The 144,179-nt window shown below is 39.4% G+C and overlaps 2 protein-coding genes and 3 non-coding genes across 7 annotated transcripts in view; 1 reads left to right on the top strand and 4 right to left on the bottom strand.

The window, feature by feature from the left end:
- Window positions 1-23,396: 23,396 nt before the first annotated feature.
- On the bottom strand, window positions 23,397-85,487 carry CCAR1 (cell division cycle and apoptosis regulator 1). Of its 3 annotated transcripts, none has more exons than XM_021700205.1 (25): window positions 85,440-85,487; window positions 84,129-84,246; window positions 70,038-70,210; window positions 69,352-69,396; window positions 66,728-66,760; window positions 63,128-63,321; window positions 62,138-62,252; window positions 61,831-62,023; window positions 57,081-57,210; window positions 56,673-56,834; window positions 53,867-54,092; window positions 53,161-53,274; window positions 52,412-52,578; window positions 51,468-51,678; window positions 50,567-50,650; window positions 48,966-49,151; window positions 40,817-41,008; window positions 36,121-36,360; window positions 35,619-35,730; window positions 28,160-28,242; window positions 27,688-27,834; window positions 26,141-26,261; window positions 25,872-26,057; window positions 24,922-25,127; window positions 23,397-24,260 (listed from the first exon to the last, which is right to left on the bottom strand). In XM_021700205.1, exons 2-25 carry the CDS (start codon window positions 84,199-84,201, stop codon window positions 24,201-24,203), a joined length of 3,453 nt encoding a protein of 1,150 aa, XP_021555880.1. In that variant the 5' UTR covers window positions 84,202-84,246; window positions 85,440-85,487; the 3' UTR covers window positions 23,397-24,200. The 3 variants fall into 3 exon arrangements, with proteins under 3 accessions (XP_021555880.1, XP_044771981.1, XP_044771982.1); XM_044916046.1 differs by having other exon boundaries at window positions 85,316-85,478; XM_044916047.1 differs by lacking the exon at window positions 40,817-41,008.
- On the top strand, window positions 46,061-46,165 carry LOC123325174. The gene has a single exon (XR_006540281.1). It is a non-coding gene; the product is annotated as a U6 spliceosomal RNA (small nuclear RNA).
- Window positions 52,710-52,774, bottom strand: LOC123325239. The gene has a single exon (XR_006540338.1). It is a non-coding gene; the product is annotated as a small nucleolar RNA SNORD98 (small nucleolar RNA).
- Window positions 85,488-117,195: 31,708 nt separating the features above from the next.
- The window catches only part of TET1 (tet methylcytosine dioxygenase 1), a 128,899-nt gene continuing 101,915 nt past the window's right edge, over window positions 117,196-144,179 (bottom strand). Inside the window, 6 exon segments of the mRNA XM_021699977.1 lie at window positions 117,196-118,208; window positions 125,059-125,407; window positions 128,275-128,412; window positions 130,550-130,639; window positions 135,161-135,311; window positions 141,296-141,507. Coding sequence (XP_021555652.1) covers window positions 117,196-118,208; window positions 125,059-125,407; window positions 128,275-128,412; window positions 130,550-130,639; window positions 135,161-135,311; window positions 141,296-141,507 — 1,953 coding nt within the window.
- On the bottom strand, window positions 119,625-119,731 carry LOC123325161. Its single transcript, XR_006540269.1, has one exon. It is a non-coding gene; the product is annotated as a U6 spliceosomal RNA (small nuclear RNA).

The following is a 144,179-nucleotide window of genomic DNA, read 5'->3' as shown; positions in this document are numbered from 1 at the left end:
CCATCATTTCACTTCCCCATTAAACTTGGGGTCAGAGGGCAGGTCTCAGAACTGGAAAAAATTACTCCCAGAAAGAAAGCCACAACACCAGCCTGTCAAAAAGACGTACAACGAAGTGCCCTGGAACCCGGAGCAAGTCAGCAAGATTCTTATTATTTGAAACCTGGAAAATCAGATTAACTCTTTCCTACACCTAAAAAAAAGGGGGAATAAAGTATGCAGGCCTAAGGCAAGATGCCAAACCCAGTTTCAGGATTTTAAAGGAGAAACCACTTCTCTTCAGTTTGATTACTGCACAGGGTGTAAAGCTGGGCCTCATATCCCACTATTTACATGCAAATCCCACCAAAAATGAGTTGGCCCCACTCCAGATGCCCAATTCTCAAAGGAACTCTGTTTCCAGTGAGGCCCCTGCCCCGTAGCCAGGAGTCTGTTTTCTCTGCTTTCTTGGGCACGGAGGGGAATAAAGATGCTAAGTCATCTCCCTCACGCGATGAAAGGATCTTGGATTGGGAAACAAACTGTTGCTTTGTCCCTATTCACAATCTACCTGTTACCAGTTGTTTAAGCCTCTTTTTTTTTCTTTTAAAGATTTATTTATTAATTTGAGAGAGGGGAAGGGCAAAGGGAAAGGGAGAATCTCAAGCAGATTCCAGAGCCCGCCTCAGGGCCTCATCCTGCAACCCTGAGATCATGACCTGAGCCAAGACCAAGAGTCAGACGCTCAACCGACTGAGCAACCCAGGCGCCCCACCTTGTTTAAGCCTCTGAACGGGAATCCAGGATGACCTGGTATTCATGTCTCCCCTCTAGAGTGCCCCCCACAGCATGGCTCAAAAGCCAGAAAACGGTTCTCTCAACAAGATGGTAAAGAACACAGTGTGATAATGGAGAACTGGACGTTCAAGTTGGTGCCAACCAATGCTGGTCTAGGACGGCACAGATGCAGTTCATTCAGCGTTCTCTGGAGGATCCAAATAAAACAGGAGGCTTTGTAGAAGGACCTGTAACACAACAACAAAAAGTACTTCTTGAGCCTGCTAAATTCCGGGTGCCGCTTTGGGTAATAAAGAGGAGGACACGAAGATAGAGGAAACATTTCCGTTCGCTCAGATAGCGTGCCATCTAGTGTTTTTCAAAACATCAGAGGCTTCATAACAAATTTATGATGAGACAAAGCAGAAGAGAAGAGCATAAAGTAAAAAGAATGAGATGTCAACTAATGGAATGGTCAGTGCAGACCTTATTTGGATCCTAATTGGAACAAACCAAATGTGAAACAATTTATGAGAAATTTGAACACTGACTGGGTATTTGATACAAAGAACAAAAGGAAAAACAAAGGGATACACGAGGGTGATTTATGAAGAAATGAATATGCTCTTAAAATACCTCCACCTTTTAAAAAGAAACACTAGTGTGTTGGGTAAGTTGTTTGGTGATTTTCTTTTCTGATATTCAGTAAAAATGATTACTAAATTAAAAAAAATGATTACTAACCCTCAGTCATCACCTCCTACAATAAGGTATATCTGGGTAGCAGAGTACTTATAAAATATACTGGCCAATAAGACCCCAAAACATTTATATTTTAAAATAACATCTTTGAAGGAAAAAAAATTCAGTTTTCCAACAAACTCTGGGATCATATTTTCCCTATTTACCAAAAAAAGAAAAAAAAAAAAAACACAAAAAAACAACCCAGGAAAGAAAAAGAATAGCACTGGAAAAACAAAGAAGGGGAGTGAGCCTTCAAACTGAGTTAAGAGGCTACACATCTCGGTCTCGCTTTCAGGATTGTGACATTGTTTCTCTTACTAGGACAAAGAATCACACTGAGAATATTAAGATATATGTGTTACCTTTTATAGATTTTTATTTATTTGTTTGGGGGGGAGGGGCAGAGGGAGAGAGAGAATCTCAAGCGACTCTTTGCCAAGCGCAGAGCCCGTCACAGGGCTCCATCCCAGGACCCTGAGATCACAACCTGAGCCGAAACCGAGAGTCACCAAGAGTCAGACACTTAACTGACTGAGCCACCCAGGCACCCCCAGAGTACACATATCTTTTTTTTTTTTAAGATTTTATTTATTTATTTGACAGGGAGAGACACAGCAAGAGAGGGAACACAGACAGGGGGAGTGGGAGAGGGAGAAGCAGGCTTCCCGCCGAGCAGGGAGCCCGATGTGGGGCTCGATCCCAGGACCCTGGGATCATGACCCGAGCCAAAGGCAGACGCTTAACCGACTGAGCCACCCAGGTGCCCCAAGACTATTTCTTGACATGTGAAAATTACATAAAACTCAATTTTCCATGTCCATCTAGTTATGTCGGAAGATCGGCACACTCCGTCATGTACCGATAAGGTGTGGCTGCTTTTGTCAGGCGAGTTGACTGCTTCTCACAAAGTCTGTATGGCCTGTGAAGCCGAAACTATTTCCTCTCCGGCCCTTTACAGAAAAAGTTTGCCAAATCCCGGCCTAGAGCCCTATCTGCGCCGAGGCCACTTTGCAGAACAGGGCCAGACATACGGAAAGTATTCTTAATGCACAGTCGGTAGGCCTTTGGGCCTCCTTGGGCCAACCCTGTCGCTTTCCATGTCGGATGCTGCTGGAAGGGGGCAGAACGGGTAGCGGCCCTCTGCGTTCTCCAGCCAACACGCTGAACTGAGGCGGGGTCATTTCGTTGGTGTTCTCACTGCCTACTCAATCATGGCCTCTCAGCTGAGCCTATCAACAGGGAGACCAATTAGTGCCAATTTCTATGCGAAAGGGGTTTCCTCAAGGCAAGACTGAGATCACCACCTCATTTCACACAAACAATTCAGGGTCACAAGGTTAACCCGGGTTAGATTCAAACCAGGGCTTGAAAAGTGAAAGGCAGCCAGCCCTCTTACCAATCCTTACAGCTCTCCAGACGCCTTAGGAAAAAAGTGTCAAAGAATTCACCTCATTTACCAGACGGGGACCTAACACTTCAGGGGGAAACAGCCAACAGACCCTGCAAATTTAATATCCCTCTACAAGATTACCCTCAGATTTCCCACAGATGTTTATGGCAAAACTTTATTAGAGCCATATGTAGTGATCAGTTTCCTTGGAATTCAAGAGCGCCAGATAGCAGGACTTCCACTCCAGAGTTCTGAATTTTTTAAGAAATTAGAGACCCATCTCTAAGGGCCAGCGAGTTCTCAAAGAATATTTCTTACAAGTGAAAATATTCTTTTGCATGAGGGGAAAGATGCACTTATAGGCAAACATGTTTTATACTAGATTGTCTAAAAATTTACTGTAAATAAATGTGTACGTGTATGTTAGAACATTTTAACAAGATGAGCAGAGCAAACCCTTTGGTGGATTGTTTCATAAAGAATATCTTTTTCTTTTTGAAAACTCATAGTTTGTTATTCAAAAGAATCTCATAATTTTTTTCAAATTGAAATGCCATTCACGTAATATAACTTGCTTACTCTACCTGAGTCAAAACTGTTCACTCTAAAGTGAACAGCTCCGTGGCATTCACAATGGAAGGATTTGTTTTTTATGCCCATGTAGCCTTTTCTCATTTGCCTAAAATTCCATTTATATATATTTTTAAAGATTTTATTTATTTATTTGACAGAGAGAGAGAAGCGAGAGAGGGAACATAGGCAGGGGGAGTGGGAGAGGGAGAAGCAGGTTCCCTGTCGAGCAGGGAGCCCGATGCGAGGTTCGATCCCAGGACTCTGGGATCATGACCTGAGCCGAAGGCAGATGCTTAACGACTGAGCCACCCAGGTGCCCCTCATTTATATTTTGAATATTAACAGGGTACATACACCCCTAGTCCTCAAATGAATTTGAAGGCAAGAATTGTTTTTTAAACCAATAAATTGTCCCTCTTGGACATTCAAATTGCCAAATGATGATGAGAGGTAAACCACACTAGCAGACAACAGGAAAAGAATTCTTTTAAACTGATTACAATCACTCAGAAAGGAAATTTGCTGGGTTTTCTAGGATGTAGACATTTCGTTGGGGGATATTAATATCTCCCAAGCTTCCCCCAAAGCACACACTGGCTTCTTTTTAGAATGTCTCTATTCTTTTTGAAAAACAATATATCTCAATATTAAAAATTTAAACTACAAAAAAAATTTTTTCACTTGAAATTCTACCACCCAGAAGTGATCATCTTTGGCAAGATGAGCATTTTTCTAGGTGGATATATAGACAGAAAGAAATAATTTTAGAAAAATAGAATCATATTATGTATCATATTTTAAATGAAAAATATTAGACTTGGTTTCAGGAAGATGGAAGAGACACACTTTCCCCTATTCTTCGCATTTAGCATAACTAAAAACCTTGGGAATAGGGCGCCTGGGTGGCTCAGATGGTTAAGCGTCTGCCTTCGGCTCAGGTCATGATCTCAGGGTCCTGGGATCGAGTCCCACATCGGGCTCCCTGCTCCTTGGGAGCCTGCTTCTCCCTCTGCCTTTCTCTCTCGCTCTGTCTCTCATGAATAAAAAAAAAAAAAAAAGAAAAAGAAAGAAAACCTTGGGAATATGTCTATATCTCTGAAAGGTGGAGAGAGACAGACTGGTAGACCAGCTGGCTAGGGATCTAGGGACCCAAGAACAACACCCCGCTGGTTAGTTCCCTGGGTTTTCTTTTTGCTTTCTATATCCCAAACTGGATACCAGAGAAGCCAGCAACCTGGAAATGCCAATGGGCACAGACAAAACTAACACCTCAAGAAAAGCCTGCTTTCCATAGGAGAGGAACAGCCTAGCAAGACAGAAACTTGGGACGCCTGGGTGGCTCAGTCCATTAAGCGTCTGCCTTTGGCTCAGGTCATGATCCTAGAGTCTTGGGATCAAGTCCCACGTTGGGCTCCCTGCTCAGCGGGGAGCCTGCTTCTCTCTCTGACTGCCGCTCCCCCTGCTTCTGCTCTCCCTCTCTGACAAATAAATAAATAAAATCTTAAACAAAAAAAAAGACAAAAACTTTAACACAGTAGCCATTCAACTCTACCATCTCATCAGCAAAGGGCAATTAGAAAGCCTAGACTCCCACACTTGCCAGGCTATAATGATGTGTCCCAGCTCACCCCCTACCCCAACCTCCTGCGGGGTCAGTGAAGAGCACATGGGGAGCTCGGACTTCTACCCCTCCCCACTGGGGTGGTGTCAGAGGTGGCCAGGTGGAGAATGAGGACTTCCACCACAGCTCAGCAGTAAAAAGGCCACCCCCTCCTCAGTGTCAGTGGAAGCCATGTGGAGAGCAGTAACAAGATGCTCCACCACTTTCAAGCCTAGTGGACGGCCTGAAAGCCCACCCCACCTAGAAGTAACAACGGCTCCCCCTTTTTGTCCCCCCCACCATCAAAGGAGCAAGAGTAAAAGTCCTGGACTTACACCCGCACAATCTGACAATAACAAGGTGGCACTCCTCTTCACCCACTGGAGTGGTGTCAGAGGTTTGAGTGTTGTCTGCTAAAATACAAAATTTAAATAAGATTCGAAGTCTCACAATACCAAAATGTCCAGGTTTCAGTCACAGACCACTTGTCATACCAAGAACCAGGCAGATGTCAAAACAAATAAGGACACCAACACAGAAATGATCCAGATGTTAGAATTATCTGGCAAGGGGGCACCTGGGTGGCTCAGTCAGTTAAGGATCCAACTCTTGATTTTGGCTCAGGTCATGATCCCAGGGTCCTGGGATCGAGTTCTGCATTGGGTGGGAGCCTGCTTCTCCCTCTCCCACTCCCCCTGCTTGTGTTCTCTCTGTCAAAAATGTAAATAAAATCTTTTTAAAAAATATGATTTTAAGATGACTTTTCTTTTTTTTTTTCTTTTGTTTGTCAGAGAGAGAGAGAACACAAGCATGGGGAGGGGCAGAGGCAGAAGGAGAAGCAGGCCTCCCGCAGAGCAGGGAGTCCAGTGCAGGACTCAATCCCAGGACCCTGGGATCATGACCTGAGGCGAAGGCAGACGCTTAACCAACTGAGCCACCAAGCCATCCCTCTTCAAACTTTTAAAAAAGGAAGATTTCTTTCTTTCTTTCTATTTATTTATTTTATTTTATTTTTTAAAAAGATTTTATTTATTTATTTGAGAGAGAGACACACAGTGAGAGAGGGAACACAAGCAGGGGGAGTGGGAGAGGGAGAAGCAGGCTTCCCGCAGAGCAGGGAGCCCGATCCCAGGACCCTGGGATCATGACCTGAACAGAAGGCAGATGCCTTAACTAATGAGTCACCGAGGCACCCCTCTTTGTTTTTTTATTTTTTCCCTTTTTATTATGTTATGTTAATCACCATACATTATATCATTAGTTTTTGATGTAGTGTTCCATGATTCATTGTTTGTGTATAACACCCAGTGCTCCATGCAGAACGTGCCCTCTTTAATACCCATCACCAGGCTAACCCATCCCCCTACCCCCCTTCCCTCTAGAACCCTCAGTTTGTTTTTCAGAGTCCATTGTCTCTCATGGTTCGTCTCCCCCTCCAATTTCCCCCCCTTCATTCTTCCCCTCCTGCTATCTTATTTTTTTAATAACATATAATGTATTATTTGTTTCAGAGGTACAGATCTGTGATTCAACAGTCTTGCACAATTCACAGCACTCACCATAGTACATACCCTCCCCAATGTCTATCACCCAGCCACCGCATCCCTCCCACCCCCCACCACCCCAGCAACCCTCAGTTTGTTTCCTGAGATTAAGAATTCCTCATACCAGTGAGGTCATATGATACATGTCTTTCTCTGATTGACTTATTTCGCTCAGCATAACACCCTCCAGTTCCATCCACATCATTGCAAATGGCAAGATCTCATTCCTTTTGATGGCTGCATAATATTCCATTGTATATGTATACCACATCTTCTCTATCCATTCATCTGTCAATGGACATCTTGGCTCTTCCCATAGTTTGGCTATTGTGGACATTGCTGCTATAAACATCAGGGTGCATGTACCCCTTCGGATCCCTACATTTGTATCTTTGGGGTAAATACCCAGTAGTGCAATTGCTGGATCGTATGGGCCCCTCTTTGTTTTTAAAAAGAAGATTGCAGGGGTGCCTGGATGGCTCATTCAGTTAAGTGTCCAACTCTTGATCTCACTCAGGTCTTGATCTCAGGGTTGTGAGTCCAAACCCAGCATGGAGCCTACTTTATTTATCTTTTAAAGATTTTATTTATTTATTTGAGAGAGAGAGCAAGACAGCATGAGTAGGGAGAGTGGGAGTGGCAGACGGAGAAGCAGACTCCCCTCTGAGCAGGGAGCCCAACGTGGGGGTCGATCCCAGGACCCCGAGATCATGACCCAAGCTGAAGGCAGATGCCCAACCAACTGAGGCATCCAGGCGCCCTGAACCTACAGTAAATTAATTAATTAATTAATTAATTAAGAGGAAGATTTCTTAAAAATCATGGAGAACTACTTGAGCCCATTGTTTGGGGGACATTTGCTTTGTGATCTCATATTTTCCATCTGTCTCGTACTTATGTTTCTTTGAAGAGGGGACTTTTTTAGGTGCTATATTCCTTAGGGAGCCCCCCCTTGTTTTCTCAAATGCCATTTCATCAAATCTGTTATTTGGTTGCTCTAGGAATACATCTCCCTTGGACTACCAGAGATCAAGAGGCTTGGCGCAAACCCTTTAGGTGTCAGGCCCTCTGCCTATGGCGCGCACGGTACCTCTTCCACACATTTCACCTCTAGGCCTCCTCCTTAAGTAAGAAGCTAGGTCAGAGGTCATACAAATGGCAAGCATGGCTTGACTCATCCCCAGCTCTGCCTCCTGGACAGAAACTGGGTCTCCACAAGAATATTCTCCACTTCTCCAGGGACCCATCCTCAATATTTTATCTGATTGCTCTAAACAAGGATATTCCTTTAAAGACTGTTTCGCTTGTGGAAAAGATAGAAATTGTTCAAGGTCAAAGAAGTGAGGTGTCAGCTCTCAGCGGACACTCTCACTTGACAATAGCTGTGGCTGTTCTTTCGCTGGAGGGGGAGATTTCCCTCTATTTCATTAATTTTGTATTTTTAGTGGGTTTGAATAGAGAATAATGAGCAAATAGGACTTTATTTCACCATTTCAAATTCAATGTACCATTCCCCAACCCAAATGTTTGGGACAGCCCATTGCCAGGCTTCGGAATGAAGATGTCTGCCCTCTTAGCTTTCATTCAACCACTTTTCACCTTCAGATATTTTATATACATTTGATTTTTCCATTATGGTTGATAACATCTCCATTCTTCAACCCCTAAGGTTAACATTTGGAAAGGAAAAGGGGGAAACCACAAAGGACTTCTATGTATCAAAGTGCCTAACTCATTGGTTGTGAAACAGCAGTACAGAAGCTCCAAAGAAGTTTACGGTAGGAGGGGACCTGCCTGACTCGGCTGCTAAAGCGTGCAGTTCTTGATCTTGGGACTGAGTCATTGAGTTCAAGCCCCACACTGGGCGTAGAGCTTACTTAAAAAAAAAAAGAAGAGGGCGCCTGGGTGGCTCAGTTGGTTGGGCGACTGCCTTCGGCTCAGGTCATGATCCTGGAGTCCTGGGATTGAGTCCCGCATCGGGCTCCCTGCTCGGCAGGGAGTCTGCTTCTCCCTCTGACCCTCCCCCCTCTCATGTGCTCTCTCTCTCATTCTCTCTCAAATAAATAATAAAATCTTTAAAAAAAAAAAAGAAGAAGAAGAAGAAGGGGCGCCTGGGTGGCTCAGTCATTAAGGTCTGCCTTCGGCTCAGGTCGTGATCCCAGGGTCCTGAGATCGAGCCCCACATCAGGCTCCCTGCTCAGCGGGAAGCCTGCTTCTCCCTCTCCCACTCCCCCTGCTTGTGTTCCCTCTCTCGTTGTCTCTCTCTGTCAAAAAATAAATAAAATCTTCAAAAAAAAAAAAAAAGAAGAAGAAGTTTATGATAGGAACCCTGTTAGGTACCAAGGAAACACTCTGAGCGGGAAAAGAAAGGACAGATTTATGAAGCTATTGCTGATGCAGCAACATATCAAGTTTCTGATTAGTTCATCATAGTTACATCATTCTTTTTTTTTTAAGATTTTTTATTTATTTATTTGACAGAGAGAGAGACACAGCGAAAGAGGGAACACAAGCAGGGGGAGTGGGAGAGGGAGAAGCAGGCTTCACGTCGAGCAGGGAGCCCGATGCGGGGCTCAATCCCAGGACCTTGGGACCATGACCTGAGCCGAAGGCAGATGCCCAATGACTGAGCCACCCAGGCGCCCCATAGTTACATCATTCTTAAACTACATCTATCATGGGGCACCTGGGTGACTCAGTAGGTTGAACTCAAGTCATGATCTCAGGGTCCTGGGATCAAGCCCCAGGTCTGGCTCCTTGCTCAACAGGAAGTTTGTTTGTCCCTCTGCCCTCCCCCCTCCCCTTCCCCCCACTCTCCCCTTCTCCCCTCTCCTTTCCTCCCTACCCCCACCCTGCTCCTGTGCTCTCTTAAATAAATAAATAAAATCTTAAAAAACAACAACAACAACTACATCTATCATAAAGTGTTTTTCCAAAAATAGTCTAGGCTCTCAAAGAATTTTTAGTAAATTTCCCTGAATTCCAGTTCATAATGAAAAGAATCCAAGACATCTTGTTTTTATTTGGTATATATCATGAGAACTAAGAAAAGCAATCCAAATGTTTTCACTTCTTTAAGAAGCTGGGGAAAGACTTCAGCTAGTGTTACAAGGTTTGGCAGGCAAACATTCCTCACAGTGTTAAGTGTGATCTGAGCTCAGTCCCCACAGCTCTGGTTCATTGCCTAGGTGTTCTCACCCGCAAAGTGGGAGAATGAGGAAAAGCCCTATCTTGTAACCTTAAAATGTGACTGAGTGAAGGATGATTTAGGGTAAGGATTGGGAGAGAAGTGTAAACCAGGGGCATCTGGTTGACTCAGTCAGAAGAGGTATAAAAAAATATTAAAAGAAGACTAAGATTATACATTATACTTTGAAACATAGATTTTACAAAGTATTTCTTACATCTGTCTTGCAACTGTTAATATCTATCTTGTTCACACAAAATTCCAGAATGCCATATTTTTTCTTATCTTAATCTTTTTTGTTATGATTTCTATTTCCTCTATCATCCTCTCAATTATAATTTGAATATAAAACCATTTTCATTTGAGAGAGTGTTGTTTTGAAAGTATTTAGTAAAGATGGGGCGCCTGGGTGGCTCAGTTGTTAAGCGTCTGCCTTTGGCTCAGGTCATGATCCCAGGATCCTGGGATCGAGCCCCGCATCGGGCTCCCTGCTCGGCGGGAAGCCTGCTTCTCCCTCCCCCACTCCCCCTGCTTGTGTTCCTGCTCTCGCTGTGTCTCTCTCTGTCAAATACATAAATAATCTTAAAAAAAAAAACACAACCTTTTGTCCTATCCAAGCAGATGAAGACTGGCTTCTGAGGAAACAGGAACTGATCTGCTATTTAAGATTTTATTTATTTGAAAGAGAGCACAGAGCAAGAGTGAGAGAGACTGAGCAAGCAGGGGGAGCGGCAGGCAGAGGGAGAAACAGGCTCCCCACTGAGCAGGGAGCCCAATGTGGGGCTCGATCCCAGGACCCTGGGATCATGACCCAAGCCGAAGGCAGACGCTTAACCACTGGGCCACCAAGGCACCCCTGATCTGCTATTTATTAAAGATAGAATCTTCACTTATAACAAATCCTTAATAATTTAACACAAAAGCACCGCTGGAGCAAAGCTGAATGCACGGGAAGTCAGAAGCTGTGGATCACAGCTTGTACCTCTAGGCTTCAGCTTCCTCAGGGGATTTTTATGTGCAGCCTGCTGGAGGTCTCAGGCAACCAAGAGTGAACCATGATCAAGCCTTAAAACAGAAGCAAATTAACTGTGGAGCTAAAGGACGGTAGAATGTAGAATTCTCATTGGGATTATTCCTAATCCCAATTCTTACAGTGAGGGTTGGTTGCCTGATACTCTTCTGGAAACAGTAGCTCAAAGGTTAAACATTCGCCTCTTGGAAGCATTTCCAACAGCCAAGTGACAGCCTCCTGAGTTTGCAAAGCTGATAAAAACCCTGGAATAAATAACAGATGGATTTGGGAAATGGCCTAAATGTACCCCAAGGCTAGTATATTTTATACCTTAAGAAGAATGGCTCAAAGTAGGTTTTAATTAAATATTTATGTTATAGTCAGAAACAGCAAGCGGTCTTTGTGTGGCCAGCGCCCGGCTTTCAACAGGCCTATCTATCTCACCAAGGAAATGAATGGACATTAAATATTTATTCTACACATGTTAAAAGTAGACTCGGCTCTTTCCCTGCCTGAAGGAAGATAAAAAAGGCTAGAGATAACCAGTGAGCTGCATTTGGAAATACAATCTTACTTGAAAAATAAAAGGAAATATAATCTTATAAAAAGACTCGGAGGCCAGGTTCAACTAGGAAGCAGATCGGAGGTTTTACGAAGGTGAGATGATGTGAAATGTTAAACCCTTTATCATTTACCTGAGGAACATAAAGATATAACTTTGGGTTTTTTTGTGTTGTATTTTCTCACCTTTAGAATGGGGAAAATCACATGATTTTTTTCTTTTTCCCACAGCATAAACAATTGTTTAAAAAAGAGACAACAGGGAGGGCCTGGGTGGCTCAGTTGGTTGAGTGTCCGACTCTAGGTTTCGACTCAGGTGATGATTCAGGGGCTTGATCTCAAGCCCTGTGTGGAGCCCCACATGAGCCCCGCCTCGAGCCCCACCTAGGGCTCCACACTCAGCAGGGAGTCTGCTTAAAGATTCTCCCTCTGCCCCTCCCCCATCAAATAAATAAATCTTTATTTAAAAAAATTTTTTTTAGATTTATTTATTTGAGAGAGGGAGAGTCAGAGAACAAGCGGGGGTGGGAGAGGTGGGGCGGGGGAGGGCCAGAGGAAGCAGCGGACTTCCTGCTCAGCAGGGAGCCCAATGCAGGCCTCCATCCCAGGACTCTGGGATCATGACCTGAGCTAAAGGCTGATGCTCGACTGAGCCACCCAAGTGCCCTAAATAAGTAAAATTTTTTAAAAAAGAAGACAACAGGCCCCAAGTGGAATCATTTGTGCTAAGCCCACACTATCAAACCAAGACTTACTACCTAACTTAATCAGTTTTAACCTCTCCCAGGAGTAGAATCTTAAACTAGTCAAGCTGGAATTACCTGGTCAACTCTACTGAGGTAATGTGCTTGATAGAACCCTGCCATCCCCTAAAGGAAGGTGACCTTGCCCCAAACAGTCTACTCTGCTAGGAGCTTCCTTGTCCTGCTCCCAGCCCTTTGGAGTTCCTTTTTATTTGCTAAGTGGAATGCTGGCCGATTCATAAATCACTGAATAAAGCCAATAGAATATTTAAAATTTACTCAGTTAAATTTCGTTTTTTTTTTTAAAAAGATCTGAGAGAGAGGGAGAGAGCACAAGTATAGGGGGAGGGGCAGAGGGAGAGGGACAAGCAGACTCCCCATTGAGCAGGGAGCCCGACACAGGGCTCGATCCTAGGACCTTGACATCATGACCTGAGTCAAAGGCAGACGCTTCACTGACTGAGCCACCCAGGACCCCTGAATTTTGTTTTTTAACACTACTAACTGCTGTATCAATTATCCAAACTCTTATAGGACTGTTGCAAGGGAGAATTTGTCTTAGCTTACTAATCTCAAAACTAATTTATGTTTTTGGTTTATCTTAAATCGGAAAATTTAGAATATTTTGTCTCTTTACATGTGAGAACGTTGAAAAAGTTTTAAACTCCAAGATAAGTATTACAATAACCTCTATTTAATAGCTTCCTATAGATTACACTTCAAGTTATTCCCTGCCTATTGGAGCGCCTGCTGGCTCAGTTGGTAGAGCATACAACTCTTGATCTCAGGGTTGTGAGTTTCAGGCCCATGTTGGGTGTAGAGTTTACTTAAAAAAAACAGTTGGAGCACCGGGCAGGCTCAGTCAAGGAGCATGTGACTCTTGATCTTGGGGTTGTGAGTTTGAGCCCCGCACTGGGTGGAGATTACTTAAAAATTCTTTAAAAATCTTAAAAAAAAAAGTTATCCCCTGTACTTTATGAAGTTTCATTTGCTTGAACTATAATGGTACAATATCAGTTTTCGTTGGATCACATGCATATGTAACCAAAGGTGAATCCACCTGATTTAGTAGCTTAGAGAGTTTTTAGGGCAAAGGTCATGAAAATACAAATAAATACCAATTATAAAAAATTGTTTGGAAAAAGTTCAATTCTGAAGTTAAATTAATTCCCCAAATTTGATAACCTAGAACAAACTTCATACGAAGAGGCACCTGCGGGGCGCGTGGGTGGCTCAGTCATTAAGCGTCTGCCTTCGGCTCAGGTCATGATCCCAGGGTCCTGGGATCGAGCCCCGCATCGGGCTCCCTGCTTGGCGGGAAGCCTGCTTCTCCCTCTCCCCCTCCCCCTGCTTGTGTTCCCTCTCTCACTGTCTCTGTCAAATAAATAAAATTAAAAAAAAAAAAAGAAGCACTTGCTTAGCCAATGTTAATAATAATGAAACTGCAGTAGTGCAATAAAGGATAGAAATTAAAGTGATATGAGATTCTTTGATGTTAGGTCCAAGGCACATGTGTTCTAAAACTGATGAATTAGAAAGCCATCTGCTCTCAAGACACTGTAAAACAATGCCAAGAGCCAAATATTTAAAAAGTGATTGAGATATCTAAACCTAGACTTAAAATATTTTTTTTAAAGATTTTATTTATTTATTTGACAGAGAGATAGAGAGAGAGCCCAAGTAGGTAGAGCAAGAGGGAGAAGCAGGCTCCCCACTGAGCAGGGAGCCCGATGCAGGGCTCGATCCCAGGACCCTGGGATCATGACCCGAGCCAAAGGCAGACACTTAACCAACTGAGCCACCCAGGTGCCCTACAGACTTAAAATATTCTTAAAGTTTAAATACATTAGTAAAGAATAGATGTTTTAAAATGCCCACTTAGGAAATATGAGGGGAGAAATTACCCAAAGAGAGTAAGCCAGAATCTACAGTTTCTCCAGCAATGTCCACAATAAGATTTTTGTTACCATTAGAAGGAAGTTCTCCCAACATATTCATGCACTTTACATGAATAAAATTTCTTTAACACAGATTCACAAGAGTTTAGGATTTCCTATAGCAAACACAAGGTTTGTCGCTCAACCAACTGAATTTGCTTATGAACAAGAGTACTGCAGGTTCTTTTTTTTAAAGAATTTATTTGAGGGGCGCCTGGGTGGCTCAGTGGGTTAAGCGTCTGCCTTTGGCTCGGGTGATGATCCCAGTGTCCTGGGATCAAGGCCCCTTTAAAAAAATGTCTACATTAAAAAAAAAAGAATTTATTTGAGAGAGTGAGAGAGAGAGCATGAGTGGGGGGGGGAAGGAAGGGGCAGAGGGAGGAGGAGAAACAGACTCCCCATTGAGCAGGGAGCCCATCTTGGGGCTCAATCCCAGGACCCAGAAATCATAACCTGAACCATTGGCAGAAGCTTGTTTACTGACTGAGCCACCCAAGTGCCCCTACGGCAAGTTCTAAAACAGAAAATTTAACTGGAGCTAGAGTCTTACATTTAAAATGGCAGGGTTCTTATTTTATTCCAAATCCAGATTTACTCTTGATTTCACCCAATTTGAAATTAGGCTGACTCACACTAACAAAACATATTAAACACATAAATGCTTACTTTTGATTAATAAATATTTGTATAACCACTCAAGGTTAAGCCTACATTTCAGCCCTCCCTAGCTATAAGTAACAGAAACTTTTAAACTGTCGATTTAGACTCACCAGGTCTCTGAGCTAATCTGTCTGATAACATGTTAGGAGGAGTTCACCACCCCAGTGGACAGGAATTAAAACTTTCATTGCCTTAAATGTGGTGTGAACCCAAATGCCACCACCCACATCAAGCTCTCGTCTTCAATCACATCTTCAATCTTGTCAAAATCTGTACAGATGAGCCTCTACCTTGGCTCCTGGCCTCCACCTAAGTTGTTTGCAATGAAGCTGGGGCCCCAGGTCTGAATTCTGCCTCTGTGGTTGGGGTCCGGATAGTCCGCAAAATCCTCTCTTCTTTAGGGACCGGACTTTGTCTTCACGGTCCTGCCACCAGCTGTGGTCTAATTCAAACTGATCAATTTCCCTGGAACTACTGATTTTCAGTACACAGCCTTGCCATTTTCTTGGCCTCTCCACTGTCAAAAATACTTTGTTGCTTACTGTTTACCCCTCCCTCTGCTAACCATCTCAGTTTAATTTTTTCCCTCTCAGCCCAGCAACCTAGTGTTTCTGCGCAAGCCAGCTGATGGGCCCCCTCTCCACCTACCTGTTCTCCCAATCAAGCACTTAAGCACCTTCACAAACTATTATGCTTGTCAGCCACCCAGCAGATGGTGGGGACCACACCAACCACACAGATACTCCACCTTAGTAGATTATGTTCATTATATGATACCTCACAAGAGAATTATAGTCATGTCAGTTTAAGAGAAGTAACACAAAAAAACTATGAAAAAAAAAAAAGGATTTTCCCCAGCTTATCTGTTGCTTAAGTAGTTGTGATACTTCTCTTAAAGAAACTATGTCAAAGTAGCTTTTCAGGGGCGCCTGGGTGGCTCAGTCAGTTAAGCGTCTGCCTTTGGCTCGGGTCATGATCCCAGGGTCCTGGATCGAGCCCCGCATTGGGCTCTTCTCAGCAGGGAGCCTGCTTCTCCCTCTCCCTGCTCCTCTACCCACTTGTGACCTGTCAAATAAATACATAAAATCTTAAAAAAAAAAAGTAGCTTTTCAAAATAAGTACCTTGCAGGTTCCTAGGCTTGCTTATCCAATGTAGAAATATTTGCCCCTACAGAAAAAGCCCCAATTGCTCAGATAATCTCTCCCAAGACAATTGCTACTCTTCTCAGAGTTGTTTTATTTTTTTTTAAGATTTATTTATTTGAGAGAGAGAATGAGAGAGAGAGCACATGAGAGGGGGGGAGGTCAGAGGGAGAAGCAGACTCCCTGCTGAGCAGGGAGCCCGATGCGGGACTCGATCCCGGGACTCCAAGATCATGACCTGAGCCGAAGGCAGTCGCTCAACCAACTGAGGCGCCCCGGGGTTGTTTTAAAAAAAACATTTTTTTTTAAAGATTATTTACTTATTTGACAGAGAGAGAGACAGCGAGAGAGGGAACAGAAGCAGGGGGAGTGAGAGAGGGAGAAGCAGGCTTCCCGCCCAGCAGAGAGCCTGATGTGGGACTCGATCCCAGGACCCTGAGATCATGACCCGAGCCGAAGGCAGTCACTTAACCAACTGAGCCACCTGGGCGCCCCAGGTTGTTTTGTTTTTTAAAAGATTTCTTTTTGGGGCGCCCGGGTGGCTCAGTCGGTTAAGCATCCAACTCTTGATTTTGGCTCAGGTCATTATCTCAGGGTTGTGAAATCTAGCCCCACGACAATCTCTGCACTGGCCTGGAGCCTGCTTAAGATGCTCTCCCCCTCTCCCACTACTCCAACCCCGCTAGTGCGCAGTGTCTCTAAAAACAAAATTAAAAAAAAAATTTATTTTGGGGCGCCTGGGTGGCTCAGTCGTTAAGTGTCTGCCTTCGGCTCAGGTCATGGTCCCAGGGTCCTGGGATCGAGCCCCACATCGGGCTACCTTTCAGGCAGGAAGCCTGCTTCTCCCTCTCTCACTCCCCATGCTTGTGTTCCATCTCTCGCTGTGTCTCTGCCAAATAAATTAAAAAAAAAAAAAATTTATTTTTCTAAGTAATCTCTACCCCCAACATGGGGCTCAAACTCACAACCCAGAGATCAAGAGTCGCCAGGCAGACGCCCCTCCTGCAGTTTTTCTAAAAATCACGTATTACGGGACGCCTGTGTGGCTCAGTCGTTGGGCGTCTGCCTTCGGCTCGGGTCATGATCCCAGGGTCCTGGGATCAAGACCCGCATCGGGCTCCCTGCTCTGCGGGAAGCCTGATTCTCCCTCTCCCACTCCCCCTGCTTGTGTTCACTCTCTCGCTGTGTCTCTGTCAAATAAATAACATCTTAAAAAAAAAAAAACTACAATTTAAAAAATAAATAAAAAAAATAAAAATCACGTATTACGTACGGAAACCCACTATGTGTACCTTAGGGAGGAGGGTGCCTAAGCATGTTAACCCAGAAGAGCAGCAGAGCAGTACCTGATGACTTGTTAGAAATGCAAACTCGGGCCCCACCCCAGACCTTCTCAATCAGAAATTCTGGAAACGGGGCCAGGCAATCTGTGTTTTTTAATAAGCCTGTCAGGTGATTCTGCGGCATACCAGTTTGAAGAACCACTGCCTTAGTTTAGGCATAATGATCACATTCAAACTCCATCATTAATGGGGCTCGAATAAGGAGCTGACTCAGGGACTTCCTTAAGTAGTACCCTATCGAATTATCTGATATATGGAGTCCTCTATATACACAAGAAAAACAAATACTTTATGGTCCAAAGTAGTTTGGGACGAAATCTTCTTTTATGTATAAGCCTGAGGCTTGTTTTGAAACTAGTGAGCACCAAGAGCAGGTCAATTTTACCCTCAAGATGAGTAATAAGTAGGCAATAATGTTTCGACTTAGTCTTGGTTTATACCCAGTGTCTTGGTATAATTATCCTTGGCCCCCTCTTCTCAAAATAAGTTCCCAGTACAGACAATAAATTATGGCCTAAATATCCCCTTAGTAATAAGTCATAAAATAAGGCAGTGAAATGTGTGATTCTTGAAACATTCTCATTCCATTATGTCTAATAAAAACAATTTGTAAAGATATTTAGATGTTAATTTTAATTTTCAAAATATTCTGAATACAAAATTATAGTGGGAAGGGAAACATTTCTTTCCTGGAACCCACAGACATAGCAACTATTTTGCAGTTAAACCAGGAAATGTGCTGCACACTACATGTCCAATAGAGGAGGCTTTTATCGTGCCTCTAATTACTGTGATCACTTCAATCCTTTGCTTAAAACCAATTTTTTTTTTTTTTTTTTTTTAGAGAGAACATGTACGTGCACGCTCGTGGAGGGGCAGAGGGAGAGGGAAAATCATAAGCAGGCTTTACAGAAGTGTAGCCCAAGGCGGAGCTCGATCTCATGGTCCTGCTGAGATCATGACCTGGGCCAAAACCAAGTGTCCGATGCTTAAACCAACTGAGCCACACAGGCACCCCATCAATACATGTTTTTTGTCCTTAGTTTGACTTTATACCCACTAGGAGCAAACCTAAATGGCTTCTGACAATGAAAACCTCAGGTTATCTCAGACCCAAAAAAAGATTCAGTGCCATCTCAGCATTAACTTGTGGATTTGCAAAGGTCTCACGAGAGGAGTACGCTGGGCTGGAAAGGCCACATGGAAGAAGTAGGGGAGGAGTACAGGATTGTCAAAGTGCTCTGAGAGGTTAGTATTCTGTCAAACCCTTATGTATAGTTCCCACTGTAGCATTTTTAATAAATTCTAGTCAGTATTTAAGAGATCTATGTAGCCAAGAGAATTCAGGCTCTGAGTAGCCTCCTAAGGGTCAATTATTACCTGGATCAGAGAGAACTCACAAAGATTGGCCTGGATCCAGCCAACCACAGAAGATAGGATTCTTTTCCTGCTGGAAAACCAATAATTCTATCTAGGTATCTAAACAGAGTATCTTTACTGTTTGCTACACACACGTAGCATTATCTCTTTTCACCATTTTTTTTTTTTTTTAAAGATTTTATTTATTTATTTGACAGAGAGAGACACAGCGAGAGAGGGAACACAAGCAGGGCGAGTGGGAGAGGGAGAAGCAGGCTTCCCGCGGAGCAGGGAGCCCGATGCGGGACTCGATCCCAGGACCCCGGGATCATGACCTGAGCCGAAGGCAGACGCGTAACGACTGAGCCACCCAGGAGCCCCTCTTTTCACCAAATTCTTTAATGCCTTGTGGGCATGGATATCCAGGGTAAATTCCTTAGTACCTTTATGATAAATTTCTGTCATATTTAATAAGCAAACTCATCCATGTTTAACATATTCCAAATTTTTCTTCAGCAGAAAATGAGAATTTTTTTGCTTTCTACATAAATACTGCATTTTTTTTTTTTTTTTTTTACCAGAAAGAAGTGACCACCTCTGTATTAAGGTTCAACACAATTACACTGTCACTGTGGCAGAAGTCCCTGTTTTATCCTCTAGATCTCAGGTAAGACTCTAGGTTGTGGCCCAGAGACTAAGGCACTTGAATTTTTTAAAGATTTATTTGTCAGGGAGAGAGAGAGAGCACAAGCAGGGGGAGCGGCAGACAGAGGCAGAGGGAGAAGCAGGTTCCCCGCCGAGCAAAGAGCCCGATGCAGGACTTGATCCCAGGATCTTGGGATCATGACCTGAGCTGAAGGGAGATGCTTAACCAACTGAGCCACCCCCCAGCACTTGAAATTTTTGTACAAATGAGGAATAGGGGAAGTTGAAACTCTTGGGACTGACGTGGTCTTTGGTCTTGTGTCCAAGATCGTATGTCTCTACTAGTGCTAACAGTGAACATTAAGATTTACCAAAATGTAAAAGCATCAAATGTCTTTCCTCCTAAGTCTACCTTTGGCAGTCTCCAAAGCTTGACCCCTCAACAAAGGTACGACCGCATATGCTCCCCACTCTTAGGGCTGAGAGAGCAAGGCCCAGGGGTACACAATTGATGGAAAGTTCTGTGCAAGTCATGCACTTGTGCAGAGGGTGAGGTGCGGTTACACAGCAAGACATGCAATGCTACTGTGAGCACTCAGGATGCACAGAGAGAGCAGATGAAAAGGACATCAGCTAAATCGGTTCCACTTAGCCCGGCGCATCAAGTTCAGGGTCTTTACGTGCTTCTTTTGTTTCCCACTTTTACTAAAACAATGTTTTCCAAGGAATTACTATTGAGGACTGAATTATTTAGGTTTCACTCTGCTAAAACATATGAGGTGCAAGAGTCCTATGTTAGTTCTTCTTAACTCTGCCACCATGATTTTGGAATTCGAAGTGTCAGTTAATTCTGACTTTATATAAAGAATTATTTATTTGAGAGAGTGAGTGAGCACAAGCTGGGGGGGGAGGGGATGGAGGGAGAAGCAGACTCCCCGCTGAGCAGGGAGCCCAACATGGGGCTCAATCCCAGAACCCTGAGATCCCAGGCACCCCCTCTTTTGCCACTTTAGAGGATGGCTTGCATTTATAATAGGATTAATGTTCTTTTTTACTTCATCAGTAGAATGATCCATGTATTCAAGCTACAAGACTTTATGATTAAAGTTTTAGAATTGTTAGGGTAAAAGGCAAGGGGACTTGAAATCTTAAAGTGGTACACAAATGACTAAGAAGTTGAAGAATTCTATATAGTCCCTGAATAAACACTGACTCATAAGCCAGTATTAGTTATCTCTAAGTAGTTATGTAATAGGTTTCTGTTAGGGATCAGATCATGTAAAATATTAAAAAAGATATGTGGCTGAATAGTAATCAACATTTTTTTTTGAAGATTTTATTTATTTATTTGAGGGAGAGAGAGTGAGAGAGAATATGAGCGGGGTGAGGGGCAGAGGGAGAAGCAGACTCCCCACTGAGCAGGGAGTCCAACACGGGGCTCAATCCCAGGAGATGCTTAACTGACTGAGCCATCCAGGCACCATAGTACTCAACATTTTGAGAGGAATGAAACGTGTACATACATAAAGTCTAATAAGTGTTACTTAAAGGATTTTTTTGTGTTGTTACAGTTTTACTAGGATTTAGGCAAAATTCACTAAGAAATACTAACTTCTTAAAATTTCAATTGTTCTACAATGACTGAATCAAGCATTAGAAATGCGAAAACAGGGGCACTTGGGTGGCTCAGTCGGTTAAGCGGCTGCCTTCAGCTCATGTCATGATCCTAGGGTCCTGAGATAAGCCCTACACAGGCTCCCTGCTCAGCGGGGAGCCTGCTTCTCCCTCTCCCTCTGTTGCTCCCCCCCCCTGCTTGTGCTCTCTCATTTTATCAAAAAAATCTTAAAAATAAAAAAATGCAAAAACAGGCTTCCAGAACATAAAAAGGATGAGAAAATAAAACTGAATGTTATCATTGTCCTACTTTATTATTTCTATTATTAATTTTTTTGACTTGGTCAATGTCAGAATACAGTACAAGGACAGACTACATGTTTACTTCTGAATATTCAAAGCTGTTTAGAAAGGCAAAAATAGGTCGCTTATCTTTCCTCCATTTTTTTCTAAAACCAACCTTTTCTCTATGTACCGCGCTTTTTCTTCCTTTTTAAAAAAAGATTTATTTATTTTAGAGGGACACAAAGATCGAGTGTGCGCCTGTTGGGGGTGGGGCAGAGGAAAAGGGAGAGAAAGAATCTCAAGCGGACTCTCTGCTGAGCAGGGAGCTTGAAGAAACGCTCGATCTCATGATGATGACTTGAGCCAAAACCAAGAGGCAGATGCTTAACCGACTGAGCCTCCTGCACCCCCTTTTTCCCCCTACCTTAATAATCTCACCTTCCACTGAAATTATTTTATAAAAAGTTTACCTCTAAATAATAAAATTGAAAGATTTATACCTTTTCTCCATTCTCCCAATATTACTCTGCTTTAAATATCTGGGAAAAAGGGGCTCCTGGGTGGCTCAGTAGTTAAACGTCTGCCTTCGGCTCAGGTCATGATCCCAGAGTCCTGGGATCGAGCCCCGCATCGGGCTCCCTGCTCCGCAGGAAGCCTGCTTCTCCCTCTCCCACTCCCCCTGCTTGTGTGCCCTCTCTCACTGTGTCTCTGTCAAATAAATAAATAAAATCTTTAAGAAAAAAAAATCTGGGAAAACTAAGTCTGACAAGTGTTACAATTACTTTCTCATTTACAAACACACTCTACTAAAGAACTATACTCTTCACTTTTAGTTAAAAGTTTATCTCCACAATTTTCCCTTGAGAAAAACTTTCCAACTATCCAGAAATGTTTCATTTTACCTTAAAGATGGAGAAACATTTATACAATAACTATAATTATGGATCAATCAGCAATCTATCTTCAGGGAAGTTCAACAAACCATAAACCAGAAAGAGCAATTTAAAACAAAAATTGGTTTGAAAGAACTTCAGGTATTTTAATCTATTTTTTAGTAAGAGCCATGTGGATTCAATTTAGCTTAAGACATGTGTAACACAGCACTTATATTCTCCTATTAATCTATTTGGGAACACCTACCCATTAGTCTAGCAAAATAAAGTAACGCAAAATGTAATAAAATAAACCCTAATATGACACGTATTTCTATGACAGAGAAATAGTCCAGTAAGGGTTATTTAAATACAAAAAACCCTAATCATCTGCTAAAGATGTGATTCAGTTTTCACTAGTGTTATTTAAAAGACATGTCATGCGGCACCTGGGTGGCTCAGTGTTAAGTTAAGCGTCTGCCTTCAGCTCTGGTCATGATCCCAGGATCCTGGGATCAAGCCGCAAGTCGGGCTCCCTGCTCAGGGAGCAGCCTGCTTTTTTCTCTCTCTCCTCCCCACTCCTGCTCTATCTCAGTCTCTAATAAATAAAATCTTAAAAAAAAAAAAAAAATTAAGGGTGCCTGGGTGGCTCAGTTGGTTAAGCATCTGCCTTCGGCTCAGGTCATGGGTCCTGGGATTGAGCCCCATGTCGGGCTCCCTGCTCAGCGGGGAGTCTGCTTCTCTCTCTCACACAAATAAAATCTTTAAATAAATAAATAATTTTAAAAGGTGCCACTAATCGCGTATTTCTTCCCCCTCCCAAGATTTTAAGTAATCTCTACACCCAATGTGGAGCTCAAACTTAAAACCTCAAGATCAAGGGTCACATGCCCTACCAACTAACTGCGTGCCTCCTATATTTCTTTGGACCAGAGTTTTTCAACCTAAACCCTACTGACATTTTGGGGTGGATAATTCTTTCTTTTTAAGACTTTATTTATTTACTGAGAGAAAGAGAGAGCACAAGCGGGAGAAGGGGCAGAGGGAGAAGCAGTCTCCCTGCTAAGTAGGGAGCCTGACACAAGGTTCTATCCCAGGAACCTGGGATCATGACTGGAGCTGAAGGCAGACACTTATCCGACTGAGCCACCCAGACACTCCTGGGTAATTCCTTCTTGTTGAGGGGCTGTCCTATCCAACGTAGGATGGTAACAACATCCTTGGCCTCTAACAACTAGATGCCAGTAGCATTCACTCACCCAGCTGTGACAAGTAGAAGTGTCTCCAGACATTGCTAAATGTCCTCTGGGGCAAGTTCACCCCCTGTTGAGAACACTGCTTTAGAGTATATCACATTTGCTACCCTTTTCATTCAACAATTAATCAACTCTTATGAACCCACTAAAATTCTGAAGGAAGTACACAGACTAATAAAAAAATTATTTTTAATTGAAGAAGGCTTAACTTAAGACATCATACTGACATCTACTGGCTTGGTGCTAAACTGTACATTTGACATATACTGCATTTAAAAAAAAAACACCTCAAAATTAAAATATAGGTGCTATTTTGGGAAAGTAGAACAATTAATTGAAAGCAGTAACATTAACATCAGTACTATTTGTTTTTTGTAAATTCTAGCATATATAGTAACAATGGTAATTGTCTATTACTTTCTTAGTTTTTGATGTACTGTCTTTTGGATGAATTGAATTTTTAATGAATAGTTTAGAGACTGATAAGAGGGGATTTTTTTTAAGACAAGTAAAAAAGTCTGATTCAAAAAACTTGCAAAAAATTAAGCAACATGCTATTTTATGATTTATACTGAAATTTTAAAAGACTAAAAAATTTATAAAAACCTAATAATGATAATTCTATAAATAAAACTGCACTTTTCTAAGTATTTTAATAAAAGACATTTTGTAATTAAATACTACTATCAATTAAACTGATGAACTTTATTGGGGTTAAAACTATAACAAAGTTCATCCTAAAACATTTTGCAATGCAAAATTATTTCACTCAAGGAGTGTTTAATAATTTGAATGCCAGGAATTACAAGCAATTTTCAAAAGCAGACTCTTCACATTCATAAAACTTTATACATCATTTGAACTAACAGATATTTATACTACTAAAATCAAACATGCATCACTTTCAAACATTCTTGTATCATGATTTTATATATTACATTATTTAACACCATTCCTCATCACTACATGTATTTTATCATACACCTGCACCATTCTCCTTGGATTTCTGATCTTTATCTTCATTCTTGACATTATCCTGTAACATAACAGACAAGGAAAAAGTATATTTAATTAGATTCTCTTCAATTTAACTTTAAAATTAATAAACATTAGTAAACAGACACTCGAGATGGCCCATTTTGCCATCTATAAAAAATTGACACTGGGGGCAACTTACAGAAGAAACCCCTCAATGAGGATGTGGAAGACATCTCAATTATTCTAGTTAGTTTATAATGGCATTGAGTTACAGATTTTTTAGTGACAAAAAATACTAATACATTGATTTTGATAGTGCCAAAGAGTTTCTCAACTCTGCCCAACAATAAATGGCTTTAAAAAGAAGTAAATGGTTTTATTTTCCTCAAGTTCAAATTCAATTCACTCTCTAGTTCTGAAAGAAATACAAAGAAAACTTTTAAGTTTTCCAGAAGTTTCAAGAAGTCTACATACATAAACCATGTTGACATTCCAACTAAGTTCTAGCATAATACAATCTTTTGGAAATTGCTTTTGATTAATCTGACGAAGGAAAGAATACCCAATATTTGCTCTGAGAAAACCCACTAAGAGATTACGACATTAAAATTTGTCCTCCATCTACCACTGCACCATTGTACAAGGACATAAATGACATTAAAATTTCCAGGGTTAAAAGCTGAAACAAACTGAAAATATGGAAGTATAAAACTGCTAACCTTCTTTAGTACAGTGTGGATTTCATCCATTACTGTAGATAAGTTTCTGATTGTCTTGTTGAGTTGGCTTTCAAACTGCAAATTCATGTTTTCTGAAATCTTTAAGTTTTCTTGTAACTGATTAAAGTCCTTTTTAACTTCTCTGAGTTCACCTGAGAGGCTTTTGTTGGAATTCTCCAAATTTAATATGGTTTTTTCATCTTCATCTGTTAAAAAAAAAAAAAAAAATTCAGAATTCACCATCTTACCCTTTAAAATCTCCAACTTAATTATGAGGTTAAAAATATGTAAGGAAAGGGTGCCTGGGTGGTCAGCAGGTTAAGCGGCCGCCTCTTGATTTTGGCTCAGGTCATGATCTCAGGGTCCTGAGACTGAGCCCTGCATCAGGCTCTGTGATCAGCAAGAGTCTGCTTAAGGATTCTCTCCCTCTACCCCTGCCCCTTCCCCCGCTTGCATGTTCTCTCTCTCTCTTAAAAATAAGTAAATTTTTTAAAAAAATTTAAGGAAATATTAAGGAAAATAAAAAGCAGTTATAATTCCTTAAAATGTCCACAAATGTCAGTTATAAAGCATGATGCAATATACTCACTTCATTTAAATTAAGTTTTACCTAAGTATTACTTCTAAACCCAGGTTCCACTTTTAGATGATTGTATGGGATTAGAGAAAGTAGCAAAAACTGAGAAAAACTAAGTAGAACTAGGGGAGGATTAAAAAAGTGCAGAAGAACAACAAAGGAATCTAAGAATGCATATGAAAATCTAAGACAAATTCTTATAATGCTAAGCAATTTTATAGCTTTTAATGGTCAAAAGTGAGTTGCATAATGTGCCTAGACTAAAATACAAAGTATGGATATGCACGTGTACCTAGCTATGTATATATGTGTGTACACATGTATATTCCAGCAGGGTTTCAAAAGTACTGAAATACCCAATGCTGTTCCTTACCCGTTTTTTCTTCTAGCAACTGCAGCTTCTGTTCTACTTCAGCTCTTACTTTTTCACTCTTTTCCAATTTTTGCAAGAGGCTTCCTACATCTACCATTGCACCATTGTACACAATAAGACCAACATTTTCTTCCACATCCTTTGATTCTTGTTTTACTGTTGGTGTTGGAAGTAACAACCGGTTCCCTATAAAATAAAAGATCATATTTTATTTACTTTTTTCTTTAATAATTATAAAATGACATAATCTCAAAATAATATATTCAAACCTAGCATATCTTCCTGCAGTGCTTCGGACTCTTCATGGTTTTCTTCATCTTTTGAGGTGTCTGTTAATTTCCGGTAAAAGCAAGACTCACGGAGTACTACTTTATTAAGAAGCTTCTTTACCTGTCATACAAGCAAGTGAACAAAAACATGAGAATACATTTTTGATTATCCTTAACTGTGTTCTAATTTTCACATATGATAAACATCAATGGCATCTGTGTTCTCAGGTATCCTCTTCCGCTCAAACACTTGTGTTTTTTAGTTTTGTTTTTGTTTTTAAAAAGATTTTGACCTGAGCCGAAATCAAGAGCTGGACGCTTTAACTGATTAAGACACCACCTGTGTTTGTTTTTTTTTTAAAGATTTTTCATTTATTGGGGTGCCTGGGTGGCTCAGTCATTAAGCGTCTGCCTTCGGCTAAGGTCATGATCCCAGGGTCCTGGGATTGAACCCCACAATAGGCTCCCTGCTCCGCGGGAAGCCTGCTTCTCCCTCTCCCACTCCCCCTGCTTGTGTTCCCTCTCTCGCTATGGCTCTCTCTGTCAAATAAGTAAGTAAAATCTTAAAAAAAAAAATTTTTTTTTTCATTTATTTCTTTGACAGAGAGAAAGTATAAGCAGGGAGAAGAGGCAGAGGGAGGAGAAGCAGACTTCCCGCTGAGCAGAGGAGCCTGACACGGGGCTCAATCCCAGCACCCTGGGATCATGACCTGAGCTGAAGGCAGATGCTTAACTGACTGAGCCACCCAAGCGCCCCAACTTGTGCATTTTTTAACTGTCTTCTCTATAAACCTAAAATTCGAATTATCATTTGAAAAGATTTTTGTTAATAAAAAACATGTAACACTGATAGAAACACTAAAGCATACACTAAGGTATATGTACTGGCTGACTCAGTTGGTAGAGCATGTGACTCTAAATCTCAGGGTTGTGAGTTCAAGCCCCACAGTGGGCTTGGGACCTACTTAAAAAGCTGGGGGGGGGGGGCACCTGTATGGCACAATTGGTTAAGTGTCCAATCTTTGATTTCGGCTCAGGTTATAAATCAGGGTCCAGAGATCTAGCCCCATGTGGGACTCCATGCTCAGTGTGGAGTCTGCTTAAAAGACTCACTCTCCCTCTGCCCCTCCCCACCCCGAGTGTGCATGTTCATTCTCTCTCTCTCAAATAAATAAATCAATCTTAAGGAGAAAAAAAAAAAGGTGTAGGAGCACCTGGATGCCTCAGTCAGTTACGCGTCTGTCTTCAGCTTAGGTCATGATCCCAGGGTCCTGGGATCGAATCCTGCATTGGTCTCCCTGCTCAGCAGGGAGCCTGCTTCTGCTTCTCTCTCTCCCCCTCCCTGCTACCCCCCTGCTTGTACTCTCTTTCTGTCAAATAAATAAATAAAATCTTTTAAGGGGACGTTTAACTTTTATTTTACGCATTTCAATATCTCTTGACTATCTCTATTAGCCTGTATTACTTTCATATTTTAAAAACTCAGAGATTAAAAAGGTAATTACTTAAAATGGCTTTTCATTTTAAATATTCATAAGACAGATTACCTGAGCCCGAGAAAGATGTAGTCCAAGAGTATAAAGTATTTCTTCCAAATCCTTTTCAAGAAGATAACCACAATGGCTTTGATCAAAATAAACAAATGCCATTAACAGATCCCTGTTAATTGTGATCATCTGAGTCTTTTCTTTTTCCTAAAGAAAATGCAGAATAGTACATAATCTTTACCCCTATAAAGTGAGAAATTGAGACTATGTCCATATAAGAGTTAAAAATATGAAAAGACCTTTGCTCATGTTACAAGTTAAAATGAGCTAATCTTGTTTATGTGTACGGGAGAAAAGAATAAGACATACTGGTTATCTGAGATAATTACAAATTTAACAATTGGCTGAATTTTGCTCTGAGCAGTAATATGTAGATATATAAGGACCAATAAACTTCATGACAGTGTTATGCTTAATAAGTCTGGATTATGTGAGAAATGGAACTTATTATGTTATAAAGAATATTCAATACCTTATCTTTAGAGGGCCTCTCCTTGCAGTACCTGTTGATATCTCTTTTGTCTTCTCGTTTGTTTATTTCTTCCTCATCCCGATCTATAAAATCAATACAACAGCAGCAAAATACTCATTAATACAGATATTTTCTACTACTGTAGAGATCAAAAATAGTTTTCTGTTACTGATAAGTTTTCAAAAGACACAATGAAAAGAAATACCGTATGAATAAAAATGGATTGGACTGGGGTGCCTGGCTGGCTCAGTCAGTAGAATATGTGACTCCTGATCTTGGGGTTGTAATTCTGAGCCCCACGCTGGGTGTAGAGATTACTTAAAAATAAAATCTTAAAAATATATATATATTTATTATTATTTTTTTTTCTTAGAGAAGAGGGAGAGAGAGAGAGGGAAGGTAGGAGGAGGCGCAGAGGGAGAGGGAAAGGGAGAATCTCAAGCAGACTCCCCACGCAGTGCAGAGCCCGACGTGGGGTTCCATCTCACAACCCTCTGAGACCATGACCTGAGCTGAAATCAAGAGTTGGTTGTGTAACTGACTGAACCACTCAGGTGCCCCAGAAAATGAAGAATTATGAAGAATAAGAAAAGGAAGAAATGTATGGAGGCACTAAAAGAAGGAAAAAATTTGACTTTAAATCAAATAATTTAATTCCATAAAAATGTGAAGGACATAGTTCAAAAAATGAGTAAGTTTTATATATAAAATTGGAAATTATAACACAAATTTAAACAAAACAGAGCAAGGCATGTTTTCTAAAACCTAAAAAGAAAACTAGTCAATGCAGTAAAACTAACTGCAGATAGATTACTGCAAAATAAAACAGTATGTGAGGAACTGAGATGTTCTTAAGATAATTAAGAAAACCTAATTAACAGTGTTAATATTCAGATTTATTTACGCTAACATTCTATTCCATGTTTAGAGATGGGACTTGGATAAACCATTTTTTTTTTTTTAAGATTTCATTTCATTCATTCATTTTGGATTTTAAGTAATCTCTATACCCAACATGGGACTCAAACCTACTACACACAAAGATCAACAGTTGCATGATCTTCTGACTGAGCCAGCAAGGTCCCCTGAACTGTACACTTCTAAATGGATGAGATATACAATATGTGAATTATGTCTCAACAAAGCCATTTTTGTAAAAGGGAAATAGGCAAATGGTCTAAAGCTGGATTGTGGTGATGGTTTAACAAATCCATAAAGTTATTAAGAATGATTAAAGTGCACATTTAAAAGTAGTGAGTTTTGTAGTATGTACTGGCATGTAAATAAACTTAAAAAAATGTGTCCTTGGAACCGATTTCTCTCATATATGCTATAGGACATTAAAGGTTTATTATTGTGGATAAATTCATTCATTGCTAAGAGCCTCAGTTTCCTCAACTATAAAACAGAGAAAACAACAGCTTCTGAGTAGAAGTGTAATTACGAATAATTTCTATCAAGAGTATACCATATACTACACAAGGGTAAATTTCTTCCCTTTATTAACATTTTATAGACATGATCCACCTTATTTGAGTATTTAACTTGAAAGCTATTAATTTCAAAACTTTGTCTCCCTTGGAACATAGATTTTTTACGAATAAATAAATCCCATCACACAAAAATATACTGATTGTAGCAGCAATCGTGTCCCTTTATTTTCCCCCCACATATACTACTACCCATATGAAACACATTTAAAGGAACATGCTATCTATAAAATACTACTTTATGGGGGGCCTGGGTGGCTCAGTCGTTAAGTGTTTGTCTTTGGCTCAGGTCATGATCCCAGGGTCCTGGGATCGAGCCCCACATCGGGCTCCCTGCTCTGCGGGAAACCTGCTTTTCCCTCTCCCATTCCCCCCGCTTGTGTTCCCTCTCTCGCTGTGTCTGTCAAATAAATAAATCTTAAAAAAAAAAAACAAACAGGGGCGCCTGGGTGGCTCAGTTGTTAGGCGTCTGCCTTCGGCTCAGGTCATGATCCCAGGGTCCTGGGATCGAGTCCCACGTCGGGCTCCCTGCTTGGCGGGAAGCCTGCTTCTCCCTCTCCCACTCCCCCTCTGCTTGTGTTCCTGCTCTCGCTATCTCTCTCTCTGTCAAATAAACAAAATCTTAAAAAAAAAAACAAAAAACTACTTTATCATCTTTTTCAATGTCATTAATCTTCCAACAGTTTCTTCAAAGGCTGCACAGAATTTAACTCCATGTCTATAGCAAAGTATATTTAAATAATTGTCTATTATTAAACATTAATACAGGGATGCCTGGGTGGCTCAGTCGGTTAAGTGTCCAACTCTTGATTTTGGCTCAGTCGTGATCTCAGGGTTGGGGGACAGAGCCATGCTCCCCACTCTGTGGGGAGTCTGCTTCTCTCCCCCTCTTTGCCCTCACCCCACCAACTCTCTCTCTAAAACAAATAAATCTTTTTTTTTAAGATTTTATTTATTTATTTGACAGAGAGGGAACACAAGCACGGGGAGTGGGAAAGGGAGAAGCAGGCTTCCTGAGCAGGGAGCCCAACATGGGGCTCAATCCCAGAACCCTGGGGTCATGGCCTGAGCCGAAGGCAGACGCTTAACGACGGAGCCACCCAGGCACCCCAATAAATAAATCTTAAAAACAAAACAAAACATTAAGACCAATTCTGACTTTTTTGTTTTATAGACAATTATGGAATGAGCACCTGTGCTGATTTAAAGTATAACAGTTGACTGACATTGCCAAATTTATGTCCAGAAAAAGTGCAACAACTTAAACTGACTGCAAGAGTGATAAAAGAACTCTTCTCCTTACCCTTGTTTATTGTTAAACTGACGTTACCTTTTATTAAAATCTTTTCGTCAAAGGGGGCCTGGGTGTTGCAGTCAGTTGAGCATCTGACTCTTGGTTTCAGCTCAGGTAGTGATCTAAGGGTCGTGGGATCAAGCCCTGTTCTCAGTGTCCGCACTTACAGGAGCCTGCTTAAGACTCTCTCTCCCCCTGCCCCTCTCAATACATAAAATCTTTTTTTTTTTTTAATATATAAATCTAAAAAAAGGGGGGGGGGCGCCTGGGTTGCTCAGTCGTTAAGCATCTGCCTTCAGCTCAGGTCATGATCCAGGGCCCTGGGATCAAGCCCCCCATCAAGGCTCCCTGCTCAGCAGGAAGCCTGCTTCTCCCTTTCCCACTCCCCCTGCTTGTGTTCCCTCTCTCGCTGTGTCTCTGTCAAATAAATAAAATTTTTTAAAAAAAAAACTTCATCAAATTGACTGGTATAGACTTGTTATATGCTCCCGATTACTAAGAAAATTCAACACCACTTTAGACATTAAATGGCATTGTATTTTCATTTTTTAAAAAAAATCACTATTCTACTTTTCTACTGGAAAAAGAGTGGTCTTCAAGTAACTTGACAGGATAATGAACTATAAAGTATGGGGGAGAAAAAACTATGATAACATAAGCAAGCAGCAACTGAAAATACCAGGAAAACCAAAAAAGAACTATAATCCTATCACCCTGTTTGGCTTTGCAGTTTATGACATTTGGATATTTAGACTGCTCCAGGAACTTGCAATATATATATTATCAGCAAAGAGGAGACAAAAACCCCTCTTTTTCTAAGATTTTATTTAAAAGAAATTTTTAAGATTTTGAAGTAATTTCTACACCCAACGTGGGGCTCAAACTTACAACCCCAAGATCAAGAGTCGTATGCTCTACTGACTGAGCCAGCTAGGTGCCCCCCAAACCCCTCTTTTCCTTATTAAGAGCTTATATGTATACAAGTGGGAAGACAGACAATAAGTAAAATAAGTGAACAGTATAGCAGAATAGGTTATAAGTTCTGTAAGTAAAGTAAAATAAGGAGGGATCAAGAATGTGTACTGGTGGGGAAGACTGCAATTTTAAATAGGGGTGGGTGCAGAGGAGGCTTCATTGAGAAAGTGACAGTTGAACAAAGACTGCAAATGTGAAAGAATCAGGAAGGTGGACCTCCGGTAGTTTGCATGCAGAAGGAACTGTCAATGCAAAGGTCCGAATACAGGGGCATACATAACGGGTTCAAGAAAGTCAGGATGCCTTGGGTGCAAAGAGCAAGTAGAAGAGAGAGGTAAGAAATGAAATTAGAGGCTTGATTTCGTGGAGTCTTAGAGATCACTGTAAACACTAGCTTTTTACAGAGTGAAATGGTGAGCCACTGAAAGAATCTGAAAACAAATGAAAGAAATCAAACAAATAAATGAAATGACTTAAATTTTACAAAGGCTGTTCTGGCAATCGTGTTGAGAAGAGACTTTAGAGGAGAAGGGAGTAAGCAAGGAAACCAGATAGAAGGTTTTTATTTTTTTTAAATTCTTTTATTTTTTAAAAGATTTTATTTGAGAGAGAGAGAGACATGGAGCACAAGACGGGGGCAGAGTTAAGAGGGAAAAGCAGATTCCCTGATGAGCAGGGAACCTGATGAGGGGCTTGATCCCAAGACCCTGGGATCATTACCCGAGCCGAAGGCAGATGCTCAACTGACTGAGCCACCCAGGCACCCCTAGATAGGAGGTTTTTAAAATAAACTAGGCAGGAGACAACATGGCTTGGATTAAGGTTAGATTAGTGGAGCTGGTGAAATATGGTCTGTTTCTGGATATGTTTTTAAAACAGAGACAATATGACTTCCAGATAGATTGGAAATGGGAGTATGGCAAAAATAAATGTTTAAGATGATTCCTAGGGCGCCTGGGTGGCTCAGTTGGTTAAGCGACTGCCTTCGGCTCAGGTCATGATCCTGGAGTCCTGGGATTGAGTCCCGTATCGGGCTCCCTGCTCGGCAGGGAGTCTGCTTCTCCCTCTGACCCTCCTCTCCCTCTCATGCTCTCTGTCTCTCATTCTCTCTCTCTCAAATAAATAAATAAAATATTTAAAAAAAAAGATGATTCCTAGATGTTAGCGTGAGCAACCTGAAGGATGAAACTGCCATCAAACTAGTGGGGTAAAGGCTGATCAGGGAGCCCGATGTGGGACTCCATCCCAGGACCCTAGGATCATGACCTGAGCCAAAGGGAGAAGCTTAACTGACTAAGCCACCCAGGCGCCCTAAAAAGATTTTTAAAGTCTCAAATCTTTATGGAGATTGACAAGTACTCAGTGGTACTTCAGAGATACTTTATGGCCTACATCTATAACTCGTCGGGACATTTATTGTTGTCGTTGTTTTTAAGTGACCTCTGTGCCCAACGTGGGGTTTGAACTCTTGACCCTGAATCAAGAGCTGCATGCTCTACCAACTGAGCCAGCCAGGCATCCTTAAGTATTTTGAATATCATTCCCATTGGTAAGTGTCTTTTATTAACTTGGGTGATAAACAGGTGTTTATTATCATTAGTCTTTATTTTTAATTTTTTTGGTAAAGATTTTATTTGAGAGAGAGCACGAGCCAGGGGCGTGGGGTGGAAGAGGGAGAAGCAAACTCCCCGCTGAGCAGGGAGCCCTACCTGGGGCTTGATCCCAGGACTCTGGGATCATGACCTGAGCCAAAGGCAGACACTCAACTGACTGAGCCACCCAGGCGCCCCAGCCTTTATTTATTTTTTTTTTAAGTTTTTTTTTTTTTTTTTTTTAAGTTTAATCTCTACATCCAATGTAGGGCTCAAATTCAGGACCCAAGATCAAGAGTTGCACACTCTGGGGCAGCTTGCTTCTTCCTCTCACACTCCCCGTGCTTGTGTTCCCTCTCTCTGTCCAATAAATAAATAAAATCTTAAAAAAAAAAAGTTGCACACTCCACCAACTGAGCCAGCCAGGCGCCCCTAGAATATAGTCTTCTTTTTTTTTATTAATTATGTTACATCACCATACAGTAGTACTTCATTAGTTTTTGATGTAGTGTTCCAAATACATTCTTCTTTAGCAAACTAATTTTAGTATTTTTTTTTTAATTATGGAGACTATCAAACATGCAAAAGACTATACACAGTATGTTCTTCCTTAGAAAACTATGGAACAACAGGGACTGTTATACCTTTATGACATAGTTAAATTAACATGTTCAGGGAAATACATTCCTCAAGTTGAGTAAGTATTAATTACATAGAGAACATATGATAATCAAAAATAAACATGTCTTGGGGTGCCTGGCTGGTTCAGTTAGTAGAGCATGCAACTATTGATCTCAGGGTCATGAGTTTGATCCGCATGTTGGGAGTAGGGGTTACTTTAAAAAAAAAGCACGTCTTTAAAAAATCCTCTCATCTATCATACACAGATGTCAGAGGGCAGAACCTAAGCGTCTGTAGGTTGCACACTTTGGTACCAGATTGACTTTTTTGTTCTTTATAAGAGAGACCGAGGGTGCCTGGGTGGCTCAGATGGTTAAGCGTCTGCCTTCGGCTCAGGTCATGATCTCAGGGTCCTGGGATCGAGTCCCGCAATGGGCTCCCTGCTCCTTGGGAGCCTGCTTCTCCCTCTGCCTCTTTGTCTCTCTAAAAACATAACAAAAAAAAAAAAAAAGAAAGAAAGACCGAGTACTCCACACTGCAAAGTAATTCCTCCCAGGGTTTTTAATGGTTTTACTTTCAAAACCAGGTCCAATGAGCTTTCTGAACAGCTGGTGTAGCTACAGAGAAACCAGCTTCCTTTAGAGAGCAGGACTTTGGATGGGGAGGACAAAATCCCTTCATATTTGAACATCTTCTAATTGCTTATTTATTGTATTCTGCAGTATGGCGTAAGTACAGAGAAGCCATCACCTCAGAATGCAGCTTAAAAAAATTTTTTTTCCTCTCAACACCATGATTCCTTTAACAACATGTTTCCAGCATTCCCAGGTAATCCAAGTTGTCCTACAAAAAACCCTTGGGTTAGACATAGGGGGGTTTGGCTGGTGTTAACAGAAGGGAGGGCAGAGGTGATGCAGGGGCCATGGAGCAGGCTGACGTAGCGGGTGTGGGTACAGAGAAGCCAGCTTGTTTACATGCTCGTCCTACGACCGCTTGCCTTAAGCAGAAAGTGCCTTTCAGGATCTATTTTTGGAGGTTTATTAAATATGTATGGTTCTCAATTCCAACAGTTTAATGAAGATCTAAATAAAACGCTAAGTTCTACCTTAAAAAAAAATCCTCTCAACTATTAATAAAATAATATAGATTTTTACTAAAGAATATTTTACCATTTCTATTCTGAAAAAAAAAAATTTTTAATTATAGACTGCTATTATACAAAGTGATCAAACAAAAAATGTATTTTTCAGGGCGCCTGGGTGGCTCAGTCGTTAAGCATCTGCCTTCAGCTCAGGTCATGATCCCAGGGTCCTGGGATGGAGCCCTGCATCGGGCTCCCTGCTCAGTGGGAAGCCTGCTTCTCCCTCTCCCACTCCCCCTGCTTGTGTTCCCTCTCTCGCTGTTGTCTGTCAAATAAATAAATAAAATCTTTAAAAAAAAAAATGCATTTCTCATCCTAATGCGAAATAAGTACATTTGAATCATACCATCTTCTTCATCCTCAGCTTCTTCTGCTTCCATTGGATCATATTCATCTTGATTATTATCTTCTTCAGTTTCATCATCATCTTTAGAATCCTCTTTTCTTTTATCTTCTTTCTGTAATTTAAAATGCAGTTAGTTATATTAAGCAAGATATCTGACCAAATGTTAAATGACTGAAACAAAAAAACATTAAATTCATTATTTACTTGAAATAGAATCAAATTATAAAATTTTCTTAACAATACACTTTAAAATTAAACTACCATTCACAATACATGTAAATATACCGTCATGCTGCATACCTTAAAAAAAGAAAATTACCAGAAATTAGTTCTAGATGTCTATATAGGCTTAATTCAAAGACTAACATTTCTAATAATACACTAAAATCTTTTAGTTTAGCCTTTACATTTTGCTCTTCTGATGAATTCATCATTTGTTATACTCTAGAAAACTAAAGGAAAACTTCTAAATAGGTTGCTGGTAATGGAAATAATTACAGACCTTCCTTTCATCTCTATCTTCTTTTTTATCCTTATCATCGCCTGATTTTCTCCGTTTGGGTTTTGGCTCATCAGTTTCTTCATCTCTGTCTTCTTTTTTATCTTTTCTCTCATCTTTTTTGCTTTTCTTTTCCTTTTCTTTCTTGTCCTCTTTCTCAGGAAGAGATAGTAATGATTTGTATATTCTGACACCAAAATCTCTTTGAAGCATTTCATTGAAAAGTTCTGCAAACAGTGAAACCTATAACAAAGATACCAACAGTAACCCAGTCACCTTTAATGGAAATATTGAATAAACCCAGCATAATAATTTATCAAATAATGATTTGCCACATCTAACAATTAATATGCACTAACAAGAGAGTTATAATAATTGATGTCAATGATGTTGAGGATCTTCAAAAGACTCAAAAACTCTCCTGGGGGTGCCTGGGTGGCTCAGATGGTTAAGCATCTGCCTTCGGCTCAGGTCATGATCCTAGGGCCCCGGGATCGAGCCCCTCATCGGGCTCCCTGCTCAGCAGGGAGTCTGCTTCTCCCCCTCCCTCTGCTTTTCCCCCTGCTCATGCTCTCTCTGTATCTCAAATGAAAACAAAACAAAACAAAACAAAAAAACTCTCCTGAAGATATAAACACTACGTTTAATATACTTTTGGCCAAATTTTAGAAAAAATAATACAAAATTTGACAAATTTTGAAATGAAATTTGGAATTTGAAAATGAGTAGGAAAAAGGATTTCTATTTTACACAGCAATTAATCTTCATGATAAATGTATTTTTTAATTTATTCAACAAGTTTTTCTGAAATACCTACTACGTACCATGGACTATTCTAGGCATTAGGGATACAGAAGTGAGGGAAGCAGATAAAAATCCTAACTCTAATTTGCTAATAATCTAATGGGGAAAAGTAAAAGGTAACCAGAACATCAAATTTTAAGGGAAAAAACAAAAAAAGGGAGGATAAATACACAGAGTAACAAGAAAGTACAGTGTAGTCAGAGAAGATCTCTTTGATTAGGTGACATCAGAAGTGACCTGAAGGTGACAAGTGAATGGGGCCAGATAGATCCCTAGAAAAGCATTTCAGGCAGGGGACACCAACTCAGAATTGTGAGTAGGAGCATGCATTATTACTACATGCAAATATCCATGGATAGTTTTATTACTATGCAAATATCCATGGATAATCACATACTCCAGAACCTAAAATTACACACTAAATTTTCCACATAAATATTTCTAAGTATGGGGTGTCTGGCTGGCTCAGTCACTAGAGCATGTGACTCTTGATCTCAGGGTTGTGAGTCTGAGCCCCACATCAGGTGTAGAAATTACTTAAAAATACAATCTTGGGGCGCCTGGGTGGCTAAGTTGGTTAAGCATCTGACTCTTGATTTCAGCTCAGGTCATGATCTCAAGCACTGTATCGCGCTCTGCACTCAGTGCTTGAGATTTTCCCTCTCCCTCTGCCCTTCCTTCCACTCACACTCTCTCTCAAATAAATAAATGTTAAAAAAATTTAAAAAATAACATTCTAAAAAAAAATTCTAAGGCTAATGGTTTCCAACAGATTAAAAGGGTCCAGAACTTGAAATGGTTGAACACAACTCTAAAATGTGTAAACTCTGGCAAGGAGTTCATAGTATATTTGATAAAACACTTTAATCAGACTATTTTCCTGATCATAAAGAATAATATATTAAAATTAAAATTGAATTTATAATCTATTTTTCTTTAACTCATGCCCAGTCTTTACACATTTTAAAACAGAAATTTATTATCAGTAAAATAACCATCCAGATGTTGAAAACTCACAGTGCCTGAGTGGCTCAGTCAGTTAAGTATCTGACTCTTGATTTCGACTCAGGTCATGATCTCAGGGTTGTGAGATTGAGCCCCAAGAGTCTGCACTAGGCATAGAGAGCCTGCTTAAGATTCTCTCTGACCAGGCGCCTGGGTGGCTCAGTTGGTTGGGCGACTGCCTTCGGCTCAGGTCATGATCCTGGAGTCCCGGGATCGAGTCCCGCATCGGGCTCCCTGCTCGGCAGGGAGTCTGCTTCTCCCTCTGACCCTCCTCCCTCTCATGCTCTTTGTCTCTCATTCTCTCTGTCTCAAATAAATAAATAAAATCTTAAAAAAAAAAAGATTCTCTCTGACCCTCTCTCTTAAAAAAAGAGAGATATTGAAAACTCCCCTCTTAACCATTTGTGAAACTAAATAAGATTTCCATTTGCATAAATACAAGAGGCATTATCTTTTCCTAAGAGTCTTCTCTTTTTCATTACCTAGAAATAAAAAGCAGTAAGTTAAATGGGTTAAATTAGAAGAAGCCCAGAACAGTAACTAGAATAGCAGAATTAATTTTTTTTAAAGAATTATTTATTTGCAGAGAAAGAGAGAGAGAGCGCGCATAGGCAGGGGAAGCAGCAGGCAGAGGGAGAAGCAGACTCCCCACTGAGCAGGGAGATCCCAGGACCCTGGGATCATGACCTGAGCCAAAGGCAGACGCTTAACCAAGGGACCCAGGCGTCCCCAGAATTATTTTTAAGTTTATTTATTTATTTAAGTAATTTCCACACCAAATGTGGGGCTCGAACCCAAAACCCTGAGATCAAGAGTTTCATACTCTTCCACGGAGGCAGCGAGGCACAACCCAGAAGAGCAGAATTAATTTTTAAATCTTTTCATGTAAAAGCATTGAAAGAGACAAATCTAGCATTAATATTAAATCAACCAAAGATTTATAATTTTATGATAAATGGTTTTTCTTAATTACAGAATATTTTTTAAAAATTGGGGGCACCTGGGTGGCTCAGTCGTTAAAACGTCTGCCTTCGGCTCAGGTTATGGTCCTAGGGTCGAGCCCCGCATCGGGCTCCCTGCTTGGCGGGGAGCCTGCTTCTCCCTCTCCCACTCCCCCTGCTTGTGTTCCATGTCTCGCTATGTCTCTCTCTGTCAAATAAATAAATAAAACTAAAAAAAAAAAAAAATTCATGTAACAAGGGGTGCCTGGGTGGCTGAGTCAGTTAAGCGTCCGACTCTTGATTTCGGCTGAGGTCATCATCTCAGGGTCGTGAGATCAAGCTCTGCACTGGACTCTGCGCTCAGTGCAGAGTCTGCTTTAGATTCTCTCTCCCTCCCTCTCTCTCTGCCCCTCCCACTTGTGCTCTCATTCTCTCCCTAAAATAAATAAATCTTAAAAAAAAAAAAAATTCATGTACCAAAATGACATTTGCATTCTAAATAGATTAAAAGGAAATTAACCCAGGAGGTATGTTCGGTGGGGAGGAAAAAGGTAAGGGATCATTTTGCTAGCAAATGGCTGTTTCACAAATTGCTTTGTTTCCACTGGAGTAGCATTAGTTTGAGATCCTCCTACGGCATCAGTCAGATACATGGTATATACTATATAAGCAGTAATACCAAACACTAATTTTTTTCATTTATTTATTCAAATTACTACTAGATGGTAGGCACTATTAAGAATTATATTAAGTAGGGCGCCTGGGTGGCTCAGTTGGTTAAGCAACTGCCTTCGGCTCAGGTCATGATCCTGGAGTCCCGGGATCGAGTCCCGCATCGGGCTCCCTGCTCGGCAGGGAGTCTGCTTCTCCCTCTGACCCTCCCCCTCTCATGCTCTCTCATTCTCTCTCTCAAATAAATAAATAAAATCTTAAAAAAAAAAAAAAAAAAAAAGAATTATATTAAGTAACTGGTAATAAAAATAAAGTCATCTAGTATATAATATTTAAAAACACAGGCTTACTGGAATTATTAATGTACTAAAAATTATAATTATTTTAATATTTGCAACCTGTCTTTTATCAGGACCAATAAGCATGCACATCGTGTTTTATAATTGCCTCAGTAAGCCTCTATATCTGTTTGTAAATGTCTCTAGTCTAAGTATTTCATTTTCATCTTGTGGACAATGACCTTTTGGGTCAAGTAAGTCTGACGGACTTTTCCAACATAATTTATAAAACAAAACATACAAACAAGAATGTGAAATGTGTTGGTAAGATACAATAATTGAAAAAAATTGTAATTTTTCATAAGCTATTATGAAATTAGTATTTTGGAATATTTTAATTGATTTTATTTAAAGAATGAAGCAATCACTTCTTAAGGGATAAAAATCTTCAATTATTTTGAAAAATAAATTGTATGTTGTAAATCTGCCCTATAGTAATGGTAAGAGATAGATTCATGTTGAAAAATAAACATCTTTTATCTTACACTTCCGTCAGTCACAAGTATAATTTTAAATCCCACTGAATGCTATTTTAATTCTAAACAATATAGCATTACCTCATTCCCAAGAGGTAATTAGACATTATGTATTATATGTCTCCTGATATTCTGATAAACATACCACTACTTATGAAGTATTTTTTTAAAAAATAGTAATTAAATCAGAACCTGATTAAGACTTTAGAACCAACTATAAATTTACAGAAAATACAGAGGCCAGAGGAACATCTAAATGATACTACAGGAATGCAATCACCAAAAGTGAATCCTGTAGGAAAAATCAGCTGGTGTTCAACCCCCCCAAAATAAATTGAAAGAAAAAAACAAAAACAAAAAAACAGAATCCACGAAAAAGGCCATCAAAGAGATTTAAGAAATATATTAACCAATCAAAATGTGTATACCTTATTTAGATCCCAATTCAAACTTAAAATATTACCTCAAATGAATGTTCTTTATTATCCTCTAATCTGTAGTCTAAAAGTACACTCAAAGACATAATGCTACAATCAAACTTTCCACTTTTTGCAGCCCAGTTTGGATGTACAATGATGGCTGGTTCATCAGGCAAAATGTATCTTCTTTCCCGACGCTGGCGTTCCATTTCCTCTTGACGTTTTCTTTCTTCTTCCTACATATTTGAAATTTTAAGTAATGGTTAAACCTCCATGTACAATATGTATGTATGTATCAAATGCACACCATGTAAAGAAAAAGGGCAAAATTCCCATGACTCCTTATGGTGATTATGCCAATCATAAGGGCTGGGAAGAAAGTTCAAATTTAGTAAAGAAGACAGCAGCTTCCATGGCTCCTACTTTTCTCTTCTGAGTTTCCCAGCATAAGAAACTAACTTCTAAAGAGAAAAAAAAAAAACCTATGTTAACATTATATAAACCAGGGATTCTGGAAAATAGTTGACAGTAGCATAGTTTCTGGATCTTCCAGAATCCCCATATAAAAAGGGAATAATCGAGGGGCGCCTGGGTGGCTCGGTCGTTAAGCATCTGCCTTCCGCTCAGGTCATGATCCCAGGGTCCTGGGATCAAGCCCCTCATCAGGCTCCCCGCTCTGCGGGAAGCCTGCTTCTCCCTCCCCTGCTCCCCCTGCTTGTGTTCCCTCTCTGACTGTCTCTCTCTCTCTGTCATATAAATAAAAAATTTAAAAAAGAATCTTAAAAAAAAAAAGAGGGGGAATAATCTAGATACCAAAACCAACATCCAACATTCATGTACATTCAGAACAAAACAAGGTGAAAAGGTATTCCGAAAAACCCCAATACACAAATGAGTGGGAAAAAGCCACAAGAGCCAGAAGACCTATATGTTACTGGCATCCGTGCAGAGGGAAAGCAGAAGGAAACAATGGGGTTGTCTGATGGCTCTAAGAACAGGAAAACCACAAAAGAGTCAAAAGGCGTTCACTGGAAAGTGAGTTCAATTTCATAACAGCAGCTGAAACTAGGCAACGTTTTACTCCCAACAATAGTGAGTACAAGGAGCCTGTGTTAAGATCTAAAAGGGCCTAAGGGGTAGACGAACCATGAGAGACGATGGACTCTGAAAAACAAACAGGGTTCTAGAGGGGAGGGGGGTGGGAGGATGGGTTAGCCTGGTGGTGGGTATTGAGGAGGGCACATTCTGCATGGAGCACTGGGTGTTATGCACAAACAATGAATCATGGAATACTTCATCTAAAACTAATGATGTAATGTATGGGGATTAACATAAGAATTAAAAAAAAAAAAAAGATCTAAAAGGGCCTAGAATATTCTAGTCCTACGAACTTGCAAAGCTGATTTACCAGGGCATCTTTCTAGCACAGGGTCTCTCACCCTGTGAAGAAATTACTGAAAGCAGAATCAATAGCAACAACACAGACATGGGAGGAAAAGGTCCCAACCCAATAAACAGTGATGGAAGGGCAACAGAGATCAAAATCTTAGAAAGCAAATAACCATAGTTGTTTTTTTTTTTAAGATTTTATTTATTTATTTTTGTGAGAGAGAGAGGGAGAGGGCACGAACAGAGGAGGGCGCAGAGGGAGAAGCACACTCCTGACTGAGCAGGGAGCCCAATGCGAGACTCGATCCCAGGACCCTGGGATCATGACCTGAGCCAAAGGCTGACACTTAACTGACTGAGCCTCCCAGGCACCCGCAAACCACCACAGTTTTAAACAGAGTAAGAAAACAACATAATATATAAATCTTTATGAAGTCAGGAAAAGCTATCTTTTTATTAAAGATTTATTTGAGAGAGAGAGAGCGCTGTGCATGTGCAGGCTCCCCACTGAGCACGGAGCCCAACATGGGGCTCAATCTCATGACCCTAAGATCACACGACCTGAGACGAAACCAAGAGTTGGTCACTTAACTGACTGACCCACCCAGGCACCCCTTAAGCAACCTCTTCTAATAAAATGTTAGGCAAACTAAATTCACATAAAAATGAGCAAAAGAAAGTATTGAGGTCAAGTCCTATAGAAAGTTACTATTTAAAAGAGAAGAAGGAGAATTACATCCCTACAGACAATGAAAGTGGGCCAGAAAAACAGGCATAGACAGATAAAAATCTTTACTATTTTAAAGCGTACTAAGAGATTAAGAAAATCTTACAAGATATGAAAGGACAATAGAAATAAGAATTTTATTTTTTTTTAAAAAGATTTTATTGGGCGCCTGGGTGGCTCAGTTGGTTAAGGGACTGCCTTCGGCTCAGGTCATGATCCTGGAGTCCCGGGATCGAGTCCCGCATCGGGCTCCCTGCTCGGCAGGGAGTCTGCTTCTCCCTCTGACCCTCCTCCCTCTCATGCTCTCTGTCTCTCATTCTCTCTCTCTCAAATAAATAAATAAAATCTTTAAAAAAAAATTAAAAAATAAAACAGATTTTATTTACTTGAGAGAGCGAGAGAGAGAGAGAGCACGAGCGGGGTGAGGGGCAAAGGGAGAAGCAGGGTCTCCGCTGAGCAGGGAGTCCGATGCGGGGCTCATTCCCAGGACTCCAGGTTCGTGATCTGAGCTGAAGGCAGACACTTAAATGACTGAACCACCCAGGAGCCCCAGGACAATATAGTAAGAATTTTAAAACTGAAAATGAGGCGATAGAATACAAGAGCCACCCAGGCGCCCTGAAAACATGCTTGTAGATAGCAGTTTTATTCACAATACCAAAAGGTGAAAACAACTCAAGTGTCCATTAACAGATGAAGGGATAAACAGAATGCAGTATACACATGCAATGGAATATTATTCAGCCTTATAAAGAAATGAAGTTCTGGGGCGTCTGGGTGGCTCAGTCGTTAAGCGTCTGCCTTCGGCTCAGGTCATGATCCCAGGGTCCTGGGATCAAGCCCTGCATCGAGCTCCCTGCTCAGTGGGGAGCCTGCTTCTCCCTCTCCCACTCCCCCTGCTTGTGTTCCCTCTCTCGCTGTCTCTGTCAAATAAATAAAATCTTAACAAAAAAGAAATGAAGTTCTGATCCATGCTATGACATGGATGAACTCTGAAAACATTATGCTAAGTGAGAGAAGCCAGACACAAAGGAGCAGATACTGTATGATTCCACTTCATTAGGTATCTAGTATAGTTCCCTCTCTCACTGTCTCTCTCTGCCAAATAATAAATAAAAATCTTAAAACAAAACAAACAAAAAAACAGTAACATAGGGACGCCTGGGTGGCTCACCCAGTTAAGTGTCCATCTCCTGGTTTTGACTCAGATCATGATCTTCAGGGTCGTGAGATTTAGCCCCAAATCATGCTCCAGGCTCAGCACAGAGTGTACTTGAGGTTCCCTTCCCTTTCCCCCTCCCCAGCTCTCCCCCACTGCTCATTTTGCTCTCTCTAAAATAAATAATAAATAAATAAATAGATAGATAGATAGATAAATATCTTAAAAAGAAAAAAGAGTAGCATATATTTAAGATATTTAAAGAAATAAAAATGTGAATCAAAGACTTTATATTTAGCAAAACTGACTTTTTTTTATTTTAATAAATGTCTATTTTAATGTTTTTCACAATAGAATAAATACTTCTCTTGATGACTGCAGATACATAAGGCTGTTTGGTAGTATTCGGAACCACCACAGTAATGGTGGTCCTGATTGGTGTGTACTCTTCAGTAATTATAAGGAATTACTTCTCTGAAACTGCTGTCAAACCAGCAAGACTGCATTTATGCATCCATCATTTTCAGGGTTGTTGGTAACCTGGGCATATTTGCCCCAAATAACTTTGCCTCCTTGTGTCACAAGGCCCAACTCACTCACATTCACCTCAATTATAGTGCCTTTGGTAATAACACCCAAAGTTGTATATAGTGGGGATGAAGGATTCTTTTTTACACCAAGTATTGGCAGGCAAAAAGTGGCAACACTGACTTTTAAGTAGAGTATAGTCAAACTGTTACGAGCATACATGAGCTCTGAGGAATCTCCTAGAGAAGAGCTTCAGAGACAATGACAAAAGGACTATTGGTGAGCATTAGATACGGTAATTGTAGGACAAAGACTAAATGAGAATTAAAAGAGTACGATATGTAATGCTACACGTTAGGATGATGTACTTATAGTACAACATAAAAACAATGGGGAGAAAATGACAATAGGAAATGCAAAAATAGGGGCGCCTGGGTGGCTCAGTCAGTTAAGTGTCTGCCTTCGGCTCAGGTCACGATACCAGAGTCCTGGGATCGAGTCCCTCACCGGGCTCCCTGCTCAGCAGTGAGTTGTTTCTCCCTCTTCCTCTGACCCTCTGCCCACTTGTACTCACTCTCTCTCAAATAATTAAAAAAAAAAAAAAAAAAAAAACCAAAAATAATTTTAAACAAATTTCAGCAATAACATTAGTGGTATACTATTAGTTCTACATTAGTGTTGTGTATCTATATATATATTCCTACTCACTGGACAAAAAAAGACAATTTGAGCTTCAATAAGGATAAGAATTACAATGAACTGAAACCCATAAAATGTGTTTAAATCTACAAATTCAGGGAGCCTGGGTGGCTCAGTCGGTTGAGCATCTTGCCTTTAGCTCAGCTCATGATCCCAGGGTTTTGGGATCAAAGACCTACATCAGGGTCCCTGCTCAGTGGGGAGTCTGCTTCTCCTTCTCCCCCTGCCACTCTCCCTGTTTGTGCTAATAAAAAAATCTTAAAAAAATAAATCTATAAATTCATAATGATGTTTATTTTTTTTAAAAGATTTTATTTATTTCAGAAAGAAAGCACAAGCAGGGGGAGGGGCGGAGGGAAAAAGAGAAGCAGGCTCCTCGCTGAGCAAGGAAACCGATGCAGGGCTCAATCCTAAAACCTTGGGATTATGACCTGAGCTAAAGGAAGAAACTCACCCAACTGAGCCACCCAGGCACCCCAAAAATAACGTTTAAAAACAAACAGGTAGGGGTGCCTCGGTGGCTCAGTCGTTAAGCGTCTGCCTTCGGCTCAGGTCATGGTCTCAGGGTCCTGGGATTAAGCCCCGCATCGGGCTCCCTGTTCAGTGGGGAGTCTGCTTCTCCCTCTCCCACTCCCCCTGCTTGTGTTCCCTCTCTCGCTGTCTCTCTCTGTCAAATAAATAAATAAATAAAAATCTTTAAACACACAAAAACCAAACAGGTAACCATCAGAAGATGATAGGGAACCAATTCAGTATCTTGAAAACTGGATAAAATAAAGGAAAACAGTGCTTGCTTCAGCAGCACATGTAATAAAATTAGACCAATATGGAGAAGATTAGCATGGGCCTTGCACAAGGATGACTCATATTTAAGAAGCACTCTATATTTTATTTATTTATTTGAAAGAGAGACACAGCGAGAGAGGGAACACAACCAGGGGGGAGTAGGAGAGGGAGAAGCAGGCTTCTCACGGAACAGGGAGCCCGATGTGGAGCTTGATCCCAGAACCCTGGAGATCATGACCTGAGCCGAAGGCAGACGCTTAACGACTAAGCCACCCAGGTGCCCCACATTCTATATTTTAAAAAAATGAAAAGAAATCAAGCACTGATCCTGCCTTCGTCTATATGAATTTACAAATAGATAAAACTATACCACTACATAATCAAATAGCAGAAGAGGAAAATATGTGAAAACAAAATGGTAAGAATTATCACCAGTTTTCAACCCCACTGGCTGTTAACATCAAAAAGTGAAAACCAGCTCTTCTTTGCCTTCTCTATCTACTCCTTCTGTCCATAACAATTCAATTCTAAAGCAATTCCTCCATGCAAAGCAAGTGTCTACACAGGGGATGGAGGCTGACAGAGAGGTAGAGCTACAATGCCCAGAGCAGATGAGCTGCCCAGTTACCAGGTATTAAAACCCAAATAGAGTAAGGAGGGCATCCATATAAAGACAGAATACAGGGTAGGAAACTAGACCAAAGTAAAGAGGGTATCAGATAGGAAAGGGAATGCGAAAGACAACTGAGCAAGTAAGTATATAATTATTAAGTACAATAGAAGCTGTTTCTCATTATTGGACAAAAGAATTAACTTTATGGAAAGGGAGAAACTGAAATGAACTCTGATGTTGGGAAGAGAATTGGAGATACTAGCATAAACTTACGACATTCAATATACACAATATATACTAACAAATACAGATGCAAATACGTATATACATAGGTAAACATAAGTATAAACGAATATGTATCTACCAAAACTGTTAACTGACAGGGGTTGACAGCAGCACAACAATGATACCAATGAATATGTCTTGGCTTCTAAATATCATTACCATTCTTCACTAAAAAGTATCAGGGCTTCCTGGGAAAATGGCTAATTCCAGAACCAGGGCAGGGATAGTACACAGTGAAACTGCAACATTGTTTTGTGCTGCAAAATAAGTCCTCAAAATATGATGAGAACGTGTCAAAAGACATGGAAGCCAACTCGATAGGGCTCCCACTGGCCAAGTGAGACAATTTAACTATCAATGTAAATATTTATAATCTACTGAATAAGAAATCACAAATCAATGCACCTCGGAATAACAAGGCAATTCTACATGATCACAAAAACATCACATCCAAGAAATTTAGCACTGCTTCAATATTATCTAATATCACATCCATAATCAAATATCTCCAGTTATTCCCAAACTACTCTTTATGGCTTTTTTTCCCCCCCCTATTCAGACCTGTCAAGTTTCACACTCAGCGCATTCAGTTGTCACGCCTCGCTAAACTCTTTTACTATTTATCATTTTTCTTCTTTAGTCTCTCATTATATAGACCTTTTTTTGAAAAGTTCAGACAAGCTGCTCTGCAGAAGTTCTCACATTCTAAATTTATCTGATTGTTCCCTCATAATTAGATTAAGGTAAAACACTTTTGGCAAGAATACTTCATAAATAATGATGTACACTCCACAATGCATCACATTAGGAAACACATAATGTTGGTTTCTCCAATTACTGGTATTCTAACATGCTTCTTATATTCCTGTATTCCAAATTCAGAAAACAAATGACAGGCTTATGCAAGCAGGAATTATTTTAAGGGCATAAGTCTATAGTCTCAGAGTCTTAAGGACTGAAGTGCAATCAAACACATAGCTGTAGAAGCAGCAAAATTCTGGAATAAGCACTTCACTAGAACTCAATCTCTGAACTTAATGGCTCAGTCAATCAAATTTTATCTCATTTTCTATATCTAAGATATAGGAGTAATTTTTTTAAGTAAACTCTATGCCCAATGTTGGGCTTGAACCCATGACCCCAAGATCAAGAGTCACATGCTCTAATGACTGAGCCAGCCAGGCACCCCAAACACATGAATAATTATTCATTTTTAAAGGGGAAGATTAAAAATACATGACTTGGAAACAACTCAAGTGTCTCTCAAGTGGAAAACTAATAAACTGATACATTGATACTATGTAATGTTATTAAGGAATAAAAAGGAACAAATTAGTGGGCACCTGGCTGGCTCAGTCGACTGGGCATCCAACTCTTGATTTCTCCGCAGGTCATAGTCTCAGGGTCATGGGATAGGGGCCCTAAGACAGGCTCTGAGCTCAGCACGGAGTCTGACTGGAATTCTCTCTCCCTTTACCCCTCGCCCGTTACTGCCCCTCCCCACCCTCTCTAAAAGCTTAAAAAAAAAAAAAAGGAAAAAATTAGTGATATATACAACAAAATGGGTGAATCTCTAATGCATTATGCTGAGTTGAAGAGGTCAGACTCAACAGGTTGTATGGTTCCATTTACATGATATACTGGAATTGGCAAAACTACAGGAAACAGGTCAGTGGCTCCCAGAGGCTGGTCTGGGAGGCAGAAAGTACACATGGAGAGAGGAAAATGCTTACAGAGGGATACAGAGGATTTTTAGGGGGTGGCAGACCTGTTTTATATCTTAATTGTGGTGGTGGTTGCACAACTATATGCATTTGTCAAACTTGCAAAACTGGTTGAATCTTAGAGTTATGTAGTTATATCTTAAAAAAAAAAAGATTTATTTTAGAGAGAGAGAGAGTGAGCAAGCAGGGGGAAGGGGCCCCTATAGTTTTATCTTAATAAAAGTATACACAAACATATTTCAAGAACTCTCTCTAAACCAATATTATATTTAATAGTATATACCTCTTTATCATCTTCAGATTTCCTATCATCCTCCTCTTCCTCTTCTTTTTCTGATTTCTCTAATTCCTTTTGTTCTTCTTTTTGCTCTTCTACTTTAAGCTGTTTTGTCAACCGGGCTATTAACTGGGATTTTAATCCTTTAGAACTAAGAGCTCGACTTTCCAATTCTTTTCGGAGATCATTTACCTAAATATACAGAGCATAAAAACACAGAAAAAGAAAATGGGATATTGAAATAGGGAACAAACTATGCAATTATCTTTCATCTGGTTTTTTAAAATGTTGGTGAAAAATACACTTGTACAGCTCAGAACGTTTGTGAAAATGCAACTGATAGAATATTTTTGGAAAATAATCTGTAACATGTTTTAAGATGCTTTAAAAACCATTAATGCTCTTTGACACAGAAATTCTAATTTACGGCAGTTTACCCTAAAGCAATATTCTAAACACACTGGAAAACAAAACAAAACCTTTACATATTTCTTGTAACAGTTCCTTCCTCAAAAATGTGAAGAATCTAAATATCCAACAAAAGATAATAATACCACATCAACTAGATGAGAGGAATACAGAACATTTAAAAATAATTACATGGGAAACACCAATATTAATTGAAAAGGATGAGACTGCCAATGTTTTATAGATGATCAGAACCAACCAACCAAACCAATCATAAAGCTTGTACACAGAAAAAATAATGGAAAAAATACACTAAAATTTTAACAGTGGTTGTGTTTGAGTTATAGACTTGAGTAACTTTTATCTTCTATTTTTCTATGTATGTACCAGATTTTAAAATAAGCACACATTGTATTTATAACCAAAAGAAATACAAGTTTTAAAATAAGAAACTTAATGGCAAAGCCATCAGTTTGATAAAAAGTCCTGGGATGCAGGCTTAATCTTCTTATGATATACATTCTCTACTTACTAAAAAAAAAGCAATGTGGGTTAAAAAACTACAGTTTCATAAGAAGGAAGAAAATGGGTTTTTTGCTGACAAAAGTTAACCAAAAGGTCAGCTTTTATGTGTTAAAAGTAACAGGCTGCAAAAGCTTGTGATCTTCTGATCTATGTAGAATGTACACACGTAGAATTCTATGGATCTACATTCACATTATAAGCCCAGAAATGAAAAAGTATAGAATGATAATCAGTCCAAAGACATTGGGGACCAAAGAAAAACTAGTACAGCTTAACCAATGATTTTCAAAAGAGGCTTTTAAATTATTCTTTCCCAGTTCAGATGTGTATCAATCTACTTTTTAAATATTATTTCAAAAACTAAAGTAATCTTGATAATCTTTTTCCTGTTTCTTCCCTTTTCCTTGAATTTAAATTACTTAAGTGCAGAAATTCTGCCTTCTTGCTCAGTTCCCCAATCAAAAAATGATGCTACTCACACTACATGCACTTGTATATTACACTCGACAGATATAGGCTGCACTGATTTATGAAGTCAACCTTTATTTAATAATTATACACACACGTATAAATACAGAATATGTATTCAGTTGACTTTATTTTTAGTGGTTTTTAATGATAAAACACGGATCTCATTCTCTATTCTTGTCAGAGATTTCAAATTTCAAAGTTACCTTCATTGTCTTTGGATCAAGTTTAGACCAATGGGTCGGAGTAGAAATTTCTTTAGCTTCACCATCATCTTTCTCTTCTTCATCCTGATATACAAAGTTAAGAACATAATTACTATTCTGAAACCTTAAAATAAAAGTAATTTATTTTTAAAAGTCTGTTGCTGATCTGTGCAAGGTCACAAATGTTTCAGATTGTCTTCTCCTAAAGTTATTATTTAGGCAAGTCCACGTACATACATTCTACCACTTTTAACTGATCACAAAGACACTCATCAGCCAATCAAAGCCAGATCTGTGAAACACAAAAGGGTGATAAATTACAACACAAAGGATATCAGGGATGCACAAACACTGCCGGTCTCCACTAACCACACAGTGTGTGATCTTGCCCCAATTTTCAAGCCACCCAAAGTTAAGACTGATTTAGTCAGACCTTTCAAATGTACCAAAGACGATGCCACATAGCCTGAAATGTCAAATCTCTCAGACTTGTGGTTGTCCAATTTCAAATATCCATGACTAGAACTGATGACCGTGAAAGAGAAAATTTTTTAAATTTTAGAAAATGGCAAAATGTTTAAAATGGCTTAATACTGAATCTTGCTCAACAACTGGTCCCAGATTCCAGCAACTAGACCTATGATAAAAACAAAATTCTGTGCAATTTAAGCACAACTTATTTTCCCTTGAGGTCTTAGCACTCTTAAAGTTAGCATACTAGACAGATTTTTTTTTTAAAGAAAAGAAAATACAACTATACTGCTGAAAGCTGGATTACCAGTCGCTGTTACCAGTTATGTTCCTCCATGTGTGTTTGTTATGTAGTGTGTGGTGTGCATTTGTGCCTGTGTTCCTGTGCCTGTGAGAAGCGGAAATAGAAAAAGGGATTAGCGTTCAGTGCCTGTTCTCCATCAGCCTCCTTGCGTTCACCCTGAAGCTTCTCGACCAGCTGCTGCTTGTATCCTCGGGAGAGGGTTTCCCACTCTGAGCGGGTGGGAAGGCAATGCCAAACATCCGGGAAAAATAAAACCACTGTCTCCACATGAGCTGGAACTGTACGCCCCTTGTGGGTCTCCTCAGGGCGATGGTAGCGAATCTCTGCAAAACGGTACCTGTTGCAAGGGAAGAAGCATGTTGGAAAAAAAATTCTAAAATACATTTTAAAGACCCTAGTTCACTTGTAGCACATCAAGTAAAGAAATTTTGCTGCAAGAACTTGAGGTTGGTCTAAAGAAAAAAAAATTATAGAAGCCATAGTTCCTCTTTTGGTACATTTGTACAATATTTTATGGTTAAAAGAATATGTTCCCCAAGGCATTTTCAAGTTTGATTATAGAGCTACCCATATTTTAGAGAATACCTGAAGAAGCTGGATAGCTGTTCAGATTTCATGTGCTAAAAAAAGAATATTCTCAATTAAGTCACAAGAAATACACTAAAATACACAAGACAAATAAGCCTCAAGAGAAAATATGGCTGAACAAAAATAATCAGCACCTACATCATTTTATAACAAAAGAATTATAATGAAATGAAGTTCTCTCTTGACGATCTTCTCCAGCTATGCATGAAATGAAAAATATTTTCAACATACATCCAACTTCCGAAGTAAAGCATAACAAAACATTTAAGTAATGTTCAGTTTATTTTGATTAGTTCTTAAATCCTTTTTCCCCCAAACATTTTTGGCACCAAATAAACTTTTGCTACAAATGGGGATTTTCCTTTGAGATTACCTGCACGATCAAGGTTGCTAAAATAAGGGGGGAGGGGAGGCTGACAGATAAGAACATCTATATAAACTATGAAAAAACATTTCTAATCAAGAAATGAATTGGTACTTACCATTGCGTGCATACACTTAGATCAATGCCTGTCAGAGCCTTACAACAACGAATAGCAGTCTTAATCAACACAGAGGGGTCTTTTTCTGGGTCTGGTCCATCCAACGAAGGAGACCAGTGACCTCCAATGGCCATGGCTTCATCCTTGCCTTTCATGCCCACTAAAAACTAATTCAAAACAAAGAATCATTTACATGTGTTATGCAACTTGTCAAATTACAAATAAAATACTTGAAAAGGAAAGGGACAAACCTTTCCAATATCATTTTTACTACCTCTGGTATCTGTCAGTCAAGGAAGAGTTCAGTTCATCGTGTTCCACACTGCATTTCAGCAATGGAATAGGATTTACACATCATAACTCATCCTTCTAAAATATTTCTTCAGATAAAGAATTTTTTTAAAGAAACAAGCTATAATTCACACTTTAAAAGAATCCAAAAATATACTAAATCCAATACCACTAAAATTTTACTATCCTACAAGCATAAAATACCAAAATGACAGCTGAACTAGTGACATACAAATAAGATATAGCCATAATCTTCACTGAAAGAAAATCTTCATCATTAAATTTTGAGTGCCTTAACAATACAAAAATTAGTTGTTAATAAGTTAAAAATGTAGTATTTTTAATTTTATATATTATATATATGTGTATTTTATATACATATGTACACACACACACACAGAGTTAGAACTAAGCAAAGCAAATATATACCCGAAGTTAAAATAAGTGTTTCATTTTACCTTAACAAGTCTAGCAGGATGTTGAAATCCATCTCGAAGTTCTTGTGGGTCTTCAGCAAGAGCACATGACTTATGATACAAATCTTCCATACTAGGACTAGCCATCAGCATTACCTATTATAGTCAAATAATTCAATCCTGTCAAAAGTCTAAAGTAATGTAAAAAAATGAGAAGCACTACTAATTATCCTTACATATTAGATATCCAAAATTTTTTTATAAAAATGGAAAGTAAAATGCTACAGCAGAAATGGTATTAGATACTTTATAATGATAGAATTTTAACTTGTCAAGAAATGCTTTTTGATCAATGTTCTATAATAGCCAAAAACTATCCGACCATAAGCAATATATTGAATGTTACCCTGAAGGCTAACATATAGGGAATTCACCAACATTACGTTTTATCTGAGGCTACCAGAAGTCACAGAACATTCCAAAAAGCTATTCAATAAAATCAACTTCATCTTCACGTTTATGAGTTTCAAAATGTTAAAACAATAACCATGAATTTTACAGCTTAAGAGATAAGACAAAGAGGTTAAATTAAATTACTTAAATAACCAAAACAGAATCAGGCAGACAAGGAAAAAAAAAATAGCTATTCAGGTCTTAAACATAACCACTTCCAGGAGATTAATTCCACATACACTCTTAATATGAATAACTGCTCAGAAATTTTAGCTATATATCACAGAATACAAACCTTTGCACTGTATAAATGGTCAGCATCTGGTGGATCAAGAATAGCCATATTTTTTTCTAAGGACTCTACTTCTCTGTGCATTACATAGAAATTGCAGTAATTTCCCAGCTGAAATGGTCTTGACAAAGGGAAAGCATCCACCCATGTAAACTGAGCATCAAAAAAGTCACTAGGTATATATAAATTCTGATAACGGCGCCTTAGTTCCATCATGTCACAACTAGGACTGAAAAACAGACATAAGTAAGTGAATAAATAGGCTTAGTATCAAAGATTATATGAACATTCACTCCATTCCACATCTAAATATATAAGCTGACATGGTTAAAAGCCAGCTGAGAATGGTCAGAGTCAATTATTAATGAGCTATAGATTTGCAAAGAGCCATATGAAACCTCACTTTCAAATTTGTCTACTTAGAGCTTTAAATAAATAACTGGTACCTAAGTGTTACCTTCATTTCTTTGCGTTTTCTGTGTAGCTTGAAATACGTTAGAGACCCTCTGAAATAACTTCAATGCCAGCTCCAGAGAAGATATGAACAAAAAGCAGTTCTACCTCAGCTGAAACTACGAATTTTTTAGAAAATTATAATTCATATAGAATGGATACAAAGAAGGGACAAGATTGATACCAAATGATGCGTACTCCTCAATTAGGTTCATATAATGTAAAAAACATAAATCTTCATTTTATAGTAAGATCCTATATCAAGCATATTTACATTCAAAATTAAGCACAAAAATCCACATGAAAGCTAAATCTAAATGTTTTTTGATTATCTAACACCTCCATACCTCTCTCTGTTAATGATTATGATCCATACCTGATGGATTATTACGTAAAGAGGGTAAGTTTCTTGCCTTTTAAATACTGATTGTTTTAAAGGATGCTTTCCTTTTTCCTAAGAAGCAGAGCTTTTAAAGAAAAGGAACTCAAAGGTAAATCAATCTGGTAAAAGAACAAAGGATTTCTATTAAAAGCATAACAAAAAGTGGAAAACAACAATTTGTAAGATGAAAAGATAACTACATTATCTTTTTTATTATTTTTCTTTTCACTGTCTTTTTGAAAGACAACTAAAGACAAGGTATAAATTATGACCTAATATATTTGTAGGGGTATCTTTTTATTTGAAGCCTAAAAATAACAAACATATAGTGACAAACTTGTCATCAGGTATGGTTGCTAACATAAGTATACATTATTTGGATAAAATTCTGCTGTCAAAATAAGGAAAATTTTAAAAATACTTATTTGAGTTTTTTAAGAAATGTTTCAAATAGACAGTATGTATAATAGTTTCTTAGTTTTCCATCTCTAGAATTTTTGAAGTTGTGTTTTACCCTGTAGGATTTTAATCTACAATAAAACAAAGGATGTACAAATGAGTCATGCCTTGGCGTACAGTATCTTATAATCACATTACTACAAAACAATCTTGATTTCCACAACTATAGATGAGAAAAGGTATAGTAATTTCAAATGATTTTTATTTGTAATGGGTTGATCTGATGTTCTAGGAATTTATTTCAAAGTGATGAAATGAAACTATGAAGGTCTAACCTGGAAGGAGAGAAATAGCTATTGAATTTATATCCTATTCATCACAATTCTCCCCAAAAGTAGAGCAGAGCTGCTCTATTTAATATATTTGGGACTGGAGAAGTGTTTTTGGTTCTAATAAGTTTCTCTGATATATGCAATCTAGATAAAATAGGAGTAACAAGAAAAGTAGTATAAATTAAGAATAGTTGCTCATTTGACCACATGACTAAATGAACATGAACTATCTAACAATTAAGCAAAGTTCCTACGAAAGATTTTTTTTGGCATTGAGTAGTTTAAGTTTACACTGTTTTACTCAACCTAGAACTGAATATATAGAAATTTAAATTTCTGACAGGTCAGTATTATCAATATTATTATTCTTCGTTGAAACAGTAATATATCCTCAGGAGACTGAAGCGCACAGTTATTTGTTCCTATGCTAAACAGCTTTAAACACTGCTTTTAATGATTCATTTTTATTTTACTGTCAATTTGTTTTCTCCATTTGTTAATTTATCTTATATTCAATTGCCAGTCCCATCCCAGGGCCTTTAGATAATTCCTCCTTTCCCTTAGACTAAATCAGTCATTTGACCAATTTGCATTTTTATGAATTACAACTTTGAAGTTACTACCTGGCCATGACATCCCACCACCACCATTAATTATGGAGTATCTACAACTGCCACAGACTGGATTAAGTGCTTTAGATACACAAACTCAATTTTACCTTAGTAATTCTACTAGTTGATAAAATTTCCATTTTGCAGGTGAAACTAAGAAATTCTTGTCAACTTGCCTATTACCTCTGACTCCAAAGGCTGAAAAATGTATTTATATACATGTATATATGTCTGTGAGTGTATATGAAGGCCTATGTTGCTATGATGCCACATCGTCACAGCTAACTTGAAATAACTGGTCCACTGCTGTGTTATTACTTCATCATACACAATGAACTACGCATGGACTTAATAAAGTTATCAATAAATCTGGACCCTAAATGATTAACTTTAAGAAACAAATTAAAAAAAAAAAACACAAGCTGATCACAAGTGGCTCTTTTTCAATAACTATCTTTAATGATTTGATGAATATATGAAAATACACTCCTACTTCAAACTGCATTTCTGCCCTATATAAAGTAAATGTCAGGAATGAAAGTTGTAAGAAAAATATCTCTGTAACATTCTACTAAATTAGACAAATTATAAAACTGGTAATTCAATAAAACAATGGGGGGAAAAGAACTTACCAATCTAAGGAAAATTTTGAAAACTGAACTGTGTAACGTGGAACAACACGTCGAACTCTCCGAGGTGATCGTTCTCTCTCTCTTCGAGGAGATCTCTCCCGGGAACGTTTTCTCTGAGGAGATCTTTCTCTGGATCTACGTCGTTCTCTCTCCCTTTCACGACTTAAAACAAAATGTTCTAAAATTACTAATATTTTTGGCATTATTGAACAGTCTTTTAATAAAATAGATAATATAAGATTCGCTAATATATTTTAACAACTTCTTAAAAACTGTTGTACAGTATGTGTAACACAAACTCACCATTTAACCATTTTTAAATGTACAGTTTGTGGCATCACATGCATTCAGTGTGCACCTTCACCACCATCAAAAGTACACTTAAAAAGTACACTTAAAAAAAAATACCTTCGGTCATCTTTTCTGTTAGGCACTTGATCCCCTCTGTCATTCCTTCCTGAAAATCTGGATGGTGGATCTAATCTTCGTGCTGGTTGTGGCTGTGAAACTATACGAACAGGAGGCTGCAATAAACCAGCTTTAAAAGACACACACAAAAAATATTTTGACTTAAATAAAAGCATTACCCAGTTAAGTTTTACAACTAGAAAAAGCTGGCTGATGTTTTAAGCTTCGTGGCCAACAAATAGTAGACACCACTTGTATATTTGTATATATTTTTGTGATCATTTAAAAATGCAAAAGCCATTTATAGCTCAGTCACCATATAAACCAGGCCATGGACCAAATCAAAGGGCTATAGTTTGAAATCCCTGATCCACAGAGAGTACAAAGACTGCTGTACAAGTTATTCACAGGGTGCCAAACTATCATCCAAAGGTTCCACAGAGAAAAAGAACTCCTTATTATGGAGAGATCTCCACTCTGACCTAGTTATGAAATTTAGCATAACAATTAATGGAAGAATCTGACATGTGCAATACAAATTACAAAACATCACCTATAAGGTGTCCTGGCCAAAGCCTTTCTTTTTCTTTTTTTAAGAGAGAGAACACAGGGCGCCTGGGTGGCTCAGTTGGTTAAGTGACTGCCTTCGGCTCAGGTCATGATCCTGGAGTCCTGGGATCGAGTCCCACATCGGGCTCCCTGCTCAGCAGGAAGTCTGCTTCTCCCTCTGACCCTACCCCCTCTCATGCTCTCTGTCTCTCAATCTCTCTCGCGCAAATAAATAAAATCTTAAAAAAAAAAAAAAAAAAGAGGGGGAGGGAAAAAAAAAGGGGGCCGGGGGGGGGGGGGGGGGGGGGGGCAGAAGGAGAGGAAGAAAGAAAATCTTAAGCAGGCTCCACACCCAGCAAGGAGCCTGACGTGGGGACTCAATCTAACAACCCTGAGATCATGAACTGAAACCTAAATCAGAAGACTGATGCTTAACTGACCAAGCCACCCAGGCGCCCCTTACCAAAGCCTTTAGATTTATCTACTAGGTTCATAGTTTATATGGCAGATAGAGGAACAAGATAAAACTGTCACAAGGAATAAAGGCAAATCCATTATACAACATTCCAAAAGAATCTACAGGACAACTAGCCCAATTTCTTAAAAAAGTCAATGTTGTAAAGGAAGAAGAAAAAGCGGGAAACTGGGGCACCTGGGTTGCTCAGTCCCTTGAGTGTCCAACTCTTGATTTCAGCTCCAGTCATAATCCCAGGCTCCAGGGATAGGGCCCTGCCTCGGGCTTTCCACCAGTGGGGAGTCTGCCTTGGGATTCTCTCTCCCTCTCCTTCTGCCCTCTGGCTCCCCCTCCACCCCTGCACTCTCTCTTAAATAAATATTTGAAGAAAAGAAAATGTGGGTAACTATTCTAGAATAAAAAAACTAAAATAACATAACCAAACACAACGGATAAAAGCTGACTGACTTTTTGTTTAGGAAACAAAACACAACCTTCAAAGACCTCTGGGAGACAAATGGGGAGATTTGAATATACTGAGAATACTTAAATGCTTTTTCTTAGATGTGATAATAGATTGTAGTTATATAGAAAAATGGTCTCGGGGCACCTAAGTGGCTCAGTCATTGAGCATCTGCCTTCAGCTCAGGTCATGATCCCAGGGTCCTGGGATGGAGCCCTATATCAGGCTCCCTGCTCCACAGGAAGTCTGCTTCTCCCTCTCCCACTCCCCTTGCTTGTGTCCCCCTCTCTCACTGTCTGTCTCTCTTTGTCAAATTTTTTTTTAAAGATTTTATTTATTTATTCATAAGAGGCAGAGGCAGAGGGAGAAGCAGGCTCCCTGCTGAGCAGGGAACCAACGTGGGACTCGATCCCAAGACCCTGGGATCATGCCCTGAGCCGAAGGCAGACGCCCAACCATCTGAGCCACCCAGGCACCCTAAATAAATGAAATCTTAAAAAAAAAAAAGAAAAGGAAAGAAAAGAAAAATGGTCTCTTTTAGAAAGGACATGCTTCAGTACATAGGGGTGAAACATCCCAGTGTCTGCTAACTACTTCAAAGGAATAAGCAAAAACTGTATGTATTTATACACAAGTAAGCAGGCAAAACACATAATAAAATGTTAACAATTTTACAAGGTTGTAAGTATATAACTGATCACTTTACTGTTCTTTCAACATTTTTGTATGCTTGAAAATTTTCATGATAAAAATTGTGGGGAGGAAAGAAACAGCTAACTCTTATGAAAAGGAATCCATAGCTGCCAATGGAAATTTTTTAAGTTTTTTTTTTTTTTTAAGTTTTTATTATTTATTTGACAGAGAGAGAGTGCACGAGCATGGGAGTAGCAGGCAGAGAGGGAGAAGTTAAGCAAAGAGCCCGATGTGGGGCTTGATCCCAGGACTCTGAGATCACGACCTAAGCCAAAGGCAGATGCTTAATCAACTGAGCCACCCAGGCACCCCTAAATAAAATCTTTAAAAACAAACAGAGGGATGCCTGGGTGGCTGAGTCAGTTAAGGGTCTGCCTTCGGCTCAGGTCATGATCCCAGGGTCCTGGGATCGAGCCCCATGTAGGGCTCCTTGCTCAGCTGGAGACTGCTTCTCCCTCTGCCTGCTGCTTCCCCTGCTTGTGCTCTAACAAATGAATAATTAAAATCTTTAGAAAATAAATAATTAAAATCTTTAGAAAATAAATAAATAAATAAAAACAGAAAAGAAATCACAGGACTACCAGGCAGATATTTGGAAGAACCAAGTAGACTGAAAACACCCTGGCATTATCTAGTAAGTTTAAGTTACACAAACCCTCAGACCTTGCAATTCCACCTGAAGGTGTATGTATGTCCTAGAGAAACCTGGGCACATGCTCCTGGACACATATGAGAGGACATTTTTAACAGCATTCTCTGAAACCAAAAACTAGAAATAATCCTAACGTTTACTGGAGAACAGATAAACTGTACAATATTCGTATATGTGATATTATCTAATAATGAAAATGAAGAATCAGCCAGATGGAAAAACTAGTATGAGAGGGGTGCCTGGGTGGCTCAGACGTTAAGCATCTGCCTTCAGCTCAAGTCATGATCCCACTCCCCCTGCTTGTGTTGCCTCTCTCCCTGTGTCTCTCTGTCAAATAAATAAAATCTTTAAAAGAAAAAAATAGTATGAGAAACTTTTAGAACATAATGTTGGGAAAAAATAAGTCAGGTGCCTGGGTGGCTCAGTTAGTTAAGCGTCTGCCTTCGGCTCAGGTCACGATCCCAGGGTCCTGGGATTGAGCCCTGCATCGGGCTCCCTGCTCGGCGGGAAGCCTGCTTTTCCCTCTCCCACCCCCCTGCTTGTGCTCCCTCTCTCGCTGTGTCTGTCTCTGTCAAATAAATAAAATCTTAAAAAAAAAAAAAAAATACTAATTACGGGTGCCTGCATGGCTCAGCTGACGAAGCATCTGACTCTTGATTTTGGCTCACGTCATGATCTCATGGTCATGGGATGGAGCCTCACACGGGGCTACACGCTTGGCGGAATCTGCTTGAGTTTCTTTCTCTCCTCTCCCTCCCCCTCTGCTCTTTCCCCTCCTCCTGTGCTCTCTCTCTCTCTCTCAAATATATATATATTAAAAAAAAAAAAAAAAACCCCCCTACCAAAAACAACAACAAGCCAATTAATTAGGCTTTTGTTGGGGTGCCTGGTGGGTCAGTTGGCTGACTGCCTGCCTTCAGCTCAGGTCGTGATCCCAGGGTCCTGGGTTCGAGCCCCGCACCTGGCTCCCTGCTCGGCGGGAAGTCTGCTTCTTCCTCTCCCTACTCCCCTCATGCTCGCTCTCTCACTCTCTCAAAATAAATAAAATCTTTAAAAAAAAAAAAAGTAGGCTTCTGTTAAGCCAAGGCTATCTTGTTAATACTTCAATAAAAAGTGTCCACAATGTCAAATAATTAATTTGCAAAGGAAAATGTAAAATACAGTTCATTTATTTCATGCACTGTAATTCAATGGATAATTTAAAGTACTATCACCAGACAACACATATATAAAATATTATGTGTAGGGGCACCTGGATGGCCCAGTCGGTTAAGTGGGCAACTCTAGATTTTGGCTCAGGTCATTATCTCAGGGTCCTGGGATTGAGCCCCATGTTGGGCTCCCTGCTCAGCGTGGAGTCTGCTTGTAGATTCTCTCTCTCCCTGTCCTCCCCTCCCCCCTAAATAAATAAATCTTAAAAAAATAATAATAAGGGCGCCTGGGTGGCTCAGTTGGTTGGGTGACTGCCTTCGGCTCGGGTCATGATCCTGGAGTCCCGGGATCTAGTCCTGTATCGGGCTCCTTGCTTAGCAGGGGGTCTGCTTCTCCCTCTGACCCTCCCCCCTCTCATGTGCTCGCTCTCTCTCATTCTCTCTCAAATAAATAAATAAAATCTTTAAAAAATAATAATAATAATAAATAAAATGTTGATTATATGACATTTCCTTCCATTACAGATAAGATACCAATAAAGGGACTGGGGATTAATATTGATATTTAAGTTTACAAAGAGCATGTCTTTCTATAAGAGCAATAAAATAAAAATACTTCCAAACAGCTACGTAAGTAGAAGTGGTCTGCACAAGATACTTAAACCTCCTTTCAAGTATTTTGGAAATCCTTGCCTTTTTTAAAAAAGCATATTCTCGTTGTTTTAACAACTACAGTTGTAAAAGTTACGTGTTAGTCTGAAACAGAAAAGACACACTGCAAGTAATACCTTTCTGCTGTGGCTGCTGTAATAAAGGCTGTGGCTGAGTCTGCAACAATGGTGTAATAGAAGCTGCTGAGATCTGGGCCTGCAGGAGGGACTGGGGTTGGGGCTGAGCCTGAACACCAAACGTCGTCTGTGGTGCAATTGGCTGAAGTACAGCAGGAGGAGTCTTCAGTAAAGGTTGAGTTTGGGATTGATTCTTAATAAAAATAAAGAAATAAAATAAAAATTTTAAAGAGAAAGAAAAAACTCTGAAAATTAGTAAACTGAATCACCAAGTTTCTATAACACCTAACTCCGTTATTTTATATACCTGATTTGGTAGCGTCTGAATTCTTTGAGCATTCCATTTAAAAGGCATATTGGGATTATATGTAGCTTCAACCAATACTCTGTCACCCACTTGGGGGGTTTTCCCTTTGACAGCACTGGAAAATAAGTTAAATATACATTCAATTAAGAGATTCTTCCCAAAAAATGTATACTTGTAGTATTTTACCTTACGTAAACTATCTGAAATGGAAGTCTAAAAAAAGCCCTTTTAAAAAGTAAATATACCTCCTAGACTTACTTTATTTTAGAACTGATCATGTTTCACCCTCCCTAAAAAACACAGGGTATGAAGTGGAAGAAATAACTTTGCACCTCATATTCTCCCAATAGTGTGTCCCTCCTTCTACAGTACTAACTTCTATAACCCAAAAGTAAGATTTCCTTTGGGCTGTGGAGTGATAAGAGAAATGCAGATGGAACACAGGAGACCCATTTTTAGAAAACTCTCATGATAGTTTAATTTCCCAAATAAAGTACTTTCTAAGGCAGTTCACTAGGAACACAGTTGAAATATCCAAGGAAAATCTTTCATGCAACCACCATCACACTAACAAAATACTATTCCGAATATGTCAGTCATTAATCGTTCAATCCTACTCGTTAATTTTTCAATTAAAAAATGCTTTTTTAGTACATAGCATCATTAAATATGTCAAACAGAAGATTAAATTTTAAAAGGCATATGACTATTTCAATCTCTATTCTCACTGTAAGTCTGCCCATGAAGAGTTGGAAAAATTAACTCACTCCTATAAAACATGTATAAAGAATTCACCGTAACTATTTTATTAAGTAACCAGAGGTATCTTCACTCATATTCTCCAGAAAAAAAGGCTAGATACAAATATAATACAAGCCAGGTGACTAAAACAAAAAATAACTAAACCACAATCCTATGCCACAATTAGGTCTTACCAATATATTTCAGGCTAAATACAAGAAGGCATTTGCCAACACCTAATTAAGTTACCTAAGCTGAAAGAATACATCTTCATCCACAAATCCAAATGTATCATGTAGTTTTGTAACCACTCCTGTAAAAACACGCTGTTTCTGAGGCTGGGTTTGTTGCTGACTGGACCTTGGTGTTGGATACGATACAGTTATCTGTGCTGCAGGCTGAGGAGTAGACAGGCTAAGGCTTGTAGGCAGTGCAACAGCTGGCTATAAAACAAAATCAAGATCAAATTAAGCTAATGCTTTGAAATACTCTAGAAATTAAAAATGAGCACTCAAAACTAACTCAAAATGTAAAACTAACTTATTTTATAGTTAGGAAATACACATGTACACCTTGAAGATGAGAATCAAGTCTGAAAAAAAGCTTTTTTTTGTTAATCTGCCTCAACATTAAGTTCACCATAGTGAAATGAGTTTTAAGAATACTGCAGGTGCGCCTGGGTGGCTCAGGCTGAGCGTCCAAACTCTTGATTTTGGCTCAGGTCATGATCTAGGGTCATGAAATCGAGCCCCGTGTTGGGCTCTGCACTCAGCAGGGAGTCCATTTGGGATTTTCTTACTCCCTCTCCCTCTGCCCCTCCTCACGCTTGAGCACGCACACACACTCTCTAAAATAAATAATGCACACTGGGGTGCCAAGGTAGCTCAGTCAGTTAAGCATCAGACTCATGATTTCTCAGGGTTGTGAGATCGAGCCCGTCAGACTCATGTGCTAGGCATGGAGCCTGCTTAGGATTCTCATTCTCTCCCTCTTCCTGTGCAAACCCCCCCTTAAAAAAATAACTGCATATATTAGGGGGTGCCTGGCTGGCTCAGTTGGTGGAGTGTGCAACTCTTGATCTTGGGGTTCTGGGTTCAAGCCCCACATTGGGAGTAGAGATTACTCAAAAAAAAAAACCTGCAAATTTCAGTCCCCTCTTAGAAATTCAAAACAATAGTGGCCTAATACTCAGGAAAGTCCTATATCAGTGAAATAAGTCAGCGAAAGACAAGTATGTATGATCTCACTTACAGGTGAAATCTAAAAAAACAAAAAATTTATAGAAACAGAACAGAACCTTGGTGACTGCCAAGGGTATGGAGGGAGGAAGAAACGGGTGAAACTGGTCAAAAAGCACAAACTTCTAGTTATAAGATAAATAAGTTCCATGGATGTACTGTACAGCATGGTAACTATAACACAGTATTGTATATTTGACAGTAGCTCTTAAAAGTTCTCAACAGAAAAAAATTTTTAACTATGTGAGGTGATTCATGTTAAAAAAAACTGATTATGATGGGGCGCTTGGGTGGCTCAGTCGTTAAGCGTCTGCCTTTGGCTCAGGTCATGATCCCAGGGTCCTCAGATCGAGCCCCACATTGGGTTCCCTGCTCAGTGGGAAGCCTGCTTCTCCCTCTCCCACTCCCCCTGCTTGTGTTCCCTCTCTTGCTGTGTCTCTTTCTGTCAAATAAATAAATTCTTTAAAAAAATAAAAAATAAAAAAACTTATGGTCATCATTTCACAATACATAGATAAATCAAACTATGTTGTATACCTTGTATTAATACAATATTACAGATCAATTATCTTTCCATAACACTGAACAAAAAAAATGTTAACACTTTCATTCATCTTTTCTGACACAGACATGCATAGTATATTACTGATTAAAACTTCTATATACAAACAGAAATAAAATAATTAGAAATGAACAATCATCTGACTCTTCAAGACAAAAAATACTATTTGTTTTATACTTGCCCAATAAAGCAAGTCTCTTAATTTCTGTAATTTAAACAAAAAAGGCCAAGTCATATATATAGTATGACTATTTCTCAGCCTACGTTTCTCAGACTACGACCACAAAATTATTTCTCATGAAATTTCTTTAATATTCTAAGACAATAATGATTTATGGATGCTATTCCAAGAAAAGACTAATGTTTATAGCTTTTCTTAGTATGGAAATTCTACTATTAAAGATTGAAAATTCAGGACCAGTGTCAGTTGATTTTGATTCCTTAATGAAAATAAAGTGAGGCTGACTTCTCAAGTGCATTTTGGTTTTTTTTTACAAATACAACAGATTCAAGACTAAAATGGTATGAAAGATTACAGAGTACAAAGCTTCTCCCCTACTCCTGTTCGTCAACTACCCAATTCCCTATCCATGGATAATCACTGTCACCAGTTATTATTACAGGTTCTGCTTCCTTTTTATCCATTTCATAGTATCTCACTTTAAGTCAGCGAACCATGGCCCTTGGTCCAAATCCAGCCCACAGTTTATGATTTTGTGATTTTTGTATAGCTCAAAAACCAGTGATGGTTTCTTACACTTTATTAATTTTTAACGATTTTATTAATTTATTTGAGACAGAGCATGAATGTGGGTGGGGAGGGGGAGAGGGACAGACTCCATGCTCAGCAGGGAGCCTTATCTCGATCTCAGGACCCAGAGATCATGACCTGAGTGAAGTCAGATGGTTAACCTTGACTGAGTCACCCATGTACCCTGGTTTCTAACACTTTAAAATAATTTTTAAAAAGAAAAAAAAAAAATGCAACAAAGACTATAGGTGGTCCACAAACCTAAAGGAACACTACGTATCGTTAAGTTTAAAAACGGGGGAGCCTGGGTGACTGGTTGGTTAAGCCTCCGACTTGATTTTGGCTCAGGTCATGGTCTCAGGGTCAAGCCCCACATCAGGCTCTGCACTAAGTGCAGAGTCTGTTTGTCCCTCTCCCTCTATTCTTTACCATGCACGCTCTCTCTCTCTCAAATAAATATGTATTTCTTGAAGTTCAAAAATTTTTAATGCTGCTGAAAACTTAAACTGATAATGTAATACAATACCCTACTAAGGTCAAGCTTAAAATGATATAACAGGTAAAAAAAAAAAAATTATAACACGTTAAAAAAAATTCCTAAAAATATTAGCTACAATGAAAATGCATTAAGAATTAAGTTTAGGGGCGCCTGGATGGCTCAGTCATTAAGCGTCTGCCTTTGGCTCAGGTCATGATCCCAGGGTACTGGGATCAAGGCCCACATCAGGCTCTGCTCAGCAGGAAGCCTGCTTCTCCCTCTCCCACTCCCCCCGGCTTGTGTTCCCTCTCTTGCTGTGTCTCTGTCAAATAAATAAATAAAATCTTAAAAAAAAAAAAAAAAAAGGAATTACGTTTAAAATAAGAATCAAGTCTAGGGACACCTGGGCGGCTCAGCTGGTTAAGCGTCTGCCTTCAGGCTCAGGGCATGATCCCAGTGTCCTGGGATCAGGCCCCGCATTGGGCTCCCTCCTCAGCAGAGACTGCTTCTCTCTCTCTCTCCCTCTACCCCTCTCCCTCCCTATCAAATAAATAAATGAATAAAATCTTTAAAAAAAAATTAAGTTTAAAGTAAGACCTCATATTTATTCAACCTAGATCACAGCTGGATCTGCAATCAAAAACCATAAAAGACAAAATGACAACATGCATTCCATCTTTATTTCATATATTCTTAAAATAATATATAAATCCAACCAATATCCATCTTCAAACCCTGAAAGAAATACTAGAAGAGGAATAAAATTTTGGTCTATTCTTCATTCAGATATCCAAAAGAAATAAATTAACGGCAAACTAACCTGTGTTAAAAGGGTCTGCTGAGGTTGCTGTAACTGAAAATAGAAAAAAACAAAAACAGGGAAGAAAAAAGAAAAGGATCAATCAAAATTATTTCACAGATGCTCTTATAAAGAAAAATTTCTATTAAATGGGTACTTCATCTCTAATTAAGAAATATGGTGAAAAATAACAGAAGTCAATAGGAGTAAGATTTCCTGCAACTATTTCTAATTACAGACCTGATGTATAACTAACTTACTCAATGGGGCACCTGGCTGGCTCAGTCAGTAGAGCATGCAACTACTGATCTCAGTGTTCTAAGTTTGAGCCCCACGTTGGGTATAGAGATTACTAAACATAATATCTTTTATTTTTTTAAGATTTGATTTATTCATTTGAGAGACACAGAGAGTGAGAGAGAGAGAGAGCCCACAAGCAGGGAGAGCGCAGGCAGAGGGAGAGGGAGAAGCAGGCTCCCCGCTGCAGAGCCCGATGCGGGACTCGATCCCAGGACCCTGGGATCATGACCTGAGCTGAAGGCAGACGCTTAACTGACTGAGCCTCTCAGGTGCCCCTAAACATAAAATCTTTAAAAACAAAACAAAACAAAAAAACCTAACACATCCAATAAAGAAATTGTCTTTTATCTTATTTCATAGGAATAACACCCAAAAAACCCAAAACAAAAACACACACACACACACAAAAACCTTAAGTCCTTAGATGGAAAAATTTCTATTATTGACATGTTGGTCACCATGCTACAGAAATATCATTGGAAAGAAAAAATCATTGGCACTCTAAATGATATATTCGATAAGGGGTTAATACACAAAATATATAAAGAACACACAAAACCTTACACCAAGAATCAAACAATCCAATTAAAGAATGGGTAGAGGAAATGAACACTGTTCAAAACAAAACATATTGAGAAGAGAAACATGAAAAGATGCTCAATATCAGTCATCATCAGGGAAATGCAAATCAAAACCACAATGAGGTATCATCTCACACCTGTCAAAACAGCTAAAATCAAAAACACAAGAAACAAGTGTTGACGAGGATGTGGAGAAAAAAAACCTTCATGTATTTTTGGTGGAATATAAACTGGTACAGCCACGTGGAAAACAGTATGGAGGTTCCTCATAAAATAAAAAATAGAAATACCATATAATCTAATAATTCTACTATCGGATATTTACCCAAGAAGAAAAAATGCTAATTTGAAATGATGTATGTATCCCTATGTTTACCGCAGCATTATTTACAACAGCCAAGATATGGAAGCAACATAACTGTCCATCAACAGATAAATGGATAAGGAAAACCTGGTGGGTATACACAGGCACACACCTGCAACGGAGTATTACACAACCATAAAAAGGATGAGCTTGTGCCATTTGAGACAACACAGATGGACCTAGAGGGTACTATGCTAAGAGAAATATGTCAGACTGAGAAAGACAAATACTGTGTAATTCCACTCATAAGTAGAATCTCAAGAAAAATAAAACAATGGGCACCTGGGTGGCTCAGTCGGTTGAGCATCTGTCTTCGGCTCAGGTCATGATCTCGGGGTCCTGGGATAGAGCCCCATGTTGGGCTCCCTGCTCAGCGGGGAGTCTGTTTCTCCTTCTCCCTCTGCCCCTCCCACCGCTCTAATAAATAAAATCTTAAAAAAAATAAAGATAAAAAATAAAGGTTCATGGGGTGCCTGGCTGGGTCATTCGGTAGAGCATGCGACTCTTGATGTCAACAGTCATGAGTTCACGCTCCATGCTGGGCATAGAGCTTACATTTAAAAAAAACTTAAAAGATTAAAAAAATTCAAGTAGGGGCAGCCTGGGTGGTTCAGTCAGTTAAGCATCTAACTCTTGATTTTGGCCCCGGTCATGATCTCAAGGTTGTGAGACTGAGTCCCACATCGGGTTCCATGCTGGACATGGAGCCTGCTTAAGATTCTTTCTCCCTCGCCCTCTGCTTCTCCCACCCCCGTGCACGCTCTCGCTCTACGAAAAGAAAAAAATTAAAATAAAAAATAAAGGCTCAAAGCCAATGGTCTATCTAGGGTTAAGGCTTCAAATGGGAAAAAGGATCTTTTCATTTTCACATGTGGTCTAGTACAGCACAGTAGGGCTAGATGTTCCACACAGAAGAACTGGGTCAAAGATTCAGTAGTCCAGTGATTCCTTCCAAATTATCCTCTGCATGCCTCCCCAGAAATGTGACAGGGGCGCCTGGGTGGCTCAGTCAGTTAAACATCTGCCTTCGGCTCTGGTCCTAATCCTGGGGTCCTGAGATCCGGCCTAGTGTCGGGCTCCCTGCTCAGTGGGGAGTCTGCTTCTCCCTCCAACTCTATCCCCCCCCCATGCTCTCTCTCAAATAAATGAATAAATCTTTTTTAAAAAAAAAACATGTGACAAAGACTGGCTGCTAATTGAGGATTTGGATTTTCAGGACCTCTATCTTCCTCCTCTCCCTTGGAGACATTCCTTTTTTGCCTACCTCATTTAGCCCACCACCAAAGAATTCAAATCACATATTAATGTAGCTGACAGGAAATAAAATCTATATAAACTGAATCTGGGTCAAGTTATTTTTTTTTTTCTATCAGTTTTAAACATGGAAAATATAAACTAACCTGTTGTTGCACACTATACAAGGCCTGTTGAGGTTGTGAATATTGCTGGAAAAAAAAAGATTTATGAAAAAAAATATGAAGTCAGTTTTATTCATTCTCAAGAAGCGATATACATACATACAAATACATAAACAAAATTCACACTACAAAGAAATTTTATGGAACAACTGAACTTCACCAAAAATAAGCAAACTGGTGATTCTTTATACTCTGGGATTCATTAAGAACTGAATTTTATCCAAATAATTAAGGTAAAAGAACTGCCCATTTTAAGAATTTTGACCATGCAAATGTAGTGTTCTGTATGTCTTAGGCATATACAATTTTTATTACCTTAAAAAACAATAAGCATAATAAAAATATACAATTATTGGGGCGCCTGGGGGGCACAGTCAGATAAGTGTCTGACTCTTGGTTTCAGCTCAGGTCATGATCTCGGGGTCCTGGGATCCAACCCCATCTCAGGCTCCATGCTCAGCGTGGGGTCTGCTTGGGATTCGCCCTCTCTCTCTGCCCGTCCACCCTGTGCATGTGTGTGCATGCACACACATGGACTCCCTCTCTCAAATAAATAAATCTCAAACAAAACAAAACAAAACCCACAATTATTAATTCTTTAAGAATCATCTGGCTACTCAGATATGACAGTTTAATATGTCACAGACTGAAACCCAATAAAGACTCACCTGTTGCAATGCAGCTGCTGCAGCTGCAGCTTGTTGCTGCAAGGCTGCAGTCTGAGTTAACTGGTAGTTGGCTGGGGTTTGTGTGGTAAGGCCTGCTGCTGCTAATGCAGTTTGCTGGGTATAAATGGTAGGAGATGCTCCAAGGAGTGATGGCTGTTGAACACCCAATGCAGCTAAAATGAGATTAAAAAGGAAAAGAAAAAAAAAAGCATTATTTGGATCCTTTCTAGGAATTTTCCATAAGTGCTTAATGAATTATGTTCTGCCATTGTTTAGTAAAAACCTAAAGCAAAATTCCAGTAATGCTTATTAAATTTAATTGATTCAAGTGTCTCCCCAGATCCCAGTGGCTTTATACTAAATTTTCATGTCGTAATAGATATAAGAAAACATTAGTCTATAAAATTAAACTACAACCTTACCTAGACCAAGAGGCTAAAGTACTCTCAAGAAGTATTTTTAGGAAAAAGAGCAGAAAATAAACTGTCTTACTTTATTTATCTAGAATTTACTGTTTTATCTCCAAGTAGATGAGAATCATATATTGAAGACAGTGCTGCTGGAAGTGATCCACCCTAAAACTTTCCATTGGACAAACTTTTCATATACCTACTTTGCATTAACTAGGAAACAGGGGCGCCTGGGTGGCTCAGTCGTTAAGCGTCTGCCTTCGGCTCAGGTCATGTTCCCAGGGTCCTGGGATCGAGCCCCACATTGGGCTCCCTGCTCGGCGGGAAGCCTGCTTCTCCCTCTCCCACTCCCCCTGCTTGTGTTCCCTCTCTGGCTGCCCCTCTCTCTTTCTGTCAAATAAATAAATAAAATCTTAAATAAATAAAAATAAAAACTAGGAAACAGACCAAAGCAACTTTTGTGTTTATTTTCTTTTTTTTAAGATTTTATTTACTCTTGTGAGAGAGCACGAGCAAGTGGAGGGGGATGGGTAGAGGGAGAAACAGACTCCCCAATGAGCAGGAAGCCTGATGCAGGGCTAGATCCCAGGACCTGGAGATCATGACTTAAGCCAAAGGCAGACGCTTAACTGAACCCAGGCACCCCAACTTTTGTGTTTAAAAGCACAAAAAGTTTTTAATTTTAGTGCACTACTATATGGGGCAATGAGATAAAATTAACCATAGTGACTTAAAATTATAATTTGATTAAACTAAATTGGGAGAGGACTCAAAATACGATAGATTAGGTACTTAATGTTGAATGTATGCTTAAACAAGGCTAAGAGCTCAAGAGAACATGAGAAAGATTTTACTTGATGTTTTCATGCAATTCCAATGAATACAAAAAGCAATCAACTAAAAACTGCAGTGTATGGGGTGCCTGGGTGGCTCAGTCAGTTAAGTGTCTGCCTTCAGCTCAGGTCATATCTCCAGGTCCTGGGATGGAGCCCCATGTCAGGCTCCCAGCTCAGCAGGGAACCTGCTTCTCCCTCTCCCTCCGCCCCTCCCCCTACTTATGTTTTCTCTGCCTCTCTGTCTCTCTTGCAAATGAATAAATAAAATCTTTTAAAAAATAAAAATAAAAACTGCAATGCAGCACTACCATTCCCAAAATTGTATCTCCTGGAACAATGACTAACTAGCTCCCCAGGACATTAAAGTCAGAAAACAAAAAAAAGGGCCCAAGGTTCAAAAAGCTAAGGAAACAGGGGCACCTGGCTGGCTCAGCTGGTAGAGCATGCAACTCTTGATCTCATCAGGGTCATGAGTTTAAGACCTACAATGGGCACAGAGCTTACTTTAAAAAAGAAGTTTAGGAAACAGTGAATTATGCATATTGTTTAAAAGCACAAAAAGTTTTTAATTTTAGTGCACTACTATATGGCGCAATGAGATAAAATTAACCATAATGACTTAAATTTCTGAGAAAAAGGATTTCTCAGAACCCTTAATATGCCAACTCAGCATTCTGAATCTCAAAAGATTGCCAGAAAAGCAATATTTACACATGGAACACTCCCTTTTCCAAAGCATCTTGCTTGTATCTGAAAATAACCTGAAAAAAATGCTGCTCTTTAATTATTAGTTAACAACCTTATAGAAAGAACAGTATTTTGCTTTACAAGAACAGAACACAGAACGTTAATGAACTAATCAAAGCACCTAGTCTAGACTATCCCAGAAAAATCTTCAGAAGTGTGAGGTTCAAATCAGTTGTTTAAAAGCTCAGACTAGGGCGCCTGGGTGGCTCAGTTGGTTAAGCGACTGCCTTCGGCTCAGGTCATGATCCTGGAGTCCTGGGATCGAGTCCCACATCGGGCTTCCTGCTCGGCAGGGAGTCTGCTTCGTCCACTGACCCTATCCCCTCTCAGGTGTTCTCTCTCTCTCAAATAAATAAATAAAATCTTTAAAAATAAATAAATAAATAAAAAATAAAAAATAAAAGCTCAGACTAATTTTACTTAAAAATAAAACAAACCAACAAGAAAGTAAAGCAAAAACAAACAAAAATCCCAGAAAGTATGTTTGTAGTTCCTATAAATTACAAATTACTCCCTGCAAAAAATACTGATTTTTAAAAATTGAAAAAGGAGGGAGAAAAGGAAGAGTCTAAGGTGGGCAAAAAATTTCTAAATGGCCTAAGTCCTTACCACATTAATATTTTCTTGTTTTTAAGGAAAGTCAGATATCACAGATGGGAAGAGAGAAGAAACCAGAACTAACTAAATGAATTTAAAAAGTAATTTAAATAGAAGTGGAGAATATCTCAATACCAGCATAAGTTCAAAATGAGGTTAACTACAATGACAATAAAGGAAAAGGTACTGAATTCTAGGACACAGGTTCTAATCAGTGGATCCTATTAACCTTATTGTATGCAAAATTGCAGACGAGAAAGTCCAAAGCTTTAATCAGTTTTCAAGAGAATTACAGACCCAAAAAAGGTTAAGAACCACTGTTCTAGGACAACAGAAGCAAAATACTCACTGAACACAAGATAAAGACCATAGGAAAAATTAGTGCTTTAAATTCTAGGATTGGCATGTTGTACACATTTGACAAAGTAGCATCCGTGATTCAAATATCATACCCAGCTCCTTCACCAAGCCAGGGCTCTGACCTCAGATCTGCTCTGTTTCATTCTGTTGGTACCAATTTCAGAACCTTGGAAGTTGCGACAGCAGAAGAGCTCAGAGCCAATATCCCAGAAAGTCTATTTTTTCCTATTACTTTTTTAGGTGTTCTGAATCCTGGCATCACAAAGCAGCCTAGCATTAAGTAGGTAGGATGACAGACACATCTCTCTTCTACCGTTAACAGTGTGATGAATTAGAAACTACAAAAAAATTACGGTTACCCCTAACAATATGGGACTTAAAGGTGCTTGACCTCCACGCACATTTGGAAAATCCATATATAACTTTTGAATCCCCCAAAATTAACTACCAATAGCCTACTGTCTTGGAATAAAATATTCCTAATGAAAGGAAGTACCAATTAGTTGATTTGCTGACAGCATTCTTTTTCTAGGACACCATACAATGTTACATCTATGTAAGCCATTCACACACAGGGAAGCATACACAGACACAAGGCTTTAAGACCATACTGATGGGCGCCTGGGTGGCTCAGTCGTTAAGCGTCTGCCTTCGGCTCAGGTCATGATCCCAGGGTCCTGGGATCGAGCCCCGCATCGGGCTCCCTGCTCTGCAGGAAGCCTGCTTCTCCTTCTCCCACTCCCCCTGGTTGTGTTGCCTCTCTCGCACGCTCTCTCTGTCAAATAAATAAATAAAATCTCAAAAAAAAAAAAAAAGACCATACTGATGTCTTGATGATTAAAAATACAGGGGCAGGGACGTCTAGGTGGCTCAATCAGCAGAGCGTCCGACTCTTGACTTCGGCTCAGGTTGTGGGATTGAGCCCACTGCTCAGCGCAGAGTCTGCTCAAGATTTTCTCTCCCTCCCTTCTCTTGCCCCTCCCTGTGCTGCTGTCTCTCTCTCTCTGAAATAAAATCTGAAAAAAAAAATAATAATAATAATACAGGGTGCCTGGCTGGCTTAGTCAGTAGAGCATGCAACTCTTGACCTCAGGGACATGAGTTCAAACCCCATGTTGAGTGTAGAGCTTACTAAAAACAAAAAACAAAAAAGCCATTCCATTCACATATATTAGTGGTTAGTGACTGGATCAACACTTAGTCATAGAAGTTTGTCATTTATATGTTTTCTAATTATCATCTTCCCAAATTTTGCATGGGAGGATTGCATTCAAAGACTTTGAAGAAAACTGTGAACAGGGGCGCCTGGGTGGCTCAGTCGTTAAGCGTCTGCCTTCGGCTCAGGTCATGATCTCAGGGTCCTGGGATCGAGCCCCGCATCGGGCTTCCTGCTCCGCGGGAAGCCTGCTTCTCCCTCTCCCACTCCCCCTGCTTGTGTTCCCTCTCTTGCTGTGTCTCTCTCTGTCAAATAAATAAATAAAAATCTTTAAAAAAAAAAAAAGAAAACTGTGAACAATATAAAGTGAAACACTAAAATGAGTAGAAGGAAAACTACAGTAGCATAGAGAAAGTATAAAGCTCAATGTTCTTTTTTTATTAAAAGTTAATTCAGGGGGTGCCTGACTGGCTCTGTTGAAGGAGCATGTGACTCTTTTTTTTTTTATTCTTATGTTAATCCCCATACATTACATCATGAGTTTTAGATGAAGTGTTCCATGATTCATTGTTTGTGCATAACACCCAGTGCTCCACACAGAACGTGCCCTCCTCAATACCCACCACCGCATGTGACTCTTGATCTTGGCATCCTGAGTTTGAGCCCCACATTGGGTGTGTGGAGGTTACTTAAATAAATAAATTAAAAAAAAAACAAACAAACAGGGGTGCCTGGGTGGCTCAGTCAGTTAAGCGTCTGCCTTCAGCTCAGGTCATGATCCCAGCGTCCTGGGATTGCGCCCCATGTCCTGGGATTGAGCCCCACATCGGGCTTCCGGCCCAGCGGGGAGCCTGCTTCTCCCTCTCCCACTTGCCCTGCTTGTGTTCCCTCTCTCGCTGTCTCTGTCAAACAAATAAATAAAATCTTAAAAAAAAAAAAAAAACGACAGAAACAAAAGACCTCAGCACTGATGTAAACTACCAGATTTCAGAACATGTGTTAATAGCCTATATATGCCACTGAAAATTTAGGTGCTGTACCATATTTTAAGACTTTTTAAGAAAAAAACAAAAAACTATTTTTTAAGAAATATTACCTAAACATGTGGCTTACTCAGTGTTGAACTGTAAGTTTTCATTATTGGACTTTGAAAATGAAATTAAATATTAATGTTTATGTGAATCAGACTAAGTGGTATTCAATTTTTAAAACTAGCCTTTGGGGCGCCTGGGTGGCTCAGTCGTCAAGCGTCTGCCTTCGGCTCAGGTCATGATCCCAGGGTCCTGGGATCGAGTCCCACATCGGGCTCCCTGCCCGGTGGGAAGCCTGCTTCTCCCTCTCCCACTCCCCCTGCTTGTGTTCCTGCTCTCGCTATCTCTCTGTCAAATAAATAAATAAAATCTTTAAAAAAAAACAAAAACAACTAGCCTTTGGATTTAGAAGGAAAATAAAGTTTCTCTAGGCACCTCTGCGTGGCTCAGTTAAGTGTCTGACTCTTGGTTTTGGCTCAGATCATGATCTCAGGGTTGTAAGATAGATCCCCACTTAAGGCTCTGCCCTCAGCACGGAGTCTGCTTGTCCCTCTCCCTCCCCGCCCCCACGCATGAGCTTACACCCCCCCATAAATAAAATCTTTAAAAACAAACTATAAACAAAATACTACTAACAGCCAACTGTTGAGTGGAAGCCTTACCAGCAACAGGAACAGTTAACATATTTTGTATGTTATATGTACTATATAACATTTTTTTTAAGTACGCTCCATGCCCAGCGTGGGGCCCAACAAAGTGCTTGAACTCACGACCCTGAGATCAAGACCTGAGTTGAGATCAAGAGTCGACACTTAACCAACTGAGCCACCTAGGAGTTCCTATATACTGTATTCTTTCAATAAAATAAGCTAGAGAAAAGAAAATCATAAGGAAAATACATTTACAGGACAGTACTTATCCCCCCCCCCCAAAAAAATCGGCATCAAAGTCACACGGTTCAAACCCCTGTTCTTCAAGGGTTCAACCGCTAGAAATTTATGGGAAGGAAATTTACATTCTACTAGTTGTGTCACACCACTAGCTAGTTAATTCAAATTTTCTGAAATCACTGTGCATGTTTTATATATCTGCAATATAGCTCTTTTTAAAATCACTCATATTTTAGACTTTACTCTCCATAAAGTATATTTCATTATTAATACTCCTTTTTTGTAGTTATCTGAGAAACTACCCTTGAGTATTTGTAAGAAGCATTCTCCACTCTTGTGAATTATAATCAATATTCTGCAAGACAATTTTATAACCTGCGTATTACAGAGGTATCAATCCCTGATTTAATCTTTCTCTCCACCTAAGTGGCCAAATACTTGTCAGCTGGAGATCTTTTCCAATTATCCACAATAGAACAGTCTGTTCATTTACCTATACCTAATTCACTTTGATTGCTGAAGGTCTTGTGACCCTTTGGAAAAAGATATGCATATCACTGTGTATCAATACTTCCATAGACAAACCTATGAAATGAGCCCTAGATGACCACAGGCTACCAGGCAAACAAGTAAACTTAAGGGCTAAGTTTTCTTAAACCTTTAAGGAAAAATGTAAATTTTATCATTTTCTAAAATGTACACTCGTGTTATGACATACTAGCAGTTTTTTTTTTTTTTTAAACATTTTATTTATTTATTTAATTGACAGAGAGAGAGACTGTGAGGGAGGGAACACAAGCAGGGGGGAGTGGGAGAGGGAGAAGCAGGCTTCCCGCTGAGCAGGGAGCCCGATGCAGAGCTCGATCCCAGGACGCTGGGATCATGACCTGAGCCGAAGGCAGACACTTAACCGACTGAGCCACTCAGGTGCCCCCATACTAGCAGTTTCTACTGAATACCAATGAACACACCATTAAAACACAAGAGAGAAGCCTGTCCCTTTTCTGTTGTCCCTTAATTTTATCAAACTCACTGTTAAATTTAAAAATCCTATACCTTTGGGGCGCCTGGGTGGCTCAGTCATTGAGCGTCTGCCTTCGGCTCGGGTCATGATCCCGGGGTCCTGGGATCGAGCCTCACATCGGGCTCCCTGCTCAGTGGGAGGCCTGCCTCTCCTTCTCCCACCCCCTCTGCTTGTGTTCCCTCTCTCACTGTGTCTCTCTTTGTCAAATAAATTTTAAAAATCTTAAAAAAAAAATCCTATACCTTTAAACCTTGGTGCTCTATCTTTACTAAGATGAGTCATCCTGAAATAATAAAGTTCAGAACCTCAAAGTTGCATGCTCAAGTTAGGATAGGGAGAAAAAAAAAGAAAAGATAGTTTTTTGGGGTTTTTTTTTAGATTTTAATTATTTGAGACAGAGAGAGAAAGAGAGAGAGAGAACACAAGCAGGGGGACCGGCAGAGGAGAAGGAGGCTCTCCACCCACTAAGCAGGGAACCCAATGCGGGGGCTCGACCCTAAGACCCTGGGATCATGACCTGAGCTGAAGGCACTTAACTGAACCACCCAGGCGCCTCTGTAGTTTGATGTTAATGCAGCTGTCACTGGATAAGAGCACAAGTAAGGCATACTCAGAGGATGAGGGGAAAAAGTATATATTAACAGCGAGCCTTAAAAGATTTTATGTGTAGGGCGCCCGGGTGGCTCAGTTGGTTAAGCGACTGCCTTCGGCTCAGGTCATGATCCTGGAGTCCCGGGATCGAGTCCCACATCGGGCTCCCTGCTCGTCAGGGAGTCTGCTTCCCCCTCTGACCCTCCCCCCTCTCATGTGCTCGCTCTCTCTCATTCTCTCTCTCAAATAAATAAATAAAATCTTTAAGAAAAAAAAAAAGATTTTATGTGTATTTTTTTACTCTCAGAAAAATGTGTTAGAGACTATTTGCTATTACATAGCACACACAGTGTTTAAAAGGGGTTAAACCAATACCAGTAGCAATCCTTTCCTACCAAATGAGTTGTAAACATTCAAGTCCATTAAAGGATAACTAATAAAGTGAAGTATACATAGTGTATCAGCTATTATTTGTTTGAAAAAGACCATGAATTTTGGAATTTAGCAATCTGAGCTTGTTTTCAAGCTCAAGAGATTATGGTTTTAAAAGATGATAATTGGGCCAGAATGAAGAGGTAGGAAAAATGGGAGTCATAGTTAAAACAACTGTATTGGTATTAGCTTCAGTCACCTGTTGGAAAGCACATTATAACTATATTTTTAACTCCTAAAGTAGTTCATGTTTCTCTATGGCCAGAATGCAGTCATTTTATAAATGGTCAAAAGAAATAGATGAGAAAATAGGTGAAAATATGCTAAATCATTCCCCACACTTCAGTATTACTATGGTTACATACAGATAAAAATGCAAGTATTTTGAGTCAAATCTACAAACTATTATAATTAATCTAAGAGTTAATGTTTCAATCAGTGGGGCACCTGGCTGGCTCAGGAGTGGAGCATGCAACTCTTGATCTTGGGTTCGTGAGTTCGAGTACATAAAATAAAAATAAATTTTATTTTTTTATTTTTAAAAAAGATTTTATTCATTTGACAGAGAGAGAGCACAAGCAGGGGGAGTGGCAGGCAGAGGGAGAGGAAGAAGCAGACTCCCCACAGAGCAGGGGAAGCCTGATGTAGGACTCGATCACAGGACCACGGGATCATGACCTGAGCCGAAGGCAGTCGCTTAACCAACTGAGCCACCCAGGCGTCCCAAAAATAAAAATAAATTTTAAAAAATATCTCATGGGGTGCCTCGGTGGCTCTGTCAGTTAAGCGTCCAACTCTTGATTTTGGCTCAGATCATGGGATCAAGGACTCTGCTTGTCTTTCTCCATCTGCTCACGAGCACACTCTCTCAAATAAATAAATACTTTTATTTTTTTAAAGATTTTATTTATCTGAGAAAGTGAGCCAGAGAGAGGGAGGGGGAGAGAGCACGTGCGTGCACACACAAGCAGGGGGAGGAGCAAAGGGAAAGGGAGGAGCAGACTTCCCAAAAGGGAGCCCAACATGGGGCCTAATTCCAGGACCCGGGACCATGACCTGAGTCAAAGGCATATGACTAACCGACTTAACCCTCTAGAAACCCCATAAATATATATATAAAATCTTAAAAAAAAAAAAAAGAAATCTCATAAAGATTCAATCAGTGATTCACCAGCTATCTCTCTCAATGTCTCTTTATATACAGGAAACTGTTAAACTTTCAAACCTAAAAGTTCTAGAAACAAATATGACTGTCACTGAATACATACCACAGCACTTCAGCTAGGAGATGGAAAAAAAGGGGAAATATTAAGAACAATTATTTCAGTGTAGGAGAAATGGTATGTAAGGCTGGAATGACAGAACATCATGAATACCATCCCAAGGAGTTTGAAACGAATTCTAAAATCCTTGAAGATATTTTTTGTAGACGAGTAAAAATAATGGAAGATACGATGAACCACAATTCTGATGTTCTAACATTAACTCTCCTGTGACCATCTGTAAAACCTAAACAAATTTCATCACCTTTCTGGGCCTCAAATTCCTTATCTGATAGAGAAAGTTGTTGAGACAGAATCTAGGTCAGCTCCCATCCAGCTTTGAAAAAGTCTTTAATTTAGATAGAAATTAGGAGGGGTGCCTGGCTGGCTTAGTCGGTAGAGCATGAGACTCTTGATCTCAGGGTTATGAGTTTGAGCCGCTTGTAGGGAGGAGCCTACTTGGAGGAAAAAAAAAAGAAATTATGCTTTAGTAGTATCACATCTGACAAATATATTGGAGCTGAGAGAGAAGTAAGATGCAGCATATCCAGTATGTATGAGAGGAAAGCAAATAAAAGCAATTAGAACTAAATAACAGAGGGGCACCTGGTTGGCTCAGTCAGTTAAGCATCTGCCTTCGGCTCAGGTCATGATCCCGGGGTCCTGGGATCGAGCCCCTCATTGGGCTCCCTGCTCAGCGGGGAGTCTGCTTCTCCCTCTCCCTCAGCTACTACGTGCTTGCTCACTCTCTAATAAATAAATCTTAAAAAAAAAAAAAAGAACTAAATAAAGGATAATAAAGAGTAACACTACCACGTGAGAGATGGGAAAAAGAGCTTCCTGACTTAAGGATCTACGATAAGCACTATGGATTAAGTTTGGCAAAGACAAGGAAGGACCTGAAAGTTAGGTGAGAGATTTTGGCATATGAGCTGTGAGCAAGAGAAAGCGGCTATGACAGTTATTCAAATGTGAAGTGCCTAGGACCTAAATGTAAAATAGAGTATACCTGAGGCATTTTCAAAGGAGAAAAAAGCAAGATTTGATATATGACTGAATATGGGGGTAAAAGGAAAACTAAAGATGATAGATGATACTCAGGAATTCAAAATTAATCAGAAACAATCCAAATACTGATCTTCAATTTTACATCAGATTTCAGCAATATACTGCTAGCATGCATGCTTTTACTGAAGTTTTTAATATTACTTATTTTTTTAAGTTTACTTATTTAAGTACTCTCTACACCTAACATGGGGCTCAAACTCATGACTCTGAGATCCAGAGTCCCATGCTCTTCTGAGCCAGCCAGGTGCCGCTTTATATTATTTTAAATCAGTCATCTGTGTGAATGCAGTGAAATTTTCTAACACTGTTAGCTGAGAACTTTCAAGGTTAGTACAAATGCAAAATATCCTTGTTAGAAAATGGAATAGTGGGGCGCCTGGGTGGCTCAGTTGTTAAGCGTCTGCCTTCAGCTCAGGTCATGATCCCAGTGTCCTGGGATCGAGTCCTGCATCGGGCTCCCTGCTCGTGAGAAGCCTGCTTCTCCCTCTCCCACTTCCCCTGCTTGTGTTCCTGCTCTCGCTCTGTCAAATAAATAAAATCTTTAAAAAAAAAAAAAAAGAAAGAAAATGGAATACCAAAGACTTTAACTGAAAAAAATAAAATGTTATGTTACATACAAAAAGAGTAGTAATTTTCATACTGCTCTCAAGAGAAAATGAGTCTGAAATATAGGCACAGAGATCAAAATATTTAATTCAAGTTGAATTACTCAGTTAACCTTTTTTTGTTCCATGATCATTTGATTTATGACAGTAGCTTCTGATACTAATATGTCTGGACTATTTCAAACGGTGCATTTTTTTTTTTTTTAATAGAGTAAAAAACTGGCACCTTCCCTATTGCCGATTAAGTCCTTTTATGTCCTTTGCTGAAATTTTTTCTCAAATTATATTTGAAGCTGCCAGGAGAACACTTGAAGCACTATAATTTGCTAGAATGTTCTCCATTTAGGGGCACCTAGCTGGCTCAACCAGTGGAGCATGTGACTCCTGATCTCAGGGTTGTGAGTTCAAGTCCCATGTTCGGTGTGGAGATTACTTAAAAGTTAAATAAATAAATAAAAACAGTTCTCCATTTAGATGAGATGTAAATAAAACGTATTTTAATTGCCTCAGGATTGAAAATTTAACTTTTACAAAAATTTGTGTGGCTCTGAAAATCAGTTATACTAAGATGAGATGATTAATTACAAATAAGGCTTTAAGATGAAGGTAAGAAAAGAGCAAGCTTTCAGGAAGCAGCCTGAAATATATCACCTGGAAAATAAACATTTTAATAAAAATAGTAATACTAGAGAGTTCCATTTATAACCTACTCCAGGATTTTTACAGGAAAGCTAAGAGTAGAGAGATGCTATCAAAACCCTAGGCCTACTTACTGAAGTCATGATGCGTCAATAAAATTTGATTTTGAAAAACTCTGATTAACAAGTTCTAAGAAAACCCATAATTAATTTCCTACAGCAAAAATAAAAGCTGTTTACACAAATCCCATTATTTATATTTGGACTCTACTGCCAAATATGGAAAGGGAGATCTATATTTACTACTGATTTTGTGTTTGAGAATCTATATGAACGTTTGCGGTCTTCTTTGCTCAGTCTTAAAATAAAAACAAAAAAGGTATAACATGAATTCAAGTAATTACAATACAAATTTTTTTTAAAAGATTTTATCTATCTGAGAGAAAGACAGAGATAGCGAGAGAAAGCATGAGTGGGGAGGAGAGGGAGAAGCAGGCTCCCTGCTGAGCAGAGAGCCCTACACAGGGCTTGATCCCAGGACCCTGAGATCATGACCTGAGCCGAAGACAGTCGCCCAAGCAACTGAGCCACCAAGGTGCCCCAAAATACAAATGTTAAGAGCTACAGACAATAGGCTTCCACCTGAAGAACTATTTAACTGGGAACAATACAGATATCAATTTAAAACAAATTATAGGGGCACCTCGGTGGCTCAGTCGGTTAAGCACCTGCCTTCGGCTCAGGTCATGATCCCAGGGTCCTGGGATCGAGCCCCACATCAGGCTCCCTGCTCAGTGGGAAACCTACTTCTCCCTCTCCTTCTTGCTCCTGCTCTCTCTGTCAAATAAATAAAATCCTTATAAAAACAAAACATCATTCATAATATTAATTATGTTCCTGACCTTGTTTATAAATAACTAAAACAAACTATATGTAGAAAAAGCCAGGTAAAACATGTTTAGTTTACCAAAATACAAGTCCATAGCACTTGCTTCTGGACACATGGTAATTGCTGATAATTCCCATTTCATCAAAACTAAGTCAACACCAGAGTCCCCATTATTTAACATGAAGAAGTACCTGGATCTGGGCACCTGGGTGGCTCAGCCGGTTGAGCGTCTGCCTTCGGCTCAGGTCATGATCCCGGGACCCTGGGATCGAGTCCCACACTGGGCTCCCTTAGGGGGAGTATGCTTCTCCCTCTCCCTCTGCCCCGCCCCCCACTCATGCTCGTTAGCTCTCTCTCAAATAAATAAAATCTTTAAAAAAAAAAAAAGTACCTGGATCTGAATTAAATACAATCTATAACTATTATTTCATAATCTCTTCAGTTGCCTGCAGAACTGATCATTTAACCCCCCCAAATGAAGAGTAACTAAAATAAAAACTCCGAAGTATCCCTTTCTTTAAAGACAAAGGTCCCCTACATAACAAGATAATCATGTCCATCAAATTGTAGAACACCCAAGTCAGAAGATCATAGGGTCTCTGTAACTGACCTTGAATTACTAAAGTAGGTATTTTAAGTAAAAGGCAGTAAAGAACCAGTATTAGAGATGTCATAAACAAAAAGTATACTCATTAACAGAAAAAGCTGCAATTTTTCTGGGTACCCAAAGAAACTCAAATTCATTCTGTAGAATCCTTGGGAAACTTATTTAAGATTCAAACCTTAAGTCAAATGGTAAAAAAAAAAAAAAAAAAATCTTCCTAAGAAGCAAAGGGAAGAAGCTTACTGATTTTCAATGACATCATCTGTTGACCTTATTTTGAAAATGTACATATCCATTTGCTCTTTTATATCTATTTATCTTTTTCCTTTGTTTGATAAATTCTTTAGAATTGGGTTTTCCACTTTAAACTCCAACAGCTGAAAACCAGTCATATATAATTTCATAATATATAAAATTTTAATACATTTATTCTTAAATATAGCATGTGCATACTTCACCTTAACATGCCAAATGAGATAACCTCTAATCAATGAGTGGCTGCTAACCTAATTAAATCAAATAAAAGTTAATCAATTTAGGTGGCGCCTGGGTGGCTCAGTCGTTAAGCGTCTGCCTTCGGCTCAGGTCGTGATCCCCTGGGATCGAGCCCCACATCAGGCTCCCTGCTCAGCGGGAAGCCTGCTTCTCCCTCTCCCCCTCCCCCTGCTTGTGTTCTCTCTCTCGCTGTTTATCTCTGTCAAATTAAAAAAAAAAAAAATCTAAAAAAAAAAAGTTAATCAATTTAACGTTTGAAAAACTCTATGTACCTATCCAAATTGCTGTGAAAACAGATTTTTTGCTAGTTGATCCATGAATTTTTAAAAGCTTCACAAATAAAAGAAACGTCATTTAGAAACATTTTACAATATCACAGATAGCCTAATTCATATAGTTATAACATGTCCTCCCGCCAACCCCCAAGTTTACAGTACGTGTGTTCAGTGGCCTGACCTGGCTGAGATACCGCAGTGGCTGTAAACTGAGTAGCCCATGGCGGATTCTTCTGTCCTCCAAACTGAGCCATGATGAAAGAGGCAAAAAACCTTCACTTGTCTTCTACAGCAGCGATCTATTAAGAAAAAGAATCCACATTTTAAAGTTCAAACTATAAATGTCATAAAAGTACTATTACAGAAATGTTTGTCAAGGACATCTTCGTAAATCCTAGTATAAATAACAAGGTATATATGAACGTCCGATATGCAGCAAAACATTCTACATCAAGTAGCTCACCAAAAGCACCCAATTTCGACATATGACATTAGGGGCAGACTCACAAGAAAGGCACTTCTTTCCGTGACTACAAACTGTCACATTTAAACAGAAAACCATGTGCTGTTATCTACCCAATTCTTAACAATAAGTACACAGCTTCAGGTTCAAAGAAAATAGAGCCTGCGTGTTTCTTTAGGCAATCAATTGGGGGCTGAAAGTGGTGGAACCCATAACGGAAATTGGGACGAGACACTGAATAAAGGTATTTAAGACTATCATTTAAATAACTAACATCTCCTTACTTTTTCGGGTTGGGAAGGGCCAAGGGGCTCCTCTTCTCTCTCCCCCCTCCCTCGAGGGGAAAGACGGTTGAAATAACGGATGCCCCCTAAAGAACCATCGCTAAGACCCCTCCCCCCAAAATCAAGCCAGAAAAGGCCAAGATCTCAGCCCGCGCACCCCCTCCTTCTCCCCGCGACTCGGAGCGGCCAGAGCTCTGCCATCCATCTTCCTCCAGCCCCAGCTCCTCGCGGGACGCAGACCAGAGAAGGCGGAATCCTCCGTCTCACGAGACTGGGCGAAGTGCCAAGAGAGGACTATTGAAAGCCCTGGTCCCCTTATCCCCCAGGCTGGGCAGAGAGCCTCTATCCCCTAAAACCCGCGCCGCTGCCAGCCACCCGACGCCCTGGGCCGGAGGCCGGGAAGCTAAAGCTCAGCGGCTCCAGAGTGACGGATGGCGCTCGGCAGTCCCTCCAGACCCGCCAAGCCGAGGCTGAGGGGTGCTGGGGGTACCTGAAGAATCGAGGTGGGGGGAGGAAGGTCGAAAAAACGAGGCGATGGGGGAGGGGCTACCGCGCGGGGCCTGCTCCGACCCGCACAAAAGGGACCATGTCCCTCCCGCCCCAGTCCCACGAGAGCCCCACCGTCGCCGGCCTACGGACGCCGTGCTACCAAAACGGTCGCTCCCGGCCCTTCCGCGGATTCGATAGGACGTTAGGACCCCGGCTCCGCCGCCCGCTGCTCCAACCGCGAGGACCAGACCTTCACCTGAATCGGGTCCCGGCTAACACCGAGGCCATTTCAAACCCGTCAGCGTTAGGCGCATGCGCCTACTTCCCCCTCTTCCTCCACGCCTCTCCCCTCCTCCGCATCTCTGCGAGGAACGGCGCTTACGGGTTTACGTTCTACGTGCGCGCCCCGCAGCTCGCCTTCAATACGCTCACCGCTCTCACTACGCAGCTAGAGCTAGAGCGCGCCTGAGAAGAGGTACCTGGGCTTCCCATAACAATGAGCCGCCTGTGTCTCTGCGCCAGCTCTGAAGAAAAGACTTTTCTGAGGGTGGGCAGGGAAGAATTGGCGGTCACGTGATCCGATCAGCCCGCCGCCATTTTGTGCTTTTTCGGCTTTTCTGTGTTTTTTTCTAGTTCAAGTACTTGGAAGAATGGATATATCCTGTACCATCTTCTTAAGTTTTTTTAAAATTGAGATGAAATTCACTTACCACATAATTCACTGTTTTAAATATTTTGTACAATTCAGTGACCTTTTTTTAAAATTTTTTCCAATGGCCTTTATATAGTCATAAGGTTCTGCAACCATCACCACCTCAACCCTTAGAAGAAACCCCTACACATTAAGCACTCCTTAATCCCTGCTCCCGCCATCCCTTTACAGCCACTAATCGGCTTTGTCTCTATGGATTTGAATGTCCTAGATACTTCATAGTAATAGAATTATATAATATATGGTCTTTTGTGTCTGGCTTCTGTGGTGTCTAAATGAGGTGTCTGGATCTGATCAGCCCCCAAATTTTTGGAGCGACCCCTTCGGGTGGAAGCTAGTAGCGCAGGTGGTGAAAGAATCCGCCTGAGGCAGAGCAAAGGAGATAAAAGTTGACTGAATACACCGCAAGGGAGCCACCGGCAGGACAGCGGAGAGGGTATCTGCAAGGAGGCAGTGGGTGGAGGCTGTTTTTAAAGGGGGACGAGGAATATGGCCACCTGCGGCATTCTCCCTTTTTTGGTCACTGTGACTAGTTAAGTAAGCCGTTGGCCAGTTAGGACCTATGGCTATTTTGAGGTGGATCCGGGGATGGGCCCCTCTGTATTCAGTCAGGTGGTCATGTGGACCTTTTATACTCCATTGCTCAATCCTGTTTGCCTGAAAGTGTCCTGTACAGCTTCTTTAACTTAACTATTGTTTCCAAGGTTCATGAAGCAAGTATCAGCACTTCATTCCATTTTATGGCTAAAACTAATCCTTTAAATGGATAAAACCAATTTATTTATCCATTTGTCCTAAGTTGATCACTTAGGTTGTCCTCACATAGGGATGTTATGAATAATGCTGCTGTGAATATTCACATACGGGTTTTTTTGAACTCTTTTTTCAATTCTCGTAGGTATATGCACAGGAGTGGAATTCTGGGTCACATGGCAGTTCCATACTTAAATTTTGAGAAATTGCCAACCTTTTTTCACAGTGGCTACACTAATTTAATTACCACACGCAATGCACCACATCCTCCTCAACTCTTTCTTTTTATAAAAAGTTGGACGCCTGGGTGGCTCGGGTCATAATCCTGGGGTCCTGGGATCAAGTCCGCATTGGATTCTCGCTCAGCAGGGAGCCAGCTTCTCCCTCGCTGTCTCTCTCTGACAAATAAATAAAATCTTAAAAAAAAATAAAAAGTTGTTATAGGAGCACCTGGGTGGCTCAGTCCATTAAGTGTCCAACTCTTGGTTTTGCCTCAGATCACAATCTCATAGGTGGAGAGGTCAGGCCCCAAAAGGCTTCCTGCTCAGCCCAGAGTCTGCTTGAAATTCTCTCCCTCTGCCCTCCCCCGCTCTTGCACATGCACATCTGCTCTCTCTCCCTGTCTCTAAAATAAATAAATCTTTTAAAACAAAAAAGTCGTTGTTATACCTATCCCTGTTAGTGAACTGGATTTGATTAGTATCCCTAATGACTAACAAAGTTTCCTTTTCTGACCATTTGTATATCTTCTGAGCAGAAATGTCTATTCATGTCCTTTGGTTTCCCCCTCCCCGACCTTAGTGATTTTTTTCCTGTGGGCAATAAAAAATATGTAACATAAAATTTATCATTTTAACCATTTGTAGAAGTGTAAAATACAGCAGTATTAAGTACATTTACAGTGTTGTGCAACCATTACCTTTGCCCAATTTCATTTTTTAGAATGTTTATTTATTTGAGAGAGAGAGAGTAAACCAGCACACGGAGGGAGACAAAGAGGGAGGAGCAGACTCCCCACTGAGCAGGGAGCCCAACTCTGGGCTCAATCCCAGGACCCTGGGATCATGACCTGACCCAAAGGCAGATGCTTAACTGACTGAGCCACCCAGGTGCCCCTACCTTTGCCCAATTTTAAATTTGGTTGTCTTTTTGACTGAGTCTAAAGAGCTGTAGGTCTACATACTAGATCTTTTTTTTTTTTTTAAGATTTTATTTATTTGTCAGAGAGCGAGATTGAGAGAGCGAGCGCACACACACAAGCAGGGGCAGTGGCAGGCAGAGGGAGAAGGAGAAGAAGTTTCCCCGTTGAGCAAGGAGCCCGATGTGGGACTCGATTCCAGGACCCTGAGATCAAGACCTGAGCCAAAGGCAGACGCTTAACCAACTGAGCCACCCAGGCATCCCAACTACATACTAAATCTTTATCAGAGATACTATTTGCAGATATTTTCTCCCATTCTGTGGATGATCTTTCCACTTTATTAATATTGTCATTTCATGCACAAAACACTACTTTTTTTTGAAGTTGAACTTATCTATTTTTTTCTTTTGTTATTTTTGTTTGGGAGGAAAACTTTTCTGCTACGCTTTAAGATTATTCTTGCTGATCTAAGAATTATACTAAGATGAGACAGGGGCGCGTGGGTGGCTCAGTCGTTAAGCGTCTACCTTCGGCTCACATCATGATCCCGAGGTCCTGGGATCGAGCCCCACGTCGGGCTCCCTCCTCGGCGGGAAGCCTGCTTCTCCCTCTCCCACTCCCCCTGCTTGTGTTCCCTCTCTCACTGTGTCTCTCTCTGTCAAATAAATAAAATCTTAAAAAAAAATAAAATCAGACAGATTAACAGAAGAAGAGTCAAATTGAATTTAATTACATACATGTGGGACATCCATATAAACATGAGAGATTCCTAAAATAGTAAACCAAGGGCGCCTGGGTGGCTCAGTTGGTTAGGCGACTGCCTTCGGCTCAGGCCGTGATCCTAGAGTCCCGGGATCGAGTCCCACATCGGGCTCCCTGCTCAGCAGGGAGTTTGCTTCTCCCTCTGACCCTCCTCCCTCTCATGCTCGCTGTCTCTCATTCTCTCTCTCGCAAATAAATAAAATCTTAAAAATAAAAAATAAAATTAAATAAATAAAATAAAATAGTAAACCAAAATGAGGTATATATGTCATTCTGGACTACGCAGAAGGAGGTAAGGGTCAGGGGCTTGAAAGGGAAGGAAGGTAATTCATAGGAAGAATAGAAAGAGTAAATATTTGGTAAATAAATGTTTGCTGGGCCATTCAGAAACAATGGGACATAGAGATCAAAAAGGCCTTTTTAGGTTCCTCCCTGTCTAACATACCTAGTTCATATTAAACTATAGTTATCCATGGGGGTGCCTGGCTGGCTTAATCGGTGGAACATGCACCGCTTGATCTTGGGGTCATGAATTCAAACCCCACATTCGGCATAGAGATAACTAAAGAAAATAATAGGAGATCCTGGGTGGCTCAGTCAGTTAAGCATCTGTCTTCTGCTCAGGTCATGATCCCAGGGTCCTGGGATTGAGCCCCACATCGGGCTCCTTGCTCAGAGGTGACTCTGCTTCTCTCTCTGCCCATCCTCTGCTGGTGCTCACACACTCTCTCTTTCTCAAATAAAATCTTAAAAAAAAAAAAGTAAATTAATAATAATAGTAAAAGGGACACCTGGTTTGCTGAGTTGGTAGATCATGAGACCCTTGATCTCAGGGTTGTAGCCCCACATGAGGTATAGAGATTAGTTAAAATAAATTCTTTAAAAAATAATAATAATGTGGGGCTCCTGGGTGGCTCAGTCGTTAAGCGTCTGCCTTCGGCTCAGGTCATGATCCCAGGGTCCTGGGATCGAGCCCAGTATCAGGCTCCCCGCTCCACGGGAAGACTGCTTCTCCCTCTCCTCCTCCCCCTGCTTGTGTTCCCTCTCTTGCTGTCTCTCTCTCTGTCAAAAAATAAATAAAATCTTAAAAAAAAAAAAATAATGTCATTATCTATGGTTATACCTCCCTTCCTGGAACAGGTCCTCTATCTAAATTCTTTTAGGCAGTTGAAGGGAGGCAAAAAAAGAAAAACTCCTTGAGTCTTATGTTTCTTAAAAATAATCAGCCTAGGGGCACCTTGATGGTGCGGTCAATAAGTGTCCAACTCTTGGTTTCAGCTCAGGTTGTGATCTCAGGGTCGTAGGATGAAGCCCCCTGTCTGGCTCTGTGCTCAGTGGGGAGTCTGATTGAGAGTCTCTCTCTCTCTCTATTTTTTTTTTTTAAGATTTTTAAAAAATTTTTTATTTATTTGTCAGAGAGAGAGGGAGAGAGAAAGAGCACAAGCAGGGGGAGTGGCAGGCAGAGGGAGAAGCAGGCTCCCCACTGAGCAAGGAACCCAATGTGGGACTCTATCTCAGGACCCTGGGATCATGACCTGAGCCCAAGGCAGACTCTTAACTGACTGAGCTGCCCAAGCATCCCATCTCTCTCTCTTACTAAATAAATAAATAAAACTTAAAAAATAATCATCAGCCTAGAATAACCCATATGCCAAAGAGACACATTTGGGGTGGCAAATTTTGCTCCCATACACTGATGGTTTTGGTGTCATACCTAAGAATCAATTGCCAAATGCAAGGTCATGATGATTTACCCTATGTTTCATTCTAAAACTTTTATAGTTTTGGTTTTACATTTAGGTGATTATTATTATTATTATTTTTTAAGTAATCTCTATGCCCAACATGGGACTTGAACTCATGACCCTGAAATCAAAAGTCACATGCTCTACACATTGAGCCAGCTGGATAGCCCTGATTGATTTTTTTTAGAGGGTGGGGGGAGGGGCAAAGGGAGAGGAAGAGAGAGAATCTTAAGCAGGCTCCACACCCAGCACAGATCCTAATGCATGGCTCCATTTCCAAACCCTGAGATCATGACCTAAGCCCAAATTAAGAGTCAGATGTTTTGGGGTGCCTGGGTGGCTCAGTTGGCTAAGCAAGTACCTTCAGCTCAGGTCATGATCCCAGGGTCCTGGGGAACGAGCCCCGTATCGGGCTCCTTGCTCAGCGGGGAACCTGCTTCTCCCTCTCCCTCTGCCTGCTGTTCTGCCTAACTTGTGTGTTCTGCCTAACTTGTGCGCTCTCTCTCTGTCAAATAAATAAATAAAAAATCTTAAAAAAAAAAAAAAGAGTCGGATGTTTTAACTGACTGAACCACCCAGGCACCCCATGATTGAACCATTTTAAATTAATTTTTGTAAGGACTTGCCTGTGGTTTTTGCCATTGTTTGTTTATTCTGGATTGCAATTCTCTGCTATTCCCAAAGAAACCCATTTTACTGGAAAAAATAAATTAACTTTTTATATGATGTGAGTTGAGTCCAACTTCATCCTTTTGTATGTGGATATCCAATTGTCTTAAAATCATTTGTTGAAAGTCTATTCCCTCCCACTGAATAGTCTCAGTATCTTTGTCAAAAATCAGTTGACTATATATAAATAGGTTTATTTCTGGACTCCAAATTCTATTTTATTGATCTATGTGTCTGTCCTTATATCAGTACTATACTCTTTTAATTACTGTAGCTTTGTAGAAAGTTTTGAGAAGTGTGAGTCTTCTAACTTTGTTCTTCTTTTTCAAGATTGTTTTGGCTTTTTCAGGGTCTCTTGCAATTCTATATGAATTTTAGGATCAGTTTGACCAGTTCTGCACAAATGACTATCTCAATTCACAAATGACATGATCTTATATATATATAATCCTAATGAATACAAACACATACACACAACTATTACAGCATGGTTGGGATTTTTTTTTAAAGTTTGTTTGTTTGGGGGCGCCCAGGTGGCTCAGTCATTAAGCGTCTGCCTTCAGCTCAGGTCATGATCCCAGGGTCCTGGGATTGAGCACCACTTCAGGCTCCCTGCTCCACGGGGAGCCTGCTTCTCCCTCTCTCACTCCCCTTGCTTGTGTTCCCTCTGTAACTGTGTCTCTTTCTGTCAAATAAATAAATAAAATCTTTTAAAAAATTTTTTTTAAATTTAAAAAAAGTTTGTTTGTTTAAAGTAATCTCTACACCCAACATGGGGCTTGAATTCACAACCCTGAGATCAAGAGTTGCATGCTGGGCGCCTGGGTGGCTCAGATGGTTAAGCGTCTGCCTTCAGCTCAGGTCATGATCCCAGGGTCCTGAGATCGAGCCCCACATCGGGCTCCTGGCTCAGCCGGGAGTCTGCTTCTCCCTCTGCCTCTCCCACTGCTCATGCTCTCTCTACCTCTGTATCTCTATGTCTCAAATGAATAAATAAAATCTAAAAAAAAAAAAAGAGTTGCATGCTGTTCCAACTGAGCCAGCCAGGTGCCCCAGAGGTTGGAATTTTGATAGGGATTTCATTGAATTTGTAGACCAATTTGGGGAGTATTGTCATCCTAATAATACTAACTATCCATTTCACGAATATGGGATGTTTTTCCATTTATTTAATTCTTTTAAATTTCTTCCATCATTTAAAATTTTTTTAAATTATTTTTATTTTTTAAAATATATTTTATTTATTTATTTGACAGAGAGAGAGCACAAGCAGTTGGAGGGGCAGAGAGAGAGAGGGAGAGGGAGAAGCAGACTCCCTGCTGAGCATGGAGCCTGAAGTGGGGCCCCATCCCAGGACCCTGGGATCATGACCTGACTGAAGTCCGATGCTTAACCAACTAAGCCACCCAGGTGCCCCATTCATCATGTGTTTTGTTTTTTGTTTGTTTGTTTGTTTGTTTTCAGATTTTATTTTAAGTAATCTCTACACCAAACATGGGACTTGAACGCATAACCCTAAGATCAAGAGTTGCATGCTATACCAATGAGCCAGCGATGCACCCCTCTTTCATCATGTTTTATAGATTTCAGAGTTCGATTTTTGCTCTTCCTTGGTTAAATTTATTCCTGGGCGCCTGGGTGGCTCAGTTGGTTAAGCGACTGCCTTCAGCTCAGGTCATGATCCCGGAGTCCCGGAATCGAGTCCCACATCGGGCTCCCTGCTCAGCAGGGAGTCTGCTTCTCCCTCTGACCCTCCTCCCTCTCGTGCTCTCTCTCATTGTCTCTCTCGCAAAAAAAAATAAAAAAATAAAAATAAAAAAATAAAAATTTATTCCTCAACAATTTTTATTCTTTCTGATACCATTGTAAATGGAACAGTTTTCTCAATTTCATTTCTGAATTGTTTATTACTAGTATACAGTTATACAATTGATTTTAGTATGCTGATTTTGTGTTTTACAACTTTGTTGAATTAGTTTATTTGCTGTAATAGTTGTGTGGATGTGTATGTATTCATTAGGATTATATATATATAAGATCATGTCATTTGTGAATTGAGATAGTCTTACTTTTTCCCTTCCAATGTGAACGCTTTTTATTCTTTTCTGCCCCATCCCGCCTTGGCTTAATTGCTCTGGCTAGAACTTTCAATATAATGTTAAATAGAAGTGGTGAGATCAGGGCGCCTGGCTGGCTCAGTTGTTAAGCAACTGCCTTCTGCTTGGGTTATGGTCCCAGGGTCCTGGGATCGAGTCCCATATCGGGCTTTCTGCTCCATGGGAAGCCTGCTTCTCCCTCTCCCACTCCCCCTTGCTTGTGTTCCCTCTTTCTGTCAAACAAATAAATAAAATCTTTAAAAAAAAAAAAAAAGTGGTGAGATCAGGTATCCTTGTCTTGTTCCTGAATTTAGGGGGAAAGCTTCAGTCTTTATTAAGTTTGATTTTAGCTGTGGGTTTTTTCACAGATGCCTGTTATCAGGTTAAGAAGGTTCTCTTCTATTCCTAGAGGAATCTGGGTGTCATTTAAACTTGATCTCAGCTCAGGGCTTCATCTCAGGATCATGAGTTCAAGCCCTACTTAAAAAAAAGAAAAAGTTCTCATTTATTCCTAGTTTACTGACAGTTTCATCATGAAAGGATTTGCATGTTGTCAAATGGTTTTCTTCCATCAACTGAGATGATCATGTGGATTTTTTTTTTTTTAAGATTTTATTTATTTATTTGACAGAGAGACACAGCGAGAGAGGGAACACAAGCAGGGGGAGTGAGAGGGAGAAGCAGGCTTCCCGCGGAGCAGGGAGCCCAATGCGGGGCCCGATCCCAGGACCCTGGGACCATGACCTGAGCTGAAGGCAGACGCTTAACCACTGAGCCACCCAGGTGCCCTGATCATGTGGATTTTTACAGCACTGTATTAATATGGGATATTAGTTTGATTGGGTTTTGTATATTGATCTATCCTTACATTCCTGGGATAAATCCCACTTGGTTATGGTATATAATCTTTTTAATATACTGCTGGGTCTGATTTGCTAGTATTTTGTTTAGAATTTTTGCATATATTTTGGTCTGTAGTCTTCTTCTCCTTCTTCTTCTTTCTTCTTCTTCTTCTTCTTCTTCTTCTTCTTCTTCTTCTTCTTCTTCTTCTTTCTTCTTTCTTCTCCTTCTCCTTCTCCTTCTCCTTCTTCTTCTTCTTCTGCCTCTCTTTCTTCTTCAAGATTTATTTATTTGAGAGAGAGTGGACAAAGGGGAGGAGGGAGAGCATATCCAAGCAGACTCCCGCTAAATTTGGAGCCCAACACAGGGCTCGATTTCATGAGCCATGAGATCAGGACCTGAGCCAAATCCTAGGGTCGGATGCTTAACTGGCTGAGTCACCCAGGCGCCCCTGTAATGTTCTTCTCCTTTTTTTTTTTTTTTTTTAAGTAATCTCTACGCCCAACATGGGGCTGGAACTGATGGCCCTGAGATCAAGAGTCACATGTTCTAGTGACTGAGCCAACCAGGTGCCCCTCTTGTGATGTCTTTGACTGGCTTTGGTATGAGAGTAATACTTGGCTCATAGAATTAATTAGGAAGTGTTCCTTTTTCCACTTTTTAGAAATGCTTGAGAAGAATTGGGGTTAATTCCTTTTTAAATATTTCATCATGTCTTGGTATTGTTTTTTTTTCCCCCCCAGTGGATAGTATTTTTTTTTTAAGATTTTATTTATTTATTTGAGAGAGAGTGGGAGAGAGAGATAGCACAAGAAGGGGGAGCAGCAGAGGGAGAGGGAGAAGCAGGCTCCCTGAGCCTGATGTGGAATTCGATCCCAGGACCCCAGGATCATGACCTGAGCCAAAGGCAGATGCTTAGCCTACTGAGCCACCTAGGCGCCCCTCAGTGGATAGTATTTTGATTACTGACTCAAAAAAATTTTTTAAGATTTTATTTTTAAGTTATCTCTACACCCAACATGGGGCTTGAACTTACAACCCTGAGATCAGGAGCCATGTGCTCTACTGACTGAGCCAATCAGGCACCCCTTCTTTTCTCCCCATTTTTACACAGATTGGCATTTCAAATAATATATCTTGGAAATTTTTCCATATCAGAATGTAAAGTGCTTCCTCATTCTTTTTGCCAGCCAAGTAATATTTTTGTATGAATTACCATAATATGTTTATTAAATCCCCAATTTATGAGTATGTAGGCCATTTTTTAAAAGAATCTTTTTTGGGGGGGCTATGCTTGGATGACTCAGTTAGTTGAGTGTCCAACTCCTGGTTTCAGCTCGGGTCATGATCTCATGCGTCCTGGGATCGAGCCCCACGTTGGGCTCCGCAGTCGGTGGGGAGTCTGCTTGAAGATTCTCTCCCTTTGCTCCTGCCTGCACTGGCTTGTGTGTGCACACTCTCTCTCTAAAATAAATAAATAAAATTTTTAAAAATCTTTTTTTTTTATGGGGTGCCTAGTTGGCTTAGTCAGTAGGGTGCACAACTCTTGATCTTGCGGTTTTAGCTTGAGCCCCGCGTTGGGTGTAGAGATTACTTAACAATAAAATTTTAAGATTTTTTTTTTTATGGAAAGAAGTATTTATTTATTTATTTATTCATTTATTTAAAGTAGGCTCTAGGCTCTACCCCCAAAGTGGGGCTTGAACTCACTACCCAGAGATTAAGAGTCGCATGTTCTCCCAACTGAGCCAAGCAGGCACCCTCTATGTAGGTGATTTTTTTTTTTTTTAAGATTTCATCTATTTATTTGACAGAGCGAGAGAGAGCAAACACAAGCAGGGGGAGCAGCAGAGGGAGAGGGAGAAGCAGGCTGCCCGCTGAGCAGGGAGCCCAATGTGGGACTTGATCCCAGGACCCTGAGGTCATGACCTGAGCCAAAGACAGACGCTTAACCAACTGAGCCACCCAAGTGCCTCTGTGTAGGGGATTTTTTATCTTTTGCACGGAAGCAGTGCTGCAATAAACAACCTCATATTTGGGTCATTTCTCTCTTGTAAAATTGTATCAGTAGAATACATTTCTAGAGATAGGATTGCTTGGTCACGGATCTTGTGAATTTACAATTTTAATGCATGTGGCCAACTTGACTTCTATAAGTTTATACCAATTTATACTCCTACCAGCAATGTACGAGAACATCTATTTTCCCCTAGACTTGCCAAATAGTATATTTTCAAACTTTTTAAGCCTGCTCATAGGTGAATAGCACTGTTTCTGTTATCTATTATTGCATGACGAAATGTCACAAAATGTAGTGGCTTAAAATAACAACTTCTTAATATCTGCTGGCTCCGTGGGATGACGGAGCTCAGCTAAATGGTGATGGCTTAAGGTCTCTAATTTGCTTGCAGTCAGATGGCAGCTGAAGCTGGAGTCATCTGATCCTGGCCTGTCCAAGGTGATCTCTTGACTCACATTTGAGTGAGTGCTTCTTTACTCTCAGCCTCTCCAGGAGCAGCCTGGCCTTCTTTCGTAACAGCTCTCACCTTCAAAGTAGGGAAGTGGATACTGTCAGCTCAGTTTGAATGAGATGGAAGAATATAGTTACCAGCTCTCAATGCACAAAGAGGGAGGAAAGGAGATGTTGGCCCTCTTTGGTAGCCTGATGTAGTTTTGGTTAGTATTTCTCTCAGTATGAGTGAGGTTATCTTTTCATAGGTGTAAGAAACACTTGTATTTCCTTTTCTAGTAACCAATATTCATTTCTTTTGTTCTTTTTCTATTTGGACACTAATCCTTTTCTTCTTAATTTTTGGGAGCTTATTGTCTTAGTCCTTTGTCATATCACCTAAAAATATTTTATGTTAATTCTTGTTTTGATTTTTTTTTTACTTAGATTTTGGAGCATTTTACTGTGCAGAATTTTTTATTTTTATGTCGTAAAATTTATAAAATTTTTCTTTTATTGCCATTGAATTTCTGCGGAAAAAAAGACCTTTCCCACTCGGATTATAAAAATATAAATTCTACAATTGTTTCTTCTAGAATTTTTATTTAAATTTTTTTTTTAAATTTTCAATCCATTTAGAATTTATCCTAAGGAAAGGAGTGAGGTAAGAATATAACTTTGTTTATTCAGATGGCTACCCAGTTATTCTAACTATTCATTGAATAATCCTTCATTTCCCCAGTGATTTGAAATGCCACCCTTAAATTATAGCAGAAGTCCATATGTATTTAGGTTTGTGATGTGGAGAACAAAGGCAAAAGAAAAAGAAACTTCTTTAGAACTTAGAGCTTATTGACAAGTACCTGAGACAAGCAGAGTGACCTTCCTCAAGGAGCTTAACTGCCTTGATGCTAACACATTGCTAGAGGCAAAAGGCAACCTTAGCTTCACATTAGCCTGACCTCCAAGATCCTGTAAAATGCCTTTGGAAACTTCTTTTATCTCTACCCCCTTCTCCCCAAAGATATATGTTAGCAATCATCCTCCAAGCATATGGCCTACATATACATCTGAAGGGTCTCATGCCCAAGATTCTACTAGACAGTAATAAATGACCTTTTCCTAACAACAGTCAGCTCCTCAAGGTCCTAGAAACCTTGCTTCAAAATCCTTAAGAGACTTAGGCTATCCCTAACCCCCTCCCACCTTGAAAGTATATAATCAGCCACTCCTCATGACCCCGGTACAGCTCTTTCTGCCCACGGGTCCTGTCCCCATGCTGTAATAAAATCACCCTTTTGCACTGAAGATGCCTCAAGAATTCTTTCTTGGGGTGCCTGGCTGGCTCAGTTGAAGGAGCGTGAGATTCCTAATCTCAGGGTGGTGATTTCAAGCCCCATGTTGGGTGTGGAGATTGCTTAAATAAATAAAACTTAAAAAAAAAAAGAAAAGAGGGCGCCTGGGTGGCTCAGTCGTTAAGCGTCTGCCTTCGGCTCAGGTCGTGATCCCAGGGTCCTGGGATCGAGCCCCACATCGGGCTCCCTGCTCCGCGGGGAAGCCTGCTTCTCCCTCTCCTACTCCCCCTGCTTGTGTTCCCTCTCTCGCTGTGTCTCTCTCTGTCAAATAAATAAATAAAATCTTTAAAAAAAAAAAAAAAAGAAAAGAAAAAGAGGGGTGCCTGGGGGGCTCAGTCAGTTAAGCATCTGTCTTCAGCTCAGGTGATGATCCCAGGGTCCTGGGTTCAAGCCCTGCATTGGGCTATCTGCTCAGTGGAGAGCCAGCTTCTCCCTCTCCCTCTGCCTGCCACTCCCCCTGCTTGTGCTCTCTCTCTCTGACAAATAAAATCTAAAAAAAAAAAAAAAAAGACTTCTTCCTTGACCGTTTGGGCCAAATCTCAACATTTTCAGATCAGTTTGTTTTAGAATTCTGTTCTGTTCTACCGATCTATTATTCATCACACTAGTACCATATTCTTTCAATTATTGGAGCTTTATAAAATATTTTATATCTTGGGGCACCTGGGTGGCTCAGTCGGTTAAGCACCTGCCTTTGGGTCGGGTCATATCAAGCCCTGCATCATGCTCCTTGCTCAGCGGGGAGCCTGTTTCTCCCTCTCCCTCTGCCTGCCGCTCTCCCTGCTTGTGCTCTCTCACTCTCTCTCTGTCAAATAAATAAATAAAATCTTTTAAAAAATATTTTCTATTTATAATATTGAGTAGGACCAGTATCCCTTTTTTTTAAAGGTTTTATTTATTTATTCATGAGAGACAGATGCCGGGCTCATAATATTATTCCTCCTCCCTGTGGGATTCGATCCCAGGACCCCAGGGTCACAACCTGAGTTGAAGGTAGATGCTTAGCCAACTGAGCCACCCAGAACAAGTATCCCTTAACTACTCTCCCTCTCCCCCTGACTCCTGGATTTTTTTGGCTATTTTTATCTACTCCATATGAACTTCATTTTTAAAAAATATTTTATTTATTTATTTGAGAGAGAGAGCATGAGGATGGGAGGGGCAGAGGAAGAAGGAGAAGCAGACTCCCTGCTGAGCAGGGAGCCAGCCGCAAGGCTCATTCCCAGGAACGGGAGATTATGACCTGAGCTGAAAGCAGACACTTAACCAACTGAGCCACTCAGGTGCCCCTCCATATGAACTTTAAAATAAGCTTGTCCTGTTCCCTCCAAAATATCCTGTAAGTGATACTTTTATCAGGATTTCTCTAAAAAATTCTTAAATAAATTAGTGATAACTTATTGTCAGCCAGCAATGAATCCAACCAGTGATATTATCTCATTTTTACTCCAACCTTTCTTTTTTTTTTTTTTTTTAAAGATTTTATTTATTTGACAGAGAGAGAGAGACAGCGAGAGAGGGAACACAAGCAGGGGGAGTGGGAGAGGGAGAAGCAGGCTTCCCGCGGAACAGGGAGCCCGATGCGGGGCTCGATCCCAGGACCCTGGGATCATGACCTGAGCCGAAGGCAGATGTTTAACAACTGAACCACCCAGGCGCCCCACTCCAACCTTTCTTTTTAAGTTTATTTATTTATTTTTAAGTAATCTCTACCCCCAATGTGGGGCTCAAATTCACTGTTCTGAAATCAAGAGTCTCATGCTCTTCCAAGTGAGCCAGCCAGGGGTCCCATTACTCCAAGCTTTGCTTATTTATTTGACAGAGAGAGAGAACAGCAGGGGAAGCAGCAGGCCGTGGGAGAGGGAGAAGCTGACTCCGCGCTGAGCAGAGAGCCCGGCACGGGGCTCATTCCCAGGACCCCAGGATCATGACCTGAGCCAAAGGCAGGTAACTTAACCAACTGAGCCACCCAGGCGCCCCTACTCCAAGCTTTTTAACAGGAAATGGGACCTAATGATCGTATTTAAGTTACCATTGTGATGTAGTATGCTATGCAAGTGAAACAGAGTGCTATAAGAACAATGGGACACCTTTCTAGTGAGCAGTGATCCTGAGGAGGTGGCCTTGAGCTAAACCTGAAAAATGAGGAAGAGTTGGCCAGACTAGACAGAGGGGAAGTTACTGTGACCTTAGTAAGAGCAGTTGCTAAATTATGTCTCACCCTATAACATGTAAACATTTTTGTTTGTTTTAGGTTTCTGTTTTTGTTTTTAGTTATCTCTACCCAATGTGAGGCGCAAACTCAAAACCCCGAGACCGATAGTCACACTCTCTACCGACCGAGCCAGCCAGCCAGGTACGCCTAACCTGTAAACATTTTTAAATGCACTCAAGTATTCCACTATGTATATTTAATATACATTTTAAAAACATTTTTATGTTTTTCCTTTTGGAATTATTTTGCCATAAGTAATTCTTTTAATTTATAATAAACTAACATTTTTCTTTAGTATTTATGCATATGTGGGAATTCTTTTTTTAATTGAAATATAATTAACATACAGTGTTATATTAGTTTCAGGTGTACACCATATAGATTCAACAATTCTATACATTACACAATGCTCACCCACAATAAGGGTATACACCATCTGTCACTCTATAACCTTATGACAATATTATTGACTATATTCCCTATGCTGTATTTTTCATCTTCACGATTAATTTATTTTAAAACTGGGAGTCTGTACCTTTTTTTAAAAATATTTTATTTATTTATTTGACAGAGAGAGAGACAGCGAGAGAGGGAACACAAGCAGGGGGAGTGGGAGAGGGAGAAGCAGGCCTCCCGTGGAGCAGGGAGCCCAATGCGGGGCTCGATCCCAGGACCCTGGGATCATGACCTGAGCCGAAGGCAGACGCTTAACGACTGAGCCACCCAGGCGCCCCTGTACCTCTTATTTTTTTAAGTTTATTTATTTTTTAGTAATCTCTACACCCAATTTGTGATTTAAACTCAAGACCCCGAGATCAAGAGGTGCACACTACACTGAATGAGCCAGCCAGGCATGCTGTCGTCTTTGCCACTTAATCTCCTTTATCTATTTCGCCCATCTCCTCACCCACCTTTTTTTTTTTTCCCACCTTTCTTTTTTACAATTTATTTACTAATCCGATGGACGCCTGGGTGGCTCAGTCCATTAAGCCTCTACCTTTGGCTGAGGTCATGATCCCAGGGTCCTGGAATTGAGTCCCGCCTCGGCCTCCTTGCTCAGTGGGGAGCCTGCTTCTCCCTCTCCCTCCCACTCCCACTGCTTGTGCTCTTTCTCTCTCTCTGACAAATAAATAAAATCTTTAAAAAAAAAAGATTTTGGGGTGCCTGGGTAGTTCAGTCGGTTAGGCGACTGCTTTTGGCTCAGGTCCTGATCCCAGGGTCCTGGGATTGAGCCCCATGTTGGGCTACCTGCTCAGCAGGGGACTCTGCTTCTCCCCCTTCCCTTGTTCATGCTCTCTCTCTCACTCACTCTCTCTTTCAAATAAATAAATAAAATCTTAAAAAAAAAAGAGATTTATTTTCCCATCTTAGAGCTCGTGTAAGAGTGGGGGGAGGGGCAGAGGGAGACACTCGTTCAAGCCGACTCCCCACTGAGTGCTTGCTCCCACTACCCAGGAGATCACACCCTGAGCTAAAACCAAGAGGCAGCCACTGAACTGACTGAGGCACCCAGGTGCTCCTGAAATAGAATTTTTATGAATAGCGTACTGGAAAATTAGTGAAGTTTTTATTTTGCTTAGAAGTAATTTAAGTTTTGGTTTTTGCAGTTTTCCTTCCATACTGTATTAAGCTAATACTTTTTAAAACAGGATTTTAGGGCGCCTGGGTGGCTCAGTTGGTTAAGCGACTGCCTCCGGCTCAGGTCGTGATCCCGGAGTCCTGGGATCGAGTCCCACATCGTGCTCCCCCTTCTCTGTGGGGAGCCTACTTCTCCCTCTGCCTCTGCCTGCCACTCCCCCTGCTTGTGCTCATTCTCTCTCTCTCTGTCAAATAAATAAATAAAATCTTAAAAAAAAACCAAACAAACCCAGGATTTTACATTTCCACGGGTCTTTGGAACGATCATAAATTCTAGGTGCTTAGATGTATGTAAATAATCATTTTTTGAAATGACTGTGACTGAAGATGAAAGAAATGGTGGTGCTAGGAGAGGGATGTGGGGTTGAAGAGCAGTTTCTTATTTGTCCTCGGATGCCAGAGACTAGAATGTATTTAAATACTGCTAGGGAGGATCCAGTATCGAGATTGAAGTTACAGGGAAAGAAGAAATAACTCTCTCCTGAAGAATTGGAAGTCCCTGAGAAGACTAGATTGGACAGAGGCCAGAATGCACATAGAGGGATTAATCTTTGACTAGAGGAAGGACATTTCCTTCACTGTAATGGGAAGCAGAAGATGGGTGCAGGTGGAGGGAGATTTATAAGCTACAGATGGGAAAAGGAGAGGATTTTTGGTCTGTGGCTTTGACTTCTCTGAGGAAAAAGGCAGTCAATAATTGAGAACAAATGGGGTTCGAAGGTGTACACAGATTGGATGGTTTAGAAAAACAGTGTTGTAGGCCTCATTGACACTGGTAACTGTGACTGTGTGACTGGGAGAGTGGGGATTCTGCCAGCAGGCCAGGGGACCTTTGCATAATCCAGCCTCAGGAAGCAGAAAGGCTTCTTGGCCATACGCCAGGTGACTCTGCTTTCTTCACCTAGGAACATACAGAATTAATAACCTGTTACTAGGTAAGCAAGGCCTAGGCTGTTCCATTTTCATGAGATAATTTATATGTGATAACCAAAGAAAGAGAACAAAAACATAACATTTTCCTTGGACTTGATATTATGCACTAGGTCATGACAAGTTTGGTGTGCTCACAGCCTTGTATTATTCTGTTAAAGGATAGAGAAACCCCACCTTTCAAGAGTCCAGTAAGAAAGGAAAGTTGCATATCATTATCAGTCCTGAGCATCAAAGACGAAGGCCATTGCAAAATGGAGAGATAGTGACCAAATTATCTCACAGAGGAGCTCCTTTATTCTGAATCACCCAAGATGGGGACAGGGATGGTTGGAAGCAGAAGTTAAAGAGTATGAACTGTGGGACCAGACTGCCTCGGTTCAAATCTGGCTCCTTCTGTTTCTCTCCCTCTCTTTTTTTAAAGATTATATTTATTTATTTATTTGACAGAGAGACACAGCAAAAGAGGGAACACAAGCAGGGAGAGTAGGAGAAGGAGAAGTAGGCTTCCTGCCGAGAGGGGGTGCCCGACGCAGGGCTCGATCCCAGGACCTGAGGATCACGACCTGAGCTGGAGGCAGACGCCTAATGACTGAGCCACCCAGGCGCCCCTCGCTCCTTCTCTTAACAGCTGTGGTAATGCTGGGCATGCCAGGCACCTTTTCTGTGCTTATTTCTTGATTGAGGATTACATGACTATTAGACATGCAGTGGTTTAGAGGGAAGCACTTAGAACAGTGTTGGCATAGAGTAAACTTTTATAATCTATTCCATTTCTGCTCCGATACATGAAACAGTTCAAGGAGGGCAACTTCATTACTAGAGGGCTGGGAAACTAGAGTGGATAACATCAGATTATGCTTTAAGCTTATCTGTAGTAGAAAATACAGTCTTAACATGGAGGAATCTCAAAAGCATTATGCTAAATGGTACAAGCTAGCTATTTTATTTTCATAACATTCTGAGAAAGGCAAAAAAATTAAGGAAAGAAATCTGACCAGTCATTGCCAGGAGCAACCATCTGGGGAGGCAATTCGACTACAAAGGATATTAGGGAACTTGGGGGCTATTGGAAATATGTTGTAATCTGAGCCATTCGATACAGTAGATAGACAGTAGGCACTAACCACATGTGGATACTGAGTACTTGAATTGTGACTAGCGCAAGAAAGGAACTGAACTTCCAGTCGTATTAAAAAAAAATTTTTTTTTTTTTTTTTTAGTAAGCTCTATACCCAACATGGGGCTTGAACTCACAACTCTGAGATCAAGAGTGGCATGCTGTATAGACTGAGCCAACTAGGCACCCCAGGTGTATTTAATTTTAATTAACCAAAATTTAAACTTAAAAATTGATCATTGATTCAATTATTAGAAAACTTTTAAGTATGTTTAGAATAACTTTGGTATGCATATCTACTTTTTCAAGTAAATTTGATGAAGCAGATCACCTATTTCATATAAAAATTTAACTTTTTTTTTAAAGATTTTATTTATTTGTTTTGACAGAGAGAGAGAGACAGCGAGAGAGAGAGATAGCGAGAGAGAGAGCACAAGCAGGGGGAGTGGGAGAGGGAGAAGCAGGCTCCCTGTGGAGCAGGGAGCCCTACACAGGGCTTGATCCCAGGACCCTTGGATCATGACCTGAGCTAAAGGCAGACGCTTAACGACTGAGCCCTGAAAATTTAACTTCTGAACTGAGATATACTGTATATATAAAATACTAAATTTCAAAGACTTAAGGCAAAAAACTCATCATTACTATTAAAATGATACTATTTTGGGGAGCACCTGGGTAGTTCAGTCAGTTAAATGGCTGACTCTTGATTTCGGCTCAAGTCATGATCTCAAGATCCTGGATCAAGCCCCAAGTCAGGTCCTTGCTCAGCTGGGATTTTGCGTGAGGGTTCCCTCTCCCTCTGCCCCCTGCCCCTCCCCCTGCTCTTGCACGTGCACACTCTCTCTCAAAAAAATAAATAAATCTTAAAAAAAAATAAAATGATACTATTGATACTATAAATGATACTATAAGATAATTTCTTCTGTCTCTTTTTTATGTTTTATTTTATTTTTATTTTAGTTTAGTTTTATTTATTTCAGAGAGAGAGAGAGAATGCACACAAGCAGGGAGAGGGTCAGAGGAAGAGGGAGAAGCAGACTCCCCATTGAGCAGGGAGCCCAATACAGGACTCGATCCCTGGACCCCGGGATCATGACCTGAGCCGAAGACGCCCCTTTTATTTACTTTTCTTATTTACTTTTTAAAATGTGGCTATCCTACACACATTTTAATTACAAATATAACTCTCAGTTTTCTATTGGACAGGGCTGTTCTATATCTTGACTGCCATGCTGGTTGCATGACTACATAGGTTTGTCAAAACTCAGAGAGCTCGTGTAAAGGGAGAAATCTGCTGTCTGTAAATTAGGCCCCAGTAAACATAACTGTTAAAGGGCGCCTGGCTGTCCGTCAGTAGAGCATGCGACTCGTGATCTTGGGGCCATGAGTTCTAGTCCCACACTGGGGACAGAAATTACGAAAATAAAAATAATAATAAATAAATCTTTTAAAAATGTTTTTTTTTTTTTTAAAGATTTTATTTATTTATTTGAGAGAGAGAGAACACATGAGAGGGGATAGGGTCAGAGGACGAAGCAGACTCCCCGCCGAGCAGGGAGCCCGATGCGGGACTCGATCCCGGGACTCCAGGATCATGACCTGAGCCGAAGGCAGTCGCTTAACCAACTGAGCCACCCAGGCGCCCTAAAAATGTTTTAAAGAAAATAAAATCTTGTTTGATAATGCTTTTGAACAATGTCTGTCTCTTAAAGTTCTGAACTTCCCATTCACAGTCTTATAAAATAGCCTGGTAACAAATTCGGTGCCTGGCAAGAAGAAAGGATTTTCCTTGATCTTTAGCCAAAAAGTTTTCTTTAAACTGCCAGAAAGTTCTGACTAGAAAGAGAATGTAAAGTGTTGGCCAGAGAATAACTGAAATCAGGAAAGAAACCAGAGAAGGAAAGATTGCATAGGAAGAAGGATCAATGGAGGCCCCAGTGAAGGAGAAAAGAGTGCTGTGGAAATGGCTGGCAGGACAAACGGGTTGAGAGCAGGCTGAGAGGTCACAATGGCAGGTATTTGAGCTAAGGATTTTGGAAATGATGATATATTCCATTCTGTGACTGGAAAAAGGAGGCTCTGGTGAAGAGAAGAGAAGGCACTCAGTTAAGATCGAGGAACTTAGCACTACACGGTAACTAACTAGAATTTATTTATTTGTTTGTTTGTTTGTTTATATCACTTTTAGAGAGAAAGAGAGAGCAGGCGGAAGGGGAAGAGGGAGAGGGAGAGAGAAACACAAGCAGACTCCGTGTGAGCACAGACCCATGTGGGGCTTGATCTCGCAACACTCAGATCACAACCTGAGCTGAAACCAAGAGTTGGCTGCTTAACTATGCCACCCAGGCATCCTACCAACTAGAATTTAAATAAACATTTGGAAAATAAATAAATAAATAAATAAACGTTGGTATCTTTGAGAGTATAAAAAAGAGAAAGATGAAACATTGGAGCTGATATAAGATCTATGGGAAGGATCTAGCCACATGAGAAACTGAAGGTAGGACCGAGCAGCAGGTACAAATGGTTTGAGTCAAAAGAGTTTGGCCTGTTCAAGGAATGTAGCTCAGGGTGGCTGGAGCACGGTAAATGAGAGCAGACAGGTTGGCAGGGGCTGGATTCCCCAGAGTTTTGCAAACCAAGTAAGGAGTTTGGTTTCATACTAAGTGTAATGGGAAGCGATAGAGGTCTTTTTTTTTTTTTTTTTTTAAGGATTTTATTTATTTATTTGACACAGAGAGAGAGCACAAGTAGGCAGAGCGGCAGGCAGAGGGAGAGGGAGAAGTAGACTCCCCAGTGAGCAGAGAGCCCGAATGCGGGGCTCGATCCCAGGACCCTGGGATCATGACCTGAGCCGAAGACAGACACTTAACGACTGAGCCACCCAGGCGCCCCAGCCATAGAGGTCTTTAAAGCAAGGAAATATCATGATCCGAGATCTGTTTTTATTTTTATTTTTTTTTAATTTTTATTTTATTATTTTTTAAAGGTTCACTGATTTATCTGAGGGAGCGAGAGCTCAAGGTGGGAAGGGGCAGAGAGAGGAGAAACTCAAGCAGACCACACTGAGGGCAGTGCTCAATGTGGGGCTCAAACTCACGACCGTGAGATCAAGACCTGAGTTGGTCTCTCGGGGCGCCTGGTGTGGCTCAATTGGTTGAGCATCTGTCTGGTTCAGGTCATGATCACTGGGTCCTGGGATGGAGCTCCGTATCAGGGCCCTGCCCAGCGGGGAGTCTGCTTCTCCCTCTCCCTCTGACACTTCCCCCTGCTCACGCTCTCACTTGCTCTTTGTCTCTCTCAAATGGATAAAAATAAAAAATCTTAAAAAAAAAAAAGAGTTGGTCTCTCAACCAACTGAGCCACCCAGGCACCCCTGAGATCTGCTTTTAAAAGATTACACAGGGGTGACTTAGGTCCCTGGATGACCTAAGTTGCTTCTATTTTGCTGGTCCGGCATCACCTAGTGTGTTGCCCATGTTCGTGTGGTCAGCCTCACTCACATATCTCCCTTTTAATCAGCCAGGAAAAAGGTGGAAAATGTAGTCTCTAGCTGCCCAGCTAAATCTGAGGAGGAGATCTGGTCAGGAGATGGAGTTGTTCCCAATACTAGAAGGCAGAGTAATACCAGATGCTACCGCAGGGGAGTTGGGTTTCAGATTAGATTAATCAATTGAACAATTAATTTCTAAAGTAAGTTCTACACCCAACATGGGGCTTGAACTCACAACCCTGAGATCAGGAGTCACATGTTCTACCAACTGAAACAGCCAGGTGCCCTCAGATTAGATGAATTTTAAGTAACTTTATTACTTAGTGATATTTGCTGTAATATCACTAAAAGCCTATTAATTGTTTTTCACTTCAGGTTTTAGTAAATACATTAGGATGTATTTAAAATACTATTAGCATAGGGGCGCCTGGGTGGCTCAGTCGTTAAGCGTCTGCCTTCGGCTCAGGTTATGATCTCAGGGTCCTGGGATCGAGCCCCGCATCAGGCTCTCTGCTCAGTGGGGAGCCTGCTTCTCCTTCTCCCACTCCCCTTGCTTGTGTTCCCTCTACCACTGTGTCTCTCTCTGTCAAATAAATAAAATCTTTAGGGGCGCCTGGGTGGCTCAGTCGATAAGCGTCTGCCTTCGGCTCAGGTCATGATCCCGGGGTCCTGGGATCGAGCCCCGCATCGGGCTCCCTGCTCAGCGGGAGGCCTGATTCTCCCTCTCCCTCTGCTGTTCCCCCTGCTTGTGCTCCCTCTCTCACTGTCTCTCTCTGTCAAATAAATAAATAAAAAATTAAAAAATAAATAAATAAATAAAATAAAATACTATTAGCATAATGAGTTTAGGATTAAGTTTATTAAAATAATGAAAAACCCAAGGGAGGGCATGAGTCAGTCTAGATCCAAGTTGATTTAAAGCTCTGCCACTTACTAGGGGTATGATCTTAGCCACTTTTAAGCTTCAGAATTAACCTGTAAAATGGGGTTGATAAGAGTCCTTACTGAATAGCATCACTGTGGAAGTTAAATAATTTATATAAAATGCAAGGGTTTGGTACATTGTAAGGATTCCATAGGGGCACCTGGCTGGCTCAGCTCAGTCAGTAGAGCGTGCGACTCTAGATCTCAGGATCATAAGTTCAAGCCCCACATTGGGCAAGAAGCCTACTTAAAAAAAACACAACAGCCCCCCCCCAAAAAACCAAAAAAATGTAAGGATTCCCCCATAAATGTAGCCATCTTGATTTTATGTTGAACATAATCCACACAATTGGACATCTCCAAATATTAAATCTTACAGTCCTTTATAGTTAAAAATGTGTGATTTTTATTGGATATTAAAGTTTTAAAATATTATTTTGAATAGGAAAGAAAAATTAGACTACCAGGTGCAAAATAGAAGTATAAAATTTATTTAAAACCACCCACAAAGTTCTGTGTAATCAGGAATGATACAATTTGCAATAGTTTTTTTAAAAACTCATGACAAAGATTTAAAATATAATTTCAATTACAGTATTCATTTAGCCTTATTCAGTTAGAACACTTAAAAAAAAGAAACTTTGTGCTCTAAATAAATGAGACACACAAGGAAAATATAATAGACAATTTCCACAACTCTTTACATGTATGTTTCAATACTAGTACATTTCAATGCATTTTGCTACATAAACATGAAATCATGTACACCTGCTGTGCACCAAAATTTAGCTTAATTAGGTCTTTCAAGTAACATGCAATTCCAACTCACAAGACTTCAAGTACTGCTAGTAAGTGTTCCCTTGTATGCAGAGCACTACATGTTGATCCTGAATTGAAATTACCATAATTAAGATTATCTCTTTCCCTTCTGCATGGTGAAGTGCTTTTTCTTTAAACTGTTTTTCCCATATATTAAGAACCCAAACCAGATTTTGTGGAGTTTTAAAATCTTTTCCTTACTAACTTATTTCATTATATGGGATATTTAATACAGTAGGACTGCAATAGGTAAAAAATAATCCCCCAAAGCAAAAAATCAAAGGTACAAAATAAATAGTAAATATACCCTAAGGAGAGACAAAGTCACCTAGAGACAGGAATATTAACTTGTGAAATTGGTATTTCTCTATGGAAAGTCAGTACTACTCTATTTCCCCATGATGAAGAATCTGTGAATATTTTACTCCCACTATTGAAAAGCACTCAATCTTCTCCTTTGAGCCGAAGTATTGATATGCACGTGAATCTACTTGGTAGGTCACCATATAACACAAGAGAAAATGAAGAAACTAGAAATTAATGCTTTTCTTTCTGTCAAGTAGTTTTATGAGTTTCTCTTCAGGGAACACTTCATGATTTTTAGTAACTCAAAGATGACTATCCACCCATATGTCACAATGCAAAAGCTCCCCCCACCCCCATTTTTTTTACTATAAAACCATTTCTGGAAAAATATTTCTCTTAAAGCACCTATCACAATGTTATCTGTTATAGAAGTTTAAAAAAAAAGACCATACCTATTAATAAAAAATATTTAGTCTTTGTTTTGTTTTGTTTTCTAAGAACTATTTTTGTAAAGTCCTACATTGTCAGCCATTTTATAATATCACAAACGCATTAGTGAGGATAGGCAGTTACTGAACCAAATCACCAAAAGTGGAATTTATTTGACTATTTAGGGAAGTTTGGGTTTTTCTTTAGCAACCCATAATGTACCGATGGAATTGCCAAAATATCCCACCTCTTTATATTTATAAAGAGCTTTTACCAAAACTTTACAAATACATCTCATTCTTTTTCTTAACTCTCTGGGCAAAGGTATGTTTAAACAAAGTGGAACAAAAAACAAAACAAAACAAATTTAAATAAGTGGGAGACAGTACTATCTCTTAGAGATGCCAGCAATTTTACGTTTTTACCATGAACACCTGGGAACTAAAATAGTTCACCCAGCACATTCCCTTCTAGAAACCTTCATTTCAATATAACAAATACATTAAACTTTGATTCTGAGTTGCTGATCTCAGTCTTTTTAAAAATAATATTTAAGACAAGTATCATTGAGGTTTCCCTTTGTTTTAGTAGTACAGGGACATTCTTTATTAAAAAGTTTATTTACAGGGAAAAACTAAAGCTTCATTAATCTAAATCCTAAAATGCAGAAGTCTTGGGAATTTGGGGAGACCTTCCAAAGTATGCATTAAAAAATCCCTGGCTAAATAAATAGTGGAAACAAAACACTTCAGAAGCATGTTTTGCATACAATAAGTAGGTTTTACATTATTCTTAGATTAGGTCTGACAAAATTTCTACTCAATAACACTCTTGAAATCATAGTTTATGGTGCAGAAATGCATTCTGCAGTCTGCAGTCTGCAGCTATGAAATGGTTTGGTCTCAGATGGGTTGACTTGCTCTATGACTTGGAGCAAGGCATTTGCTCTTCTTGCCAATCTGCAGGTTCCCATCACCAGTAAGATGGGAACATTTGGACATTTGTCCAACCCTCAGTGTTGGGGAGAAAAAGGGAGCACACAGTAAAGCCGTTTGATAACCTAAAACATTATAAAGTACAGGGATTATAATTTTTCTTACTACCATATTTGCATTCACAATGGTTCCTCATTTTGAGCTGCTATTTTTCAGATAAAACTGTCATGGGGTGGGGAGGAGCTATTAAAGTATGTTTTGGTGTTGATCTGGTGGAGTGAACCTGCAGATTGTTGATAGGAACACAATTCTCCCTCCTTCCTGCCCCTGAACTCCCCCCCTATTACACTCACAACTCCTGATAACTGATTTATCCCATCTTTAAGAATTCCTTAAATTACTTTCAGTTCTTTTTTTTTTTTTAACCTTTCTCATCCAGATTATAGAATAGTTCCTATTATTGCCAAAACCCAAATTCCAAAGGGGTAAATTTACATTGGAAAGTAAATACCATGCACAAAACTGGGCTGGGAGATAAAATATGTGAAAAGAAAATATTGTCTACTGTATAAATCAGACCTGTTATTAATTCAAAGCCACTGGTCAGACAACTTATTAGTATGATGTGTCATACAGAAATAGCAAAGCTATACAGAAATAGTGCTAGAATATTTAACTTCTGATATAAGGTTTTGCAAAACACTCAAACACTAATAAACACGTTGAGAGTCAGACATTGTTGGGATTTAAAACGCAAAATAAAACAAAACAAACATTGTTGGGATTGTTAGAGAAGTGGATGCTAACCTGGGGCCTTGTGACCACTATCTCTTCCTAAAAATTGAAATTGCCTCTAACAGAAAATGACCGAATAAAAGATTGTGATCCTTTCTGGTATTATTCCACAAAGGATTTGTGAAACATGATTTTAGAAAACAGGAAAAGGTAACTTGACCAAGATCACTGCTATTCTTAACACGAACCATGTGTATTTGTGTAGGGACCATGGGGAGTGGAGGGAGAACACAGAGGGGAAGCAATAGTTTCTTTTTTCAAAGAAAATCAGAGGAAAGGATCAAAACAGTAAAAAGAATGAAAAGTACATGTAGTGACATCATAGCTTCAGTAAAATGAAAAAAGAAAAATAATAACAAGCAAAAATTCTGGTTGAAGATGGTAAGTTTATACCTAGCCAAATGAAGAACAAACGAAATTACTTTTCAGTACTGTTTCTCCAAAAGTGAACATGTTTCTGACAGCTGCAAGATTTTTTCCTGATGAACAAGACAAGAGAGAAAGAATGCCTTTCATAACAGCTGCTAGGGACAAAATTTCTATTTTTAGGAAAACTAGGTTTATATTGTTAAACAAGTGTTTCCCAAGTTGCACTCAAACATCAATCAGTTAAATCAGGTAATATGTTTAACATCTGATAATAACATTCCTACCTTAGACTAAGTTTTCTTTAATTATAGGGAACATGAAGAAACAAGAAAAACTTGTGACCGGGGCAGGATCATTGATACCACAGTAGGGATGGGAAAAGTACAGCCAACAATGCAGACATTAGTGTTGGACTTCTAAAGCCAGAGAAGTTAAATATTGCATACTATCAATAGAGAAACACATTGTGGGGCCCTTAAAGGAGAAGTGAAGATTAGGAATGGCCAAGTAAGGAACACCTTTGCATTACTTGAAGGAATAAAATTTATGCCTTTCGAAGTAAACAATGGTATTTGATTGGGTGCCCAGAAGGAACAGGGATTGAAACAGTCATCCAGATATACTGGAATGCAGAGAATTCAAGTTTCTAGAGTTCAATGTGGACAAAAAGAGCGATGTCTTCTTGCATAAAGGCCAGTTTTACCATCTTCAAACTTAACAGAATAACTTAGACTCTATTTTATAAATGAGAAAAGGAAAAAAAGCCAAGACATCTCCATACATTCCAAGAAAATACACAAATTTAGCTTCTGACATCCTGATCCTTTGACTTGCATTCCAGAGCCATGAATGGCCTCGTTTTCCAAGTCTATTAGAAGAAAGCACAATGTGGAGCATAATTTGATTTGGGTAAATCCAGACTCTTCAGGAATCAGGGCACTCATTGTATCACCTGGTGGAGTGTGCCTGACTGTTGATGTTGAAGTTACAAGTTCAATACACTTATGGGCAAGTTTCAGAGCTGTGCACAATAAAACAGTATTCTAATACATGTAGACAATCACATCAAAATGAACTATGCTAGGACTTAACTGTGAGGCCAACTTGGCCAGAGGTGGGATAGACTGTACAACCATGCCTAGGTAGTATATACAATTGGTATCTTTCCCCCAATTCTTTCAACCACTCAATTTTTTCCAACTCCTTGTATATGCCTAATACTTGTATCAGGGGAAATAAAAGCCTGTACTATATAAGTACTTGATATTTCTTTATTGAAATAGCAAATGACTATTGCCACATTTTGTTGGATGAGTTAACAGGACAGCTTCATAGGTCAAAGTCAGCTAGATTTCCCACACAAGGCCCATGAAACTCTGCAGGCAGGGAAATCTTGATCCAATTTCACTTGACTTGTTTTCCTGAATCTCTCAGAAATAAACAAAACAAAACAAAAAACTCAACAGAAAAAAATAAAAAGCCATTTTAATTTTTACTCGTACCACAATAAGGTTATTTCCCAGTTATGAGATACTCTCTGGGTGAGCAAATCAAGTTTGTTTCCTCGAGTTCTCCTAAGCACAAAGTGGCCTTCATTTGATTGTTTCAACTCTAATTATAAACATAGGTACACACTGACATTAACATCTGCTCTCTGGGCCCCAGTGATTGAACTGTGTGACTTCTAAGGTATCTTCTAGCGCTGGGAGAGGCCACTACCATATTATTTCACAATTCTCGTCAGAAATTTTACAGAAGATCAAAACTCACAGTTGTATTAACTCTAGACAAAAAAGAAATTTCCATGCATCAAGAAGTTGTGAAATAGAAGGTAGCTATATATTATTAAAAAGTTATATGACAGCTACTGATTTACTCAGCACATTTGAAGGAAATTCTGTGCCCACTATTGGTGGAAGTTGTCATGCAATGTCAAAACGTAATCTCAATAGAATTTGTTTTAAAGAGTAAACTTAAGTAGTTTAGGATTATTTTCATACATGCTATTGTGGAATAAATGATAATCAGTTGAGTCCACTGAAGTAATATTAGAAAGTAGGTTACTTTGTATGAATTGTTATCTCATTTACACAAGGGTATGCATTCAATTAAGTATGTTTTGGGGTTCTGTCTTAAGTAAATTGCTATGGATCTCAGCTAGTTGAAATTCTATATTTAACAAATTAAATTATTTCATCCACATGCAGATTGCATAACAAAGATGTTGGAAGGTTAAGCTGCAAACATTTTGCTAATGTGTTGCAAAAATTTACCTACAGCTATACATTTTCAGCTAGCCTCACTTTCCAATAATTTATTTCAATTAGGTCTATCACATGATGTATTTGGTACTTTGTGGATGAATTGGAAAGATGTAGGTGAGGCTGAAAAACAGAAGAAAAATTTTTTTTCAACCATGGCCTGAGAGCTGTTAGAAACAGGATTTTGAAGGGTAGAGTATTTTGTAGGATTCTAAAATAGGCAGTTCATTGTATTCAGTAAGTTTGTAACATATTATGGACAGGTTGGGTTAACTTGGGGATCATGTATCAACTAATTCAATTATCATACCATGAACAAAGGCAGAATATTGAAAAAATCATTTTGAGTGGTGTAAGACAGGTAAAGCAAAAGGTGATCGTTACAGTAATACATAATAGAAGGTGTAGAAATAATGTTAGATGACCAGTTTTCTGAGTGAAGATGTCATTTCAAACAAATTTATTTCCTTGCTTCTCAAGAGCATTCTAAAAGCAGTGTCCCTAGCATACAGTCACAATGCTGGAGAACATTGAATAAGCATGAGCATTTAAAAAGGAAAAAATCACAGGGCAGACAATGGGATGGTAAACTGTTAATTGAAACTTAAGAAGTAGAGTCCAACAAAGTAGGAATCACATGTGGTTCCCACCATGGGGTTATCAGTTGAGACAGGGCATTAATGGTGTTAATTATAATAATGGAATGGAAACATTTTAGTTGAGCAGGGATATTTTTATGCACTGGCTTTGGGCAACTGCAGCCAACTTCACAAATCCCAGTATTCCCCTAAGTAACACCAGCGCTTCAAGATCAGTTGCTAAGAAACTTACTCAAAGTTAGTGACACTGATTTGAACTGCTGCAGATATATTACAACTGATTCTTTTGTTCTTTTTGCTTTTTTCAGTTTTAAATAGATTCCGTGCCCAATGTGGGGCTCGAATCTCACGACCCTGAGATTAAGATTCGCGTGCTCTACCAACTGAGCCAGCCAGGCACCCCTACAATGGATTTTTTTGAAGGAAATTTGCTGTTTCTTTGAAAAACACTGATAAAAGCAACTTTAGAATTTCAATTCTTCACGTTTACTGTGTCATGGGTGGTAGTTGAAAGAAAAACAAAAGCTAATATTTAAATTCTGCAGACATTCAGTAAGTGTTGAATGGAAGGAAGATGGGTGGATGGATAAAGGGTCTTAAAACTTGATTCATTAAATCTGGTGAGGAGATAATTTCTAGTGGGAGCTAAGGCCTAATATCTAAAACGAAATATCACAAGGGTGTATTCCTGATAGTCTAATACTAGTAAATATCTTATCAAAGCAGCTGAAATAATAAACAATCACTTATTTATATACTTATAAGAAACCTTAGGCTCACAAAAATATACATGTTTTAAAACGGAAATCTAAGGCACACAAAATACTAAAACAAGTCAATGAATCACCCTATTTTACATATTCAAGAAGCAGAAATCTACTTGTACAAGATGATGGTCTACCAATGGATATTTGTTATATACAATCCCTTCATATTCCTTTACTTGGATTAGTCAAAAGCTTGAAACTGAGACTTTGCACCATATATTATTTTAATATAAGTTACAATGAGTTTTTCTTTAGAGCTTGCTGGAACTGTTTGCTTTTGCACCAAAATTGTTGAGTGTTAGCAGTTGTGGGCTTCCTATGGCATTTCCAAGGGAGAAGCACCATTATTTAGGTTTTCCACACTCCCAAGGTATCTGACACTTTGAATGTTATAGCACCTCTGCATTTTAATAGAATCAAGTATTTCACTGAAATTTCTTGCTCTAAACATTTTGTTTGGGCAATACCTTTTGTTTTGCTATAAAATGAGCCAATAAGTAATGGGAAAAAATATGGGAGGGTTAACATAAATGAAATGCCTATTTTCCTGTTACCTAGGACACAGGCAATTATCAGAGAAGATCAGTATTTATTTCCCTAAAACTAATATGCTTAGATAAACTACTCTGGATTAGCTCTTAATGGGCAATACCATACTTAGATTGCCACTCCTATTGTTTGGGATGTGTGGATGTGTGATGACAATAGGGGTTTTGTTTTCAAAAGATTTCTATGGGAATTTTATTCTAATTCTGTACCAGAATGACTTTCAGAACAAATAAGGCAATTTGGGATGGGTAGGGTTCTTGCTACTTAATTTTTATATTTAATCACCTTGAAACGTTAGAAGCATTTGACTCTTCTGAATCCTACAATGTCCCATCTCCTTTTGGAAAAACCTTTCATGATGACATTGAGAAAGCTGGGGTGAAAGTAAAATCGGAGCCACTGTTGCTTGATAAATCAGAAGAGACCACTCTTACTTCCAAATAAAATGTTAATTGACATTGGTGATATGCTTCCTAATTCCGATTTTAGAGAAAATTAACAATTTTTGCATGTTCTATTTTATATAAGTAGCTAATATCTGCATGAGAAAGGACACATTTTTTTTTAAAAAACAAATCATATACATGATTAGAATACATATTGCAGTTAACAAGATGGAACTCTACACAGCAAGAATAAATGATTTCTCTTGTATGCAAATATGCACAAACAATAGACAATAAGATTCTTATACTATACTATTTCAAGTTACTTTTAAAAATAGAAAGTGCTTTTAAAATATATATTTACAGTTTATGAACAGCCTCCAACCATTATTAACAATAATGAATTATTTTATACAGGAGAGATATCTTGAGAGAGAAAACATTTCATTGGTTTATTTCAAAGGAATATGCCGATTTTCTAGCAATGATTGGAAGATGTTGGAACGATGGCACCACGAAATAATAATGCAGCTTATTTTTAACTGTTGATGTGGGTAAGCACCAGGAGCTGTGTAGAGTTAACACTGTGTCTTGATTTTACATCATAGCACATGAACCTGTTAAAATCCTCTAAAAATGACTCTTGTTTCATAGTAAACAGACTTAATTTAAAGCACCAAACTGAGTGATTCTATCAAGGTTAACACCTAACCAAAACATTTCTTTATGTATTTAAAACTATAAAACTTTTATTTTTGCTTAAAATGTGCACCTTCTACCAATTGTCAAATATAGTCACAGTTAAGAAATACCCACCCTATTTTTGTTTTGTTTTTTACCTCAGCCTTCAAATGGGTGAGATGAAGATAAGTAAACGACAACATGACTTTCTTTTAACAGCACCTTGAAAAAATACACTGCACTAGCGAAGGCATTAAGAAGGGGAGAAAAGCCTTCAGACCCAATGGTTATAGGGTCCTGCAACATGTGTGAGAGCATAAGGGGACACGGTGACAATATTGTCATGGGTTAATGTTAACGCTTTATGAGAAGGAATTTGGTTCAACTCATTAACTTCAGGGGACAGTTCAGGACCCTCATTAGCTGCCTGGTCTTTCTGCTCTGAGGCCTTAATTTTCTTATTCTTAGCTTCTTTAGCCTCAAACTTAATCTTGTTCAGTTCAAAACCATGTTGGGGCTTATTCAGGTTTTTGTGCTGGTAGAAAACAAGGGAGAGGCGTGTGGGATGATTCCGGTTGGGGTGTTCAACAGGAGTGGTTGCGTGAAGCTCTCGCCGGGCACACTCGATCAAAACGGAGCCATGCGCAGGCGCAATTGCCACCCCACCAATGTTGGCATCCAAGAAGATGTGCTCGCTGTCTGACCAATACTCGTCGATGTGGAGCAGTTTCTCCTCAGCCGGGGACAGGGGCTCGTCTGAGAGGGGGTCATCAGATAGAGGCTCATCTGCATCAGAATGCTGCTCATCTTCTTCCACCAGAGAGGAAGCCAGGTCATGAGGAGAGGTGGTGAATGGGGGCTGCTGGTTTGGATGATTAGAAGGTAGCTGTTCAGACGGACCAATGGGAGGCTCAGAGTAAACCAGGGTATCTGTCATGGGGGTCGACAAGGTGGGAAGAGAAACCACGTCGCCAGGCTGCGCAATTCCAGTGCATTCCCCTGCAGCTGCATTAGCACCACTGTGTCTCGCAGAAGGCACTGTGCAGAGGGGATTGCTGCTTCTTTCTGAAAACCCGTACGGAACTGACGCATCGTTCTTAAGAGGAGCTGTTGTGGCCGACGCAGTCTTAGGGGACCAGGAGAAACCTGGAGACATGTTTGCCTCTTTCAATGTGTGAGGAATGGATGGGGTCAGTGAGTAGGTTTTAGTGTTGTCCGAACCTTTGAAGATAAAATGGGGTTCAGTTTCACTTTTTATTTCAAGTTGCAAGGCTTCAGTTTTATTCCCTAAACAGAGAAAAGGACACCAAATGCGAAGATAAGTACAAACTACTTTTGGGTGTTGTCTTTAAGGGGTATTTTAAAGAGAAATACAAAGGATAATGTAACAAAACATTGGTGATGGCAATGTTGGCCAGTTTTCGTTCTATTGACTTTAAGTCAAACACACAAGCAGGCATTAAAAATTGCATGTTGTTTGGTATGCTTTTTCACCCAACAATTTTCCTTAAAGAATTCTTCCCTTTGCAAATAATATAAATAAGCACAAAGATTTAGCCAGAAGAATGTACATTGTTTAAAATAGTAAGAGATTAGAAATGACCTAGTTGGCTATGAAGTAAATATTAAAATCATACATTGGAAGACAATGCAGGTGATAACATGATGATTTAGAGCAGTATTTGTACCCAAAGAGATGTTTAGATACATTTTAGGTATTGCCTGATCTCATTCTCAAAAAAGTAAAAATAATAGTTATCAAGAAAACATCATGACTGGCAAACTCAATTATTAGGCAAAGGGAAGTCACATAACTTTTAGTTGAAATAAGTCATTTGTGACCCTCAAGACCAAGTGAATTTAAGCTTTGTTTGTGTCTTTTTTTTTTTAAAGATTTTATTTATTTCACAGAGAGAGATACAGCGAGAGAGGGAACATAAGCAGGGCGAGTGTGAGAAGGAGAAGCAGGCTTCCCGCAGAGCAGGGAATACGATGCGGGGCTCGATTCCAGGACCCCGGGATCATGACCTGAGCCGAAGGCAGACGCTTAATGACTGAGCCACCCAGGCGCCCCTAAGCTTTGTTTCTTTCTCACTAAGTAGGTAGATCTTTATGATCATATTGGCTATTATGGGTAATCTATTCTGACATAACCACACAAACTTCATAGCAAATGGGAACATTTTTCTTGATGGAAATATTCTTCCTGTTTTGAAGTTCTGTAACAATTTCTGGAAGTGCAAAAGCAGCAGATTTTAGGACAAGAAATAGAAAAAGTGGCCATGTTTTAAAATAATTAACAGTATAAGAGCAAACACTGATCTAATTCAAAATAACTACATACATTGTACACCTGAAACTAATATAACACAATACAACCTGGAGACAGGGTAATTCTTTTTCTCTCTCTCCCTCTTTTTAAACATAGAAAGGTAAATAAAATTATTTTTTTTAATTTTTAAAAAATATTTATTTATTTATTATTTGACAGAGAGAGAGAGAGAGACACACACACACAGCGAGAGAGGGAACACAAGCAGGGGGAGTGGGAAAGGGAGAAGCAGGCTTCCCGTGGAGCAGGGAGCCCGGTGCGGGGCTCGATCCCAGGACCCTGGGATCATGACCTGAGCTGAAGGCAGACCCTTAACCAACTGAGCCACCCAGGCGCCCCATGTAAATAAAATTTAAAAAAAGTAAATAAAATAAAACATAGAACACTTCATGAATTTGTAGGTCATCCTTGCTCAGGGGCCATGCTATTCTACTCTGTGTTGTTCCAATTTCAGTATATGTGCTGCCAAAGCCAGCACCATGATAACTCTCATTTTTATCTTGCTTTTCCTTTTTTTTTTAAAGTAATCTCTACACCCAATGAGGGGCTGAAACTTTCAACCCTGAGATGAAGAGTCTCATGCTCCATTGACTCTGCCAGCCAGGCGTCCTAGTTCTCTCTCTCTTTTTTTAGGGGGATGGAGAGAGGGGCAAAGGGAGAAACAATCTTAAGTAGGCTCCCGTCCCAGTGCAGAGCCGACGCAGGGCTCGATCTCGCAATGCTGAGATCATGACCTGAGCCGAAATCAAAGTCAGAAGCTTAACCGACTGCACCACCCAGGCACCCTGCCAGTTCTCATTTTTAAAGAGAACTTGTACATGGAACCCAAGGGGTGGCACATTAAGAAATCTGTGGTTGCATCTATTATAGAGGTTGTCAACAGAATATAAATCATGGGGCAGAAAGATTATAAAAGAGTAATGAGTCTTGGGGGCTTGGGGGTTGGGGAAGGAGAAAAAAAAAAGGAAGGAGCCTTTTACTGAAATGGATAAATCTATATAAAAAAGTTCTTATGGGGGCGCCTGGGTGGCTGAGTTGGTTAAGCGTCTGTCGTCCGCTCAGGTTATGATCCCAGGGTCCTGGGATCAAGCCCCAAATCAGGTTCCCTGCTCAACAGGGAACTGCTTCTCCCTCTCCCTGCTGCTCGTGCTCTCTCTTGCTATCTTTCTCAAATAAATAAATAAATAAAATCTTAAAAATAGAAAAGATAAAAAATAAAAACATTCGTATGGGTAAGATTACAAAAGGACAAGGGGTTATAAGCCAAATATTGTGGAGAGGGCTACTAACAGGATATATATTACTAAAATCATAGCTTGTGAAGATGCTATTAGGGAACGACACAAAGATGAAAATGATAGGAATACTGTTTACAGGCAGCATGGAACCAGACATGGGCATCTTAAAATAAATCTAAACTAAGTATTTGTAAAATGGAGCTAAGAAGCAAAAAGGAATGCTGATTCTCTCTGCCTTGCATCTTCACTATCGATTTACTGAATCTTTCCTAGCATTATATAAATGTCTGCACTGTCATGTCTCTCTCCTTACAAAAAACAAATAAGCCAACTCTCCTTGCAAATATAAAAAAATCAAAGTTAAGGAATACCCTGTAATTCTAATGCTGAGTACCAGTATAAATTCAAGGTGTATTTTTTTCTTTGGATTCCCCGGAGAAATGGCTGAATTTATATATGGGGCAGGATTATATAAGATGAGCCTAGAACATCTTGTCGGAACAGAAGCTAAGAAAGCTATCAAAGACAATCGGGGTCATGACAAAAAAGTTCAGAAGCCAGCATGATGAGTTTCTACTGATCAAAGATGGGACAATTTGAGAATATTGGTTTCAATTTGAGGATTTTTTAAAGATTTTATTTACTTATTTGACAGAGACACAGCGAGATAGGGAACACAAGCAGGGGGGGGGTGGGAGAGGGAGAAGCAGGTTTCCCGCCGAGCAAGGAGCCCGATGCGGGGCTCGATCCCAGGACCCTGGAATCATGACCTGAGCCGAAGGCAGACGCTTAACGACTGAGCCACCCAGGTGCCCCTCAATTTGAGGATTTTAAAAAGCATTTTCATATTTAACTGGGAAAAACCCCCGCCTATTTAATGTGCACTGAAATATAAACTATAAATAATAATGAAATATAGGGGAACCTGGGTGGCTCAGTCATTAAGCGTTTGCCTTCGGCTCAGGTCATGATCCCAGGGTCCTGGGATCGAGCCCTGCATCAGGTTCCCTGCTCCGCAGGAAGCCTGCTTCTCCCTCTCCCACTCCCCCTGCTTGTGTTCCCTCTCTTGCTGTCTCTCTCTGTCTTTCAAATAAATAAAATCTTTAAAAAAAATAATGAAATATAAATACTGTCAATAAAATAATAACAAAAACTATAAAAAACATGAGATCAAAATGATACTAAATTAAAAAAAAAATTGAACACACTGGAAGATGACTAGGAATTGAGTTGTATTCTGAAAACTGGTGAGTAAAGTCAAATTGCCAAGCATTTATTCTAATTTCTCTACATGAACCATAACTCATAGTTAGCAAGTTATTGGTAAGGACAATATTTCTTTTTAAAAGATCAACTAACAAATGGAAAAAGAATGGTAGACTTTGTTACTCCTAATGGAATAAAGAATATAGAACATGATAGTAAGCGTTTCTAAAACCATCACGTAAAAAGCTCATAGGGAACATTATAATCCGTGAATCATGCTGACAACACCTGTACCATGGATCAGCCTTAACATCACAAAAAGAGATACCATCAGACACTGTGTTTCCTGATGTGAAGAAACAAGAATGTAGAAATCAGCCAGTGTCCTTGGCCATAGCAAGTGTTTTTTGTTTTTTGGTTTGTTGTTGTTGTTTTGGTGAGCCCTACATCCAATGTGGGACTTGAATTCGCCATCTTGCCCGAGATCAAGAGTCATATGCTCTACCTACTGAGCCAGTCAGGTGCCCCATAGTTAAGTGTTTTCAAAAATGAAGCTGAATTCGTCTCTACAAGATAATGGTTTCTGTTATATGTAAAAAAGAAAAAAGAAGGAATAATAGGAAAAGCAAGCTTTAAATGAAAAGTGGTAGAGGAGATATATCAACTAACTGTAACGTGTGACCTTGTTTGGATACTGATTTAAACATAGCAAATGTCAAAAAAGAAAAATCATTTAGGAGACAAATGGAGCAATTTGAGCACTGATTGGTATTAAGGCATTATCTGATTTATTTGTTTTGGGTATTGTGGTTCTAAACATTCCTTATCTTTTAGTGACACATACTGATGAAGTAATTGATAATATGATGTGACTTCTGCAATTTATTATCAAAAAATTTGAAGGGGTGGGGCCTGGATAAGGATATAGATGAAATAAGAATTACTATGTATTAAAAATGTTTTAGGGGCAGCCTGGGTGGCTCAGTCAGTCAAGTTTGCACTCTTGGTTTCAGCTCAGGTCTAGATCTCAGGGTTGTGAGTTCATGCCCCATGTTGGGCTCCACACCGGGTGTGGAGGCTGCTTTTAAATAAATAAATTAATTAAATAAAATAAATTTTTTAAATTAAAAAATGTTTTAAATTGGGAGCATAAGAGGGAAGTGGGATTCATTAAATTATTCACTCACTTTGTACCTTTAAAATTTTTTCCATTTCAGAAAAAAACCTCTCAGCCCTGTAAACGTCACTGCATTCAACTGATCCCCTTTATAGCCAACCACAAGAATTTCTCCATTTCTCTCCCATTTCCCTATCAATCTACTTCATTCATTCTCACTATTGAATCTGCTCAAGTAGGACCTCTGGTAGCCTACAAAACTCATGGTGAAATTTCCATTTTCATCTCACTTGACACAGAGCAACATTTGACATGGTTGATCCCTCCCCTCCTTGAAACACTACATACAGTGTTGGGGTTTCACTCCTACCTCACCAGACCTTCCAAGTCTCTCTTGCTGGTTCTTCATCTCTGAAGCCTGTACAGATTGGGAATTCCTAGGATTTGTCCTTCTAGCTCCTTTAGTGTCTCTGTGATTTCATTCACTCTCAGGCTTTTAAATACCATCTCTATGCAGCTGACTTCCTAAATCATACCTCGAGCCTACATCATTTATTAACAGTTGTCTGACAGGTGTCTTGAAATTGACATGTCCAAAAGTGAGCTTCTGATCTCCCTCTGTATCTTTCCAAATCTATTCTTCTCTCCCCCTTTCTCATAACCTTTGGTGATTTCCCCATCTTTCTAGTTTCTTCAGACCAACATCAGGATAAACACTCACACTTCTCTTTTTGTCCACATTCCAGATTTATGAGAAATCTTGTTGACTCTACTTTGAAAACATCCAGGACCAGACATTTCTCACGTCCTTCTCATTAGTCAATCTGGACCAAGCTCCATCACCTCTCTCCTGAGCTGTTAGGATGGCCTCTATACCACTGCCCTACTTTTCTGTTCTCTGCCTACTATTTTCTAGTTTCAATCCAGTAAGCAGAATGTTAGGTTTCAGTCAGGTTACAGTCCTTCTCTATTCTTTTTTAAGGATTTCATTTTTATGTAATCTTTACACCCAACGTGGGGCTTGAACTTAAAACCCAGAGATCAAGAGTCACATGCTCCACCAACTGAACCAGCCAGATGCCCCATCCCTTCTCGATTCTGAAATATCCACTAACCTTCCTCTCACTCAAAAAAGGCCAAAGTCTTTAGAGCAGTCAACAAAGCCTGGGATGAACAGCTCAGAGACCCCTCTTCCCTCTCCCATCTATCTCCTACTCTTCTCCCCACTTCATGTTCGGCTTTAGCCACACTGGTCTCCTTGCTTGCCTCAAGTATTCCAGGCAAATTCTTGCCTCCTGACGTTTACATTTGCCATTTACTCTGCCTGGAATGCTATTTCTCCAAATAAAAACACTCATGATCCTCATTGCTTTGGGGCCTTGACTCAAATGCCTCATTCTCAGCAAATCGCTCTGACAACCATATTCAAATGGCTTTTTTGCATAGCCCTCCCTCTCCTCTTCCACCACTACATTTCTAGCACCCACAACCGCACAAAGGGGTGCCCTGTAATACCTGTTGACTGCCTTACTTAAATTGATGCTAAACTTGAGTGAGGAAGACTTCAAGGAAGCAATGTCATTTCACGTATGCCAAGAAGGAGGAGCTGGGCTTCGAAACAGATGGGGAACAAACAATAAAAACATGTTTAAAAAAACAAAACACCATTGGGGCGCCTGGGTGGCTCAGTTGGTTAAGCGACTGCCTTCGGCTCAGGTCATGATCCTGGAGTCCCAGGATCGAGTCCCGCATCGGGCTCCCTGCTCGGCAGGGAGTCTGCTTCTCCCTCTGCCCCTCCCCCCTCTCATGTGCTCTCTGTCTCTCTCATTCTCTCTGTCTCAGATATATAAATAAAATCTTAAAAAAAAAAAAAAAAAAAAAAAAAAAACAAAACACCATAAATAGAAAAAAATACCACGAAATACGGATGGGCCACTCTCTTGTTGACTTTGAGTTTTGGCAATTATGGAGAAATTGTGTATGTGAATGTAGTCAGTGTCTTATTTTGAACTCTAAACCAACCTGTATTAAAAAGCAAAGGAGACTTAAGAACAATTATCTAACTGAATTGATATCTGATCAAAAGTTGGGTTTTTTTTCTTTCTTTCTTTTTCCCCCAGAATGCCTCATTCCTAAGAGAGCAGCAAAGATAAAGGAGAGGGGAAATAAGGTGCAAAGGCAAGTCCCAACCCTTCGGCCAATGGAAGTTGTGCACAGAGAGTCAGCAGGGTCCACAGGCCTCACCTAAAAGCGGCAGCGAGGAAGCCTTGCTATTGTTTGTTGTCGAGTTATTCTTGCGCTTGATCCGAGGAATGAATTTCTTCTCCACCGCTCTTATCTTATGTGCGAGAACTTCTGTCATCATTGCGGCCCTCTTCTTCCCGGAACGAGGAACTGGCTGAGTAAAACGCGTTCTTTTTTTACGGCGGGGTGCGAGCACCTCAATGGCCCCAGATTGGATCTTGGCTTCCATTCCTTCACTAGAGCCAAACTCATCTGTATCTGAGAGTTTGTAGAGCGGTAGCACATGCAGCTGCTCATCTTGAGGGATAACCCCCAAGGAGCGGTTATCTTCTCTTGTTAAAGTACAAACCTGACAGAAAGAAAACATGAAATAGGTCCTGCACATTCATCGTAGTTATTTCTACCTTCTAATTGTTGCCATTGTCAAAAGGATCTGTATTCCCATTCTGTTTTCCATTGGTCACTGCTGGTATAGTGATTTTGGATAAATAATACATATCAAGCCACTCAACATGCTTCAATTCTAGTAATTTATCAACTGTTTGTAAGCAGACCAGTATAATTTTGAGTTGATCTTATAAGTCAATAACATTATACTTGTTTATGTATTTTATAGTATTTTTTAAAAGTAAACTCTATCCCCAGTGTGGGGCTCGAACTCAGGGCACAGAGATCAAGAGTCACATGCTGTTCCAACTAGCCAGCCAGGCACCCCAAAACTCCTATATTTTAAATAGTAAGCCTTTTGTTACATTCCATTTTACTTCATTGCCTAAGTTAGGGAATATCTACTGGATTGTCCACAGCATTCATATAAAACATTAAGAAGACATTATTTTAGCCTATATATTTCCCTATTTCTCAAATAATGTCACATTCTTTGGGTAGAGGGGGATTAATTAGGAAGAATTTGCTAATTTGCTCTGTTTTCCTTTAGGATTTCTTCACTTCTGCTTATAAGTGGAATTTATCTATAGATATACAGATTTTTTTTTTTTCCTGCCCCCCACACCCCCAGGGTGATTTTTTCTTCACTAAATGCACTGAACAGATATTAATGAAGTAAAAGAAGCAGCACAAGAGATTTCTCTCCAGCAGGACTTATATTCTAATAGTTTTATTTTTAAATTGATTTTTTATTATTTTTAAAAATTATTTTTAAAAATTCTAATAGTTTTTAAAAATTAAACATTTCATTTTGATAAATTTTCTCTTTCTGCTTGATGTTACTTCTATTCTGGCTAGGAACATACCAATAAGTTACCTACCTTTCTTTTGCATGTGAAGTAAGACATCTGAAGAAAATTCTGTCTTGAATATAACCTATCTCAGTCCTTCTCCTGACTTTAAAAGTTATTTTTATTCATTGTAGAGAAATAAAACTACAGAACTACATACAGGAAATTCCTGACTTTGATACCTAATATTCATATTTTTCTTCATGGATTAGTATCTTAGTGGTAATTAATTTTCAAGGGTCATTAAAGAGCCACCAAAAATATATCCAATGGTTTCATTTTTTTTTTTTAAAGATTTTATTTATTTATTTGACAGAGAGAGATAGCGAGAGAAGGAACACAAGCAGGGGGAGAGGGAGAGGGAGAAGCAGGCTTCCTGCCGAACAGGGAGCCCAATGTGGGGCTCGATCCCAGGACCCTGGGATCACGACCTGAGCCGAAGGCAGATGCTTAACGACTGAGCCACCCAGGCGCCCTGAATGGTTTCATTATTTTTATTAAAAACATCTCTCCTAGAGCTAAGGGCTCTTTCTAAGACAGTAGTAGGCTGGAAAGAAAGAAAACTGCCTGATTATAAGCTCGATAGACTTGATGAATACAGATAGGAAAGTAAGATAAGCTTAAAGTTTTAAAAATCACAATATTTTCTCAATATTTATAGTCACATTTACCAGCAAGACTTGAAATACTGAGTTCTCTTGGGTGTTATTTTTCAGTAATTTTAAAGTAATCATGTTAAAAAGTAGACTCTTCCACCAATAAATGTTTACTTAATCAATTTATTTGTTCACAGGGAGATTAAGAAGGGGACAAGGAGTAGATATGAGAAGCATAATTAGAAGGACTGGGGCAGCAGACAGGGTGAAAAGAGAATTGGCAGCCGAATTTGGAGAACTCAGGGTTTCAGAGATGGGGAAATTTGGAGTTATGTCAAGTTCTGGGTATGAGCCTCATGGCTTGAACAAGAGCAGTGGAGAAGAGGCAGCACTGAATAATACACAGGAGAAGCACGAGAGAAGTGGAACCAAAATTTAGTTCGATTCTGAACCTAATTCAGCCTGATCACAGATAGTTTGTAATGAAGCAAATCAGGTAAAACATATTAGCCACGCAATGACAATGAACCACACTCCGGCCAAGATTCATCCAGACAGATTTATAATATCATTGATCTCAAAGGCTCCACTGATCAACAACAGTGGACAAGAAAGATTAAGAAAAAAGGAAAAAAAGACTCCTTAATCTATCACTCACAGACTTATTGGCCAAACAAGAAAGGAAGGCTGCCTTTTGATGGATTAGATTGTGTACTTTCAGGAACCTGTAGCTATCTCTCTTACATGGGGCCAACCAAACAGACTGGTGTAGTGCAAAAATAGAGCGGAATGTTTTACCAGGTGAGAAGACAATTACTGGAAGCAAACCCCATTCCACTTACAAAAGGACCATTGCATGATTCTCTCCACGGTCTTTTACGTAATTTAAACATCTCTTGATTGACTTCACGCTATGCACATGTAATTCTTTCCATGGCTGTAAATCTAAGTGTGCACACCTAAATGCAAATATTTCTGACAATTCTGGTATATTAACATAACTTTATACATATATACTGGCACAAAAAAGATATACATTTGGCCTAGTTCCTTCACAAAAACCCTGAGATACACAGAAGGCAAAAAACAAAAACAAAAAACAGTAAGTTGCTTAACTTCCTACCTACCAGTTTGATGGCATAGAATTGTACTCCTACTTCCTAGCAAACGTACCACTATGATTCAAGACTTTGAACAAAATATTTAAGGCCAGTTCTGTAACTTTGTGCAAGTATATCAACAATAACTTAAATATCATTGATATTATAAACTATGTGGGACAGAACATAAAATAGGGTTTTTAACAATCATCATATTTCAGGACCTCAGCCTAAGCACACAGCAATGGACCGTTTAGAATCAAAAGTCACCCAGGTACATACCACAGTGCTTCCATTATTCATGTTGTGAATGTCCCTGTGAGGATGGGCACAGAAGTCTAGGCAAGCAGTGACCCCAGAGAACGGACGACCTTCTTTGCTGCCAAGCCGACATTCTCGGGCAACATGTTCATATTCTACCTAAAAAGAGAAATGTATGGCACAAAGTTTTAAGAGCCAGAAAGAATCTCCTTTAGTAAAGAGTAAAAATCACTTCCTGACCAAGTTCTTAAACTAATTATACATTGTAAGTCAGAGATTTCTGACTATAGTGTGGTAAAGTAGTGGATGGGTAGTTCAGTAACATTCAGGAGGAAGAGTCTAGGAGGACAGCAAGTAAAGTGACAATGACTGGCTGTGACTGATGGTAGGCTGATGACAATACCTGTTGGAGGTGAATATTGAGCAGACCAAGCCTAAATTATCCCTGGAGAAAGAGAGACTACTACAGTGCATGAAGTACATGTGAAGTTTTCAATGTCTACAAAAAGTAGGTAAACATATATACATATGTTCATGAGCCAATATAGAATTTAGGACTCTTTTTAAAACCAAAGCTTAGCAAAAATGAAGGGGGGAAATCGGAGAGGGAGACGAACCATGAGAGACTATGGACTCTGAAAAACAAACTAAGGGTTCTAGAGGGGAGGGAGTGGGGGGATGGGTTAGCCTGGTGATGGGTATTAAAGAGGGCACGTTCTGCACGGAGCACTGGGTGTTATACGCAAACAATGAATCATGGAACACTACATCAAAAACTGATGATGTAATGTATGGTGACTAACATAACATAATACAATGAGAAAAAAAAAAACAACAACAAAAAACCCAAAGGTTAGCAATTAACAGAGAGCATGCTATTCATGATAATACAAACGAAGATTGAAGAAATCTAGATCTCTGGTTATGTTTAAAATAAAAAGATCGTTACACACTTATTTTCTATCTTTTTAAAACCAAAGGTTAGCAATTAACAGCATGATATTCATGATAATACAAACAAAGATTGAAGAAATCTAGATCTCTGGTTATGTTTAAAATAAAAAGATCATTATACACTTATTTTCTACCTTGTGATGACTGCAGACATATACAGCCTTGCAAAATGACTGCCACACTTAGGTTAGTTAACACCTCAATCCCTTCACATAGTGAGGATTATTTTGTGTGTGTCGTGGTAACACTTAAGGTCTCTTAAAAATTTTTAAGTCTATGATAGAGTACTGTTAATTATACTCCCCATGCTGTGCAACAGATGCCCAAATGTAATTTATCTTATGGCTGGGAGCCTCTGCCCCCTGACCTTCATCTCCTCATTTCCCACACCCCTCATATATTTTCTTGATGATGTCCTTTGAAGCACAAAATTGCAAAATTTTGACAATCTGTTCTTCCATATTTTTATTTTTGGATTGTCTATTGCTAGTATATAGAAAAACAATGACTTTGCATGTTGATCTTATATCCTGAAACCTTGCTAAACTCACTGATTAGCTCAAATAGTGAGTGTGTATGTATGTGTATCCCTCAATAGTTTCCACACATAGGAGCATATCGTTGGCTAGTAGAGATCATTTTATCTCCTTTTTTACTCTGAATTTCTTCAACTTGCTCTTAATAGAACCTCTAGCAAAATGTTTACTAGAAATGGAGAGTAGATATTGTCTTGTTCCTGACAGTAAGCAAAAAATGTTTTAGTCTTTATCGTAACTATGATATTATCTGTGGGTTTTTGTAGATGTCCTTTATCAGGCTGAAGCAATTCCCTTCTATTGCTATTTTGTTAACTGTTTTTATCATGAAAGTGGTGGATTTTTGTCAAATGTCTTCCATCTATGGGGAGATCATGTGTTTTTTGTCATTTGTTCTATTAATGTAGTTAGTATACTACATTGATTAATTTTCTTGTGTTGAATCAATCATGCATTCCTGTTTCATAAATTAAAATTTCTAGAATTAATTACAATTCTGTCACTCTGGAGTTTTAATTCACTTGTCATAATAGGAAGTGATAACTTTTTAATTTTTTTAAGAAAATATTTTTAAAGTAGTATCTACACCCAACATGGGCCTCAAACTCATGACCCCGAGATCAAGAGTCGCATGCTCTACCAACTGAGCCAGCCAGGCACATCCAGGCTGGAAAATTTTTTAAGCTGTTCTGTAAAAATAGATACATACTCAAGTTCAAATCTGAAGGTTTTCTATTAATAATGATGTTGCTTATATCGAAATTTCAACCATGTTTAAGAGCACTGTATATGGTCCCCAAACGTACCTGGTTTTGGTAAGCAACTGGAGCATACTGCTTATAAATGGGAGCTAATCGTGTAGCCAAACTCTGTAAATTATCTTCAAGGTTTTTTTCCTACAGGAAAAGACAGTCCATAAAAGTTGTTTCATAATGACATGAATTTTAGGTATGAAAATGAATCATAAATCATTGCTGATATGTGGTTGATGCACAACTCATACTTACCCTAATAAAAGAACTACCATAGAAAATCACATGGGTTGATTCTTAAAAAATCTGAACTACTGGTCATTATTATGCTTTAATTTAGTCTTTGAAATTCAAGTTCTATGTTATAAGCTAATTAGAAGTCTAAATGGTGTTAGAGGTAAAGTGCTCATGTTGATAAATAGAAGAACCCTATTTTATATTTATTCAGTAGTACTGGGCACTTGAAATAAATCAAGACAGGGTTCCTAATGGCAAGAGGAAATGTTGAGGTAAAGAACTCTGACACAGCGCAACAAGTTTCTATAACAGAAGTGGGAGAACAACAAACATAAAGCGCATACTACATATCAGGTTCTATGCTAACAGCCTCAATAATAGGTAAGTGGGCAACTGGTTGTCTAAAGCTAGTGTTTTCTTTTTCACATTATAACGGCTACAAATTGTGGAAGATGTGGTGGGACACCATAAAAAGAGTCTAGATTGCTACTGATGGTAGAAACATTGTAAGACCTTTTTTTCAAGGAGAACAGTCATGACAAATGTCTCTATGCAAAATATCACTGAAGTTTCAGGTCAGGTTGTGATCTCAAGGTTCTGAGTTTGAGCCCCGAGTTGAGTGGAGATCTCAGAGCTAAGACAGCTTGAGACTATCCTCCATCCTGCTGACGCTCTCTGTCTCCTTCTCTAAAATAAATAAATAAAATCTTAAAAAAAAATCACTGAAGACAGTACAACGTATGCAGCAGATAAGGTAGACTTTGGAAACAATAGCTGAAAGACAACTGTAGTAATTTTTGAGAGAGGATTGTATCCTAAATCAAATCAAAGAATTGATAAATGATCAGTCACATCCAAGGAAGACTATCAAAGGGGAACTGAGAGTAAGGATGAAGGAGAGACTTAAGAAGGCTCCATGCTTCTGCTTCATTTGAGATCTGGTGGATGCCAAGAACACAGAAAGAAGACCTTCATGTGGATTAGTTTACTTCTGATATTCACCAGATTATTAATAAAACCAAAGCCACACACAATGTAGACATAGGAAGTTAATTCTTGAGTGCATTTAACAAACCCCAATTTGGGCAACTATAAAGCATCAGTGATCACTCTTTTAGTTTCCTAATGATTTAGGTTGATGCTTTCATTGAAAAAGAAATTTATGTATATCAGGTCTATATATAGATTACTGTGTTCCTTTCATCTGTCTTACTTACGTATCTGATACTTAATATAGTTTCACAAATACAGTCAGGAAAAGTCAGGACCCTACTTTAAAAACACTTCCTGGCTATACTCACCCATTAATTATTTCATTTATTTGGGGAAAACTTACAATTGTGATTTAAGTACCTACTGAAAAGATTCTGATTGTTTTCTAACACCTAAAATATTTAGGTAGAGTAGGCAATTGTGTTTCACTGCTAGGAGATTACGAATCATCTGGTATCAGAAGTCAGACTGAGTAACTGGTCATCATGAAATATCTCATTTACAGTGTAGAGATGTTGAAATAAAGTAGGCACATAGAAAAAAAATCCAATAAAGCTTTATAGCTGACCACTGGTATCACTTTACAAATTTAAGTCTCATTATACATAATGTAAAAATTTTGATTTTCTAATTGTTTCATTAGAACAAATGTGTGTGTCAGATATAGAGGTTTCTTCTTATCAGATCTTTAACTGTTGGGGCTCAAGCCTACATTCCTCTGCTCTTCTCATCCTACACCTGATCCCTAGGACTGTCATACATCCACATCTGTGGCTATAATTACTACCTGGACCACAAATCACACTTGAGCTTCAGATTCTTCTCCATTTTCTTATTTTAAGACTTATTTGAGAGAGAGAGAGAGAGAAAGTGAATGGGGGAAGAGGCAGAGGGAGAGAATCTTCCAGCAGACTCCCTACTCAGTGTAGAGTCCCACGTGGGGTTCGATCTCGAGACCTATGAGATCACAACTTGAGCCAAAACTAAGAGTCTGACACTACCTACTAAGCCACCCAGGTGCCCCCAGATTCTTATTATTGACCTGACATTCCCACTTGGATTTTATAGAAATCTCTCACCTAGTGGCTCCAAAATGAATCCATAATCTACCCTTTTGAAACTGGGTTCTATGTCCATGTACCTATATCAAGCAATAGCACTACCATCTAATAACTAAAACCTTTCCAGACTAACCACTGCCCACCATTTCCTCTGTCACAACCATATTCCAAGTTACAATGATCCCTTCTCTGGACTATTCTTTTTTTTTAAAGATTTTATTTATTTATTCATGAGAGACAGAGAGAGAGAGAGACAGAGGCAGAGGGAGAAGCAGGCTCCCCGTGGAGAGGGGAGCCCGATGCGGGACTCGATCCCAGGACCCCGGGATCATGACCTGAGCCGAAGGCAGACGCTTAACCGACTGAGCCACCCAGGCGTCCCTGGACTATTCTTAAGGCTAGCTCATCTTGCTAAACACACTCTTTACCAACTCTAATCCATATTCAAAGAGCAACTATAGAGATCTCTTTCAAAGAAAAGTGTGATTGTATCACTTTCATTAAATCCTTTAATGATCTTCCAAAATGGCTGACATTGCATACAAGGCCACTGCATTCACCTTACTCTCCCTTGCCTGCTCTGAGCTTCATCCTGGCCTTCTGTCAGTTTCTGTAATGAGAAATGCTTCTTTCTGTATTATAAGCACCATACAGATGTTATTCAATATTTAAAATGATCATAAAAACTGATCTCATACTCATTAATTACATAATATTCTGTTGTAGAATAAAAATTTAATAGTCATGTAAGTATTACTAATATATTTACATACTGGTAGTTTTATCATATAGTATTTGGAAAGAAAACTGATTAATTTTAAGGGAGAAGGACATCACATTATCATGTGTTCTTATGGATGAACATAGCACCTTTCCACAATCAGGTGTTTTATATGTCCTTTACTAAATTTTTAAAGTTTTCTCCCTAAAGGTTTAACCCACTTCCTTTTTAAAAAATGTAAGCTCTATGCCCAACATGGGGCTTGAACTCGACCCCGGATCAGGAATCACACAATCTACTGACTGAGACAGTCAGGCGCCCCTAACAGACTTATTAGATTTCTTCTAAGGTCCTTGATCTGCAAATGATAGTTCTCTCTGGAATCATTTCCTTGTTTAATTGCAGTAGATGGCAAATCAAGAAAATGCTAAATAATTCTGATTATCTCTGTAAAAGGATGATTATTAATTTTGAGTTTCTTGAAAGATGTTATATTCATTGTATTATAGATATAGTTGGATTCATTCCTGTTTTATTTTCTGTTTCCTATTTATCTTGTATTCTAATGATCTTTAAAAATCCTTTGATTGTTTTCTTTTTAAAGATTTTTTCCCCACAACAATTTCAAAATGTAAAAATTCTATTTCTATTCATCTAAAAAATCTTAAAAATAATCTTGCTCAAATATATGTTTTTCTGACAACATCTAGAGCAGTGTTTTCCAAGCTGTGGGTCATGACTCATTCGTGGGCCAAGAAATCAGTTTAGTAGGTAATAACTAACATTTGAAAAAAGAAAAATGAGAATTTATAAAAAATATTATAGTGAATCATAGTGATCCTCAGCAATAACTAGATTGGATATTAACTTTTTAATCTTTTAATATCTTCTCTTACACAGAAGATGAAGTATTATTTTCTGATGTTTTATTTTAATTATTTACTTGCATATACCACTGGATAGCAGTTTGTAATATAAAATGTTTTTTATTTGTGGTCACAGCTCAAAGTTTGAAAAACACTGATCTTAGTATCTAAATTCTCCCCACTCCAAACAAAGCATAAAACATTACCACACTTAGTTCCTATAGGTGCCCCCCTCCCCCAGTGCCTACCCACCCTTGAGTTGATAAGAGTATGGAATTATACTTATCAGTTGTTATTTTAATTAAAAAAATGTAAGTACTCAACTTATTTAAACTTAACAGTAAGGTTGACTAATTTCTTTGCTCACCATGGCCTCGTGTCCCGGACAGATTGGTTCCGGTTTCATATATCTTCTTTCTGGATTACGTCCTTTAGTAATTCTTTCATAGTAGTTCTGTGGGTAGTAAACTTTCTGAGTCTTTGAAATGTTGGCAAATGGCTTTATTTATTCTTCCTACTTTGGCTGGGTATAAAATTCTAGGTTCTTTTAACAATGATTGTCTCTGGGGTTAGGGAAGAGGAGGAGGGAACCAGGGACAGTTGGAATTTGGGTTGGTAGTTAAAGACTTTACCTAATTTATAGAGAATTTTAAACTATTTACTTATATATATTCTTAACTTTTTTCACTACTTTTAAAATATTTCATTGTTTTACTATTTAGAAAATATTTTAAGGAATGTATTTATAAATCCATTGTGTAATTGCAAAGTAAAAAGGGACACTTACATGTAAGGGAGAGCTTGGATCAATTCTAAATCTTCTAGGGCTTGGGCTTCTACCAAATTTACATCCATTGAAATACATACTCCATGAACAGCCAAAAGAGAACGAAGCTCCACAAGTCTCTGGATCAATTCCTTGACATGTACAGGTACGACTGTAAGATGATAATTGCAAGGGAATGAACTGATAAAGCAAGGCCAATACCTCAGACAGAACATTTCAGATTCCTGTAACTTTAGAAGTATAGATGACTAGTGATCTGATTTTAACATATCTATTTCATTAATTATTTTATCTTAAGTAGTGTTAACCCAAAGCTAACGGCCCTTGAATATAAGCAAGTTTTTTAACTAAAATGTTTGTTCAAGATTGTAAATCCAAATAAACAGCAATAAATTATACACAAATACCCATAAACTTGTTTGATTTGGATATGCCTGGGAGAAAATAAACAGTCTGCATTTTACTTTATTTTATTGAGAGAGACTCTTAAATACACTCCACGCTCAGCACAGAGCCTGACCCAGGGCTCAACCTCAAGACCCTGAGAGATCATGATCTGAGCCGAAACAGTTGGCCGCTTAACTGAATGAGCCACCCAGGTGCCCCAAAGAGTCTGCATTTTATTTATTTTTTATTTTTTAAAAGATTTTATTTATTTATTTGAGAGAGAGAGAATGAGAGAGAGCACATGAGAAGGGGGAGGGTCAGAGGGAGAAGCAGGCTCCCCGCCGAGCAGGGAGCCGATGCGGGACTCGATCCCGGGACTCCAGGATCATGACCTGAGCCGAAGGCAGTCGCTTAACCAACTGAGCCACCCAGGCGCCCCAAGAGTCTGCATTTTAAATCTTGGATCTGTTCCCCTATCAGAAATGAAAAGGAAAGTATCCTGTTAGCTCTTTGGACTTTAACTCCGTCATCTATAAACCGACATTATTTAATCCCGAGGATTGATAATGGATTATATATTGTATGTGAAATCACCTTGTTAATTTTAAAGAAAACCTTTATTAAGATTACAAAAGGAAAAATTGAACTTAAAGCTTGTTTCATTCAGTAACTTGGTTATTTTAGTACATTGGGGGCATTTCTGAGACCCTAACATGGACCTGATAGTAAGAATGACAATGATTAGAATATTCATACAAAGATATGAAACCCGAGGAAATAACATACACTCCTGTGGCTTCCAATTGCATAATACTTGGAAACTTCTAATAGTATGAATGTGGTACTTATGTAATGATTAAAAACAAACAAAAAAATCAGTAAATGAAAAGTATACAGAAATTTTGAGATCAGAACTAGTAGTATTTTTTAACTGTGAAAGTCAAGAAAATACCTGATATTAAGATAACACTGACTACAAAAAGAAAAATAAATAGTACATTTATGTCATTGAAATGATAGCAGTTTGTGAAGGAAAGAAAAATGTAGTTTAATTAATTAATTTAATTAACGGCTGACAGTTAAACAATGAAACACACAGAAACTGTACAGGATTGTGAGACCTAAAAGAGCTTTTGCAGAGTATCCGAAATAGTCAACATCACTGATAATAGGACAAATGAACTGAAAACAGGTCCTGATATTATGGACAAAGTGTAGTCCCGGGGCGCCTGGGTGGCTCAGATGCTTCGGCTCGGGTCATGATCTCAGGGTCTTGGGATGGAGCCCCACAGCGGGCTCCCTGCTCTGCGGGAAGCCTGCTTCTCCCTCTCCCACTCCCCCTGCTTGTGCTCCCTCTCTTGCTGTGTCTCTCTCTGTCAAATAAATAAATATAACCTTTAAAAAAAAAAAAAGTGTAGTCCTACCAGTAATTCCTCACTTGATTTTAATTAGAAAGAAACAATCAGTCAAACACAAACTGAGCAACAGTCTATAAAATTAGGCCTTCAAAAATGTCAATGCATGTCAATGCCCGGGCACCTGGGTGGCTCAGTTGGTTAAGCATCTGACTCTTGGTTTCTGATCAGTCGGGATCTCAGGGTTGTGAGTCAGAACCCCGCAATGGGCTCGGCACTCAGTGGGGAGCTGAGATTCTCTCCCTGTGCCCCTCTCCATGCTTATGCAGTCTCTCTCTCTCTCAAATAAATTTTAAAAAATCTTAAAAAAAAAAAATCAATGCCGTGGAAGACAACGCATGAGATAAGAAACAATCAAGAGACCAAAAAGAGGAGAGAGGGAGACATGAAAAAGGCAAAACAAGTTAACCCATTAATTCCTGGGTGGGGGAAAATTACTACAAAGTACATTATTATTATTTTTTTTAAGATTTTATATATTTATTTGAGAGAGAGACGAGAGAGTCCAGAAACAAGCAGGGAGACAGCAGAGAGAGAGAAGGAGAAGAAGATTCCACGCGGAGCAGGGAGCTCGATGTGGAACTTGCTCCCAGGACCCTGGGGTCATGACCTGAGCCGAAGGCAGATGATTAACCGACTGGGCCTCCCAGGCAACCCTATAAGGTACATTATTGGAAAATATTCAATACCTGAATATGAACTGTAGATTAGATAACAGCATTTTATCAAAGTTAAATTTTCTGATTTTAATAATTTTGCTGGGTTTATGTAAATGAATGTCCTCATGCTTAGAATATACCCTCTTAAGTATTATTTACAGGAAAAGGCATAAAGCCTGAAACTAGCTGACAATCCAGAACAAAAAAAAATTACTATCTTTTTTAAAAAAGATTTTATTTATTTATTTGAGAGAGAATGAGAGACAGAGAGCACGAGAGGGAAGAGGGTTAGAGGGAGAAGCAGACCCCCCGCTGAGCAGGGAGCCTGATGTGGGACTCGATCCCGGGACTCCAGGATCATGACCTGAGCCGAAGGCAGTCGCTTAACCAACTGAGCCACCCAGGCGCCCAAAAAAATTATTTTTAATCAATAATAATATGTGTGTATGTGTGACTTTGTATATAAACGCAAATGTTACAAACTTAATGATGATGAAATCTAGGTGAGAGGTATATAAGAGTTCGTTGAAGGATTCTTGCATCTGTTCTGTAACAATAGAGAATAAGAATATTAATTTATTTATTTAATTTATTTTTTAACTAGGCTCCATACCCAATATGGGGCTTGAACTCACAACCCCGAGATCAAGAGTCACATGCTCTACCAACTGAGCAAGCCAGGCACCCTGGTAAGAATCTTAAAAAAAAAAAAAAAAAAAAGATATGCTGAAGGCATGCCTGACTGGCTCCGTCAGTAAAGCATGAGACTCTTTATTTTGGGGTCATGAGACTGAACCCCACAGTGGGTATAGAGATAACTTAAAAATTAAAAAGGTATGCTAGATCTACATTGAATGAAATAGAATAAAACTTAGGTTATTGGATTCTTGGAAAGATTAAATGAGACAATATATGTCTATCCTTCAAAGCAGTGCCTTCATACAAGAGTTACTATGTTTATTGTGAATCCACATACAAAAGAATTAGCAGACATTAGGGGCACCTGGGTGGCTCAGTTGGTTAAGCAACTGCCTTCGGCTCAGGTCATGATCCTGGAGTCCCTGGATCAAGTCCTGCATCGGGCTTCCTGCTCAGCAGGGAGTCTGCTTCTCCCTCTGACCCTCCCCCCTCTCATGTGCTCTCTCTCATTCTCTCTCTCGAATAAATAAATAAAATCTTAAAAAAAAAAAAAAGAATTAGCAGACATTAAAAATAGTTTGTATATTACTGGCATTGTAAAGATAAGGTAAATGTAATGAAATGATGACATAAGCATAAAGGAATACTCTTAAAGGTAGGCAAATTAATTTTGTGTGGGGATCAGAAAGGGGACATATATATTGTTTATATTTTATATAATGACATTTCTTTTTTTTTTTAAAGATTGTATTTATTTATTTGACAGAGACACAGAGAGAGAGGGAACACAAGCAGGGGGAGTGGGAGAGAGAGGAGCAGGCTTCCCACTGAGCAGAGAGCCTGATGTGGAGCTCGATCCCAGGACCCTGAGATCATGACCTGAGCCGAAGGCAGATGCTTAATGACTGAGCCACCCAGGCGCCCCATTTTTTTCTTTTTTAAAAAAGATTTTATTTATTTATTTTTGAGAGAGAGAGAACACAAGCAGAGGGAGCGATAGGCAGAGGGATAGGAGAAGCAGGCTCCCTGCTGAGTAAGGAGCCCCATGCGGGACTCGATCCCAGGACCCTGGGATCATGACCTGAGCCGAAGGCAGACGCTTAACCAACTGAGCCACCCAGGCATCCTGAACATTTCTTTTTTAAAAAATATTTTTATTTACTTATTTTTCTTGCAAAGATTTTATTTATTTACTTATCTATTTATTTATTTATTTTAGAGAGAGAGAGAGACAGAGAGGAAACACGAGCAGCGGGAGGGGTAGAGGGAGAAGGAGAGAATCTCAAGCAGGACCCAAGTTCTGTGTGGAGCCCAATGCAGAGCTCGATTTCTGAAAGAGTCCGGACGCATAACCTACTGAGCCACCCAGGCACCCGAAAGGTTTTTATTTTTTCAGTAATCTCTACACTGACCATGTGGCTCGAACTGAGAACCCGAGATCAAGAGTTGCATGCTGTGAGCCAGCCAGGCGCCACAGTATAATGACATTTCTTTTAAAAAAGAGAGACATATATGAGGAAAACTACACAAAACAATCCTGAAGACACAAAAGTAAACTTGAACAAATGGAAAGAAAAACCATGTTATGGGATAGGAAGATTCAATATCATTGTAAGTTAATTTAATGAAATCTCATTAAAAATGTCATTGGCTCTATCTTAAACTAGACAAATTCATTTTAAAGTTTATTTGGAAGCACAAACAGAAAAGAATAATAGAAAGCTTTGAAAAAGAGCGAGTAAGGTGAGCTATCCCTACCAAATACTAAAATACATTATAAAATCTCTATAATTAAAAAAAAATGTGGTACTAGTACCTGAAAGGCCAGGACAATGATATAAATTTTAAATACAAGAGAAGACTGTCTCATATGTAATTTTTGCTTACAGTTAAAGTGGCATTTCAAATCAAGGGGAAAGAAATGCTCTCTTGTAACTGGTGTTTTCTTAAATGGAAAAGAGGACAGAAATGGATCTCCTCCTCCCACTATTAACTAGCATAAATTTTAAGTACATCGCAGATTCACGTTTTAAAAATTTACAATTTCAACAAGAACTAAAAGAAAATATGGGTGAATTACTGTATAACTTGAAAGAGAGAAAAATGTTCTTAAATACCAGTTAAAATTCAGACACAAAAGAAAAAATAGATATGATTAATTATATTAAAAAGGAAAGGGGATGGGGCACCTGGCCGGCTCAGTTGCTGGATAATGTGCCTCTTGATCTTGGGGTTGTAAGTTCGAGCCCCATGGGTGTGGAGATTACTTAGGAAATAAAAAATAATAATAATAAAAAAAGGAAAACGCAAAAGATAACATAGCAGAAGTAAAAAGAAAAGTATCAAACTGGCAAAACCGTTTAGACATTATATAACAAAGTCTTAAGCACCCCAATACATGAAAGAAGCAATCCTTTAGAAACGAGCTAAAACAATTAACACGTAGTTGAGCAATAACTACCCCCACCCAAAAAGGCAAATGACTCTTAACCATATGAAAAAACTCATTCATAACATGAAAAATGCCATTTACCACCTACTAAAAGGGCAAAACCTCAAGTTTGACGTTATATTCCTGGCAGAACAGTAGGAAAACAGGTACTCTCTTACATTGCTGAGAATATAGTACAATTCTCTATGGAGGAGCTTTTCCTTTCTGGAAAAAATCCCTCTCCTCCAGACTCTTTGGGTGAGTGGGATCAGGCATCAAAGAGGGAAGCAGAAAAAGAATACTCTCTAAGGGCACCTGGTTGGCTCAGTCAGAGGAGCATGCGACTCTTGATCTCAGGGTTTGATCTGGGGTTGGTGAGCTGGGTGTAGATATTACAAACCAAGCAACCAACCAACCCTATAATGGTCTCAACTCTCTATGAAACGAAGTCTCTCTTTTTTGACCAAAAAAAAAAAAAAAAGTTCATTCTTTAGTTTCAGAATACCTAAAATTCTATAATATGCATAACTGGTAGTTAATGAACTATTTAATATTACATGATAGAGGTGTGAATGGGAAAGCAGTACAAAACAGATCTGATTACTTTTCATTGAGCGTGCATCTTCGGTCTGTGGGATGACCATTGTATGACTTTAGGTTTTCAGTAAGCTCCGTGTACAATCTGTCAGCCATGGGGAGAGGAATGCCGTCCCATACCATGATAAGCACCACCATCACAGCTGTTGGACAGTGATGGCCTGTCCGCTGCCGAACCAAACAAAGAACTTTCTCTTCATCGCTGCCTCTTCTTAAAACCTGGAAAAGCATAATGCATTTATTTATAGAACAGAAAACACCTACAGTTGAGTTCAATGGATATCGTCTTTAAAGCTCTGTGTCCTTGCATTTTAGGTCTTTTTAAACATGACTATTTCTCAAAGGGTTGAAGCCTCTAGGACATTCAGTTTTCTGACTAGCTGCATCCACACAACTCCTCAGGGTATCCCAGGTTACTTGACTAAACAAACAACAGGCAGAACAGAAGTCTGTGGTATGTAGTTGTTATTTGTAAAAGTAGACCAAAGCAGTTTGTTTTATTTCACTGTTGATACAGTATTGCAAAATAGACAACACAGGATCTCCTGGAAAGAGCCTAACTATTCTGTTCTTCCACAAATGCCACATCGGGACAAATCTAGCTACATGCAAATAACCAGGGATTCCCAGTATCAAAAATGAACTTCAGCACTGAAATTTAGCATTTGCGCAAAGTTAGGGATCTTTTCCTTGGGTGAATAGTTTTATTATACAGAATAATTAATATACAAAGCAATGTTCCTGCAATTTCTGTGATTTTTTTTCCCCATGCTACCATAAGGATTTATCATACCCATATTATCATAAGATTAAGGTGGTTCAGTTGACATGGTGAATGTAAAATATAACAATTAATTTTGAATAGTGATTGATTTATCTTACACCGCCTCATACCCCTGGGGTGCTAAAAAGGCCTCAAACGTGTTTAAAATATTGCCCAGTGGTCCCAGTGCTTACAAAAAGAATTACATAAAAATGTTGACAAGACATAAAACCAACCAATTCTGGTTAAAACTCCCTCCATATATCACAAATTTACGGAGCAAAGACACTGACCACATTAATCAGTACATAATCAGTAAATGATAAAGGTGCCCACCCCTGTGACCAAAACGGAGCAACCAACAGCATAATTAAGATTCCATTTTTGTTGCTATAATATTACATAAACTTGAGATGAAACTTCTTAAGATGTTAGTTACCCAATATCACTTTCTTCTGTCACTCCCGATGGTTAACAATCATTGCTACCAAGGCATCCCTTGAGTAGAGTTGGCTTTAGGACCTTCCCCCTAAACACAATTATTTATATTAAAATTTTTTTCTATATTTATATGTCCTTTTACAGCCAAATAAGAATACATTCGCTTTCAAATAAGCTAAAAAATGATATACATTGTATCAAACAAAAATTTTCCAGGTACTTTTTAAGTTATCAAAGAACATAGTTACATTGATCCAGTTTTTGTATGGGAAATGCTAAAATGCTATTTATTAGGTATCTGTGCTTTTCCCAGATTTTTCCAAATAGTGAACACCAGAAAATTAAGTATAATGAGTCTCTAAATTCAGAGCTAGGTTCAATAAGCACCTTAGGTATTGCCTTGGTATGGATATTTGTGACCACCCAAAATAGATGTATTAAATCCTGAATCCCAATTGTGATGGTATTAGGAGGTAGGGCCTTTGGGAGATAATTAAGTCATAAAGGGGAGGCTCCCATCAATGAGATTAGTTTTCATATAAAATAGACACCATAGAACTCCCTAATGCCTTTAAACATGTGAAAACACAAAGAGAAGAGGGCCCTCACCCAACCATGCTGGCACCCTGATCTGAGACTTCCAAACTCCAGAATTGTGAGAAATAAATTTCTGTTGTATAGAAGCCACTCAGTCTGGTATTTTCTCATAGCAGTCTAAATGGAGGAAGACAAGTATTAAACCTGTGTAAGACCTATGAAAACTATAAAAACATTAAAAGAAATTAAAGATGACCTAAATAAATGGAGAGAAGTACCATGTTCATGGAATAGACACTATTATAATGTTGTCAATTTTCCCCAAATGGATTTCTAGATTTCATGCAACTGCAATCAAAATCCTATCAGAGCTTATTTTGTTTTGGGTGGAAGTTGACAAACTTGTGCCAAAGCTTATATGGAAATGAAAGGAAGATGAAAGGCCAAGAAAATGAACAAAGGCAAAGTGATTTACGAGATTATCAATATCTATTGTAAAGCTATAGTAATTATAGTTTACTATTGGTGCAATGACACATAAACAGTTCAACAGAATAAAGAGTGCAGGAAATGCGTATGTATATGGCATCAGACTTATGACAAAGTTGACACTGCAATAAAAAGTAGTCTTTTCAATAAATGGTACTATGTAATATCCATATGGGAAAAATATGAGCTTGAGTTATACTGTTGATCTAAAAATGAAAGTTAAAACAGTAAATTTTTGGAAGAAAACATCTTCATGACCTTGAAGCAGGTAAAACAATTTTAGGATAAATTACCAAACTTAATAATTATAAAGAGTTAAGAAGTTGGATTATAGGGGTGATTGGTAGAGCATGCGACTCTTGATCTCAGGTAGGAAGGTCGAGCCTCATGTTAGTTGAAGAGATTACTTAAAAATAAAATATTAAAACACCCTGGATTACATTATGATTAAGAACTTCTGTTCATCAAAATCATTAAATAGCAATAGATTAAGAAGCTATAAAGGCAAGCAATACAGTGGGAGAAATACTGGCAATATATATAATTGACAAAATATTTTTACCCAAAATATATAAAGAAATTTCTCCAAGTGAGTAATAAAAACACAAAAGAAAACTGGCCAAAAAATCGAATAGGCTCAACACAAGAGAATATCAAACAG

Source organism: Neomonachus schauinslandi, chromosome 6 (genome assembly GCF_002201575.2).
Source record: "Neomonachus schauinslandi chromosome 6, ASM220157v2, whole genome shotgun sequence".
NCBI lineage: Eukaryota > Metazoa > Chordata > Mammalia > Carnivora > Phocidae > Neomonachus > Neomonachus schauinslandi.
This window is presented reverse-complemented; position numbering and strand designations above follow the sequence as displayed.

Bases quoted from the DNA above. Each gene is read 5' to 3' on its own strand.
- CCAR1 (XM_021700205.1), bottom strand. From the start codon at position 84,201: ATGGCTCAGTTTGGAGGACAGAAGAATCCGCCATGGGCTACTCAGTTT. The intron at 49,152-50,566 runs GTAACTTTGAAA...CTGTATATTTAG, and splicing joins TTGATCCAAAGACAATGAAG to GTAAATGATCTCCGAAAAGA. The intron at 26,262-27,687 runs GTAATCTGTCTT...CTTGTATGACAG, and splicing joins TACATCTTTCTCGGGCTCAG to GTAAAGAAGCTTCTTAATAA.